The sequence below is a fragment of the Phyllostomus hastatus genome, unplaced genomic scaffold (genome assembly GCF_019186645.2).
Source record: "Phyllostomus hastatus isolate PE091 unplaced genomic scaffold, TTU_PhHast_1.1 phas_scaffold_93, whole genome shotgun sequence".
Classification (NCBI taxonomy): Eukaryota; Metazoa; Chordata; class Mammalia; order Chiroptera; family Phyllostomidae; genus Phyllostomus; species Phyllostomus hastatus.
Window position 1 is genome coordinate 3,778,751 of NW_025334042.1, and position 144,179 is coordinate 3,922,929.

The 144,179-nt window shown below is 36.2% G+C and overlaps 2 protein-coding genes and 2 pseudogenes across 3 annotated transcripts in view; 1 reads left to right on the plus strand and 3 right to left on the minus strand.

The window, feature by feature from the left end:
- Positions 1-5,612: 5,612 nt before the first annotated feature.
- On the minus strand, positions 5,613-73,000 carry TBC1D15 (TBC1 domain family member 15). Of its 2 annotated transcripts, XM_045829710.1 has the most exons (18): positions 72,946-73,000; positions 55,247-55,345; positions 54,760-54,834; positions 47,096-47,234; positions 43,409-43,619; positions 34,340-34,442; positions 33,331-33,381; positions 32,830-33,027; positions 30,310-30,438; positions 29,810-29,913; positions 27,887-27,981; positions 20,576-20,692; positions 15,159-15,259; positions 11,281-11,380; positions 10,802-10,899; positions 8,264-8,380; positions 7,656-7,742; positions 5,613-6,932 (listed from the first exon to the last, which is right to left on the minus strand). In XM_045829710.1, the coding sequence occupies exons 1-18, from the start codon at positions 72,973-72,975 to the stop codon at positions 6,711-6,713; spliced, it is 2,076 nt and encodes a 691-aa protein (XP_045685666.1). In that variant the 5' UTR covers positions 72,976-73,000; the 3' UTR covers positions 5,613-6,710. The 2 variants fall into 2 exon arrangements, with proteins under 2 accessions (XP_045685666.1, XP_045685667.1); XM_045829711.1 differs by lacking the exon at positions 33,331-33,381.
- Positions 29,413-29,627, minus strand: LOC123812828 (annotated as a pseudogene).
- On the plus strand, positions 31,287-32,225 carry LOC123812827 (annotated as a pseudogene).
- Positions 73,001-109,828: 36,828 nt separating the features above from the next.
- The window catches only part of RAB21 (RAB21, member RAS oncogene family), a 41,265-nt gene continuing 6,914 nt past the window's right edge, over positions 109,829-144,179 (minus strand). Inside the window, exons 2-7 of the mRNA XM_045829022.1 lie at positions 137,698-137,757; positions 136,817-136,924; positions 133,529-133,592; positions 124,548-124,602; positions 123,923-124,011; positions 109,829-118,883 (exon numbers count right to left, since the gene is read on the minus strand). Coding sequence (XP_045684978.1) covers positions 118,741-118,883; positions 123,923-124,011; positions 124,548-124,602; positions 133,529-133,592; positions 136,817-136,924; positions 137,698-137,757 — 519 coding nt within the window. The 3' untranslated portion in view covers positions 109,829-118,740. The remainder of the gene's footprint in view (positions 118,884-123,922; positions 124,012-124,547; positions 124,603-133,528; positions 133,593-136,816; positions 136,925-137,697; positions 137,758-144,179) is intronic.

Genomic DNA, 144,179 nt, shown 5'->3' on the forward strand with positions numbered 1-144,179 from the left:
TGTATCTACTTATTTGTGCTTAATCCCTTCACCTCTTCACCCATTCCCTCACTGCCCCTTCCTATCTGGCAAACATCAAAACACTCTCTGTATCCATGGTTCTGTCTCTGTTCTTCATTTGCTTAGTTTGTTTTTTAGATTCAGTTGTTCACAGGTATCTATTTTTGTCATTTTATTGTTCACAAATTTGATCTTCTTTTTCTTAAATAAGCCCCTTTAACATTTCATATAATCATGGTTTGGTGATGATGAACTCCTTTAGCTTTTTCTTCTCTGGAAGGCTCTTTTTCTGCTCTTCCATTGTAAATGAGAGCTTTGCTGGGTAGAGCAGTCTTGGCTATAGGTCCCTGCTTTTCATGACTTTGAATATTTCTTGCTAATCCTTTCTAGCCTGCGATTTCTTTGGAGAAATCAGCTGCCAGTCTTATGGGAACTCTCTTGTAGGTAACTAACTTCTCTTGCTGCATTTAAGATTCTCTCTTTATCTTTAACCTTTGGCATTTTAATTATGATGTGTCTTGGAGTGGACCTCTTTGCATCCACCTTGTTTGGGACTCTGTGCTTCTTGGACTTGCATGTCTATTTCCTTCACCAAATTAGGGAAGTTTTCTTTAATTATTTTTTCAAATAGATTTCCAATTTCTTGTTGTATTTTATTTGGGCACCCCTATGATGCAAATGTTGGAGTGCTGAAGTTGTCTGAGAGGCTACTTACACTATCTTCATTTTTTTTATTTTTTTCTTCTTGTTCTGCTTGTTTTTTTCTTATGTTCCAAATCATTGATTTGATCCTCAGCTTCATCTACTCTACTGTTGTTTCTCCTTAAGTTGTTCTTTATCTCAATTAGTGAACCCTTCATTTCTGACTGGGTCTTTATGCTGTTGAGGTCCTCACTAAGTTCCTTGAGCATCCTTATAACAGTGTTTGGGACTCTGAATCTGATAGATTGCTTATCTCCATTTTGTATAGTTATTTTTCTGGAGTTTTGATCTTTCACTTAGGTCATGTTTCTTTGTCTCCTCGCTTTGGCAGCCCCATCTGTTTCTATGTATCAGGTAGAGCTGCTCTGACTCTGTGTCTTGGTAGTGTGGCCCAACATTGTAGGTGTCCTGCAGCATCAGTGGCACAGCCTCCCCTATCACCCAAGCTGGGTACTCGAGGTACGCCTTTCATGTAGGCTGATTACACCTTCCTCTTATAGTTGAGGTGTGATTGATGTGAGGTCAATGAGAAGCCAGTCAGGTACAAGGACTGACTGTGACCACTGACCACCAACCTCTGCCCTCTGTGGAGGACCAGCTGTGCAAGGGCAGAAAGGTGGTGCTCCAATGGAGTCTGTGGCTGTCTACTGTGTGCTCAGGCTCTGGGTTTTCCCAGGTGGTGCAGGACAAGGTCAGCCTCCACCTGTTTTGCCCAGGCCACCCTGCTTGAGCTATAAAGCAACCTGAGATGGCTATGTTTCTGGGCTTAGAGGTTCCCATGAAAAGCCAAGCTGTGAATCTAGGCTGGCTGTTGCTAGCGCTCTGCCTGGGGGCACTTAGTACAGGAGCTGAGGGATCACTGAGGCCAGCTGTTGCTTATTTGATAGGATTTAGGAAGTTGCGAAGCATAAGCCAAGACCAGCCATTCATATGGAAGAAGTCTCTGTTTACAGCTTGAGTAGGCCCATTAGTTGGGTGTGAAGGAGTCCCAGGGGTTTTCCAGGGAGTCTCAGGAGCCTCACGATGTAGGGTAAACACAGTCAAGTCTGGCTCCCTCACCCAGATGTCTAAGGAACTAAGATAAGCTGTGTTCTCATAGCCTTGAGTCTGGGTATGATAAACTGTATTCCCATAGGACTGAGTGGGTCTGCATGCACAAAATCATGCTGTTAGACAATATTTTGGCTCCCTGCTGGCTTTGTTTGCATTTAGTATATAAGGGAGGTAGGGGCTTCCCACTGGGGAACACATGGCTTGCAGCATGCATGGACCGTCCACCCTGGATTAAAGGTACATCAGCATACCCACTGCTCTGCAACTTTTCTTCCCTCTGCCTGAATCCCAGAACCTGTCTGGCCTTGAAATGTTGCAACACACAGGGGATCTCCAGGGTCAAACAGTGTTAGCCAGGTTGATGGAGCGTCAGATATGACACTGGCCTACCGGCTCTATGGCTCTATGGGGGTAAGGTTCAGGAAAGGAACAATGACCTCTGCCTTTTCTGTCTGGGAGAAAGCTGTCCCGTAGCTCCCCTTGATACCAGACACTTCACTTTCTCCCTGTATGTCACTGGTGCCTGAGCTCAGAGTGAATTTAAGTTTCTGTGCAGATTCTTTATGGGGAACAGTTGCTTGGGACTCCAGCAGTTGCGCCGACTCAATACCCACTGGTTTTTGCCACCAGAAGTTACGGGGACTTACCTTCATGGCACTGGAACCAACCCGTGCTGGAGCACCTGTTGTTTAGCTGGAGCACCTGTTGTTTAGCTGGGACTCTGCACTGCCAAAATATCCCTCCCGGATTTTTACCCACTACACATGGATGTGGGACCAGCCCACTCCACGTCTCCTCCCCTCCCAGTCAGGATGGATGTGGTTTCTCTAATTCCATAGTTGTCAGGTTTCCATTCAACTCAGTTTCTGATGGTTCTGAGAGATGGCTGTTTTACATTTTAGTCATAATTTTCACATGGGTGAGGAAGTGAGCTGTGTTTACCTATGCCACCATCTTGACTGGAGGCCTTATCAATTTTTTTTTTGGTTATAGTGACTTCACAGTTTAATTTCCCACAGGCTCTACGAGTGCTTTGGATATTCAAAAAGACTAGACAAGTATGCCCTGTTTAACTGCCCTAGCCAACCCTACCTTTGCATCTAAGGGCAACACACCATTTTTCTCTATGACAAGATGGATAGCCTGAAAGAGAGGAGTCTAATTACAAAACACTGAAAAAACATTTGTAATCAGACAATCCTCAAAAATCTGCAAATGAAAATCCCCACATTATAAGAACCCCAGGGGAAAACAGGCCAAACACATTATATCGTTCAAACAGCAGCATACCCACATTAAAAGCAGTTATTTTAGTACTTGGTAATGACATGAGGTACTGAAGGAAACTTTTCAGATTCATTCAAATTTAATCATTTCATGTTTAGAAGTGTCATTGAAAGTTCATCTTCAAAATGTAAGAATGAAGAGGGGAATCTACATAAAATAATGTGCTAAGATGATGGCATCATTTTTTACCAAAAATAATGACCAGAACTAGGGCAAATACACCATATAGAGGTGTCCAACCTTTTGACATCCCTGAGCCACACTGGAAGAAGAGCTGTCTTGAGCCACACATTACATACATTGCAACACATAATCACACAAAAAAAATCTCATGTTTTCGGTCAATTTCCAATTTTGTGCCACAGGAAACAATCAAAATGGAGATGTCCTTTTGCATTTAAGGAAATGCAAAAAGGTTTCCTAAAGACTCGTAATCAGAAATGAAAAGTCTTTTTAGTTAAATTAGACATTACTTGAATTTTTAACAACTTTAAATATCACACAATACCTCATATATTTTACATTATATTAAGGTATGAACAGAGTATCTTGTGAAAACTGGAAAACAATCTTTAAAAAGTGAGACTAACGAAGTTAACTGAATTATCTATTTCAGCAATCTCAGTAGGTCAAGTTTACACAGTATTTGCAAACTGGATTTTGTGGACTCTGATTAAGACTTTATCTAGCATTCTCTTCATGCAAGGACAACAAATGCAGAAATAAATGGGATTACATCAAACTAAAATCTTTTGCATGGTGAAAGAAACCATCAACAAAACACACAACCCACCAAATGGGAGAAGGTATTTGCTAATGACATGTCTGATAAGGGGCTAATATCCAAAATACGTGGAGAACTCATACAATTCAACATCAAAAAATAAAAGTCCAATTAAAAAATGGACAGATCTCAACAGTCATTTCTCTTGAGGACATACAGATGGCCAACAGACACATGAAAAGATGCTGGACATTACTAATCATCAGGGAAATGCAAATCAACACTGCAATAAGATATCGCCTAACACCTGTCAGATCCACTATTTTCAAACAAAACAAGTAACAAAAGTTGGCAAGGATGTGGAGAAAAGGGAATCCTCATACACTGCTGGTGGGATTGCAAATTGGTGCAGCCATTTTGAAGAACAGCATAGAAAAAAGTTAAAAATAGGCCTACTATATGACCCAGCAATGTCACTTCTAGGTATCTGCCCAAACAAAACAGTAACACTAATTCAAAAAGATATATGCATCCCTATGTTAGTTAAGATATAGAAGCAACCTAGGTGTTCACTGATAGATTTGCAAATAAAAATGTATATATATAAAAATATATATATACACACAATGGAATATTTGCCATAAAAAAACAATGAAATACTGCCATTTGTGACAAGGGTGAACCCAAAGGGTATTATACTATGTGAAATAAGTCAGACAATGAAGGACAAATACGGTGTGATTTCACTTAACATGTGGAATATAAAAAGCAAACAAACAAAACAGACTCATAGAGACAGAGAACAAACTGAGGGTTGCCAGAGGGGAGAGGGATAAAGGGGAGGGGGATAGACGGAAAGGCCACAAAGGTGAAGGGGCTTAAGAGGAAAAAACTTCCAGTTGTAAGTCACAGGGAGGTAATGTATAGAATGGAAAATATAGTCTGTAAGATCATAACTTTGTACAGTGACAGGTGGTTACTAGACTTATTGAGATCATTTTGTAAGGTATATAAATGTTAAGTCACTATGTTGTACTCCTGAAACTAAAAAAATATTGAATGTCGACTATACTTTAATAAAAATATCTAGCACTATACTGTACTATCACTTCCATATCAAAAATGTGCTACATATAAATTCGGGTGGTTTAGTAAAAATGTTTTAAAGTAGTTTTCTAATAAAACTTGACAGAAGTTCAACTTATTAAATACATTAAGATTTTTTAAAACTCTGAAGTAGGTATCACATTATGTAGTGGGAACAGACGTGCAAAAAGCCCCTGTCTAGGACGAACAAGAAGGACATCAAGATGTTCTAAGCAATTTCCTGAACAGCAGGAAATGAAAGGCTGGACATGCTGAGTTTTTGATCAGTTTACTTCTTTTTTTCTGAATAAGCTTACTCATTATTAACTGATGAAAGATAACACATATGATATTAAAAACCAACATCTAATGGTTCTACTGTCATGATTGTCAGTCAGTGCCTCAGTAGGAAAAAAATTTTATTTGGTTCCCTAGCTTTCTAGGGGGGATGTATCTATTAGACCATTTTAGAACTGCGTCACATTTTATATTATTAACATCAACTGTAGGAAGTTGCTTCACTGTGTCATGTAATTATATCCTGCATGGCAATAGTATGCCCAATTTCATGCCAGTGAACACTTTTTTTTTTTCAGTTCTAAAAGGAGTCATTTTTCTTTCCCCTTTCCACAACTCATTCAAACAATTGTTTCAATCACAATCATAAAAATATGAAATTTACTGGGCCCATCTTGAATTTTTTTCTCCTAATGAAAAACTAGCAAACTATACCTAGGTGTAATTTAACTGAAACCACTACTTTAATTTCAAATTTATTTTAATGATATGTACAGGAATTAACAAATTACAATTAAAATGGAATCAGTTACGCTAATTCCACATAACTTAAAATCATGCAACACTGCATGGTAAAAACAACAGTTTTGTTCATATACAAAAGAACACTATTTTGAGACTTGCGATAGTATACTGAAATTTTTGACAAGCTTTTTGCAGAGTATTTTATAAAAATTTAAAGACCTGATTAGTTAATACATTATTAGGAAAGATAATAAACATTATTAGTAAAGTGAGGATACAAGCAATTAATTTCAAAATTACACCATGTAAAGGGTTGAATGTAGTTTCATGAAATAAATGCTTGGTTAAGAAAATAGTTTTGAAAAAGATCTTATATTGAAGCTATGTATTAATTTTGTCAAATCAGGTTATATAAATCAATAGTCAAGTTTATTCAGTTAAAGAAAATATGCCTATCCTTTCTTATACTCATAAATAAGTACTTATACAGTCTTTACATACAAGAGAAGAAAAGTTCAATGTAAAAAATATACTGCCAATCCACTTATTATGGTTGAAATAACTCTTTACACATTAAATTGCATTGATGAAAATGTCCAATTTAAATCACATTCAACCAGCATAAATATTTAAGCTGAGTATTGTTGTAAACAATGGAGAAAAACAGATTATTTTATTTTGTTACTGGGTAGCAATCTATTTCTCAGCTTAGGATGCCATAGCAAGGCTTAACATTTAATTTAATCAAATCCAAACCCACTAAACTGAGTAAACAAAGTGAATGTTTTCAAAGTGCATAATTTTCAACACATCCACTTGTAATATTTATCCAATTCCAGTTCATCAGCAAGAAAATAAAATGTACTCGGCTATAAAAATACTAAGGAATGTTATTGAAAAAGAAAGGCTATTTGGTAGAAGTAACTACAAAAATAATTAGTGTAAATCTTTGTAAAGCTTTAATGCAATAACATCAGTACACTTTTTTCCCATAAACTTTAAAGCATGATCATTACCGAGATTTTCAATTTCCGTCTTTCAAGTACTGGAAAAAAAGTTGCAACAAAGTGTCTCTTCAAAAATTAAACAAGAAGGATCATGCAGGTGTTAATCTGCTAACACTGGGGGACACTGGTATCTGTGGTGGGCTGTCATCTCTGGCTCCACTGGCAGCAAGAACAGGCAAAGAGGTACTCTGAAACGCAGGTGGGGGACAACTAGCCCTGACCACATTTTCATCTTCGCCAATGTCTGAATCTGGAGTTGTAACTTCACTGCTCTGAAGCCCCAGGATCTCACAAACTGCTTGTGGCAATTCCTGAATATGAAAAATCAAACACAGAACCATTATTCACTACAGAAGGAAATTACCCACAAAGTAACACTTCTAATGAAGACTATACTGATTCCAGAATCCGAACATTTGTTCTAACAGTGTAATTATTATGTACCCTCTCAAACTTTCCTTCTCCACTCCAAATGAAATCCTAACCACTTTTTTCATTAACTCATTCCCTGATCTTCTATTCTGAATGTAATCACTCTCCACCCCACCCTACCACTCCCACAAACATAGTTTACTAATATTTAGCATTCATTTAATTATAATTATTTTTACAATGTCTTACTTACACAGTCCTTTCCCCTCAATAAACAAAGGTTCCTTAAAAATAAGAAGGTATTACTGACATGTTTTGAACAGAATAGCTACCAAGTAAGTCTTTATAGAACTGAACCAAAATAAGTATTTGGAACCAGGAACAAATGACACAAAGACCATTGTTTAGTTAAATTCCACAGCCTCATTGGTTGTTACAGAAATGTTTTCATTCCTTTTGCCATTGTGCCTAGCATAATTAATCAACTTTTCAATTATGTGCTATAAATCTATGATAAACAAAATGCTAGCCAATGCTTTGTGTCTGGCTTCAACTTGCTAAAACTGCCATTTATATTACTTCTAAGAAAAACTCTTTCCTGACTTCAATCCACCAAAAACATACAAACAAAATATCTTACAATTATTTAAAATACTGTATACCTTGCATTTTACCATCTGTAGAGAAATTGCTTCTGCCTTGCACAGTATATCTTCCACATCAATTTTCATGGATAATTCATTGATATGCTAAAATGAATCAATAAAATAAAATGATAATCAAAATTAAAAGCACTACTATATTCTACTATATAATTTATTATGTTATATTTCACTGCAAATAAAATCATTAAAATAAAAATATTCACATACTACAAATAAACAGAAAATTCAATATATCTTTCCTTAGCCCCTCTTAGATCACTTCATGTTTTAAAGCTAAAAAATAAGCTTAAGGAACATTAAATCTAGCAGTTATCTCAAGTCTACCACCTCAAAGTCATAAGCAAAATACAATTTTTTTTTTAGAAAACTAAACTACATAAAAAAGCATTTGTTGAATTTTCTTTTTTCCTAATTAGCCAGGTAAAAACAACTGGCCAATATGTATTTGGTGAGCTGTCGTTCTCAGTCAGGCCTAGTACTGTTACTGATACAACTGAAGTTACTCAAGGGATTCAATAATGCTCTCAGAAAATGTTTTCTCTATCTGTACAACCAAACAGACAAAAGAGCCAAAATATTAAAATCTAAATTAAAGGAATAATGACCTTAAGTATTTCATTAAAGCCATAATGCTTTTCCATTATTTGCTGCTTTTCAGATTCCAGAATAGCACAACAGAGAAGAAGATGGAAATTTTTACATGGCAGTTCAGTCCACATTACCTATAAAACAAAACAACCATTTATTAAAATATATGAATTTTACAATATTTCCCTCATATATACAATGCTGAACTCTAAATGACTTCTATGCAAAGCAGAAGTTGCCTAGATTGGTAGATCCACCGGTTTTCATGAAGTAAAGTCAAGCTTAACAATTATGTGAATCTGATGAATTCCAAATGTGGCTCTTTGGGTAACCAAAATAAACAAATCACCGAGTCTAACCAATATGATAAATGGCATTAATTAAGGAGCCACAGCAATGAGGTTAAGTTTAAGATGTCAGGGTTAGAGGCATTTTCAATATTTTTCTGAACTTTAAATTCCATTTCTCACTTTTAAATCACCCTCTGTCTCTTTAAAAAGAAGAAGAAAGCTAAATCCTATAAATAAAAAAAGATCCAGTTATATAACGCATGGAATAAAACTCACCCAGAGATAACTCTACATTTTAAACATTATTGTATTTACTTTTTTATTTATTTATTTTAGGGCAAGGGTAAGAGAAAGAAAGAGAGGGAGAGTAACATCAACGTGAGAGAGAAACACCCACTGGTTACCACTCGTACAAGCCCCAACTGGGGACCAAACCCGCACCCAGACATGTGCCCCAAAAAGGAATCAAACCAGCAACCTTCTGCTTTGTGGGACGACGCCCAACCAAGTCACAAAGGTCTGGGCCTAAATGTTATATTAGAGCTGTCAGAGTATCCCTGATTATGATAAAATGTGAATCAACTACCCAAAATTTATACCCAAATGCATAAAACGTTTGATCAACAACTGCACTTCTTCCTAACTAAGTAATGCCTTCAAATTTAAGGCCTCAATTTCCTCCTGGTTAACAGACCAAATTATTGCTGGACCCACATAACCATTGTATTAAAGCATGCCTGAAATGTTTTTACTTTCTTTTATCAGGAGTAAATAAAGTTGTATAATTTTCAAACTAATCTAATTTTTGAATGTTTAAATGAAACTTAATTAACCTCCAAGATTTCATTTAGAGTCCCAATGTATTTAGTAAACACAGATTAGGGAATTATTCTAGTTATGTGGTAATAATATTCTCAATTCATCCTTTAAAAGAAGTTGAGATACTAATTTAACAAAATCTATAAACTTTAAAAAATTCCAGGTCAAGAACATGTGAGTTTTTCCTTTAAACTCCTGTTTCCTCATCTGGAAAATGTAGAGTATAAAATTATCTTTCCATTTTAAGGACTGTATTGACAAATGAAATATGGGGGGGGGAGAACATGTGGATTTTACCTAATTTCAAACAGGGGAAGTGATGATCCTTCAACACATGAGCTCCTCCAGTGATAACACAGTTACAATAAATACAGGAAACAATTTCTAGCCATAAAAGCCTCAGAGGGCACTGGGGTTGTTTCTATTGCATGTAAATCTATTTATCCAAATGAATTATCTCCCCTATCCTTTCCCTGGGAAAATTTCTGTAATCTCTTATTTTTATAAAGAAAACATAGCAATCAGCCATTATGCCAAAATTCTATTTTGATATCAGCAGATATTCGAAAAGAAAATAATAATTTTCTGGTTTTCATCAAGAGCTGCCCTGGATACCAAATGCAATGAAAGGGTACACACCACAAACATGATCTTGAATATCCCCTAGATTTGGGGAGAGGGAAATGGGACTTGGGTGGTGATTAAAGAAGCTGCTGATGATTTATTTTTTTTCCTTGTGGGGAAAAAAGAGGAAAAAAAATATATATATATGGCAAAATATATGTTAAACATGGATGATAGTATGTGTGTTGTATTATTCTCAGTATCTTGCTCTAACTTAAATTTCTTCTACAAAGCAAAACACAAGTCAGCTCCATCCCAATAACTGACACTATGAATAAAGTGCCACTCCAATGTACTGACCTGTCACACTCTACACAATCAATACTAGAATGTGGCAAGTCTCCCTAGGAAAGAACAGACACAAATGGTCTAGAGAATTGGTTGTAGGCAACCAAATGGCCCCAAATCTCTCATAAGAATTATGGTTTCCAAAAAAAGGCTCCAAAGACCAGATATTTAGTTTAAGATCATTAATTTTTTAAAAGATTTTATTTAATTATTGGGGGGGAGGGAGAAAGAGGGGCAGAAAAACATCAATGTGTGGTTGCTTCTCACGTGAACCCCACTGGGGACCTGGCCTGCAACCCAGGCATGCGCCCTGACTAGGAATTGAACCGATTACCCTTTGGTTTACAGGCTGGCACTCAATCCACTGAGCTACACCAGCCAGGGCAAGATTATTAATTTTTAAGGAAAGATAACAAACTATCAGAATTTTGAATACACTTGCTTTAGAAATTTCAGTTAGACTACTACAATCCATTTATAGTCTATAGATGTTTTCCATAATCAATATTACATTTGAATAATTTAAGAACTTACCTCCCAAATTCGAAGAATATCTAGAAAACTAAATTCCCTTTTAAATCTGATTAAAAGCCATCTGAAGCAAAAATAAAGGTATCCAGAGTCCTGAGATTCTACACAGAAGAAAAAATATATATATGGCTTACTCTTATGCTAATTATCTCAGAATACAGTGACCTATTCAAACTCAAACTTTTCTATGCATCTTAGACTATTAAAAGCCCTATAGAATTAACTGTCTTGTAATTCAAGGAAACAATTCAATTTGCAGACTAACTTCTTTAAAAGAAAACAGCCAAATAACAACAAATAATTAATTTTATAAATAAACTGTTTTAAGACATAATTACCCAAAGATAATTTGGTCCCACACTTTTACTCCTCAGAGGAACCCAGGCAACAGCAGTAGAATATATATGTCTTTAAAAGAATCACATTTTTTCTGTGTACTACCCTACACTTTGCTAGGTGTATCTCTGATTCACTAACCTTACCTAAGTAATTGCAAAATCCACTGTCCAACAAGCGAAGTAAGGTACTTAGTTGAATTAGCTGGGTCTTCATGCCTTGCATTTGTTCTTCAAAATTTTGATGCTTCATAGAAGGAAACAGATGTTACCACATGAGTAATATTTAATAAATATTTTATAGTACATAATAACTAAACCATGAGTCTAAAGACAAATGTTGGACTAATACCACACTGGTTATATTTTTAAAAACCTAAAAGGAACATTAAAAAGGAGGGAAAGAGAATCCTTGGTCTCAAACTAAGGAGTATTTTGTTCCCTCTACTCATTTGATTTAGATAAAGAATGTAGCAACAGCAACTACAGAATGATTGATATACTTATTTCTGCCAACGAGTAAGAGATTTGGTGAAAGGAACACACATTTGGGGAATAAGCTTTTATCAAATCACTTCCACTGTTAAATGTTTCTTCAAATTATCACATGACATAAAAATTTCAGCTTTAACATGTATCTCATTTTAAATAACTATTTCTTACACTTGATGACATTAGAGAAATCTATGTCAAAACCATCTTCTGACAATACTTGTTATATGCAGCTTGCAATTTAATATCTCCCACATGTGTAAAGGCCACATAATGTGTACTGATCAATGCAAAAGATAACCCAGAAGCAGGTATGAAAATCCCACTGTCTTCTACTAAAATAGACATTAAAGAAAATGGAAATGTAAAACCATCTCTCTTCTCAATAAATTTGTTTTTATTTTAAAAAACTAACTTTCCATTTAAAAATGTTATACATGTTAAGGTATAGTTGGTTTACTGTTATTTTTAAATGAATAAATAAATATTTATAATTTTCTCAGTACTAAGTTGTTCATATGACAAACATCAATAAATATAACCCACATGAACAAATGCTCTTGTGGTCCTCAATAACATTTAAGAGTGTGAAGGGCTCCTGAGATCACAAAGTTTAAGAACTGCTGTGGTTTGCATGCTTTCAAAAATCTTCAAAGTTGAGTAGATTCCCTACCAACACACTTCAGTCAAAGGAGGGGGCAACAAAATAAATAAAAGGCTCCTTAGATGATTCTGATCCCTTTAAAATGTGCCAGACCTCTCTATGGTGACCTCTGCCCTAACCCTGTGAAAAACCTGAGGAACATCCCCTCTCACACTTCTTAGTTTTCGAGAGAACAGCAGTGCTGTAATTGAAGTGCATATCAGAGAAATCACCCATTCTTGGTCAAAACAAAAAAAACAAAACTTAGAGGCTACTGATTCTCAATAAAGGAGTTTCTCTTTAATGACTTAAAGAATAGTTTAACAGACTAACATAAGCCTTTGAGATACCATTTCTTCACATTTACCCCATGGACCTGCAGAGGAAAGGCAGGACTAACTCTCTGATTAACAGCATCAGTTTTGTTACAGCCCAGCCAAAAGCCTAGTTGGTTTGCGAGTATCCACATGGCACAGCTATAAAAAGAACCACTCCCAAAATGACAGAAGCCAACTTTGAAAGTAGTGATACCTGGAGAAGAAGAAATAAGATCCACATGGATATACAAAGGGCTTCAACTGTATCTACAGGTAAATCTTTGCACACACATAGAATAGATACATACATATAAACATTATATGGGGGTAGGGAGTGAGGAAAAGAACAGGAGGGACTAAACTTTATGGCAAAATGAATGGTGGATATAAGAGAGCTCATTAGATTTTTTGTAAATGTTCCCATAATTTTCTGTAACAAAGTCTATGCCTAGAACAACATTAGATGTGAGAAAATATCAACAAAAGTAAATCTGCATACATTAGGTTCAGCCATCACAATAAAAAATAAAATCTTACATGAAATAAAGCTGTAAAACAAAATGGAGTTGAACAACAGCAGCACCGACTTAGGACACTGAACAACAGCAATACAGTGAAAAATGGTTGTGCAGGTTATTTTGTTTCCAACACATGCCCTTTCATTCAAATTTTATGGAAAAAGGGGTGTTAGTAGACAATATATTAAGAGATCTTTTTAAAATAAAGACTAGAAAAATCCCCAGACCATCCTCAGTTGAAAAGGCAAACACAGAGATCATTGACTGTGATAAAGACAGAAGAACTTGAACTTTCATACACAAAAAATGACGAGACTGGAAGTGTGTATTACAGAAAGTAATGTGTGTATGTTCAGAAAGTAATCTTTACATTTGAGACCTAAATACATGCACACATATGTATGCAATTGGTATTATAAGCCAATATATTTGAACATGCCAGTATTTCTTCAGTTTTATGAAAACTATTATTGTAAAAAACTAAACACAGTATGTTCATGTTAATTTTTTTGGAGTATCTACTACAGAGGTCTAAACTAAGCACTGGGGAAATATTCATGTGTTTATTCTACAAAAAGCTGTTGAATAAAAACCTCCTATCAGGCATTAGGAAAATTCTGGAAGCATACCAGGGTACAGTTACGCAAAGACATGAACCCTTTATCAAGGAACGTACTAGCTGTAGTGAAAAGAGGGTATGTAGTGAAAAGAGGGTAAAACAACAAAAACACATGAAAGGCAGACCAGAGTTTCTATATAATTATTATCAGTTGTATAGACCTTTATAATAAATGTCTCAGGTTTCTAGAGCACTTGGGAGTAATTGGAACTAAGAAGTCAGGTAAAATCAATCAATTAAAAAGGTCAGGAAGACAAACTATGATATTACTAGATTACTGCAATTAATAACCTTTCCAAATAATCCAAAACTACTAGTTTGTGGAAAAGAACTACATAATTTGAGTATTTATCAATTTAATAGCAAAAGATATTTTTAAGCCATCAAATCTTATCATGCATGTGGAAACGCAGTAAGAAAGTGAGGATGAGTTGGAACCATGGATGAGACTTGAGGAAACAGACAACAGTGGGAAAAATTTCAGGGAAAGAAAAATTGGCAAGCAACAGAAGAACAGAAGTAATCAAAAAGGAGAAGGATAGCACTTTCAAATTCCACATGTGTGTCCCAGAAACTCTAAGTTAAAACCTCTATTACAGGGAAACATTTTAAATTACATATTCAAAATCTTTATTTCCTTGCAAGTCATTTCAATATCTGACATCAAGGTCCACCATGAAGCATATTAATCTTATTCTGAAACAGTACAGTGACCTATGCAGTTGAATCTTTGGGCTTCATATGCTTTATCACTCTTATACCCTCTGCTTTTTTTTTTTTAAAGATAATCTGAGAAAACTGTTCTATTTTATTTTCTTGTTATACTGTCTCTGTACTATTGTCCTAGAACTCTACTACCAAGATATATCAATGATAATAGATAAAATGTTCTTTGTAATAATATGTATATATAGATCGAGTTCAACTCTAATAACCACATGCTTCTGAGAAAATAACAGTGAATTACTAAGAGTTCACTGTCAGAGTTCACTGTTACCAACAGTTGAAATGCATCTGGAAAAAAATCAGTGACAAAATCCAAAATGTTCACAAAAGGTAAGGATATTACTTGGTATTACTAAGCTTTATCTCTGAAACAGATGATATGAAAGTTCAACTACTTCACAAAAACTGAATTCATCTATTTCATCAATATTCTGTAATGACTCACGGCATTTACTGATACTAAAACCTGATTGTTCCTGTACTACGGGCACTTTCTATCTACTTTTTGATTTAAAAATAATGCCAGCATTTCCAAGCCTCTTGAGAAGGCTATTTAAGAGGAAAAAAAAAACAAAAAAACCACACAACACGAAGCAATTTTCTAACACTCCATACTAACTGGCTAAATATAAGCATCAATCTTATATAATAAGGTTATACAACTTAAATTTTCAAATTAGTTTTATTAAAGGAAGGAACCTCATTCTTACCATTTGGTCCATGTAGGAGGCAAAGCACCAAAAGGCATCCACCTCATTTTCCATCACAAATAAAAGAGGGGAAAGTAAGTCACTCATTCCTTGCACATATCCTAAGAAAAAAAAATAATCATGTCTCTGAAAACCTAAGCTTTATATATCCTTCTGTGCATATCACCACCATTTCACTTAAAATTTCTTTCCTTTGTTTCAGAAATTGGTAGATATGATGTTCATCAAGAAAAGAAAATATAAAGGAAGTTTAGCAATCATGTAAGAAAGATGAGTTGTTTCAAACTGAGATGTCAAGCATACACACATCTCCCATTAAATGTCTTAGTGTAGATATCACTATCAAGGTGGGTAATATTATTAATATTATTATGTTTATCCTCATCCAAAGACATTTACTTTCATTGTTTTCAGAGGAAGGGAAGGGAGAAAGAGGGAAACACTAACGTGAAAGAGAAATACTGACTAGTTGCCTTCTCGTATACACCCCAACTAGGGCTCAAACCTACAGCCTGCGTACGTGTCCTGGCCAGGAATCAAACCTGAAACACTTTGGTCTACAGGAGAACACTCCAACCAAGCCACACTGGCCAGGGTAAGAGTGGGTAATATTATTAAAAAATAATGTGCAAAAGCATTATGAGAAAGAAAAGAGGTGGAGAGAAAACTCAAAAGAAACATCAAATTTAAGAGTACATATTCAAAAGAGATTAAATAGTCAAAGAAATACGAAATCAAGGGAGAAGCTTTTTGTAAAAGTCAAGAGGATGAAAGCTGCCAGGCCAGAGTAGTAAAGAGTGCCAAGCTGCCTTGAATGAGCCAAGTAAACTAAGCACTAAGAAGGATCCAACTGCTTTAGTAACCAGATCATTGGTAATCTAAATAAAAGGAGTCACAAAATCATGTACCTCTTTTAAACAGTCGAGTCTATGTCTTCTTTCTTTTCTTGTTCTATGCCCACCAAACAATGCTGGCAAATGGGTTTAACCCAATCAATATGTTGTGCCTAAGACTGCTACTTTAACCGCCTTCCTCTCAATACTATTACAATTTCAGTCATGACGCTAATTATAGCCCTTACTTAAAAAATGGAAAGTTAAAAGTCAGGCAGCCCCCTTAGTTAAAAATGACCAAAAAGTCCTGTTTGTACTTTTCACTTGAACATGTCAAGCATCTTATTTTTTAGCTCAAACTTATAAAACCCTCATTTTCTTAAGTGTTTTACAATTAGATTTTAGATAAGACATAAGATACTTGAAACAACAAAGGGACAAGAGCTCATACTAACCCTTCTAGCATACATATTATCATTCAACTTTGGTAAGTTTTGTACATTTGTCAAAGTTACATGGAGATTTTTTCCCAGTGGTACCTTGGGAAGTCTGTGGAAATCAGTCTTTCATGTGCAGGTACAAAGCTTACATTTTTATCATTCATCAAAATCTATGTGCACTGAAGCCATTTAAAGAGCATACATTTTAAAAAGGAAGAGGATATTTCTGCTAGAAATGATATACAACTCTGCATCACTCTTCCTAATTTGGAAAAGAACTTGAACAAAAAAAATGATGTAGGAAGCATATAAGCCAAAGTCTCTTGAAAAATCTCAGACTAAATGTACAACAGAGAGGCACTCAAGGTCACTTCTGGATCTCCTAACAAATGAACATTTCGCTCCATCTGCTCTGGGCCTCTGCCCTATCATCTATTGCACAGGTGGCAAACACAAGGCCCAGGAGCCAAATCCGGCCCTCCACCTTGTTTCTACCCAGCAGCAGCACCAAGCTCCTTGCCCTTAGTTAAGGAGTAGTTAAATTCATACAGTCATAAAATTACATTTGGCCCTTTGAAGACAACTGTGAGGCTGATATGGCCCCCAGTGAAAATGACTAAATGTAAACATTTCTACATACTTTTGCAGATGCTTTTTAAATGCACAGTTGTGGTGACTAATTTTTTGTCAGCTTGAGTGGGCCACAGGAGGACCAGATGTCTGTCTTGGTAAACATTGTTTCTGGGAATGCCTATGAAGGTATTTCTAGAGGAGATTAGCATTTGAATTGGAGAAATGATTAAAGCAGATGGCCCTTCCCAATGTGGGTGGACATAAGCAAAACCACTGAGAAGGCCTAAGCAGAATAAAAAGATGGAGAGAGGCTGAGTTTGCTCTCTGACTGGTTGCTTGAGCTGGAACATCAACCTTCTCCTACCCACGGTGTTTCTGGTTCTCATACCTTCAGACTTGAACTGGTGTTTACACAACTGCTCCTCTGCTCTCAGTTCTTCAAACTACAACACCAGCTTTCCTACGCCTCCAGCTTATAGATGCAAATTGTCAGACTTCTTTTTCGTGTGTGTGTGTGTGCACGCGCATGTATACATATAATCTTAACAGTTCTGTTTCTCTAGCGAACCCTGACTAATAGAAGGAAAGCATAAGTAGTTTGGAAGAAAAACTAAATTGTTATCATCAAAACTTTCCTACATGGCCCTAACAGAGTGAAAGCAGTAACATAAAGATTAAATGAATTAAAGCATGAAAGAAATCTGATCTGAATTCAACAAAGTGCAAAAGATTACTTCCTGACTGGGTCTGACTGACTGCATATGGTCTACAATAGAAACATTTCAATGTGTGCTATTCAAAAGATGTACAAAGCACCTTTCCTCTGGAAAAAAATGTGCTTTATTATAAAGGCACAATTAATAAAAAATTATGAGAAGCTAATTTAAGCCTGAGAATTCAGCTTTCATAAAGCATCACTAACATATTTCTTCTCCAAGTCTTAGCTAAAGCAAGTAGGCAAATTCATCTTTGTATTCTAGTTGCTTTTAATCTATTTTATTTTACACATGATGTTCGTTGGAGTATGTCATGAGTTGCCGGGGTAGAATTAATGTACAAATTCCTTTTAATTAAAGAAAGATTAAAGCTGTTTAAATTGGCATTCACTGACACTCAGAATCTGCACTAGGGTTGACTGATGCACATCTTCATCAGCACTACCACAATTTCTGAAGTAGTTCCCTAAACTTATTTTCACAGCGAATTTGTTTCAGTGGAGAGGTGTGAAAAATGATCTCCTTACCATCCTAGGGTATACCCTAACACTGAAAAGGAAAATTTCATCTACATGTAGCTCATTTTTCCAGGTTAACTGAACTTCAAAGCCTTAAAGTATCAAATTTTAAAAAATCTTACCAGTTGGAAATCATTTTTTTTACATTAAGCACTTCCTGCCTTCTTATATACAGTATTTTAAGTATAATTTCACTTTTTATTGGTTATTTAGGACCATCATTATGAACATACACTGTAAAAAACATACCTCCCATAGACACATCTGGGTGTGGGGTCTTTGAACTAACTAAAAATTGCTTCTCCTTGAGTTCTTCTATCACTTTTGGTAATTTTTATCTTCTGTCTGCTTTTGATTTTTGGCTCCTTCCTCACTATTAATGAGATTATATTCAATATAAATATACCTATATCTACTTAATCTATAGGCTAAGAACGTAAACAACTGAATATGACAGAATCGCCTATAAGAGTCAACTGATAGCCCAAGGTCCTTTGCTATGAGCAAAAGGCAAGACATTTGGCCCACTGCTTTATGCAAACTACCTTGGCTTCTTACAAGCCCCAAGTTCTTAATGGGAATCTTGGCTATGTTTCAGATAACTTAAGTATTTAACTAGAAAGAATGTAGAGTTAATACAAACAAATTAAAACAGCAATTTGTCCAGTTAGCTGATCTGGACCTATGCCCTGAAAAAACCTGAGCATTCAGGTACTCCTGCTGAGGCTATGAATGAACTCCTACCTCAAAATGACAATCAGAGAGTTCAGGGAAACACCTCTTGCTCCCTAGGATGATGGTTGTTCTATTCCCTCCAGTGATAATAGAAACCAAAATGGCAAAGACCTGGGGTGCAGAATGTATATTGGCAAGATTGCCAGCCAGAAAGACCTGGGTCTCCACCCCTTGGTCCAATATTTACTACTTGAGCAACCTTCAATCACTCTCTGAATCAATGTAACCTTATTCATAAAGTAGGCATTATTTCTCCACTTCTTCAAAAGGCTGCTATTAGAATCCAAATCCAAATCAAGTATGGCAGCACTCTATAACCCAAAAAGCACTCTACCAATGTTTTCAATGATCCAATCTGAGACTCATTATAGGTATGATAGATAGGTGTGGACAAATTTTAAAGATAAATCTGTGGTTTTCAACTTCTGTCACCAAAGGGGCTAATGCCTTAAGATCCACAACAGAATTTATATCTTCCCCTAATTTACATATAAGAAGCCAAGAGGAACTTACACAGATACAAATGGTAAAGAAAATGTACCCATAATTCAAGGTTCACTTGGGTTTAATATGCAGAATATCCAATTACCTTCTCCCAAGATGTCTCTAGCTGTAGTAAAGTAATCTGGAAAACACTTATTTCCACTATCCTCTACTTGAGAGTCACTCACACATGGTAGGTACCTCAGAAATTTCCCATTGCTTGTATTTGTTTAAAGATTGATGCTTAGAGAATTTGTTGGTCCTTTAAAGAAACAGCTCAAGTTCTCTTGCCCCTTAAAACATTGGTTCCTTAAGTTTTCTATCCCTTCGCATCTCTTTCCCATGCAATCCCCAACTCTCACCTCCCGTCCCAGTCTTTCCAACCCATTCTTGGTAGGGAACAGACTTACCAAGAAAAGAAAATAAAGTTCTACATGCCCTATATAATCATCTGCACTGTCTAACATACCAAATCAGTATTTTCCTTAACAAGGGAGAACACTTATCAAACAAAGATTCCAAAATATTCTCATTTCACAGAATCCTTCACGTCTCAGTAAATTTCTCCAAGGGACCCCTAGACTCAAACAATTAACAATTCTATTTATTTAGTATTTAGATCCAAAAAACTTAAGTTTCTATGCCCTGTGAACTTAGCACCTGTTGGGCACTACACTACTGCTCAAACCTTGAAATCCAATTGGATACTACCATCCTCGTTTCTGTTCTTCATTCATTTTTCACCAGTACTTGCTTATCAAAGCAAAGCTAAAAATACTACTTCGCAAAGATACAACTTCATCAGCAGGAATGTGGTGATCTAATGTTAAAATCCTAAACTGTTTCAGCTAGCAGTTAACAGCTAAGATGTTACTATATTTCCCTCAAAAATTTAAAATAGCCCACGCTGTTCCTGTGACTTTACTATAACACAGTGCCCCTCAGTGCACAATGTGGGAACCATGGCCTTGTAAAAATTCCCAGCGCCCTATAGAACAGCTCCTACAAAAACTAGGCCACAGAGCTATTACATTACATATGTCTAACAGGTTAATAAATTGAAATTCTAGAAATATAAATTAAATCTTTTAAAATTTAGAATATTAGAAGAGAACTTACCTAAATCAAAGTCATACATACAGTAGGTCATCAAAATGTCATGAAGCAAAATCAACCCTGGATTATCTTGGCCTTCATAAAACTTGTTTGTTCGATCTGTTCTGTTAACATCTTTTTCTGAGGAGGAAAATCATCACATATTTGAAAACCTTTCAAAAAAGATTTTTATAAAGCTCACATCTTACAAGTACAGGATTATTTTCCTTGCTACTAATTTTATTCTCTCGCCTGACTTAATGAAAATAATTCATCCAATTCCATTTCAAATATGCAATAAAGTAGCATTTTGGAATACTTTTCAAAAATTAGTCTACCTCCTCATGGGTATATTTTTAAATACACTTCAGTTTTTATCTCAACACAGAAATCTTTTAACTGGATAACTGGCAATACTTCCCATTAACTAAAAGCAATACTAAGTAATAATTCACATTAGCTAGCAATAAAAGTGCCAGTCATGAATGCTTGTGATTAGGCAATATTATTTGAAAACAGTAATGAAAAAAGCTAGTATACAATCAAGTATAATCAAAGAGATTTGTTTCATTCACATTTGCTTCATTCATTATGAGAAGTATTATCAATTTCTTTGTTGTGTCCCATAATCATCTTCAGTACAAATTATCTCCTTTTTCTCATATATACATTATTCAGTTTATACATTAGTATAAGCAATTCATTTTAATTTTGAAAAAATGAAAACCCAGATTTTGCTGAAAACGATTTCACGTCATTAAAAAGAGATCTGAAAATATCACTATAAGAATATCCCAAGTTATACAGACAATTCAACTTACAAACACTAATGCCTATTAAATGTATCTTGGAAAGACTTTATAACTAAAAAAAAAGGTATTCCTCTAAATGAAATCCCTAGAATTTTTTTAAACTCAAATGATTAATTTACTCTATAACCAATTCTGTTTAAAAGTTATAAATGACTCCCACTCCCCCTTAAACTGAATAATTTGAAAACATGCTCAGTACTTGTGGTGAGATGGGGAGGTCTTATACAACAGAGCAGAATCTAACACAGAAGATGACTTAAGCTTAGGTTCCGTAAGAACATTTAAAAAATTTATTAGAACAATATTCTAGCTTTCTGTTAAAATACACTACATTAGATTTAATAAAAGGAAGTATATATCTACAGAATTGTGAATATATCTTTCAAACTACTGAGGAAGAGCAATACCAGAAAAACCATGCTATAAATGCAAAATTTCATTTAAAAATGTCAAAATGTTTGTTTCATATCACAGTTAATAAAGAGTACATAAAAGGGGTGTTTTTTTTGTTAATTCAAACACAACTTACACAGTCATAATGCCAATCTAGATTATCTGGCTTAACACATGTTTTAAACATAGTAAAAAGTTATTTGTGCCCTCACGATCTACTTTTCTCCTCTTTTATATTTCTGCCAGGCAGAAAACAAAAAGGGAACAGAAACACTATTTTATAACAGATGTATTTCTAGAAACTATTTCTAGGAAAAAAAATGAGTACTCAAGTTAAAAAAATAAAACCCTCATTAAATCCAATTCTCCATCTAACTTGATGTATCTAAAAAGCTGAAGAAAAACACAGCCATGCTAACTAATCCCATCTTGCATTCACCACCACTAACCCCTCTTATCCATTCCCTCTGCATACTCATGTAACTATTTTACAACTTCTTTCTCCTCAAGCTTCCAACACATGATCTTGTCCCATGTCCGTTTCTTCTCTAACCTCATCAGTTTTCATACTCAACCCAACTTACTCCAGCCTCATATCTCTACTGTACTTCAAATATGCAGAGACCCTGGAATAGGAAAAAGTGTAACATGTTTCTTTCTGCTTGGAATGCCCTTCACCTAGATACCTACATAGCTCACCAATCCCCCTTTTCCAGTTTCTACTCAAATACCACCTTTTCAAAAAAAAAAAACAACCCTTCTCTGGTCATCCAAGTGAAAACAACAACACAACACATAAATTCCCTAACCATTTTCCCTGCTTTATTTTTCTTTTAAGCACTTATCACCAACATACCACGTATGAGGGAGGACCCAAAAAAACCCCAGAAATTTATAAAAAATTGTGTATTTATTCTTACATGTTTAAACTTCAGTCACCTTCAAAATACTCCCCATTTGATGCAATATACCTATCAAGATGTTTTTTTCCACTGCCCAAAAAAGTTTTGAACTGCAATTTTGGTGCCTTTTAGTGCTGCTGCAGATTTTTATTTTACCTCTTCCACATAAGCAAAACGTTTCCCTTTGAGGACTTTTTTCACTGGGAAATAAGAAAAAGTCACTCAGGAGATCAGGTGAATAGGGAGGGTGGGCAGAGGGGTCATGGAATTTTTGGTCAAAGATTGCTGAACATTCAGTACAATGTGGGCAGGTACACTCTCTTTTTTTTTTAATATATTTGTTGATTATGATATTACAGTTGTCCCACTTCCCTCCCTTCACTCCCCTCCACCCTGTACACCCTCTCCCACCCATATCCCCCCTTTAGTCATGTCCATGTATCATACTTGTAAGTTCTTTAGCTTCTACATTTCCCATACTATTCTTACCCTCCCCCCGTCTATTTTCTACCTACAATCTATGCTACTTATTCTCTGTACCTTTTCCCCCTCTCTCCTCCTCCCACTCCCGTTGCTAACCCTCCATGTGATCTCCATTTCCGTGGTTCTGTTCCTGTTCTAGTTGTTTGCTTAGTTTCTTTTGGTTTTGCTTTAGGTGTGGTTGTTAATAATTGTGAGTTTGCTGTCATTTTACTATACATGTTTTTTATCTTCTTTTTCTTAGATAAGTCCCTTTAACATTTCATAAAATAAGGGCTTGGTGATGATGAACTCCTTCAATTTGACCTTATCTGAAAAGCACTTTATCTGCCCTTCCATTCTAAATGAAAGCTTTGCTGGATAGAGCAATCTGGGATGTAGGTCCTTGCCTTTCATAACTTGGAATACTTCTTTCCCAGCCCCTTCTTGCCTGCAAGGTCTCTTTTGAGAAATCAGCTGACAGTCTGATGGGAAGTCCTTTGTAGGTTACTGTCTCCTTATCTCTTGCTGCTTCTAGGATTCTCTTCTTCATTTTTACCTTGGCTAATGTAATTATGATGTGCCTTAGTGTGTTTCTTCTTGGGTCCAACTTCTTTGGGGCTCTCTGAGCTTCCTGGACTTCCTGGAAGTCTATTTCCTTTGCCAGAATGGGGAAGTTCTCATTTACTATTTGTTCAAATATGTGTTCAATCTGTTGCTTTACCTCTTCCCCTTCTGGTACCCCTACAATTCAGATGTTGGAACGTTTAAAGATGTCCTGGAGGTTCCTAAGCTTCTCCTCGTTTTTTTGAATTCTTATTTCTCCATTCTTTCCTGTTTGGTTCTTTCTTCCTTCTGGTCCACTCTATTGTTTTGAGGCCCAGTTTCCTTCCCATCACTATTGGTTCTCCATGCATCTTCCTTCATCTCTTTTATGGTAACCTGCATTTTTTCATGTTATTTGCGCCCAAAACAAACCAATTCTGTGAGCTTCCTGATCACCAGTGTTCTGAACTGTGCATCTGATAGATTGGCAATCTCTCGGTCACTCAAAAGGATGAGCCCTGGGGCACTAATCTGCTTTTCTGTTTGAGACATGTCGCTCCTGTTATGGTGAGGGGCAGAGCCTTAGGTGTTCACCAGGGCTGGGCACCCCAGTCGCTAGGTTGTGGCGTTGTATGTGGGGGTGGGGGCAGGAAGGAACAGTGGCGGTAGCTCTGCCCTCCCAGGATCCCAGGCCCCTCCCTGGGATCCTGGGCTGCTCGCTCTGCCCTGGTTCACAATCGCAGCCTCACTGGGTCCGCCAGTTGCCGCTCGCGTACTCAGGGTCCACCCGCTGCGACCTTGCACGCCCTGGATGGCCTACGGATGGCTCACGCGCTCCCCGTTGCCCTCTCCCAGACCCAAGCCCGGCTGCAGCTTGTCTCCGCCCCTCCTACCGGTCTGGATGAATGGGTCTACTTCAACTTCTTGGCTGTCCGACTTCCATTCAGATAAATTCTCTGTCAGTTCTGGGTGTTATTCCGCCTCTAAATTGTTGTTGTTCTAATCTTGGTTGTATGTGGAGGTACGGTGCGTCCACCTATGCCTCCATCTTGCCGGAAGTGGCAGGTACACTCTTAAATCACCCATCATGAAATGGGAAAATGTGTTAAAAGAGTTTTCAAAACAAATTCACTGAGCCAAACACAGCCTCTCACAACAATGCCAACTGGTACACTGATACAGATGGGTTCCTGGAACATTCACTTAGCAGGGCAAGCTGGTACTACAAGGTTCCCACCCTTCAGAAGATAATTCCAGGGTTTTGGGGGTCCCCCTGTCATATATTATTTATCTTTTTTACTGTCATTTCCCCCCCCACAGGAACAGAAGCTCCTTGAGGGCAAGAATTTTGCTTTGTTCCCTGATGCCTAGAGAAGAACCTACTACATAATAGGCATTGAGTAAATATTGAACAAATGTGGGAATGCTTAAAATAATCAGTGTGATTTTCAAAAAGATCCTTGGTGATTCTAATGGGCAGCCAAAGTTCGGAACCACTGCTCTAAGGACTGGCATTCCTGGGTCTTCTTATCCGTCTCTTTTTTTCTCTAGGTGATGACCTTTATTCCCATGGATAATTATACTGTAAATACCCAAACTATTCCAGATTATTCAATTAGCCACTTGACATTACATTTGTATGTCTCACCTTAAGGTACAGTACACATATACAACACCTAATTAAGTTTCACCATACCCCATTCTCCTCATCTCAGTAAGTGATACCACCCAACTGCCCAGTATCTCACATCAAAAAATGTAGTCCTATTCTTGATTTCTTTTTCCCCTTTATATCCCACATTTAATCAGAAGGTCTTCTTAATTCTATCACCAAAATAAATGTTGAATACATCTATTTCTCCACATCCCCACTAACCATCTCTTATTTGGAGTCATTTCTACTAATTGGTCTCCCTGTTCCTACTCTTAACCTTGATTTAATCCCTTTTCTACACAGAAGAAAAAATTAATTTTAAAATATAAATAAGATGGTCTTACTTAAAACGCTCCAATAGTTTCTCTTCATACTTACAATCCAACTTCTTGGCACAATCCACAAGGCCTAGAGCTTACCTGTGTATTTTCTAATAAAGTGAATTTATACCAAATAGGGAAAAAAAGTTTTTAATAATCTTTTCTAAAAAATACTTCTGGAAAATTATTATGGAAAAAGAATGCTTTGAAACCTACTTATGTATACTTCTGGTAGAAAGCATGGTATAGCTGAAAGGTCACTTCATTAAGATTTAGGTTTGATTATGAATGAGTATGGGCTATGGAACTAACAAAACAGATTACTAAAGACAATTTACTAACCTTTCCTGCACTTTAATTTTATTATCTGCTAAAGAGTGAGAAAATTATCTGCTAAAATATGTCTCAATTCAAATTACATTACAGGGATTTAAAACACCTAACTTTTCCTCCAATCTCCTAGAAAGAGTGAGAACAGGACACAAGAAAGATTGAGAGGATCAGAGCCATCATCATTGTTGCTTCACAAAAAGGGAAGAGGATCTGACACATGGAAAGAAAAGGATTAAAATACTGGATTAGCTGATCTCTAAGATTCCGTATGGTTCAAGTATTTCATGTCCAAGCAGGAAAAAGGAGTCTGTAATCATTTTCCCTAGTGAAACTGAAAACAGCAGAGGGCTTCAGTGGGCAACTTCAGATAATGCTATGCCTCAAGATCCCCCACCTTTTCCTTAGCAAGACAAAGAATAGTTTATTCTGCTGTAATTTATTTTCAGAAAAATAAAATTCTTTTCAATCGAAAGTACTATTGCTAAAAAGATCTCTACACTTGTCTTTTGTGTCCAAAAACTACCAAATCTGTCTATTATGTTGGGCTTTTAGGGATTTTCTTTTTCTTCCACGGGATGGTGGTGATAACCATGAGGGTATAAAAACATCCCTGTATCTTCACTCATAAAGCTATAGATAAACAAATCCAAATAAAATAACAGAATTTAAAAAATAAGTTCCACTATGATCCAAAGCTATCCTAAAATTACCTAGAGGTGAGGTAACAAGCCAGTTAAGAACACTAAAACTGGGTATTGTCCTATTAACCAGCTGACCTTGGGTAAGTCATTATGCTCTCAGTGCTTTAGCTTTCTTATCTATAAAATGGAGATTACGAACTGAAACTTTTCAGGTAAGACATGTACAGCAATAACTATGCTTTCCTTCAATAACGTATACCAACCTAGCCTTCACCCTAACAGCCAGATACCCCAGTACTCACTATTTGGAAATAAGTCTAACTTTCTTATGTAAATTCTATCATGCATTTCTTTTTTAGGGCTAAGTTATTCAATTAATAAAAACTGACAAAAACTTACTATCTATCGGGAGTCATTTATTTAATTAAAAAATGAAATACATGTGTATTTAGAAAAGGTCTGGAGGGATATAAACCAAAATCTATTAAACACAGTTATCTCTGGCCCTGGCTGGTTTGGCTTAGTAGGCTATAGCATCTCGTAATGGAAAGGGTCCAAGTTTGATACTGGTCTAGGCAGGTAAGGGAGGCAACCAATTGATGCTTCTCTGTTGTATCAATGTTTTTCTCTCCCTTTTTCTTTCTCTAAAAGCCATAAAAAAATGTCCTTAGGTGAGAATTAAAAAACAAAAGTTATTTCTGAATGACAGAAACAAACTTACTTTTATTTTCTTTTTGCTTATATACAGTTCCTTTTTAAATTTTTTATTTATTGATTTTACAGATAGGGAAGAAAGGAAAGAGAGCAAGAGAAATTGATTTGCTGTTCCATTCACTGATACAATCATTAGTTGACTCTCAAATGTGCCCTGAGCGGGGATTAAACCCACAACCATGGCTAATCGGGATGACGATCTAACCAACTGAGATACCCAGCCAGGGCCTTAATTTTTCTATGATAAACAAATTGTTTTTGAAATAAGGAAGCCAATTTTTAATGCAATTAATTCAGCAAGCAAATAAAGTTATTTTTACTAATTTACATTTTTAAATTGAAAATGAGATGTATTAGTACTTATTTATAAACTGACTGAATTCACACACCTATTTGAAGAGTTAACAGCCAAGAATAGTAAGCACACATACTAATGTAATCTCAAATTCTGAGTTCTCTTTTGATGCCCAACTCTGTAGCACATATATTCATTTCTTAAATCTTATCAAGATTTCAATGTAAAACTCTCTTGTGTACTTCCAAAATTAAGAAAAAAATTACCAATAAGACTTCTATAATCTCTTAACCTCGAATTTCTCTTCTCTTGTTCCTCGCTGACAGACTTCCACTGTAGTTTCATCCTGAAGTATTCATCACTACAGAACACAATGTTACATCAAAAACAGCTTACTTTACTTTGAACATTTAAAAAATTTAATTGAGCTTTTCTACAAACAATATAGCAACATATTTACAATGCTAGTGAGATTTAACTTTATAAATATGATACTAAAATGTTTAAAGTTATGAAAACAAAGGAAAAATAAAACCTTATACATGTCATAAACTTAGTTTAAAATATTCATTTAGGTATGACTATAAGGAAACAGTTACCTTAATCCTTAATATCATACTGAAAATTATTTCAGTCATTAAATATTTTAACCATGAAAGTTTCTAAATAATTGTAAATCTACACTTTGTTATTTTTTAAAATGTGACAAGGAGTTTACTGCAAACTTGTTAAAGTGAAAATGTCTCAGGACTGGTGAGTGTGCAGAGAAAGAATTGTCTGAGAATTTGAATATGCACATAATGATTAGGAGTGACCTTTAAATCAAAAGTTAGACTGATGAGTTGAAAATAAGAAGTGTACCTGGAAAGTTGTAGTTTTTCTTCTCAAATCTGAGAAATTGTTTTAAAATAGAAACACTCTTCCACAAAGAATGCAAGACCAGTTTATGTTACAAGAGCACAAGAAAAATTACTTAAATAACCTAAATAGCAAGTATATTTCTTATGAGCCAGTTTTATAATCTCCAAAGAATAATTCAAAAATGAATCAAGATGAACATTTTAAATTTTTTAATTTACTTATTTTAGGAAGAGGAATGGAGAGACAGAGAAATATCGAATTGTTTTTCCACTTATTCATGCATTCACTGGTTGATTCTTGTATGTGCCCTAATGAGAAATCAAACCCGCAACCTCAGTGTATTGGAATGATGTTCTAAACAACTGAGCTACCAGCTAGGACTGAATGAGATATATTTTAAAACCCAAATCTTACTAGTTATTTTTCAAGTATGCAATATGTTTTTACAAAGGGACTAAAACATTTTTTACCATCTTTCTACATATTCCGTAACATAACTGCAATGAGGGCTTTCTAATAAATGTTTCTAGTTTGAAATAACTATGGTGTTAATTTTTTTTTTAGACTATTACAAAAGTTCAATATAAAAATGCATGTACTGGCTAGTGTAGCTCAGTGGATTGAGTGCTGGCCTGAGAACTGAAAGGCTGTCACTTCGATTCCCAGTCAGGGCACATGCCTGGGTTGTGGGCCAGGTCCCCAGCTGGGGGCATGCAAGAGGAAACCAATGTATCTCTCACGATATAGCTCTCACACATCGATGTTTTTCTCTCTCTCTTTACCCCTTCCCCTATCTCTAAAAATAAATAAATAAAATCTTAAAAAAAAAAGAAAATGCATACGACTCAATTTTTATATTGTAGTAAAACAGGTGCTATGGAGAGGGGGGCATGTGGAAGCAGTTGGTTTCTCTGATGAACACAGCCATTCTTTATACTCTTTCAGAAGCTTCTAACATGATACAATTTTCTCGTATTACCACCATTCCAATATTGTTCTGTTGCCCATTAGTTGCCATCTCCCCTTTCATCTATCACAAGATTCCTAAAGGATCAAATCCTCTCAATATCCCTAGATGTATCTGCCACCATTTAATTTCAATGATACCTTCTTGCCCATAATATCTTTTAAGTTGGGAGGGTAAACTTTACTCTTGGTGTCTACTCAGCAATCTCAAAGATACCTCCAAATGGGATCTGTGGCATCCCTCACACTGGTGCTCGTAAGTCTTAAATTAAAAAGATAAAAATTATTTTCCCACCCTTTATTAATTTGTATGGGTGAGTTATTTGAATTTCTTAGATGAACATATAAAGACAATTACTTACGTTTTTTGTTTTTGTAATTGAGTTCTTTCCTCCTTGGTACTGTCCCAAGGAAAGTAACCCAGAAGAAATTTCCATGCTTGCTTTCTCAATGCATGACTCAGTCCCTGAAGAAAACATGTATATTAAACACATTCATGAAAAAGAATACTTTAAGTTCACAAAACTTGCAATTAAATAAACAGAAACACTAATATAGCTCAAACAATGCAGAGTATACAGTAGGATATACAGCAGACAGTAGGACTAAGTCTTTCAAAGCCCAATCATTAAACTACCACTGAGGTACATACATGTCTCCTTCACATAACTCATAAAATACCAAGTAAGGAAAGATACCTTTCCTTACACTTAATGGTCTTCCCCCACCTGACATCAGGGATTTTAAAGCAACATTTTTAAAAAAGTACTTTATTCCCCTTACCCTCCCCACAAAAAGAAAGAAAGAAAAAGAAAATTTGAATACCAGCAGTTTAAAATACAGTCCATTTTAAAGTACTTACCCCTCTAAATATCATCTGCTTCATACTATCTACATTTAAAATTCTTCCTTCAGAATCAATATTCTTAGTCCATTCTTCCACTGATACTGGCTCTCTCCTTTGAACAACAGGTCGTTCTCCCAAATCAATCTAAATTAGGAAGATAAGCAATAAGGAGTACACTTTTAGCCAGTGAAATGAAATCAAGATAATAGAAATTTAAAATACAGTTACTCAGAAATGTTCTAACATTATTAATATCTTCCCTTATTTTCCAATATTTATTTCATGAACTAAAACAGCTAGCATTCCATACATTTTTCCCTCCTATTAAACATACAAATAATGAGGTTATAAATTCAGAGATGGGAAATCATTTGCTATTTTGTGTTTCAGTTACGTAAGTGCAGAACAGTTAACATGTAAATTCTATAAGGGACCCTTCAAACTAAACGGTATGTTATATTATTAAAAAACAGTATTATCCCATTAATCATATTCTAAAATTAGCTTTTCTTCCAAACTAAAATTTGTAGCTCTCAGAATTGATTCATGACCCATTAACTCCACTGGATATTTTCTACAGTTTTTTATTCAATTAACAGATGTTGGTAATTTAAAAATGCCATTTACAAGATAAGCCCCTTAATTAAGTACCACAATTTAGGTATTTATAATGTTCTAACTATGTGCAGCCTAGCACTGCAGCAAATTTAAAAGTGTTTAGCATATACATGAAGATTTGTCATAATTCAGGGCCAAAGTCCATCTTATCTGAAAAAGAAAAGATTTCCATGAGAGTAAGAGCCTTGGAGTAGTAGTGTCCTATCTGTCTATGATATCTACTAAGAAAACACAAATTAGGAACAGAACTAGAGATAACATGCTAGGGTCAATATTTACTCACTGCTACGCACTCAATGAAACAACCAACCTGTTCATCATTATCAAAAGGTAATCAGATCAGTCCAATAAGAGAAACCATCTTGCAAAGAGAAATGGAATCCTAAGAGGAAATGGCAAGAAGCCTTTTAAAGACATATCTATGTCCCTAAGGACAAACTGCTACATCCAATGGGATTACTGTCCCTTTATAATACATCTCATGGCTTCCATGAGGAAAAATTAAAAACAAAACTTCAGCAGTTTCCTGGTGGATCCACTGACCTTCAGAAGCAAGACAATGGCACTGGCTTTTCTTACTCTGAATAATCCAAGTAAAAGGGATGATTTCTCAGCTGTTATGAGGGTACAACTTTTGGGAAAAGTGATTGAATAGGAAAGTTGAACAGAGGGGAAAGGTCTCACTATTTGTGGGGCAAAAAATACTTTCTTCTCAGGATCTGATCTGAATGCTGTGAAAGCACTACGAACTCCAGAGGATGGAGTGGCCTTATGTATGTTCGTTCAAAACACCTTAACAAGATTTATTGAGACTTCCTTTAAAAAGTGGTGTCCTGGATCAAGGTCGGGCACTGGGTGGAGGTGCAGAATTTATTACAGCACATAATTTCAGGTTAATGACTAGAGAGTTAGATCAGATTTGTTCAGAAGGAGATGTGTATAATACCAAGATGGGGCAGTACTACCTCACTGGATGAAATTATCAGTAGTGGATAGCTCTTAAGTGTTAAGTGTGGCCCTCAAACTGGATTCAAAGCAGGTTTTAGCTTTAAACTTAGGGATGGTTAAAGAGGTCTTGCAGTCTTCAGATGAAATTGAATATCCAGAAGACGCATAAGAGTGGCTAAAGTAGTTTACCAAAGGGCCACCGGAAGTAATCAGAGCTTTGAAAAGTTCTGGGTTTTTTTTTTTTTCAGTCAAAGAAGCTTTATTTCCAGAAGACTTTACAGACCAAAAAAGATCTTTTAAGAACAGTTTGGGGTGGACCCGCAAACTTAGAGGCTACTACTAAGAAAGGAAAACTTTGTAAATAGTTGTTTTTAAATATGGTGTACTATACCAACAATGGATAATATGCAAAATAGTTAAATATTAAATATGAATGTCAGAATTACTTCAAAGGGTACTACTAGTATCTGTGCCTGTTTTTAACAATTTTTTGAACACCTAAATTCTTTAGCATGCTTTTCAATATGCAGTAGTCCTTCCCCCCCATATCTACAAAGGATAGGTTCGATGACCCCCAGTGGATACTTAAAACCATGGATAGTACTGAACACTACATGTACTGTCTTCCTTTACTTACATGCCATTGATGAAGTTTAATTTCTAAATTAGGCATATTAAGAATTAACAATAACTAATAAAACAATTATTAACAGTAGAAAAAAGTAATCAAAGAAAAGAGATCCAACATTAATGAACAGAAAGTATAGGTAGTAATCAAAGAACAAACCAACAATTTGGTGGCCAGACAAGTGTTAGTTGTTAGATGTTAGCAAAAAGTTACAAGGAAAAAGGCAAATATAACCAAAATTGAGTTTCTATTGAGGTTCTATTTGTATAACATTCATAGATGTTTAAAAACATTCCTCCTGTTAAAATATAAGATTTACATGAATATAAATCTCCACTCACTCTTGTGATGACTTCAAATCCTGGTTCTTCTTGTTGATTTATCTTTAAACCTGGAATAGCATCACTAAGAAAATCTGCCATTTCTGAAGGCGGTCGTTGATGTGTAGAGGGATCGCTGCCTCTCAAACTATCAAAAATGTAGTTTGTAACTTTGGAAAATCCTACCATAGTTGCGGTATAAGGATCCTTTTTAATTTTCTATATAGTAGAAAAAATATTAGCATTATTAATTCAAATAAAGAATAAAAATACCTCATGAATGGGAAAAGGGGGAAAGTTTCTTAAAAGGGGAATAATCAGAACTAAAACAGTGTGTTCTAAGATTATCTTAAAATTTTATTTTTTTCTGAGAAGAAAAATTTTAAATTTCTCAGCCAATCTTTTCATTTGGTTAAAATAGTATATTAAATGGCAAATTAATGCTACTGATTGAGTTGCAGATAAACAAGTGATTTGCAGGCTTCGTTCAATCTGCACATCAGAAACATATGCAGTGCTTACTTGCCATTGGTGAATGGCCCACAACAGCTTTCTTCTGTCTAGCAGTCCTGCCTTCACAAAAAAATATATTTCTTGAAATGGATAGCACCATATGAGTCTAACAACAACATTTGGTAGCTAAGTTTAAAAGCTCACAATATTTAAATATTAGCTAATATTTTAATTTAATTATATGATTAGTAAACCGTGCTAATAAGAATAATTTGTTCTGGGCAGTGCTGTCCTGGAAAATAGCAAAAGGCTTTTCTATTGCTAGAGTTACTTCTAAATCCCAAACTGCCTGATTATTCATATTTAGCAAAAATAGTTTTCTTTAATGTTCATCTTTAAAATGATTATTTTGCACAATAGGAAAAATTGTTTCCTCACTTTTTACTTTAATCAGTGTTTAGCTCTCATCTTTTTCCCTTCTCTTACTACTCATCTCAGAACCAAGAACAGAGCACCTGAGAAAGAGTAAGCACTCAAAACATTTGAGGAATAAATAAGTTAATAATGAATGAATAAACCACCATTTTGTTAGTTTACATAGAAATCTGAATGAAAAATAAATTAACTTTTATTTTTATCTGTGTTAAGTGAACACTTTTAGTCAAATTCAAAAATACACTCAAATACTTTAAGGGGAATTAGACTCTACTTAAGTGAAAAATAAAAATTCAAACCACATTTTGCCTAAGTTTATCATTAATGAATTCAAGTGCCTTACAGAATGACCTTTCACTTAATCAATAAAAGCTATGATAATAAAAATCTGCTGATGTCCAATCTCAGTATAAAAGAAAACACTGCCTTAAGAGTAACTAAGAACCAAGGAAGCTTTTGAGTCTAACAAATAAGAAACATACTATTATTTCTATAAAATTAAAGAGGATAATTTTACAAATTTTACACACAGAGACATTTGCCTCATTCTGTATAATCTGAGAAAGCTGGGAGGCAGGGGGTATATAAAATAACGAAGACAGATTTACAAATGAACAATACAGGATAGATTTAAAAAACATACTTGAATTAAACCATATGCTGGTTCATCAAGAAGATTTTCGAAAGACTGTGAAAGACTCTTATTCGGACAATTCACAAGAAGTATTCTTTTATCCTGTGGAGATCTGTAATAAAAAGAAGAAATGTGTTGAAAATACTAGCAAATTGTATCAATTACCACCTGAATAACTACTAATACATAGTTACTTTTCCTTAACAAAAACAGAAAACTTAAATGTCCAGTTTAAGAACTGTTTCCCATTTATGCAATAGTAACAAGTACTTAGGAACTACCTTGAGTTCCAAAAGTACATGAAACATGAAATATTAAATTAACAAATATGAAAGGGTTCAAGTATATTTTTGTTCTAGGCAAAGCCAAGGGTACTAAATTGTAATGAACTTAAATTCTTGTTTAGAATTATAAATAGTAGGAAACCTGGTGGGGGGGCAATAGTGGGGGGAAAACACAGACAACTGTAATTGAACAATAGTAAAGTAATTAAAAAAAAAGAAAAGAAAACCTTGCTTGGCAGTATTGTATATAAGATATTAAAAATGCAAGATAAGACTTCCAGCCAAGATGGAGGCACAAGTATACACTTTACTTCCTTGCACAACCAAAAGAGGACAACAAATTTAAAAACAAAAAATAACCAGAACTGCCAGAAAAATCAAACTGTATGGAAGTCTAACAATCAAGGAGTTAAAGAAGAAACATTCATTAAGATTGATAGGAGGGACAGAGATGGGCAGCCAGGGCAGAAAGAACCCGGGGCAAGGCAGCAGCAGCTGGAGGACCAGGCAGTCCCACATTTAAGTGAGGATAAACCGGGAGGAGCAAATGAGGAACAAGACAGACCGCAAACCCAGGGTTCCAGCACAGGAAAAGAAAGCCTCAAAACCTCTGGCTGTAGAATCCTGTGAGTGGGCTGTGGGAGAAACTCCCAGCCTCACAGGACAGTTCCCTGGAGAGACCTACACAGTGCTAGAACATACACAAACCCACCCACCCACCCGGGAATCAGCACCAGAAGGGCCCAATTTCCTTGTGGGTAGCAGGGGAAGTGACTGAAAGTCACCGAGAGCTGAGCAAACAGCACTGTTCCCTCAGACCTCTCCCCAACATACAGCACCACTTCACATTGATGTGGGTTGCCCGCCCTGGCAAATACCTAAGGCTCCACCCCTTAGAAGATAGCAGATGCACAGAGACAAAGAAATATGGCCCAAATGAAAGAACATATCAAAAATACAAACATAAAGCAATGAAGAGATAGCCAACCTATCAGATGCAGAGTTCAAAACACTAGTAATCAGGATGTTCACAAAGCAGTTGAGTATGGTCACAAAATAAAGGAAGAAGTGAAAGCTATGTGAAGTGAAATAAAGGAAAATGTACAAGGAACCAACAGTGATGGGAAGGAAACCGGGACTCAAATCAACAATTTGGACAAGAAGGAAGAAATAAACATTCAACCAAAACAGAATGAACAAACAAGAATTTAAAAAAAAATGAGGAGAGGCTTAGCAACCTCTGGGAGAACTTTAAACATTCCAATATCCAAATCATAGCGGTACCAGAAGGAGAAGATGAAGACCAAGAAATTGAAAACTTATCTGAAAACATAATGAAGGAGAACTTCCCCAATTTGGCAAAGGAAATAGACTTCCAAGAAGTCCAGGAAGCTCAGAGAGTCCCAAAGAAGTTGGACCCAATGAAGTACTCACCAAGGCATATCATAATTACATTGCCCTAAATTAAAGATAAGGACAGAATCTTAAAAACAGCAAGAGAAAAGGATACAGTTACCTAACTAGAGTTCCCATAAGACTATCAGCTGATTTCTCAAAAGAGACCTTACAGGCAAGAAAGGGCTGGAAAGAAGTATTCCAAGTCATGAAAGGCAAGGACCTACATCCAAGATTATTCTGTTCTATCCAGCAAAGCTTTCATTTAGAATGGAAGGACAGATAAAGTGCTTCCCAGATAAGGTCAAGTTAATGGAGTTCATCATCATTAAGCCCTTATATGAAATGTTAAAGGGACTTATCTAAGAAAAAGATGATGATCAAAAATATGAACAGTAAAATGACAACAAACTCACAACTATCAAGAACTGAACCCAAAACAAAAACAAACTAAGCAAACAACTAGAACAGGAACAGAATTACAGAAGTGGAGATCACATGGAGGGTTATCAGCAAGGAGGGGGAGGGGGGAAAACAGGGGTAAAGGTACTGGGAATAAGAAGCACAAATGGTAGGTACAAAATAGAGTGAGGTTAAGAATAGTATAGGAAATGGAGAAGCCAAAGAACTTATATGTATGACCCATGGACACGAACTAAGGCGAGGGGGATGCTGGAGGGAGGGGGTATGCAGGGTGGAAGAGAATAAAGGGGAGAAATAAATGGGACAACTGTAATAGCATAATCAATAAAATACGCTTAAAAAAATTTTTAAATTCTAGTTCTGACACACAAAAAATACAATATACAATAGATTAATTATCTGTTAAAGATCATTAATCATGCTCACCATAATTATTAAGAGAGACAAACATATTTAAGGTTATAACATACAGTCCAGTACTAATATTTTTTAGTTCTTGTTTATCAAACTTTACACACAAGTTTTTCCCCACATTTCTTTACAGCTACAGAACAAATAAAATTCATTCCAAATAGACAGATGTCTAACTTCAAGTAATCAGATGAACTATCCATTTCTTCTATTCAGTAAGTTTGATAACTTAGCTATAATGAACCCGCAAGTTTTGTGTTTAAAATAAAAATTAAATGTTATTTTGCTGATATCTATTTCTAGTTTATTATAAATGCTTGAGATAAAAACTTTAATAACAGTTATCTCCTCCCAATTCTCACATAACAGGATGCAATAGCAATGGAAGGGGAGTATGAAATCCAAAAGAGTATCTTATTCTTAGATATTCAGAAACAGTACTTAATCTACAGAGACAACAGGAGCTTTAAGCCCCTTGGTTTTTTAAAAGTAGCTGAGGTTGAGTCATTTGAAGGAGGGGGAAAAATCACTTTAAAATATTCAACTTTCATTAAACACCATTTTTTCTGAACACTTACGGGGTCATACTTTATATGACAACCTAGAGGTTCTCACAATATATTTTTATAAATGATGGATCAACTTTTAAGTGTAGCACGAGAACAACTAATATAGACAACATAGTTTTTCCTAGCACAGTGCTGCTGGCATAGTAGTTATTACTTTTGTTTCTAACAATAAATTAAGTCCAATTATTTCTTTAAAATCCAAATAAAAATTGGTCATGAAAGTCGAAACACTGGCTATGTGTGGAGAAGGGGAACAAATATACAGCCTTCAACTATCTCAACTCAGATCACTGTTACAGCTACAAACCTAAAGCTGTAGCCAGGAAATTGTAGAAGGGAAAAAATGACTGCCCAACAAACAAGGAACCACAGATACTTTTTTGAAAGGAAGGAGTTTTTTTATACCCAATGCTCTATGAAGAGGGGCCAGGAGAAGCTTCAGGAGGAGAAATATAAGAAATATAAGACTTAGTTGACTCTAAAGAAATCAACAAAATACTTTTTTAAAGTACATGAGTCAAAACGCAAGTAGTATATTGGTAGGCAATTGCAGAGCTCATGAAAAAGAGGGTTGGCATTCTAAATATTATTACATTTCCACCTGTAGGTTATCACATTTAAGGGAAGATTAAATATTATAGATGTATAAATATTATATTTATGTATTTTGGGACTATTATGGGTTCTAGGAAGTTGATCTCTCATGACAACATTATTCAAGACTTTCAAACTCATTGCAGTATTAAGACAAAACTTTTAATGATACTAATATTAGCAATTCTATTACAGCCTACTACTAAAGGGCTTTAAAAAAACCATAGTCTAGTATTACAACTACTGAAGCATATCTCCTAAAAATTCACAAGTACTTCCCAGGCTTTTGAGGGATCCTCTCCCAAAGACCTCAGCATAAATTCAGAAATTATAAGAATTTAAGAATGTGTGTGTAGAGATGCAGAAGTAACTATTTTATATCACTACTGAGAATTACCAAAATGTAAAGCTAAAGCAATAAAAATTTCATTGCAAAATTAACCAATCAGGAAGATCACTAAAGTGTACATAATATTTACAACAAAACTATATATATGATTTGCTCATACAAGGTGGGGTAGAAATAGGTTTACAGCTGTGGGTACACAAGAGTTTATTCTGTATTATTATTTATTAATTGTATTTTCCATATTAACAACTCTTTCCATATGAGAGATACATATCTCTCACAGGAAATAAATGAGGGTATGTAACCTAATCTTGTAAACAGCTGGTACAACGAATTTGGCCTTTAGGAAGAATATTTCACTGCTTGGCTATTTATTTATGTATTGATGTAAAAATGGTCCGATACACAATATAATTTTTAAGTGTTTTTCGAAGATTTTATTTATTTTTAGAGGCAGGGGAAGGGAATAAAAAAGAGAGGAAGAGAAACATCAATGTGTGGTTGCCTCTCGTGCACTCCCTCCTACTGGGGACCTGGCCTGCAGCCCAGGTATGAGCCCTGACTTGGAACTGAACTGGCAACCCTTTTGTTTGAAGGCCAGCACTCAATCCACTGCGCTACACCAGCCAGGGTGAATACACAATATAATTTTAGTGGAAACAATAACCTTGATTCATATCCTAACAACCAACTTGGCTCCAGAAAGGTAACAAAAACGTATTCGCAGCTCATTCTTTTACCCATCTGTATGGTCATACCTTTAAATTCATTTGGGGAAGTATTAGGAAGACAACATGGCCAAAGATGCAAGCCCCACATTCTTCAGTTTACATTAATCAGAGAAAAAAATAACATGGTCTGACTAATTTTTCCTCTATTGGTTTTGAACTCAGAAGAAGACAAGGAGGGAGTATCCTGGCATAGACTGGCTGGCATCCCAGTGAGGCTGCTTAAACCAAGGTTTTCTTCCTAGACTGATTCTTCCTCCTTTTGGTCTCTGTAATAATCTCTAACCACAGAAATATGACTCTAGAAACATCATTTTCCTTAGGATAACTACTACAGTGACAGGAAATGAAAGCACATGGCTCACACCCAGTTAAAAAAAATGGGAGGGGGGTACCTGGTGATTTTTATTTCTTTGGACTTTAACTTAATTGGGAATTCCATTTATTTGGATAATAACTAATGAACATAAAGAATAATGGACTTTAATATCTCCCTAAGAACCTGATAATGGCTTACACCAATTTGAGACTTCTTTTATATTGCTGACTGCTTGTCTGGATTATCTACATTCTAACACTTGGACTCAGCATATAATCTCTGGTGAACTATTAAGGCTCATTGTAATTGGTCATAATTTATGATGGGAAAGAGAACAGGGAATGCTAATTTTCAGCTAATTTAACTCCAAGGACAGAGGAGCCATGGAGTTAAAATACCTGATGTACTATTCGTATACATATAAACCCTTCAGGGGGCAATGAGTAAACTGACCCCCACTATCACAAGAGAATACACAATGGAGGAGTGCCTGGTATTGGGGTGAGCTTTTGAATGACTTACTTTAACAGCTATCTCCTCACCACAAAATAGCCACATCCCTGATTGACCAGATACTTAATGATAAAGCCCAATGGAAAAAGACAAGAGAATGGGGAAGAGACCAGAGAACAAAGTGTAAGGTTAGTCTCCTCTGCTTTTTCCCAATGGAAAAAGACAAGAGAATGGGGAAGAGACCAGAGAACAAAGTGTAAGGTTAGTCTCCTCTAACGACCAGGTCGTTAAAGACTGCAATTAATCAGATATGCTCACAGAGTGTCCCATTTTATTCTCTGCTTACTTAATCTCATTTTCTCTCAGGGCTTCAATTACTACAGACACAAAAAATTATTATGTATGTTATCTTATTATCTTATATGCTCTCATAATGCTATATGTCTCTTATCCAACAAACTTACTACAGCTGAAAATTTACACGTATTTATATAACCAATGTTAGTCTCTCCTACAATAGTACAAACTCCCTGAAGGCAGGGTTCATATCTCTTTTTATTATTGCTCTCTTTCCAGAACTTGGCATACCTCAAAATAAATTAGTTGTTGAATAAAAAAATAGGAGGAGAAAGGAACACCATTCCCAAAATTTCGTGTTTCCAAATGGAAATATGCACTTGTTCTAAAGAAACTCTTTCCTCACAGGGACACATCTGATTACCAAGATCAGGAAAGAGTAAGGTGGATGCCTAACATAATCCCACCCAGCCCTGTCCTACTCTTTGATCTGCCTGCCAACAGAAAAAGTGGTCTCTAGTCTACTCTCATTCCCATTGTAAGTGTTCTGTCCTCACCAGGGAGACCTGCAGTTGCCCAAACGTGACAAAAACTGGTTGACTTCAAAACAAACTCAAGGGGAATTAGTATGATACTACATATCTAAGCCTCACCAAAAATGGTAATATTTTTATCACCAATTGTCTGATTTTCATATTTACTTCTCAATTATTTACAAATGCAGGACAGAAAAAGTTGCACTTAGAGCCCTCATTAAAACACCACCAGCGCACATTCAAGCTACACAATACATTATAACGTGATTGCTGTACATCCTTGAACCCATCCAGGATAGAAAACTCCTACCTCTCGAACTGAAATCTGTTTCCTTCTATTTTTCTCTTCGGAGTCACACAAAACAAATATATGACTTACTTCTTATAACAACCCTTTAAATTTATTTGTAAAAGTAACATACCATTTATTCATTCAACTAAGATTTACTGTGCAGATATGTGTTATACACTGTGGCTAGGAACAATGTAAATAAGACAGAAGCATCCCTGTCTTTATGGACTTACATTCTAGAGCAAAATATTAAAAAAGAGACAAAATTAGTTTATTCTGTTAAGGGCCATGAAGGAAGCTAACAAAGGACTGAGACAGTGAAAAGGAATGGGCATGGGAACCCACAGATAATGGGAGAGAAGGCATCCAGGAAAGACCCTCGAGGAAATGCCATTAAACTGAAACCTCCACAATCAGAAATTGAAAAAAATACTCCACATAAAAGAAACGGCACATGTAATGACCCTAAGGCAAGAAAGCATTGAGTGTTTTAGGAACTGAAAGAAAACCATGTGGCTAGACTACATAAGAGAATAGTGTGAGATGAGGTTTAAGAGATGAACAGAACTAAGATAGGGCAGGAAGTTTGGCTTTTATTTAATGCTACACCAAAACTCTTCTTCAAGTTAAATTGTCACATCCTTCTAATGTTTTTCATGATAACATTTTAATTCTCTCATTACACTAGTCATATTTTCTGTGTAGTATAGTTAGTCTAACACACTTAAAATGCAATGCTTAAAACTAATTCTCCAGAGCATGATCTCACCAGTGAAGATAAAGAGGTTCTACTTCATCCTTGATACTATGTTTTATTCAAGAGTCTCAGATGGAGTGAGCCCTTTTATGCCTGTTACATCACAACACTGATTAACATTGAACTAAAACCCCAAGTCTTTAATACCTGCTATTCAGACAGCCAAACCTTCTGCCTCAATCATGACAATGCCCCTCCTGAAATCAACTTAACCCCTTGGGTGGTAGCCTATTCACAACTTCTCACTTGAAGTTCAAGATCCAAACACTACCAATCGGGCCAGACTTTCTTATGGTTAATGGTACTGATCAGCATACCTAATGCCAGCCAGAAGTGATCAACACAATAGGGGAATAATATCATTCGAGAAAACACAAAGAACACAACATCAATGTCTTCCAAGTTTTGGATCACTCCTAACTTAAATAATCTAAATTTAGATATGATAAAGTAAAAGCATTTTTCTATTTTCTATTATAAAGTGAGGACATTATTATTGAAGTTATCAATCATCCCTTCAGTTCCCCAATCTAAAAAATCTCAACTTCCTTCTTTTCGCCTCTACATATCCAGTCACAAACTCCAACCCTAAACACCTGTCTAACACTTCCATCTTTCTTGTCACCCTCCTATTTCATGCCATTATAATCTCATCTGGATGACTGGAACAACTTGCTAATGTAATTTACAAGCTCCTTCATGTTCTGGCCTTTTCCCAGCTCTTTGGTCTAATCTCTGCATTTGGTACCCTCCGTTCCACCACTATGCAAGCCTATGATATTCGATTACTGTTCTGATATTACATCACGTTTTACATTCTTTCCTTTATCTAAAACATCTCTCCCTCTTAATATTTCCTTCCCTTTCATGCTAATGTTCACTCATTTACCAGGTCTGAATTTAGATGTCACTTCCTCAGAAGGTATTCCCTGACTCCTACCCAATCTGCAGTATGAATGAGGTACCCTTCCTCTCTTCCTGGGATATCCCAAAGTACCTTGTACCTCCTCCATCTTAGGTCCTGAATTTTAATGCCATTTAGTGGTCGGCATCCTTCACAAGGATGGAAACTTTCAGATATCCAGAAATGTGCCTGTTTTGTTCACTACTAAATATCAAGCAACTAGCACAGTGCTCCGAACATAACTGATACCCAAAATATATTTGATGACAGTGAAAGCAAGAGAGACTATATGTATACAAAGGCACACAGATGAATAAATGTAAGATACAAGATTTCTGTAAAATGAGGAAGCCCTGCCTGCCATACTTATAATTATAAGGGGCTTAAACTTAAGGGCCCAACTTAAAGTTTGCAACACTTCAAATAAAATTCAATGTGTAATACAAACTACATAATAAAAGGTAAATTTGGTAAATAACTAATCCATAAGTTATTGATGTATCATCACTCATTTAAATGTGTATAAAATATTAGAACACTCTTTTCTTTAAACAGTAATAAGGTGATAGGTAGCTGATACAAATTACTCAAGTGACAAAATTTTATGCAATTATTCATCCAAAGCAGTCACATCTCAGAAAAATAAAAACTGCTTGTGCCCTGATTCACACACAGGTTACGGATACCCAATGACAAGTAAAAATAGTTTGTCTTGGGACCAACACAACAATTCAATTTTAATAAGTAGAAAATAATTTGATACTTACTCACACAATACCACATATTTTTCAAGAGAGTCAATCAGTAGTTTGCTATCTCCTTGATGAAAGTGCAGAGCAGGAAGAACGACATCATCCTTTAGACAGAATACCAAATATGACCAGCCCATGCCCTCTTTGCTTTGCTTGATTGATTTCAGGTCTGTCAAACTGAACAGGAATGACCATTTGCTTTTCCCATTTCTATGACTTGGAGTATCTTAAAAACAAGAAAGTGGGGCAAAAATTTTTTTTCACCTTTTTAAAAGGTACTGACAATGATCTTCATGATTGCCTAACAGAAATTTGTTGACCCTGGGGTATGACTATTCCATTATCACTATGGCTTCCACCTGTATTAAAAATGGCATCATAGTTTTTAAAAGAATAATTTTTAAAATAATGATCCTACTGCATACAAATTTGAACGGCTATCCATATTTAAATATAAGCTTTGCCCAAAATGAACACAGTTTTGAAAGCAGGATGGCTGGTTTGAAATTGCAGTACCACCACCTTGCAAACTGAATAATCAGAGTAAATAACTGAACTTTTCTGAGCCTCCATTTCTTCATCTATAAAATGGAGATAATTATACTTACCTCCCAATGTTATTCTAAGAATTAAGACATATAGTACTTGTCAACTAACTAGATACAGTGTAAAATATACAGTAAATACTCAAAAAATGTTCATGTTTTCCAGTCTCTCCAAATATGAATGGTAATGATGCTCTTGGACAGTCATTTAAAACAAAAAGCAAAAACAAAACCTTTATTTCCCTCACTTCCTTTCACAATTATTTCTACTACATTACACTGAATGTGGGTAAGTATACCAGCAAAAAAATTACATTGGAGTAAATGAACTATTTTTTTATGAAAACTCCAAAGAACAGTGGAGAACTACAAGTGAAAAGATCACTAAGCTGTGAATGCTTCAAAAAGAATGAGTACATTAAATCTTCCTGCTAAATCAATCTTTCACTAAATTAAGACCTCAGTTCAAACCAAACTACAGTTATGTAAAAATAAAGCATTTTCTGAGTTTGTGGTCTGTTTACAGAAGCCTTAAATCCTAGGTGTGTGAACAGTATCATAATTGATAACAAGCAACTTAAAGATTACCTAAATAAAAATTTAGAGAATGGGAAAACGTTATGTTTCTCTCATTAATGCATATACTTTCTAATCTGTTTATAATTTCTAATCATTTTAATATTTTAACTTAGACATAAGCATGTCATATCTCTGAAATTTTAAAAAACCTTTTCCCTAATATTATTTCCTAAGAAGTGTCATACTATTCTGCTATTCAAGATCTTCACTAATTCTGTCCCATACTGTCAGTTCTACAAAGATAAACTGCACAGGTGATATATGCTTCTAGAACTCGACCAAAGCACAGGTCAACTGGTATTAACCTGCATGTGTATCACCTTCTTATATAGTGAGGAACACTATAGCTCCATCACCTCAAAAGATCTTTTAAACTGACACAAAGAAATCTATAACTTACAGAAATCTCTACCTGTAAGGAATACAGGCACCATTACTATTTCATGGACACTCTAGCTAAAGTATCCTTTCAAAAGAACCCCAGAAAGGCTAAAGCCAACACACCAGTTCAAACGGTGAACTCATATGTAAGGCTGGAACTAGGTTAAATGCCATGTTCCCACTTGGCTACTACACATCATGTTTTAATGGAATTTATATAGAGTTTATAATACTACTACGAGCTAAAATCAAAACGAGAACAATTCTACAATTGCAACATCTTCATGAATCATTTAAGTGTGAATATACTTGGACTACCTAGAAAGGATACATACTATTATATGATCTGCAAAGACCAAGAATATTTTCATAGCAAAAGAATAATGAATAATTAGATATAAACAATTCTTTATATAAAACTCTTAAATTATCAAAAAGTGTTTAACCCAAATTAATGTAAGAAAATCATGTGGAGAATATTAAATAATAAATGCAGGTTATATGAATCATCAGGAGGGAATTTGTACATTTTCAAAAGCAAAAATTTTACACAGATTTTCCCTCATTAACGAGAGAGACACATTACATATTAAATAAAACAGAAAATGCCTCACACGTTTCCTTACTTCAAGTGCTGATAAATGATGAAAGAAACACTTCAAGTCAATTCTAGACATCCCTTTAATAGAATGTAAGCTTCATGAGAACAGGAACTTTATCTTGTTTACAACTATATCTCCAGGAGCTAGAAGAGTGACTACATGCAATCAGTACTCAAAATGCTTGGAATAAATGAATAATCTAATATCAAGGCAACATGAAAGTAATCTTCAATTTAATCTATCACTAATCACTAACCAGAAACAGAAATGGTTACAAAAGAAAAACTAACAAAAACCAAGAGTTAGCTAAAATTTTCTTCTTTATCCTTAAACAAAATTAGTTCTGATGAACTTATGTTACCAAATACATATGAAAAACATCTCCAACACACTGAATTAATATCAACATGACATAAAGAAATCTAGGTTCACGTTTACGGAATCCCAGCAGTCTGTTGTTCTGGGAATATATATTTTCAAAACATTTGATCTGGTACATAAAAACAAAGACTTAGCAGTAGAAACTCTTAAGAAATATAAAGTTAAATAAGTCCTTGATAGTCAATTTTTTAAAGGTTTGTCCCAAGTTTTCTTTGTGAATCACCAGAGTTAAAAAAAAAGATAATTAATGAGAAATTTATTTGAAAAAATGCTATTTAAAAATATGAAAATGTTTCATAATGGCATCTTGTGAATTACAATTTACTTAATTGCCACTGTTTCGGAGAAATGATACAGTTCAAAACACAACTATTATATATGAGAATTATTCCCAAGGCCACGTATAAAAATAAAATCTACTTAGTAACAATGTTGTATAAATGTAGCAAAACATATTCCAGTAAGTTCTGGCCAGCTTTTTTGAATCTCATAAACATGGATGAATTCCTATATTCAACCAAAATCATTAAAGAGTTAAAATATACTTTTCATTATAAAATACAAAGAAATCAATAGGAAAAGACATTTTAACTCTACACAACTGTTTAATGTTTTTGAAAGCTCAATCACAAATAACCTGGCTACATCACAAATGGGCTAGCTAGATCATACTTGGGGTAGTACATGTATTCTATCAGGCTGCTAGCTTGGCTTTTTGTTGTTATTGTAGTATACGTGCAGATAATTCTCGCACAGCAAATACAAATTTAACTATATATAAAGGAGGAGAGTCACTGAACTTGTATAAAGGGGAGATTGCAATGAGCTTTGAAGATCCCAGTAAACACTGAAATTAGATGGTTTAGTGGTATACACCGTCTCCCCCTGGTGCTTCAGAATAAAATAACATTATTTTTTATTCTTCTAGATTAAGAAAAAAGTGCATGAGAGAAAGCCAAAGCAATTTTCTAAAGTGTTTCTATTTTCTGCCATTAATAACTACACTATAGAAAAAGTTTTTGAAAGCCTTTTTTCATGAAGTCACAACCAATAAAACAACAGAGATGAATAGAGAATATAACTAAAAAATTATGAGTTATATGTATCAACCAAAGCATCCTTTATTTCTGAGGAATCTGAAAGAATTGCTTTGCACTTTTGTTTACATTATATTGCAGCAATCAGTTTAAGATTCCAAAAGATTTAATTCATACCTCCACTGGTATGTGGTTTCCTTTTAAATGAAACTGTATTAACCATGTCCCACTCTGCTTCATAACTGTTCACATGTTCCGGTCCTCGATGAGCTCTTTCTTTTGGGGCCTGGGTCCATTCTACAACTGAACTGGAGTCCTAAAATAATTACAACACATAAAATATTTAGGGACTAAGAGTAGAATTTAATTTCAATCAGTTAACATATTCTCAGCATTTATATAAATTAAGTTTGTATACTGTGGCAGGTATCACCAGTGGAAACAAGAAACACTATTTCCTATCATTTTCTCCCTTTCCCATCTTTACCAAAAACATAAGAAAAGCTTACCCAGATTCCTTTCAGTTAGGGTTGTCAATGAAATATGAGTAGAAGTCAACTGCAGAACTTCTGGAAATGCTTTTGCTTTCCTAATGCAAGGCTCATCCCTTCCCCCTTTTCACTGCTTTCAATGCAGCTGTGTTACTTAAAAATATAGCTGCCATCTTCTAACCATGAGGGAAAAAAGCAAGAGATCCACAGGTAAATAGCTCCAAGTCTTCAGACTTCTGGTTGAGGAAAATAGCTAATGGGAGGTATTTGCATATTTCCCTAAATCAAAATTAGCTAAAAGCTACAAAAAACATATCCAAACGTATAGTACTACAGGATATTTCATTTAAAAAGAGGATAAAACCAAAAGTCTAAAATGCAATGGGAACAATTTGACTAAATCAAAAAATTTAATTTCTATACAGCAAAAGATACCACACATGTGTAAAAGAATGGGTGAAAATATTTCCAAAATATATAGTAGATGACATAAAAACACCCAGAATACAAAAACAACTCCTACCAATTTATTCAGAAATCAACAAATAGAAATTATTTATTTAGAAATATCAAAAGAGAAAAGCAAAGGGTATGAACAAGCAAGTCAAAGAAGAAATATGAAGTAACTAATATATAGGAAGATGTCCAATTTCCAAAACAGTAAAACAAAAGCAAGTTAAGATGAATTTCAATTCTTTGGCCCTATTCAATTAAAAAACAAAAATACAAAAGACAGTGTGAGGAATGCTACCCCACACTGTGATGACAGTACTTACTCCCAAAGGCAATTCAGATAAACATTAAAATTCAAAATAGCATGTGTTTTACCACAATAATTCTCTTTTCATCGTCTACCCCACAGAAATACTAACATGCAAATACAAGAATTTTCATTACAGCATTGTTTGTAAAAGTAAAAGAAAATTGCAAATTCCTAATATACATCAATGAAGAAATGAGTAAATAAGCTAGGGGGTTATCCGTGAAATACTAAGCAGTAGTTTAAGGACTGATATGTTAATATTTATATATGTTCAATATGTAACAGTAAATAAAAATGTTGTCACAATGTGTGCAATATAACAATTGCATGTATACATGTAATTAGAAGCACAGATGAGAGAACTAGAGGAAAACTGATAAATTCTCAAAAGACAATACACTAAAAAACAGGGACAGATGAAGGACAGGGTTCTAATCAAGCAGAACTACTTCAACTTTCTATTATTTGAATTTTTACAAGAATGTATTCATGTATTGCTAGCATCGATCTTTTCTTTTTAAAGAGGGAAAAAAACTGTAGGAGTGAGAAGATATTATAAAGGCACAGGAAAAAAATAGTAAGAATAGATAGAGACTGAAAAATTTGGGTGGGTGAGACTGAATGAATGAAAGTATGAAGTGTAGTGTTTCTTCTTCCAGGTCCTTAATAGGGAAGCCCACCACATATTTGCCAAATTTAAAAAATGCAACCCTTACCACTATCACTACCAACCCTACCATCACTAGTAGAGAAAGTTAAGAAAAATCTACAGAACCCACCTCACACAAAGGCTTGGATTAGTTTATCAGGTCCTTTTGGAAACTAGGATAAAGGTCAAGCTAAAAACAGAACTACTAACAAAAGTCTAGAAGGCTCGAGGTTTACTCATTGGTAAAGGTAACACAGACTATTTCTGAATTAGGAGAAACTAAGCACACTCAGTAAGGGGAGAATACTCTAAAAACAGGAGAACTGAAATTCCACCTACACAATGAGTTGGCGAGACACCTAGTTGGCAAGACTCCTAGCTCTCTTTCCCTACTCAATTCCTAGAACACTGGAATCCAGGCTTACCCTTTCCAGGCAGGAATCTGCAGATTGTTCTGTGAAAAATGACTAGCCTAAAAGAAAGACCTAGATTTCAATACCAAGGATCTCCAAGAAAAGAGCCTAGCCAGGTCACCCTGAGTCCAAGCTCACCCATACCTAGAGAGAGTATAATCACTTTTCTGGGTGTGCTGAAATATGAGTCCTATAAAGATCACCGAACATCAAAGGCAAATGTCTACACAAAAGACAATGTCCAAATGAAACAAGGGAAAAGAAGTCAGTCAGAGGAAGTAGACTATCTAAAAAAAATAAAAGCATCCAAAAAACTATCCTCAAACTCCTTAGAAATAAGGAAGGATATTACATCAACTAAGAACAGGATGCTGTTTTTAAAAGGGGTGGGGAGGGACACACAACACAATGTCTTTGAAATTAAAACTAACTATAATAAAAGCGAAAAAGGCAATAAAAGATCTGGAACATAAACTTGCAGAAATTTCCCAGAAAATACTACACACACATACACATGGACAAAGAATTATTATAAAATAGGAAAGAAAGTGTTTTAAAAAAAGACAGGACCAGTCCTGGCTAGTGTGGGCAAGTGGATTGAGCACCAGCCTGACAACCAAATCACTAGTTCAATTCCCCATTGGGGCACATGCCTGGGTTGTGGGGCCAGGTCCCTGGCTGGGGGTGTGTGAAGGTAACCAATGAGATGTTTTTCTCCCTTTCTCCCCCTCCCTTCCCTTCTCTCTAAAAATAAATAAATAAAATATTTTTAAAAAATTACAGAACTAGTCCAGAAAGTCTAAAAAAATTCCATTAAGAAAAAAAAAGGAAAATGGAGAAGAAATCATCACTGAAATAACTCAAAAACATTTCCATATTAAAAGGGTCCATGAAATACTCAGCATGAAGGATAAAAAAAACTACAAAGGCACATTACCAGAACATATAAAACATTAGAAATAACAGCCAATTCTAAAAGATTTTAAAAAGAAAACACATAAAGGAAAAGGAATTAGAATATATTAAACCTAACATCAAAAAAAAAAATTGATAAACCAGGGATGATAACTTTCAAAAACAGGTTGGAAAATTTATCTTCAAACTGTAATTCTATACCAGCCAAGGAATCCAGTTCAGAATAAGAATAGAAAAGTTTACAAAAAGGAGACTTCTGATTAAGATGGAGGTGTAGGTAAATATAGCTTGCTTCCTCCCAAAGCAATAGCAAAAATTACAACTAAACTATAAAACAAGTATCACCCAGAATCACCAGGAAATGGAGCTGTAGGAAAGTCCAACAACCAAGGAATTAAAGAAGTCACATTCATTAGACAGGTAGGTGGGGCAAACATATGGAGAAGTGGAATGGGAGTTCTAACACCCATGGTGGTGGATAAAAATCGGGAGAGATACCACAAAAGCAAAGGATCCCAGCCCCACACCAGGTCCCCTGGTCCAGGGACCCAGTGTCAGGAATCTAAGTCTCCATAACTCTGGCTGTAAAAACCAAAAGGAGGTGGGTGGTCAAAGAAACTGCAAAATTATCAGGCATCTCCTCTTAAAGAAGTCCACAACCAACTTATGACTTACTAAGACTCACTCCCTCTCAGCTCCAGCACTGGGGAAGCAGCTTGAAGGTCACCAGTGATTTAAAAAGGAGGTCACCAGTGGCATATGGGGAGAAACTGGAGAAACTGAAGTGTTTGGCATCAGAGCAAGAGTAGGAGGACAGGTCCCTCCCAGACAGAACACCAGAGGCCAGGCAGTGGCCATAGTCCTCGTTCTGAGTCCTCCCCCACACAGAGCCACAGAGTGGGAGTACCATAACTGAGACTCTATCAATGCAGTTCACAAAGATCGCCCCCCCAGGCAATTAACTAAGGCTCCATCCACCACACCCAATGCATGTGCTTTTCTATATTAGGACACATTACTAAAATAGCGAGTGAAAGCAGCTCTATCGAATACATAGAAACAAACAGAGGGAGGTTGCCAAAAGGAGAAGACAAAGAAATATGGCCAAAATGAAAGAACAGAACAAAACTCCAGAAAAACAACTAAACAAAATGGAGATAAGCAATGTTGCAGATGAAGAGTTCAAAATACTGGTGTTTAGAATGCTCAACCAACTCAATGGGTACTTCAACAGCATAAAAATTACCCAGCCAGAAATAAAGGTTACACTATGTGAAATAAAGAAAAACTTACAGGCAATCAATAGTAGTGTAGATGAAGCCAAGAATCAATCAATGAGTTGGAACAAAAAGAAGAAAAAAATTCAGTCAGAATGGCAAGAAGAAAAAAGAATACCAAAAAAAAAAAGGACTAAGTAACATCTGGGACAACTTCAAACATACCAACATTTGAATCATAGGAGTGCCAAACGAGAAGATAAAGAACAAGAAACTGAAAACTTGTTGGAAAAAATAATGAAAGAAAACTTCCCTAATTTGGTGAAGGAAACAGAATATAAGCCCAGGAAACACAGAGAGTCCCAAGCAAGATGGTCACAAAAAGGATCATACCAAGATATATCATAGTTAAAATGCCACAGGTTAAAGATAAAGAGAAAATCTTAAAAGCAGCAAGAGAAAAACAGACAGTTACCTACAAAGGAGTTCCCATAAGACTATCAGCTGATTTCTCAAAAGAGACCTTGCAGGCAAGAACGGGCTGGAAAGTATTCCAAGTCATGAAAGACAAGGACCTACATCCAAAATTGCAGTATCCAGCAAAGCTATAATTTAGAATGGAAGGGCAGATAGTGCTTTACAGATAAGGTAAAGCTAAAGGAGTTCATCACCGAGCCCTTATTATATGAAATGTTAAAGGAACTTACGTAAGAAAAAGAAGATTAAAAACTATAAACAGTAAAAGGACAACAAACTCACAACTATCAACAACTGAACCTAAAACAAATAAAACCCTAAGCAAACAACTAGAACAGGAACAGAATCACAGAAGTGGAGATCATATGGAGGGTTATCAGCAGGAGGTAGAGGGGAGAGAATAGGAGAAAGGGTACAGCGAATATGAAGCATAAATGGTAGGTACAAAATAGACAGAGGGAAGTTAAGAATAGTATAGGAAATGGAGAAGCCAGTGGGTCATGTATAACTTATACATATAATTTATACATGTATAAGTTATATGTATAACTTATATGCATGACCCATGGACATGAACTAAGTTGGGGGACTGCTGGTTCAGGGCAGAAGGGGATACAGGGGGGAAAAATGGGACAACTGTAATTGTATAATCGATAAAATATACTTAAAGAAAAAAGAAAAAGAAGAGCAAAACATTAAAATGCAAAAATTCACCACTATCAACAAGTGAACCTAAAAAAAAAAAACAGCAAAGAAGTGGAACAAAAACAGAATCACAGATATGGAGATCAGTTGGAGGGGTACCAGTTGGGAGGGGGAAGAGGGAGAAGGGGAAAAGGTGCAGGGATTAAGAAGTACAAATTGGTAGGTATAGAATAGGCAAGAGGATGTTAAGAATGATATAGGAAATGGAGTATTCAAAGATCTTATATGCATGACCTATGGACGTAACTAAGGGTGGGATTGCCATAGGGAATGAAGGGTTTTGGGTGGAGGGGGGCAAAGAAGGAAAAATTGGGACAACTCTAGTAACATAATCAATAAAATATATTTTTAAAAAAGAAAAGTCTGTAAGAAGAAATGTATTTGCTTACATACACCTTTTTTCTCAGGAAGCACTAGAACTGCACCAAAACAAGGGAGTAATCCAAAATAGGTAGATAATAGCATAGGGTATAGAAAATGGGGATTAAAATATGGGAAATAGGAAAACATAATTCCCAGGATAATTGCTGCACAGGAAACAAAAGAGCAACCAGTTCAGAGTGAAGCTAGTAAGACTCTGGCAAAAAAACGTCTCTATGAAGATGAAATTAGATCTATATGATTAAATACTTTGAGAAGAAATGTGGACAGCAGAGCCACAATTTCAAGAGATAAGATAGAGCTAAATCAACCTCCCATAGTGAGAAGTCAACACATGATACAAATGTTATAACACAAATAATCATAAAACCCAATGATTCCACTTCCAGGTTTTCAAGAGAAAACACATGTCCACACAAAAATTGTACATGACTGTTCACAGCAGCATTATTTTTATTAGCCTAAAAGTACACACAACCCAAATGTCTATCAAATGATAAATAAAATGTGGTATATCCATAAATGCTATATTATTCAGAAGGAAAAAAAAAAACAAAATACCAATAGATGCTATAACATGAATGAACCTTGAAACATTATGCTAAGTGAAAGAAGCCAGTCACAATACCACATTTTGTATGATTCCATATAGATGAAATGTCCACAATGTGGTTGCCAGGGGCTGGGAGAAGAGTGGATTGGGGAGTAACCAATAAAAGGTAGTTTATTTTTCAGGGATGATGAAAATGTGCTAAAATTAGATATTGGTAATAGTTACAAAAAACTGTAAATATACTACAACCACAGATTTATAGACTTTAAAAGAGCTTTATGATATGTGAATTATACCCCAATAAGCTGTTTGTTTGTTTGTTTTCAATGGCATATGGTTACCAGTAGACAGTCTTTCAGGAATGTCAAGGAGTCTCACCCACTGTCCAAGACAGTAGCATACAGTGGTTCTTACACTGAGTGCTTGGAAAGCTAAAATATCAATGGAGAGGGTCTGAGCACGAAAACTAAGCGAGATAATAGGAAAAAGGCCTCCCCTCCCTTCTGGTATCAGAACGGGAGAAGGCAGGAATATGCACCATAGAAGTCAAAATGGTGCAGGGGGAAGTGCTGGACCAAAGATGCCTGTAAGTCTAGCCTGGGGAAAAAAAGGACTGGTTAGGAGGTGGACCCACCCAATGCAGAGGAAAGCTTGGTAAGCTCATTGGTCATTTTGAAAAAGCACTTGGTCTGTCCTACACCCAAACTAATATAATCCCAGGGAATAAAGAGGTTCTCTCGGGCTTATGATCCACACAGTGCACTGGCCTTTCTCTCCATGGGCCATGTAGCCCATAGAATACAGGAAGGAGTCTCTCTCTTGCTCTTGTCTACCTGGTGATGCACAAACCAGTTCATTCACACATCCTCTCACCCAGGAGCATAAAACCAGACAGCACTTAACAGCTGCATAGCCCAAGGCCGAACAGGCTTCTCATGCAAGAAGCAGCCTGAAATGGGCAATAGCCAGAAACAACCTAAGCTAACTATATGGGGACTATAATCACTTAACAGCCACCTATGGGCTCCAAAGGACTGTACTTTAAATAGGAGCAGGAACTCTAGACACTGGCTTTTGTATTAGTCTTGCTGAGGTGATGGGCTTTAAAAAAAAAAAGACCACCAACCTCCAAGATCATGCAGCACCTGAATAAAACCTCTTTCCTTTCACACCAGCATTTGCCTCACAAGTGTGGATTTTGTGGTGACAGACAGCTAAATCTCTATTTTTTTGTTCAGTTACAGTAACTTCAATCATATATTTTTTTTCTTAAATACCTTTCCAGCATAGAGAATACTAGAAGAATCTAATGCATCATCTAATGGTCTCCAATCCACGATCACTTCAGCATCCTAGAGAAAAAAATTATGAACTATATTTACTATTCAGCAGTATCTTAAATTCTTAGTCACCTACTTTTAAGTCCCTGTACACAAAATGAAATTATAACTTCTTAAATATTAGCACTTTAAATATGCAATATTACATTTAAACTACAATTGGGCAACAAATGTTACATAGATTTTAAAATTCTGCTTACATTTTATCATAAAAATTACTGCAACTTTTACATAATATTTCTTGCTATTTTACTGACTTATCTAAAAATATGATATTTCTAACATCACTTATGTTAACTTTATAACCACTGTTAAAATTACATAATTTTATCTTACACATGAAATTCAAACTTGCTGATAATGCCCCAAAGATGAGGCACTACCATGAACAATTATTAAATAAAATCATTTACTGGAAACATACCTTTTCTAAAACACGTAAAATCCCTGAAATCAAGCTGTCTTGATCACTGGTCTTTCCACAAGAGGAGTGAATATAGACCCCTTCCTGTTCATATATAATCTGGAAGAGCAAAAATAAGATGAATCACACCATTTTTATTCACTACTATTTCAACATCAATTAAAAAACATTGAGATGTTCTTCTATAATGTCTGAACCAAGTTTCTGATTATTTCATATATCAATATATTACCACAAAAAGAGCACTCAGACTTAAGCCCACTTCAAAGATAAACTGGATGTTTGCTTTCTAGTTTTGGTTTTGTGATTATCGTAATTTTAACCTACTCCATAAACAAAGATATAAGGCTAATAATGGCTAGGTCTTAATAAGCAAATTTTACTTAAATATATTTTTAACAAACATTAAGCAAAATATTGAACTCAAATGGAAAACACACCTAAAAATATTCAAGAATAAGAACAGATGAAATACAATCAGGGATCAATGCTTTCTAACTATTCCCATCATAGCACTTTTAAAAAAGATTTTTATTTATTTTTAGAGAGGGGGAAGGGAGGGAGAAAGAGCGGGAAAGAAACACTGATGTAAGAAAGAAAAACACTGATCATCTCTCATATGCACCCCAACTAGGGGACCGAATGCACAAGCCAGGCATGTGCCCTGATTGGAAATTGAAAAAATGACCTTTCACTTTGCGGAACGGTGCCCAACCAACTGAGCCACAGCAGTCAGGGTTTTAATAGCACATTTTTTACCGTAAGATCATTCTGATGTCTTTTTTGTGGCATGTAAATTCAGGGAATAATATGAGAATTTCAAATAGTAATGTTGAGGACTTCTACGAATGACTATATTAACTAGTTCAAGATCACTAATATTTACTGAGTGCTCTATATGTAAAAGCAAGTAAAAGGCCACAGGTATACAAATATGATTAAAACATGGTCCCAGAGTGAAGCCTTATCTTCTATAGCAGTGATTTTCAATTGGTGGTCCATAAAAAATTTAAAACATGCAATACTTGAGTCAGGGGCACTGACCACTTTTCCCTTATATTATCAAATTTGAAAAATAAATGACAACAGCCAACACAACAACAGCCATCTGGTATGAATGAATCAAAAATATGTCTATTTTTTGGTCAGATCAGAAAAAGTGTAATATATTTTCTGGTGTACCTTAAGAATTTTAGCTATTAGTTTATATGTGCCATGAAATGGAAAAGGCTGAAAATTGATGTTCTATAGAATAATGTTATAAATTAATATTATATTCCTAGAATCCCTTTGAACCATTAAAATTTTTTTCATTATGAAAATAAGTAAAAGAGAAATAAAATAGTCACTTCCAGACCTAAGTACTTTTGACATAAGTAAGTTTGGAATACAGTGTACTTACTATTTATATAGACTTTTTATTAATATAATCATATCAATATTAAGAATAGCATGAGGATCAACAATGCAAGACAAGCACCATCACAGTCCATCACCATCACCAACTAGCTTAAGAATATAAATTGGCTGTACTCTCTCCTGTTTCTACCTAACATTCATGGAACATTTATGCACTAGGGCCTCCATAAATTACAGCTTAATCTTTATATAACCCAGGGCCATAAATTCTGTAACTGTTTCCTACTGCGTCATTAGGATAGAAGCCCATATATGTAAATGAAAAAAACTGGACTTCCAGTCAAGATGGCAATGAAGGTTGCTTCCTCACACAACCACATCAAAATTACTACACTACAGAACAGGGGTGTCAAGCTCATTTTCACCGGGGGCCACATCCGCCTTGCAGTTGCCTTCGAAGGGCTAAAATAGTTTTAGGACTATATAAATGTAACTACTCCTTAACTGTTAAGGAGATGAAATTACATTCAGCCCTTTAAAGACAACCGCCAAGGCTGATGTGGCCCCCAGTGAAAATGAGCTGGACACCCCCTCTATTAGAACAATGATCATTCAGAACCGTCGAAATCAAGATGAATGACAGTTCTACAACTATGGGATTAAAGAAGAAACCACATGGAGACTGGTAGGAAGGATGGATACAGAATAATCTGGACCCATAACTACGTGTAGCAGGTAAAAATCAGGAGGGATATCTCAGAAATGAAGAGTCCCAGCCACACACCAGGCCCTCCAGCCCAGGGTTCCAGTGCCAGGAAGCTAAGTGTCCATAACTTCTGACTGTAAAAAGCAGAGCAGATTAAGACTGTGGAAGACTGAAACTTCTGGAATCCCAGACAGTTCCTGTTCAAGGGCCTGGGCCCAACTTACTGGTACTCACTCCCTCTGAGCTCCAGTGTGGGGGTAGCAGATTGAAAGGCAACAGACATATGGGGAGGCACAGAATTGTATGGTACCAAAGCAAGAGATGGGGCACAGCTTTCTTTTAGATAGAAGTGTTGGAAAAAGTCATTGTTCCTTTTCTGAGCCTTCCTGGCACAGAGCCACAGTGTAGCAGGTGGGCACCATACCTGAGATTTCATCAACCTGGCTCACACTGTTTACCCCACCCTGGTGACTCCCTGACGTCCTGTCCCACCCAACTTTAGGGCCCACTCAAGCTGTTTCCAGTGGCTTTTCAATATGAATGGTTTTTTTGGCCTATGTTTCATATTTTCTTAAATTCTCTCAAACAAGCAGTATCTGGCTTCAGCAAGCCCGTACCTCTCACTAAGATACCCCAGGCCCGGCACCAGCAGCAGCTGGCCTTAACAGCTTGGCCTCATTTGGGCACAAGCCCAGAAAAAGTAGCAGCCACTGGCTGCTACATAATCCCTTTGGAGATTATGCTGTGTGACAATAGACAGAATACAGACAGTGGCTGACCTCAGTTCGGCCAACAGCAAACAAGGCTCAACAACAACAAAAAGGTGTACAAAGCCTACATGGTGGGTACACCCTGAGTACCCAACTTGAGTAACAGAGGAGGCCTGTGCCACTGGACTCCACAGAACACCTACTATATTAGACCACTGTATCAAGGCCAGTTGACATAGCAGCTCTACCTAATACATAGAAACAAACACAGAGAGGCTGACAAAAATGAGGAGGCTTAAGAAATATATCCCAAATGAAAAAACAGAACACAACTCTAGGAAAAAAACTAAACAAAATGGAGACAAGCAATCTATTACATACCGAGTTCAAAACACTGATCATAAGGATATTTAGGAACTTAGTGAGAACCTCAACAGCATAAAAAAGATCCAGCCAGAAACAAAGGATATACTAATTGAAATAAAAAACAATTCACAGGGAATCAACAGTATAGTGGATGAAGCCAAGAATCAACCTGCAATTTGGAACATAAGGAAACAAAATACAACCAATCAGAACTGCAAGATGACAAAAAAAATTTTTAAAAAAATGAGGATAGTGTAAGCAGCCTCTGGAACAACTTCAAACATTCCAATATTTGCATCATGAGGGAAGAAGCAGAGACAGAGAGCAAGAAACCAGAAACCTGTTGCAAAAATAACAGGAAACTTTCCTAACTTAGTAAAGGAAATACACACACAAGTCCAAGAAGATCTCATCTGATCTCAAAAGCTAAGCAGGTTTGGGCCTGGTTAGTATTTGTATGGGAGACAAGTCCAAGAAGTCCAGAGTGTCCCAAACAAGATGAACCCTAGAGACCCACACCAACACACGTCATAAGTAAAATGCAAAAGTTTAAAGACAAAGAGAGACTCTTAAAAGCAGCAAGAGAAAAGCAGTTAGTTACCTAGAAGGGAGCTCCCATAATACTGTCAGCTGATTTTTCAACAGAAACCTTGCAGGCCAGAAGGGATTCACAAGAAATATTCAAAGTGATGAAAAGCAAGGACCTACAACTAAAATTACTTTACCCAGAAAAGCTATCATTTAGAATCGAAGGACAGATAAAGAGGTTCCCAGACAAGAAAAAGCATAAGGAGTTCATCACCACCAAACCAGTATTATATAAAATGTTAAAGGGTCTTCTTTACGATGATCAGAAATATGAGCAATAAAATGGCAATAAATATATATCAATAATTGATTCTAAAAAACAAAATAAACAAGCAGAACGGAAACAGAATCATAGATACTGTATAGAGAACATTCTAATGGTTGCCAGATGGGAGGTGGGTCAGGGGATGGGCAAAAATTGTGATGGGATTAAGTAGTACAAATTGGTAGTTACAGAATAGTCATGGGGATGTAAAATACAGCATAGGGAATAGAATAGCCAAAGAACATACATGCAGGACCCATGGACATGAACAATGGTATGGGCTTTGCCTGAGGGAGTGGGGGGTGCTTTGTGGAGAGGAGCAAAGGGAGAAATGTTGGAACCATTGTAATAGCATAAACAATACAACATAATTTTAAAAAATGAAATAAAGGTTAAATAACTTGACTAAGGCCAATGACACAAATAGTAAAAGGTTGAAAGGAGTGGCATAGAGACTGAAACCCAGGTCGTCTGACACCAGAAAACTGCTCTTAGACACTGTGCTATACAGTTCCCACAGTATTTTAATGCCTCTACTGTGTTACATCAGTCACTTCTTTTTTTTTAAATGTGTTAGCTGATTTTCGAAAGAGAAAGAGAGAAACACTATGTGAGAAACATCAATCAGTTGTCTCTCATATGTATCCAGACCAGGGATCAAACCAGTAACCTAGGTATGTGCCATGACCAGGTTTTGAATCTCCATGCTTTTAGTGTGTAGGACAACACCACAACCAACTAAGCCACACTAGCCAGTGGGGCTAGGGACTTATATCATGTCAAAAAAGAATCTTCTCGTAATCAAGATCACCAGAGAAGTTCTAATCTCAAAAACTCAAGATGGCCTTCAATAAAATAGTTATGAAGCAACAAACTAGCATTAAGCAGAAGGCAAAAGTTGGAGAGTGGTGGGAGACAGTTCTATCGTTTGTATAGAGATGAAAAATGTTAAGGCATATAGATTTACACACATGCACAAAGTTATGCATAAGAATATTCACAATAGCATTAGTTATTTATAACATCAGAGGGGAAGGGAGGAAAGGAAAAATGGAAGGTATGAATCTGAATGTCCACAAAGAGAAATGATCAAATATATCCTGAGATTCACTCTATGGTGAATGGTATTCAGAAGTTTTAAAAAAATGAGAGAGATTAAATGGACAAACATATATGGAAAAACCTCAATTAAATATAGTATGATAACATTTATATTTTTTAAAAGTTTTTCTGTACCTCTGTAAAATACATAAAACAAGTTAGAAGAGGACACACTTTAAATTATCAACAGAAGTTACATCTAGAAGAGAGAATGGGATGGGAAAAGGTTGAAAGTACAACTGTAACCTTTATGTGAATTCCTCTAACTTTTTTAACTATTTTAATATCTCAAAGTTAAAAGTTATATACTGTTATAAGAATTAAAAAATCATTTTGATGAGTAAAGTGAAAATACAGAGAAATTCTAAAAGCTAAACTAACCTTTCCAGACTTCCATTCATCAATTCATAAAACAGGATAATTAATATTGGGAGCCACAAAATGGATATATGAAAAAAGTTATGGAAAAAAAATCTCTTAAAATCTCAAACTTTAGTGACAAATAGATCAGAGACATTTCCAGAAACAACACTTCAGCATATCTTCACCTAAGTCTAACATACTCAGGTATTAAAATAACCAAAAACTTCACAGTTCTCACAGAAAAAGGGGTACTCACCTGCCAAGAAAAGCATATTACAACACAATCTAAGGTTCTGTGATACTCTTAACACTGAAGAGATTCTGGAAGCTTAATGAAGTCAACCCTAAAGAATCAAATGCAACACTTTACCTAACTGAAGCACATTGTGCAACTCTTTCTTTCCCATACATACATCAACTGTTGCCCATTCTATTTTTCATTTAAGAAAAAGTTTAGTTTCCTACGTAATCAAGCTCAGAAAATATCTTAAAAGTATTAAAATATACCAGGCACCTTATACAAAAATCTCCCTAAGTTGAGGACACAGAGCTAGGAACTGGGGAGAGCCAAGGCAGATTTCACAAAACAGTACTAGAAAAGAGAAGTGGTCAGAAAGAGAACTCAAAAGGTCTGTAGAGGTCACTGAGTGTTCAGAAAGTGCAGATGTATCAGTTAACTACCTAAGGAGAGGGGGAAAGCCACCTGAAATTATTAGAGAAAACAGTCTGCAGGTTCACAAAAAGCTGTTCCCACTGGAGTTGGAAAACTCATAATTTACAGGGCATTGGCTAGAGCAATCAAAATAGTCTTGCCTCAGCACTGTGGCAAAATTAGTTTCATATAAATGCTGTGCTGATACCATCTAACAAGTTTAAAAGCAAGAGCCAATAGTATCAAATTGTTTCCACATAACTTAACTGACTTCTACGCTAAAACTCCAGAATATTTTATATCATCCAACACCCAAGCATGCTAACAGTCAGGGAAACATGACCCATAATGAGGAAAAAAAATCAACCAATAATATATCACCCAAAATGACACAAATAATAGAATTAGTAGAGAGGGATATTAAGACATTATTATAACTGAATCCTATGTATTATTCAGACACTAGAGAAAATTTAGAACAAGTTAAAAGAGAAGACATCAAAAATATTACTAAGACCCAACTAAACTTCTAGAGATGAAACCTACAATGTCTCAAATGAAAAAGACACCAAGTGGCATAATGGCAGATTAGACACTACAGAAGAACGAATTTGAAATTATAGCAATAAAACTATACAAAACATAAAGGGGGAAAGACTGAGAAAAGTGAACAGAGCATCAACGAGCTGCAGGAAAACTTCAAGTGGTCTAGTATACACATTACTGAAGTATCTGAAGGAGATGATGGTGAGGAGAAACAGAAAAACCTTTGAAAAGAATAACTGCAGAATTTTTCCAAATTTGACAAAGACCATAAACCCACAGATCTAAACAGCTCAATGAATTCCAAAGTACAAGAACCACAAAGAATAATACATAAAGGTACATCCTAATAAAATTGGAAAATCAGTAATACACAGAAAATCTTAAAATCAGTCTAAGGAAAAAATATTAAGTATAATGATTATAACAGATTTCTTTTTTAGAAACAATGCAGACAATGAAGGAGCAACTTTAAACCACTTTATTGAGGTATGACTGACATACGAGTGTAAGAATCTATATATATTTAACATCTAAGTACAGGGGTAAGTATATAACTGGGAACCATCACTATCAAGCCATAAACATAGCCAAAACCTCCAAAAGTTTCCTGCCACCTCCTTGGAGCAACATCTTTAAAGTACAGAAAGAAAAATCACTGTTAACCTACAATTCTACACCCAGAGAAAATATCTTTCAAAAAAAGAAGGTAAAATAAAGGCTTTTTTAGACACATGAAAGCTAAAAAACTTCATCACCATCAGACCTACAGTACAAAAAAAAAATGTTAAAGTCTTTCAGGCAGAATAAATTAAACTAGAAGAAAATATGGATCCATACACAGAAATAAAATCCACCCAAAATGGTAATTATATATATAAATGTTTTATTATTTGTTAACCAATCTCTTTCTTTAAAGCATAAATAGATGACCAATTGATGCTTCTCACATAATAAATGGTGTTGATAGAAAAACACACATACTGAAAAAAAGTGTCTGACTAAACTAGAATGTCATATAAGTCAGAAAATCAAAGGTCATAGCAGAATGTGATGCACAGGATCCTGAACAAAGATACCAATTTCAGTTATGTCTTCAATAAATACACAGTGAAGACCTATAATACCCCAGGCACAAAGCAAGCTTCTAGGTATAAATAAGGTAAGATTCAGTGACTGCCTTCATAGCACTTAACAAAGTAATTGAACATTAGGAAAACAGGTAATCACAACATATAAAAGAAGTATTAATAAGCTGCCACAGCAGGCCCTTATAAATGATATCTAACCTAGACTTAAGGGGCTCGGGCAGGATGAGAAATGAGGAAGACTTAACCAGAGTGACATAAAAGCTGAGACCTGAAGAATGGCAATTCTAACTATTTGAGAAAAGATGATATATGTTCTATAAAGACAGCAGTTCAGTGCATGGCTACAACCCAGATCAGAAAGCAGAGGCTAGTGTTGAGAAATAAGAGTAGAGATGCGATCATAAAGGGTTTTTAAGCTATGCTCAAAAATTTGAGTTTGTACTTACTCAGAAAATAATCTTTGCCACTAAAAAGCCGTTAGTTTTACCAGCGTAGTGCCCAAGTCCAACTTGTCTTTTTCTAACACTCTGGCACAAAGCCAAGAATAAACAGCTGCAGTAATGCCAGAGAGGAAAAGACTGGCTCGTGTCTTTAACTAAGGTAGCCACCAGTGGAGATAAGGAAAGTCAGATGGCTTAGAAAGTTATTTTAAAAGGTCAAAATGATAGGACTTCATGACTGATCATATGTGGGAGGTGAAGGCAAGAAGAGTCAAGGACAAAACTGAGTGGATAAGGTTATTCACTTGAGATAAGGATGGAATACAGAAGAAAGTAAACAATGAGTTTTATTTAGGACATGTAGATCAGTAATCACTATGGAACTAAAGAAATGTAGGACATACGTGGTTTTAAGGGAAACAAACCACAAATTCTGAGTGAAGATATATAGACACTGAGATATTGAGAATGGTACAATTCTCAATGAAGAATAAGGTGCAGAACTATTATTGCTCATGGACATTAGTGTGCTAAAGAATGCCAGACAGGACAGCAGGAATAATTTAGCAGTCTGGGGAGCTACAATGAGGACTAAATGAATGACTTCTCTTATACCAACAACTACATATACAATTATAGTATTGCACAATAAGAGACAGTTAACAGATTTCATAAGGTTTTCCTTTCACAAAAAAAGTGAAAATGAAAAGGTTGTATTATAATTTTTCATCTAGTCCCAGCAGCTATGTCCCTAAGAATTCAAATTCAACATCTGAATTTTTTTCATTTGAATTCAACATTTGAATTCTTTCTCAAAAAGACATGTTTTTACTAATTCATATATTGAACTTTTTAAAATTGCAAATCACTGCATTCCATCAAGAAAGAAGTCTGTGTTTAACCACTCTCATATCCAAAGAACTCACTCAGCAAACAGAAGTTACACAAACATTTGTTAAACTAAAGAATGCCAGAAAAAATAAAGATAATACACTCATATAGTACCCCATACCAGAAAGGTACTACCATGTTACAAGATCTAGTCTAGGAAAAAAAGTCTCTGGGAAAATTGACAAGATACCAAAAATATCCTTTATCTTTCTTAAGCACAAGGGTTTCACAAGATTGTTAAGTATATCTAAAAGGAACTGGAAGGGGCCAAATTTAAGCTTCAAAATATATTCTTACTAAGATTGCCACCAAAACAAACTCTTAAGAAAAAATAACAGCTGATTTCCCATTTGTTTCAAGGTATTTTCAACAGAACCAAATTCTAACACAACAGTAAAAACAAACCTAGAGTGAAATGCAAAAATACAGGACTTTTTAAACTCCAAGAGTGCTATAATTAGCGAGCCGATCTCTCTCACTCTAGTTCCCCTTCATTTTCTCTGCCTTTTTGTTCATTTCTCTTCACCGAATACCTACTATGTGCCAGAATCTATGCTAAATGCAGGTGAAACATTGCGGGTCTGCCTTCATGATGATTCATCAGTCTTCAGGTCTTCAGACTACAAATATTCACTAATATTACGCCAACTTCAAGGACTTGAAGTTCATACTGCACTGCCTATTTAGACATGGTAAGAGGTGGTTTTTAATGAATGTATTCCTTCTAAACAACTGCAGTATGTAAGTTCCAAAGTAAGAGGCTATTTAATGTATCCCCATTGCCTAATATAGTGACTGAAACAAATTAGGTGCTTAATAAATATTTGTTCAAAAATGAAAGTAAATTGCGACCATCATGGGCACTGGGTATAAGGACAAACCTATTTCAGGCTATCTCCTTTCTCCCACCTTCTCTATGAGGTAAACTCAACTCATTCCACTAATTCAATTCTGTGCACCTGTTAGAAAAGAAGGATCACCTTTACAGACATGTCCCTGTTTCTCTCATTATTCACAAAAGGATGTCACTCCTTCCCTGTTTGGTTGTAAAAACATGGGTTTATACATACATAGCAACAAAGAATAGCTGAATTCTAAAAACCAGCATTTACTGTCAAACTTAAACCCACTTTCAAAAGCTCAGCTAAGGAAAACAGTATTTTAAAAAGAAGAAAAAAATTCATACACACATACTGACAAAAAAAAACTCTACCCTTTAATTTAGTCAAATCAGATAACTGAATACAACAAATTAGTACCCTGTATTCACTGAGCTACTGAACTACCCACAGGCAAAAAACAACAGCATACTAACAAGAAATACAGGATCCTTTTCCTTACCAAAAGGATACACTATCTCATATAATTACATTCATTACATAACATACTGTAAAGAATCTACAGAAGACTTCATACTCTGGTCTAATCTTCAGAAACTAGTTTATTAGGTTTTGCTTTTGGTTTTATTTTACCACAGATTCTATTAATTCTTATGATTGATCAGGTTCCCCTCTGTACTTTGACTGCCAAAAAACTTACAGCCAACCTAGAGCTCACTAAAGCACACCATTTATTTAACTGTACTTCAGTTTCATCTACCTTCCCTACTTTTACTTTCCTTTTGCCTCCTTTCTCTCTAATTTATTTTACATAACTATATTACTTTTATATTTGTGAAGTCTTAATCTTTGTGCAAAATAGCAGCAAAAATAAACATTAAACTATTTCCAAAATAACCTTACTACCTGAAGACATTTTGAAAGATCTTTCTTAACAAAAGATCTTTCTTAACAGAATCTTTACTGAGCACTTGACACCAGCACTGTTCCAAATGCTTTGCAAATATTAATTCATTTCATTCTCTCTGCAATTCCACAATGGAAATATAATTATTACCCCTCTTTTCACAAATGAAAAAAAATGAGGCAAATAAAATTAAGAAAGCTGCCCAAAGTAACTCAACTATAAAGCAATGGAGCAAGGGCTTGAACCCAAGACATCATGTTCCATTTCCTTAAACCCTGCCTATGACTTTTTTCATTCATCAAAACTCATCAAAACTACACAACTCCAGACTACCAGTCAAGATGGCGACATAGGTAAACATGGTCCACCTCCTTGAACAACCACATCAAAATTACAACCAAAATACAGAACAATCATCACTCAGAACCATCAGAAATTGAGTGAAATGGAAGTCTGACAACTACAAAATTAAAGAAACCATATCCATTAAGACAGGTAGGAAGGGTAGAGAGGCAGAATGGGCTGGTCCCACATCCACGTGTAGTGGATAAAAATTCAGGAGGGGTATCTCAGAGGCAAGGAGTCCCAGCCCCAAACCAGAGTTCCAGTGCCAGAAATGTAAGTCCCCCAAATTTCTAGCTGCAAAAACCAGTGGGGACTGAGTTGGTGGAAGAAATTTCTGGAGTCCCAAGCAGTTCCTCTTAAAGAACCCACAAACAGCCTCACTCAGACTCACTCCCTCTGAGCTCCACCACTGGGGTAGCACCTTGAAAGGCACCAGTGACATACAGGGAGGAAGTGAAACGTTTGACATCAAGGGGAGAGCTGGAGAACAGTTTCTCCCAGACAGAAAGGCATGCAAGTCACTGTTGCTTTTCTGAGCCCTCTCCACACAGGGCCCCAGAGGCAGCAGGTGGGTGCCATGTCTGAGACTCTACCAACCTGGCTAACACTGTTTACCCTGCCCTGGAGATCCCCTGAGACTCTGTCCCACCCAATTTATGGGCCACCCAAACTGTTACCTTGACTTTTCCATATGAATGGCTGGTCTTGGCTCATACCTCACAATTTCTTAAATCCTATTAAACAAGCAACAGCTGGCCTCAGGGAGCCCCAGCCCCTGTACCTTTTGCTAAGTGGCCCTAGGCATGGCAATAGCAGCAGCCAGCTTTGGATCACAGTTTGGCTCCACTTGGGAATCTCCAAGTCAAGCACAAGTAGCAGGCATCTCAGATTGCTTTATAGCTCAGGCACTACACTTTGGCCACAGGTAAAATACAGGTGGGGGTTGACCTTGGCCTATACCACTCAGGAAACCCCACAGAATGCACATCCAGTGGATAACTATCGACCACACTGGAGCACCATCACCCTACCCCTGCACAGCTGATCTTCCACAAAGGGAAAAAGGTGGTGGTCAGCAGTGGTCCTTGCAGCTGACTGGCCCAGGTAAATCTCTTCCATTGATCTGCCAAAAGCAATCAAGGCTCAACTACAAGAGGAGTGTTTACTCAGCCCACATGAAGGGTACACCTCAAGTACATAGCCTGAGCGATAGACAAGGCTGTGCCACTGGACCCTAGAGGACACCTACTACACTACCAAGGCAAAGGAGTCATAGCAGCTCTACCTAATACATCAAAACAACACAGGGAGACTGCGAAAATGGAGACAAAGAAATATGGCCCAAGTGAGAAAACAGATCAAAGTTCCAGAAAAAGAACTAAACGAAATGGAGATAAGCAATCGTCAGATTCAGAGTTCAAAACACTGGTTATAGGGATGCTCAAGGAATTTAGTGAGGACCTCAACAGCATTAAAAAAGATCTAGTCAGAAATGAAGGATACACTAATTGAAATAAAGAACAATTTATAGGAAAAAAAAACAGGAGAGTGAATGAAGCTGAGAATCAAATCAATGATCTGGAACATAAAAGAACAAAAAACAAGCAGTCAGAACAAGAAGACAAAGAATCAAAAAAACAAGGATAGTGTAAGCAGCCTCTGGGACAACTTCAAAAGATCCAACATTTGCACCAGAGGAGTGCCAGAAGGAGAAGAGAAAGTGCCAGAAAGTAGAAATCTATTTGAAAAAATAATTAGAGAAAACTTCCCTAGTATAGTGAAGGAAACAGACATGTAAGTCCAGGAAGCACAGAGAGTCCCAAACAAACTGGAGAAACTAACAACAAGACATAATTAAAATGCCAAAGGTTGAAGACACAGAGAGAATCTTAAATACAGCAAGAGGAAAGAAATCAATCAGTTACTTACAGGGGAGTTCCCATAAGACTGTCAGCTGATGCTTAAAAGAAACTTTGCAGGCTAGAAGGTATTGGCAAGAAATATTCAAAGTCATTTGAAAAGCAGGGACCTACAGCCAAGACTGCTCTGCCCAGCAAAGGGTATCATTTAGAATCAAAGGGCAGCTAAAGAGCTCCCCAAACAAGAAAAAACTAAAGTTCATCATCACCAAACCATTACTATATGTAATGTTAAAGGGACTTAAGAAAAAGAAAATCAAAACTATGAACAATAAAATGGCAATAAATTCGTATCTATCAACAACTGAATCTAAAAACAAACTAAGCAAACCAGAAGAACAGAGACAGACTCATGGATACAGAGAGCATTTTGGTTGCTGCCAGATGGGAAGGGGTTGTGAGGGAATGGGTGAAGAGGTAAAGGGATTAAGAAGTACAAATAGGTAGTTACAGAGTAGCCATGGGGATGTAAAGCACAGTATAGGGAATGGGGTAGCCAAAGAACTTATACACATGACCCATGGACATGAACAATGGTATGGCAACTGCCAGAGGGAGTGGGGGTATTGGTTGGAGGGGGGGAAAGGGGAAAATGTTAGGATGACCGTAACAGCATTAATCAATAAAATATAATTAAAAGAAAAAAATACAGAACTCCTAAAACAGGGTATTTTTAAATTCCCAAAATAATAAGAATTAGAGCTGGAGGTAATTTCAAAAATAAAATTCACAGCCATAGTAAAACCATATTCTTAATCTTCAAAATTCCACCATACCCAACCAATAACTTACTGGGAAATTAAGGTGATGAATAACACCTACACAGCATTTACTATGTACCAGGCTTTGTTCTAATATATCTTATTAATTCTCCTAACAATCCCATAAAGTATGTATTATTATCATCCCCATATTACATATGAAATTAGTTTCAGAAACTAGCTGTAGAGTCAAACTCTTACCTCTTATCTTACACTGCTTATCCATAGGACAGAGATTAACATCCTGCCTCCACACTTCCTACATTCAAAGTTCAAAGCAAGGAAAGTAGACTTATTAAAAAAGTTACTCTACATCCTACATCTCAACACAGAAAGATTCTAGTTCAGTAGACCGAGGTTGTGGCCCAGTATCTGTATTTTTTAAAGGCACCACATGTGATTCCTGTGAACACTGGTTAACATCCCCTGCCCTAGGTTCCTAAAGTAGACAGGGTTCAGCTGAACCTTTTTGGGGGGATGGCAGGAGAAAGGTAAATAAATACACACATACACACTCTCAAATACACACACACCGTATTCTGCTGTGTACAACGTGCACTTTTTTGACCAAATTTTTGAGGGGAAAAATAAGGATGAGCATTATACATGGGTAGTACTGATTTCCATGCATAATTTGTATGATGCTCATTATATATGGGTAGTACTTGTCCATTTGCATTATACATGGGAATCAGTACTAAAACATGGGTTCACATTATACATGGCAAAATATGGTATATAGTCTGTCCAGGAAAAGTTCAGCCATTGTTAATATAACAAAAACGGTTTGTCCAACACCGATGTAACCTGGTAGCCAAGGAGAGTGGACTGGAATGCACATGAGTGAATAATGACAACTTCACTGTACCAGTCAGTGGGCAAAATAGATGCTGTTACGTGAGCATGTATACTGTGTGGCAATCACATTCAAAATGACTGAGTACAGCAACAAATCTGCACCAAATTTTGCATTAAGCTTGACTGTTCCTCCGCAGAAACTATTCTGATAATTCCGAAGGCTGCAGTTATGGGCAACTGGTGATTGGCAGCTTCATCATGACAACGTGCCCACTCATGCATCACGTCTCGTGTAGTTTTGGCGAAGCATCAAATCACCCAGGTGACTCAGCCCTGCTACAGCCCAGATTTGGTGCCCTAAGACTTCTGTTACCAAAACTGAAATCACCTTCAAATGGGAAGAGATTTCAGACCAACGATGAGATTCAAAAAAATACAACAGGGTAGATGAAGGCAATTGGGAGAACTATGTAAGGTCCCAAGGTGCCTACTTTGAAGAGGGCTGAGGTGTCATTGTGCTATGTACAATGTTTCTTGTATCTTCTTCAATAAATTTCTCTATTTTTCATATTGCATGGCTGGACACCTTCTGGACAAACCTCATATATATATATACTTTCCTTACTCCCCGTTCCCCCAAAAAGACTGGGAAGTAGGCAGGCATAAGATAAAGCCAGAAAAGTAACATAGGTTTTTATGCCTTGAGTACTATTTTAACAGTGACAGTAACAAAAGAAAAGATATTTTGTTTGTTTTTTAAAGCAAAAGACAATCAGATTTGTGCATTAGAAAAATAACTCCAGTGGTGGTACTGAGGTGCCTGTGGGCAAAGAGAATGCACACAAGGAAAAAAAAAAACTGCCAAGAACTCAAAACTACAGGCCTGAATGAAGAAAGCATTGAGAATGAAGAGGATGCAGCAAGCTTAAGAAACATCATTAAGATAAAACTGCTAGGGGTTGGTTATTGATTAAATGTTGTCATAGAGCACTGGCTGGTATGGCTCAGTGGATTGAGCTCTGGCCTGTGAATCAAAGGGTCGCCAGTTTGATTCCCAGTCAGGGCACATGCCTGGGTCGCAGGCCAGGTCCCCAGCAGGGGGCACACAAGATGCAACCACATATTCATGTTTCTCTTCCTCTCTTTGTCTCTCCCTCCCCGTCTCTAAAATAAATAATCAAATATTTTAAAAAACTGTCATAGAAATGAATATTATTTTGTTTTACATGCACCCAGGTGAATGATGATGCCTTTAAACTAGCTGTGGGCTTACTGAGAGAATAAGTGGATTTGGTGGGTCATGATGGTATTACTTGGGAGAGGGGCAGCTTTTGGCATGAAGATATAGTTTAGATGGAGTGATGGAAATGAGTGTGAATTTGCAATGAGTGAGAATGAGGTGACAGAGCAGAGTTATGAAATAAAAGACTAATTTTAAGAAGCCAAATAAGAAAAGGTAAGTGCCTGGGAAGAAAGGGTGAAAAACGTTTTATATTTCACAGCTGTTTCATCATCTCAAGAGTTCTTTCAAAACCAATCCACACCTCAAAGAGGGAAATGTAGTTCAAAAGGAATGATCCCTTCTTGGAAAATCTTAGATCGGATCAGCACAGATGGAAAATCAAAGAGGATAACCTTCACATACAGGGTAGGGAAAAAGCAGGTTACAGTTGTGAGTACACAAAACACAGAGTTTATTCTTATATTATTATTCATTAATTACTGTATTACTTTCCATATGAACTATAAACCTATTTTTCCCCATCCTGTATGTAGTCAGTCAAGTAGATCAGCATCTGCCCTGAAGACAATAACTGATAAGACAACCAAAGAGCACCAATAATCAAAAAATCAATGACCAACTTATTTAAAATAGCAGATATGCGGAAATATGTAATTTATTTAATTAATGTTTTTATTAATTTCATGTAATCCTAACAGCTCCAATACAAGAAATTATGACTAAGATCACCTCCATTCTGGATATAAGCAATATGAAGGACAGAGAAATCATGCTTGCTCAACAGAAACCACAACTGCATGTTATTTTGGTGGCCTAGTCTAGTAGTCCACACACCAAACCTCAAGTGCTGCCAAATAATTCAAACTCAGATGGGAAGGGCAGCACAGGGAAAACGAATTAAACGCAAGGAACAGCGGAAGATAGTAAATAGTCCTTAGTGTGGAATGAGTCATCACAAGACCCAACGGTATGAAATACTCCCGCAACGGGAAATGCTGTCAGGGCATGTCATGATAGTCCTAAATAACAAGCTAGTTTTAAGAAGTCAGGTGTGCTGTCGGAACGTGAATGGGCAATATACAATTCTCCTCCGCACCCAATCTTATTTCCTAACCAACTAGGCGGGGATCAATGACCGTCTCCTTCAGAGGGCACCACAGATAATTCCAGGGTAACATCATACAGACGTCTAGGAAATAAATACCTTAACTAATGCCTCCCTAGACAAGCGTGGGATGGTGTAAATCTCCAGCTCCCTGAGTACAAATCTGCCCTTGTGCTCACAACCACCAACCAATTCAGCAGTCTGGTAAAATGGATTCAATACACTTCTTTTGTACGCGCACTGCTGCACAGCACCTGCTCAGAGCTCCTTTCGAAGAGCCTTCCCACCAGAGTGAAGCAGAGGAAGGCAGGGGCAAATCAGATAAAGGCCTCGAAGAGAGAGCCGCTGGAGTCAAAAGAGCACACATTAAAATCTAAAAAAGTGAGCTAGGAATAAAAAAGGAACTGGGCAACCACCTGTCCCTTAGGAAAAGTATTACAAATAAAAGTACCTCGCCCCGGGGCAGAGCTGACCACAACTGTGCGGAGGCCTAGCTGGCCTTCGGGCTGTAGCCAGCTGTCCAATGCCAGGACTGAGCCGGCATTCTCCAGAAAACAGCTGACACCACCAAGTCCTCTTCTCCTCCACCTGCCACAAGCTGTTCTTGATACAGAAAGGCCCTCGCGTTCCTCCCCGCCAGCCTCCAAGCAGCAAAAGCATCCCCCATCCCAGAAAAAAGGAAAGTGCTCCCCGTGGCCGTTACTTACCTTCCCGCTTACAACACCCGCCGCCGCCATGTTTTCTGCGCGGGCCAGTGATGACGTAGCAGAGACTCACGTGTCTCTCCTACTCACAACAACATCCGGCAAAACTAGGGTTACATCCGGGCGGGAAAGGGGCGGGGAGTAGCGGGAACAGCGCGAAGTGAAGGGGAGGGGCGGGAGGAGCCGCCTGACGCATGCGTGCTGAATAGTGCTCAGAGGCAGCTGGGGTGGGGCTTCTCGTGCATAGTGCGCATGTGCCAAGGTACTTTTCCTAAGAGGGAAGCTAAATTGGAGTGCTTTGCTTTGGGGTTTGTGGGAGTGTGACTCAGCTATTCACCTGCCACTTTAGTTTGATAAAAAAACACTATATTGGGAGCCAGCAAACATAGCCCTCGCTTTGTGGCCATAGGCAAGTCATCTCCTCCTTCTACAACATCTGTAAAATCGAGATAGTGGGGCTGTGGTGAAGATTAAAGGAATCCCAGCCCTCTATCCGAGACGCACACCTGGAGACTTTTCCCTCTGTAGGTGAAGTTTCTGAGTTTGAGTCTGGTCACTCCCACTCACACATAATAATGAGGAAGGTATTTTGATAAGAACTGCAGTAATATACCACGCCCTCACTGCTCTAGAATCCAACGTACATGCCTCTTAGGAACTGTGTGACTTGAAACAAGTTTCTGAAATCAACCAAGCTTCGGGTTGTAAAATGAGGATTACCCAAGGAGTAGTTGTGGGGATCTCACGGGACAATGCATGTGTGGTAAGACGGTTTGTCAAGGTAGTAAGTTATTAATTTGTTCTCAGTGCTATAAAAGAATGCTAGAGAATGATTGGATACTACCTGTGATAGCTCTGGCACAAGATCTGGGACTTCCATTGGCCCAGGATATAATAAAAGGCTCTTTGTACCAAAAGACCTATGTATTGAGGTTCTTCCTCTTCACAAAGTGGAAAGAGGTTAGAGGCTCTTGAGGTTGATTGAGTAAGTAGCAACCGATGGGAATAACAGAAAAGAAAGGTTGCAGGTTCTGTGACTATCGAGCACCCGTAATGGGTGAGGGAGTTGGCAAGACCTTAGATGAGAATGGCTGTGTGGTATCATTAGGGAGGCAGACACTAGGCATCAGAGATTCTATCCATGGCCAAGACCTCATGCTCAAGATTGGCACTGAACCAGCAAAGCAGGTCATCTCTAACAGATAGGGAAATGAGCACAGAAATAGTAGCCAACACTGAGTGAAAACTTGAGGGCCTTCCCCAAAAGTACTGGGCTGAGTAAGACCCCTGGAACCTTCATAAAATCCTGGGTATGGTTTGTAGAGCTCTACTAGTGACCCACATTAAATTTTCCACCAGCTCATAGTAATGGGGTATGGTTAGAGAAATTTTTAATGTGACATCTCTTATATGTTCTAGAAAATAGTTGAGTGCCAGGAATAGAATACTCAAAATGGTGTCTATTTTTTATATAATAAAATTGGGAATTAAAGGCTTATCATTGAAAATTTGACACACTAGAGTCATCTGCCACTTCTTCATATTCTTAACCCTCATCCTCCAGCTGCCCCTTAAATGCTGGTACTATCCATGGGCTATCTTTGTATTTCTTTTACTTTTTTTTGCAAACACTATCCTTGTGCCATTATCTTCATATTCCAGTATCACCACCACCTATGTGCTGATGACTCCCAAATATCCTGAGCCCAAGTCTCTATCTTTCCTAAAGTCTAGAACTTACACTGACTGGCTGCTGGACCTATTTATTTGAATGACCCACTCACATCTCAAAAAGCCCTAAGTCTTTGCTGCACAATGTATAGTTTGCAGACCAGCAGCACCAGCATCACTTGGGAACCTGTTACAAATGCAGGATCTCAGGTCCCACCCTGAATCAAAATCTGCATCTTAACAAGATCCCCAGGTGATTTGTGTATGTGTTAAACTTTAAAAAACATGGTCTTAAGTGAAACTTATATTTTGCTTTTGTTTTCTGAAAATTACTGCCATTTTCTAAATGAGACATGGACTCAGAACACAATCTCTCAAGGAAAGTGTTGCTATCATGTTTCCCCATTCTGTTGTTTCTTCTGGAGAGGTCCTGGGTAACACCCCGACAATGTCCCTCTTTCCTATCCCCACTACCGCCCCCACAGTTCAGGTTTCTCATTACGCATGGTTTGGATGACTTACTGGGAGATCTCAATTCTTCCCTTGCTTTCTGCTTCATCTTCCTCCTAACCCATTTCATATCCCCATCAGATTAATTCTTCTAAATCATGAATATGATCACGTGAATTCCATGCTTAAAATCCCTTAAGAGCTCCCCCATCTCTAGCATAGCACACAAGGTTCTTCATAAATGGTTCCTGCCCACCATTTTAGCCTTGTCTCCTAACGTTGCCCACTGAGACCCAAGCCCCAACCATAGCCAAATATTGGAATGTCCCCTGAATGTACCATGCTGTGTCCCTAGATTGCTTCTGTCTGCAGCAGATTGGGTTGGCTTGGCTTGTGCAATCATCCCTGAGCCAATCACTATGGCCCAAAGTATATGATGTCCTGATGAGCCAGATTTGAATAATATGCCCACAGCTCCAGTCAAAGCACATGAAATGAGAGGAAGGGTAATTCCCAAAGAAAAATTTGGAAACTGTTCAAGAAAAAAGAGTGGCTGCTGGGTAAGGCAAAGTAGACATCAATTACAGAGGTTCCATTTCTACATTCCCATGGTCTCAGACTGTAAAATACTTGGTGATGTACTGAATTGCCTTTCTTTCCCTACTAGGCTACAAACTATTGGAAGTCAGAGAATATACTTTTCACTTCTGTGACTACCACACCTGACACAAATGACTAACCTATAGTAGACACCTAAATAAGGGTTTGTTTAACAAATAATTTAAATCAATTGCCCATTTGGAAATGGCACAGTTATACATTGCCTTCAAAAAGAAAGAGACCATTTTTTGGCTTCAATGATATCCTCTGTCTATATGCAAAAGGAAGGACCAAGGTCACAATTTCAACATAGTTTGTTTCATGCTTCAGTTTTTTACTATATTAAAAGGAAAATAATCATAGTACACCTACATATAACAAATGGACAGATTTTTTAAAGTAGCATCCATATAAATTTAATGTAAATGAAGTCATCAAGTTCCCTATAACTTAAAACAAAATACTTTTTTCATGGGAGTGAGTAATTTTACAGTTCTTAAGTTCACTCCCATGAACTATGTAATTATTTACTAATTATAACATTCATTCAAAAAGTCATTCAATAAAAAAATATCTTAATAAGTACCTTAAAAAAACTTTAGACCTAGACAGGACTTCACAGATAGTTTCCCCAGATTTTTTCAGTTGAAAAAATTAAATTTCTTAGAGATTAATGACTTACCAAAGTCACAAGGTTATTTTATGACTGAATAGAGACTTCATTAGAGATACATGTCTCGGTCAGCAATACCAGGTGAATATCAGTACTACAATATCAGGTGAAAGGGATCACTCCCCTCTCTAAACTACACAATATAATTACTTGTTCAATCTGATGCTCTCAGTTTCACCTCAGTTTCTTTCCTTTTTTTTTTTTTTGAGAATATACTTATTAAAGCTAGGGACAATGAAACAGGGAAGGGTTTAGGGTAGAAAAAACAACAGGAGAGCTTAGGCAGGGCCACTTTGGCTCACTGAAAAGTCAGAGAAAAGGAGTCCTTGGAGACAGGCTCACGGGGTAAGCCCAGGAAAAGCTGCCACTTCCCATTGCTCCCCTGGTTGCAAGTCTTGTGGGGACCCTCAGAGTTTAGGAAATGCACACCTGCAGGGAAAGAAGAGGAGGAAAAGAAGGCTTGGGTGTGCTCCCTGAAGTGGGGGCATGCCTCACCTCAGTTGCTGACAAACCTATATTTTTTTCAGAAATTATCCCATCATCTGATAAGATATCCCCCAACTTTTTCACTGCTCATTGATCTCTCTTTCCTGAGCTCTTACAACAGTCAGACTAAAACTTTATTTTGGTGCTTAAGTGTACAAGGTGGTACTATGAAGAGAGCACAGACTTTGCTGACAGCCAAGAGATTACAGGATTTCTCTCCAAATAAACTGACCAACAGATGAAATCAGACCTACAGTTACTGACAGTTGGGGATTGGTATTGAAATGACCCAACCACATTTTCCTATAATGAAGAACAAAAACCAATGAGCTACACCTACATACCTAGAACTTCTAGTCAGCTTTTGTTTCTGGACCCTTACCTATAAACAGTTAATTGTGGATCACTCCACATTTGAAGAAATCCTTTACACTGAAAGACAGAGACCAAAATAAAAAACCAACAAAAAAGCAATTGAAGACAAGAAAGCAGAGAATAGAAAACAAACTTTTTAATTATAATAAATACCTTTAGAGAAATGAGAGATTTTGCAATCATGAAATGAAAATAAAAGGTCATGTAAAGGAATGTTCATCAAAGCAAAATGAGGTGTTAGAAGTTAAAATGTAATAACATAAACTTTTAAAAACTTATAAATGTTTTGAAAGATATGCTGAGGAAATGTCCCAGAAATTAGAACAAAAAGCAAAAAGACAAAACTCTGGAAGAAAAAGAGAAAAGTTAAGAAAATTAGTGGATTAGACAAGGTTATCCAACATCAAAATGAGAGAGAGCAGAGAATACAGAAGGAAAAAAATCAAACAGAAAATGTTTTTAATTTCCCAGAAATAGGGAAGTTCTGGTCAAGATGACCGTGTAGGTAAATATGGTACATGGAACCTCCCACAACCACATCAAAATTGTAACTAAATTATAGAACAACCATCATTCCGAATGCCTGAAATCTAGCTGAATGGAAGCCCTATAACTAAGGCGTAAAGAAGAAGCCACATAGAGGCAGGTAGGTCGGGCAGAAACATAGAAAAGGTGATGCCACAACCATGCGTCATGGATATCTCAGCTGCAAAGGTCCCACCTGAGGAGAGAGGAGTCGCAGTCCCACACAGGTTTCCCCACCCTAGGGTTGCAGTGAGAGGAAGAGATGTCCCCATAACTTCTGTCTATAAAACCCAGCAGCGGGTGTGGTTGAGGGAGACAAAGGGCTCCTGGTATCCATGCATTCCCCTTAAAGGGACCATACATGGACTTACTCTGACTCACACACTCTGAGCTCCAGTGCTGGATAGCAACTCAAAAGGCACCAGAGACATACGTGGAGGAAATGAATTGTCTGGCTTTAGGATGAGGGCTGGTGGGGCAGCATTCTCACAGACAGAAATGCTGGCAGAAGCCATTGTTCCATAGAGCCAGTAGGTGGGCATTATATCTAAGCCTCCATCAACCTGGCTAACAGTGTTTGAGCCACCATGGTAATTCCAGGAACCCACCCCACCCAGCCTGTGGGCCCACCCAAGCCATTTCCAGTGGCTTTTCCATACAAATAACCTCTCTTGGCTAATTCTTCAGACATTCCTGTAATCTCTCAAACAAGCAGCTTTGGGCCTGTGTGTACCCTGTACCTCTCACTAAGTGGCCCCAGATCTGGCACAAGCAGCAACCAGCCTCAGTTTGCAAGTCAGCCTATCCTAGGCACATCCAAGCCCAATACAAGTTATAGCCATCTGTAGATCTCTCTGTGGTTTATGCTGGATGGCCCTACCAGGGCACAGGTGGTGGATGAACTTTTATCTCCTGGAAGGCCCAGAGCCATCACACCCAGTGGTCAACTTCAGACAATGACAGTTTAAAACTCAATCACTACCACAAGAGACACACTCAAGGGGTGGACTTGGCAGGCACCAAAGCTCCACAGAAGTGAGTCCTGCTCCATGGAATTGATCCCTTTAAAGAAGCTCCTCTGCTATAATCACAGCCAGTCATCGAAGCCTATTGGCCTGGGGATCAGGCCCTCCAAGTGATATGCCAATAGCAATCAAGGCTCAACTACAACAGGACAATGCACATAGCTCACATGGGGTGCACCTGGAGCACCCAGCTTGGGTGACTGGGAAGGCTGCACCATGGGGCTCTACAGGACACCTACTACATAGGCCACTGTTTCAAGACAGAGAGATATAGCAGCTCTACTTAATACATAGAAAGAAACACAGAAAAGCACCCAAAATGAAGAAACAAAGAAAAAGTTCCCAAATGAGAGAACAGAAAAATCTCCAGGAAGAAAAAAACTAAATGAAATGGAGGAAATCAGATATATAGTTCAAAACAATGGTTATAAGGATGCTCAATGAACTTAGTGAGAACTTCAACAGCATAAAAAAGGACATTGAAACCATAAAAAATAACCAGTAATAAATGAAGAATACACTAATGGAAATAAATAAATTAAAAGGAATCAACAGTAGAGTAGATAAAGCAAAGAATCTAATCAGTGATTTAGAATATATGGAAGCAGAGAACACCCAATCAAAATAGCAAAAGAGAAAAGAAATTAAAAAATGTAGGTAGTTCAAGAATCCTCTGTGACAACTTCAAGTGTACCAGCATTCACATCTTCAGGGTGTCAGAAGGAGAAGAAAGAGAGGAAGGAATTGAAAACCTCTTTGAAAAAATAATGATGGAAAATTTCCCTAACCTGGTGAAGGAAATAGACATACAAGTCCAGGAAGTACAAAGAGTCCCATACAAGATTAACCCAGAGAGGCCCACACTAAGACACATCATAATTAAAATTCCAAAAATTAAAGATAAACAGAAAATCTTAAAAGCAGCAAGAGAAAAGCAGTTAATTACCTACAAGGAAGCTCCTACATTTCTGTCAGCTGATTTCTCAACAGGATTGTTTCAGGCCAGAAGGGATTGTAATAAAATACTCAAAGTGATGAAAAGCAAGAGCCTACAATCCAGATTACTCTACCCAGAAAAACTATTATTTAGAATTGAAGATAAAGAACTTCCCAGACAAGCAAAAGCTAAACGTGTTCATCACCACCAAACTAGTATTGCAAGGAATGTTAAAGGGTCTTCTTTAAAAAGAAGAAAAAAGATTAAAAATATGAATAATAAAAGGACAATAAATATAATCTATCACCAATTACTTTAAATGCAAATGAATTAAATACACCAATCAAAAGACTTGTGGTGACTGAATAGATAACAAATAAGACCCATATGCTGTCTACAAGAGACTCACTTCAAATCAAAAGACACACACAGACTGAAAGTAAAGGACTTGGTAAAGATATTTCATGAAAATGTAAACAAAACAAAATAAAAAAAGCTGAGATTGTAATACCAGACAAAATAGACTTTAAAACAAAGACGGTAATAAGAAACAAAGAAGAACCCAGCAACTCCCCTTCTGGGTATTAATCCTAAAATACTCAAAACAGAATTGAAAAGACACACAAATCCATATGTTCATTGCAGCATTATTTACAATAGCCAAGGTATGGAAGCAACCTGGATAAGTGTTCATCAAGAGATGAATAGATAAAGAAAAAGTATATATATACAAAGGATTATGATTCAGCCATAGAAAAGAAGGAAATCTTGCTACATGCAACAATATGGATGAACATTTAGGATATTGTGCTGAGTGAAATAAGTCAGTCAGAGAAAGACAAATGCCAGATAATTTCACATATATGTGAACTCTAAAAAACCAAATAAACAAACAAGCAGAACAGAAACAGACAGATACCAAGAACATTTTGACAGTTGCCAGATGGGAGAGGGGTTGGGGAGATAGGTGAAAAATGTGAGGGGACTTAGGAGTACAAATTGGTAGTTACAGAATAGTCATGGGGATGTAAAAGTACAGGACAGGGAATATATTGTAATAAACAAATATGGTGTCAGATGGATACTAGATTTATCAAGGTGATCACTTCATAAACTATATAAATGCCTAATCACAGGGTTGTACATCTGAAACTAATATAATATTTATGTCAACTGTAATTTTTAAATAAAAAATACATTTTAAACAATTTTAGTATATTTTATTGATTATGGTGTTATAGTTGTCCCAATTTTTTCCCTTTGTCCCCCTCAACCTAGTAACCCCCTTCCCTCCAGCAATCCCCCACCTTAATTCACATCCATTGGTCCTGCATGTAAGTTCTTTGGCTTCTCTTTTTCCTATACAATATTTAACATCCCCCTGTGTATTTTGTTCCTACCAATTATGCTTCTTGATCCCTGCACCATTTCTCCCTTTCTCCCTGTTCCTCTTTTGTAAGTAACTAACTTCTTATCTCTTGCTGCTGGTAAGATTCTCTCTTTATCTTTAACCTTTAGCATTTTAAATATGTATTGTCTTGGTGTGGGCCTCTTTGGGTCCAACATAATTAGGATTCTCTGTGCTTCCTGGATTTGTATGTCTATTTCCTTTGTCAATTTAGGGAAGTTTTCTTTCATTAGTTTTTCAAATAGATTTCCAATTTCTTGCTCTTTCTCTTCTTCTGGCACCCCTATGATGTGAATGGTGGATTTCTTGAAGTTGTCCCAGAGGCTGCTTATACTACCCTCATTTTTTTGGATTCTTTTTCCTTCCTGTTGTGCTGATTGGTTGTTTTTTGCTTCCTTATGTTCCAAATCATTGATATGATTCTCAGCTTCATTCACTCTACAGTCGTTTCCCTGAAAAATTTTCTTTATTTCAATTAGTGAATCCTTTATTTTTGATTGGATCTTTTTTATGCTGCTAAGGCCCTCACTAAGTTTCTTGAGTATCCTTATAACTACTGTTTTGAACTCTGCATCTGAAAGATGGCTCATCTCCATTTTGTTTAGCTATTTTTCTGGAAATTTGGTCTGTTCTTTCGTCTGGGCCATGTTTCTATGTCTCCCAACTTTGGCAGCCTCCTTGTGTTTGTATCTAGTGCTACATAGAGCTGCTTTGACTCTGGGTGTTGTTAGTGTGCCCTAATGTACTAGGTGTCCTATAGGGTCCAGTGGCACAGCCTCCCCTATTATCCAAGCTGTGTATTCAAGGTGTGCCCCTCCATGTCAGCTGAGTACACCCTTCTCTTGTAGCTGAGCCTTAGTTGCTGTTGGCAGATCAATGGGAGGGATTTACTGAGGCCAGTCAATTGCAAGGATTAGCTGCGACCACTTAACACCAACCTCTGCCCTCCGTGGAAGATCAGCTGTGCAGTGGCATGGTGGCAGTGCTCTGAAGTGGTCTGTAGCTGTCTACTGGGTGCTCTGACCCTGGGGTTTTCCTGGGTGGTGCAGACTATGGTCAGCCCCTACCTGTGTTTTGCCCAGGGCCACCCTTCCTGAGCTATAAAGCAATCTGAGATGGTTGCTACTTGTGCTGGGCTTGGAGATTCCCAGGTGGAGCCAAGCTACAAAACTAATCTGGCTGCTGCTAATGCCCATTCTTGAGCTCACTGAGGCCAACTGTTTCCTGTTTGGTAGGATTTAGGAAGTCGTGATACAAGAGCCAAGATCAGCCATGCACATGGAAAAGTAGCTTGGATGTGAGCATAAGTTGGGTCGAGTGGAGTCTCTGGGGATCTCCAAGGCAGGTTGAACAGTGTAGCCAGGTTGATGGAGTCTCAGATATGGCATCGGCCTGTGGGTTCTATGGCTCTGCCGGGTAGCAGGGCTCAGAGAAGGGACAGTGGCCTCTGCTCGCCCCAATGCCAGACACTTCAGCCTCTCCCAGTATGCCACAGGGGGCCTTCAAGCTGCCACCAGGCACTGGATTTCAGAGGAAATGAGTCTGAGTAGGTGAGTCCATGTTTGGGTTTTTAAAGAAGAACTGCCTGGGGCTCCAGAAGTTTCTTCTGCTGACTCAATCCCCACTGGCTTTTTGAGCTAGAAGTTGTGGGGACTTATCTTCCTGGCACAGGAACCCTGCACTGGGAGGTCTGATGTGGAGCTGGGCCTGCTTACTCCTGAGATATCCCTCTCAAATTTTTATCCACCACATGTGGGTGAGAAACCAGCCTGTTCCACATCTCACCCCTCTTACCAGTCTCAATGGATGTGGTTTTTTTTTTTATTTCTGTAGTTATCAGATTTCCTTTCAACTCGATTTCTGATGGTTCTGAGTGATGGTTGTTCTATATTTTAGTTGTAATTTTGAAGTGGTTGTGCGAAGGGTAAGCCATTTCTGCCAATATCGGCATCTTGACTGGAAGCCTAAACAATTTTTTAAAAAGAAAAAAGAATTCCAAAAACGTCACACGAGTTTCAGATTCGATTAGCCCACCAAGTACCCGGCACAGTGGATGAAAAATACCAACAATAAAGGATGTAATTGTGAAATTACAGAAGAATGGGAATCAAAAGAAGATAGTAAAAATTTTCACAAAGGGAAAAAAGAAAATATGTTATATGGAAAGGGTGAAAATTAAAATTTCTTTGAACTTTCCAGTAGAAACACTGGAAGCTGTAACTCAAGGAAGTAAAGTCTTTGAAAATGCTTTTAACCTAAGATGAAATACCCAACCAAATAATCAAATGTCAGAACAAAAAAATGCATTTTCAGACAGGCAAGTTAAAAAAATCTATCTTTTATGCACCCTTTCTCAGGAAGCAACTGGTGGCTATGTGACACCAAAACAAGACAGCTAATTATGAGACAGCAACATATAGAATCCAGAAAATGGGAAGCAGACAAAGGGTATAAAGTAACAGAGAATGTTGAGGACGTTCCTAGTGGGAATGTGAAATGCTGCAGCCTCGGTGGAAAACTATAGCAGTTACTTTAAAAAAATAAATGAATATCCAGCAATTTCACTTCTAGATATGTATCAAAAATAATTGAAAGTAGAGATAGATATTTGCACACCAACATTTCTAGAGTCATTATTTACAATGGCAAAAGGTTGAAACCCCAAAATCTATCAAAAGGTGGTATTATTTTTCAGCCTTAAAAGGAAATACAATTCTTTTTTTTTAAGATTTTATTTATTTATTTTTAGAGAGGGAAGGGAGGGAGAGAGAGGGAGAGAGAGAGAGAGAGAAACATCAATGTGTGGTTGCTGGGGGTTATGGCCTGCAACCCAGGCATGTACCCTGGCTGGTAATCGAACCTGCGACACTTTGGTTCACAGCCCACGCTCAATCCACTGAGCTACACCAGCCAGGGCTAAGAAATACAATTCTGATACACACTACAACATGGATGAACCTTGAAAAGATTTGGTAAATGAAATAAACAGACATAAAATGTCAAATTGTATATGATTCTTCTTATATAAGGCACCTAGAACAACCATATTCTTAGGAGCAGAGAGAGAAAAAGGGAGAATAGGAGTCAATGTTTAATAGGTGCAGAGTTTCAGTTAGGAATGAAAAATTCTGGACATGGGCAGTGGAGAAAATTGCACAAAAATGTGATATACTTAATGCCACAAATGTGTACACTTAAAAATAGCTAAAATGTTAAATTTTGTATTACATTTCAACCATAATTTTTAAAATAATTAGAAAAAAGGAAAACATATTTATAATCTAGGGTTAAGCAGAGTTTTTAGACTTGGCATCAAAATCATGATCCATAAAGAAAGTTGATAAATTTCACTTTGTCAAAGTTAAAAACCTTTGTTCTCTGAAAGCCTGCATGAAAAAAATGAAACAACGAACTACAGACTAGGGTCAAACATTTCCAAAGCACGCAACCAGCAAAGGACATTTAATACCTGGAATATGAAAAGAGGTGACTAGGATAGTCAATGTTGAATATCAAAACTCAACATTAAAGAAACAAATAATCCACCCTGGCTTGCGTGGCTCAGTGGATTTAGTGCTGGCCTGTGAACCAAAGCATTGCTAGTTTGATTCCCAGTCAAGGCACATGCCTGGGTTGCTGGCCAGGTCCCCTGTATGGGGTGCATGAGAGGCAACCATACATTGATGTTTCTCTCCCTTTCTTTCTCCCTCCCTTGGAAACAAGTGATCCAATTGAAATGGGTAAAAAGCATTGCATTGATTTTCTATTGCTGTGGTAACGAATCACCACAAACTTAGTTGCTTAAAAAAACCTACATTTTTATTTTCTTGCCCTCATAAATCAAAAAAAAGGTCTCACTGGCCTAGTTAAGTATCCAGCTGTCTGCAGGGCTGTATTTCTTTTTGGGAGATTTTAGAGGAGAGTTTATATCCTTGCTTTTCTAGGGATCACGTGCATTCATTGGCTCATGGTCCCCTATCTCTATCATGGAAAGCTTACGATATTCCATCTCTCTGGAATCTCTGCATCTTTGATCTTTCTTTCCTAGTCATGTCTTTCCTGGAATCTTCTCCGCTTAGGGACTCATGGAATTAGGTTGGGCCCACCTGGATAATTCACAACAATCTCATCATCTCAAGGTCCATACCCTTAATAACTTCAGCAAAGTACATTTACTGTGTCAGGTAGTATGTTCTAAGGTTCTGGAGAACCTTGTGGTTCTCCATAAGATATGGAGAACCTTATCGTGACACAGTATCTTTGCGAGGCCACTGTTGTGCCTATCAGACATAAACAGACATTTCACTAAGGAAGATATAAAGATGTCAAAATAAGCACATAAAAGATGTTCAACTTCATTAGTCATTAGGGAAATACAAATTAAAGATATAATGAATATCACTACATTTTTATTAGAATGACTAAAATAAAAAACAGTGATAACAGCAAATTCTTGGTAAGAATATGGAGAAACTGAATCACTAATACACTGTTGGTGGGAATATAAAGTTGAATAGCCACTTGAAAGTTGAATAGCCAGTTGAAAAATATTTTGGCAGTTCCTTATAAAACTTACCATATGACTGAGCAATTGTATCCTTGAGCATTTATCCCATGGTATTGAAAACTATGTATATACCAAAAGCTGTATACTAACATTTAGAGAAGCCTTATTTGTACTGGCCAAAGCTGGAAACAACTCAAATGTCCTTTAGCAGATGAATAATTAAACTGTGGTACACCCAGCAGGTACACACAGCATTAAAAAAAGTTCAGTCAGAAACTAAAGATACACTAATTGAAATAAAGAACAATTTACAGGGAAACAACAGTAGAGTGAATGAAGCTGAGAATAAAATCAATGATTTGGAACACAAGGAAGCAACAAGCAACCAATTGGAACAACAAGAAGGAAAAAGAATCCAAAAAAATGAGAGTAGTATAAGCAGCCTCTGGGACAACTTCAAGGGGTCCAACATGCACATGATAGGGGTTCCAGAAGAAGAGAAAGAGCAAGAAACTGGAAATCTACTTGAAAAAGTAATCAAAGAAAACTTCTTTAATTTGGTGAAGGAAATAGAGATGCAAGTCCAGAAAGCATGGAGTATCCCAAGAAAGATGGATGCAAGGAGGCCCACTCCAAGACACATCATAATTAAAATGCCAAAGCTCTTGCATATTACTTTAGATCACAGACTCTGGAACCAGATGTCTGAGTTTAAAAGCAAGCTTCACCTATTCTGATCTGCATGGATTTACCTTGTTTTATTGGTCTGGATCACCACACTAGGAGGAGGTATCCTGAAGGCCCATTGACTGCAATCAACCATGGAGAAAGTAGTCACCTGTTACATTTAGATGTGTAGAATCTGCCACAATGATAAACAGCCACCATTTCTAACAAAGGTCGGGAAGCTCACTCATTCACTGTTAATTGCTTTGTGGTACTGAGCCATAAAAATGGCAGCAAATCTATCCACAGCAATACCCAATCATGGAGTGATGGCTACCCATCTTGGTGACATTAAGGTTATTTCATCTGTTTTCTTTTTTTTAATATATTTTATTGATTATACTCTTATAGTTGTCCCTTTTTTTCTCCCCTTTATTGCACTGGCCCTCACACAAACATCCCCCCCACCTTAGTTCATGTCAATGGGTTGTACATATAAGTTTTTTGTCTTCTCCATTTCCTACACTATTCTTAACTTCCCCCAGTCTATTTTGTACCTACCATTTATCCTTCTTATTCCCTGTACCTGTTCCCCTATTTTCCCTCCTCTGTGTCCCTGCTGATAACCATCCCTCCATGTGATCTCCATTTCTGTGATTATGTTCCTGTTCTAGTTGTTTGCTTAGTTTATTTTTGTTTTCGTTTTCAATTTTTGGCTCAGTTGTTGATAGTTGTGAGTTTGTTGTCATTTTACTATTTATGTTTTTGATCATCTTCTTTTTCTTAGATAGATTCCTTTAACATTTCATATAATAAGAGCTTGGTGAGGATGAACTCCTTTAATTTTACCTTATCTGGGAAGCACTTTATCTGCTCTTCCAGTCTAAATCAAAGTTTTGCTGGATAGAGTAATCTTGGATGTAGGCCCTTGCCTTAAATGCCTCCTAATACTTCTTTCCACCCCCTTCTTGCCTGCAAGCTTTGTTTTGAGAAATCGAATGAGTCTAATGGGGACTCCTTTGTAGGTAACTGTCTCCTTTTCTCTTGCTGCTTTTAAGATTCTCTCCTTCTCTTTAATCTTGGCTAATGTAATTATGATGTGCCTTGGTGTGTGCCTCATTGGGTCCAACTTCTTTGGGACTTTCTGAGCTTCCAGGACTTGCTGGAAGTCTATTTTCTTTGCCAGATTGGGGAAGTTCTCCTTCATTATGTTTTCAAATAAGTTTTCAGTATCTTAGTCTTCCTCTTCTTCTTCTGGCATCCCTATAATTTGGATGTTGGAACTTCTAAAGTTGTCCTGGAGGTTCCTGAGCCTCACGCCATTTTTTTGAATTCTTATTTCTTCATTCTGTTCTAGTTCAATGTTTATTTCTTCCTTCTGCTCCAAACTGTTGATTTAAGTCCCGGTTTCCTTCCCTTCACTGTTGGTTCTCTGTGTGTTTTTCTTTATTTCACTTTGCATAGGCTTCACTTTTTCTTCTATTTTGCAACCACACTCAACCATTTCTGTGAGCATCCTGATTACCAGTGTTTTGAACTGTGTATCTGATAGATTGGCTATTTCTTCATTTTGGAACTTTAATCTGTTCTTTAATTTGGGCCATATTTTTCTGTCTCATTGGGCCTGTTACATTGTAAGGGTCAGATCCCTATGTATTCACCAGGGTAAGGCAACCCACTTTGCTGCATTGTGGTGCTTATGTGGGGGAGAGGTCTGAGAGGGAACAATGCTGCTTGCTTGACTCCCATCAGCTTTCAGTCACTTCCCCCACTGCCCACAAGCAAATTGGGCCATTCTGGTGCTGACTCCTGGGTGGGTGGGGTTGTATATATTCTAGGACCCTGCAGGTCTCTCCAATGAACTCTCCTGTGAGGCTGGGAGTTTCTCCTGCCACCACAACCCCCACAGATTTTTACAGCCAGAGAATCTGAGTCTTTGTTTTCCTGAGTTGAAACCCTGGGTTGAGCCATCTGTCTCGCTCCTCAGTTGTTCCTCCTTGTTTATCCACATGCAAATGTGGAACTTCCCTTTCCACCATCCACAGCCTCACCACCACCCAGTCCTCCAGCTGCGACCTTGCTATGCATCCTCTCTACCCTGGCTGGCTGTATCCACCCCTCCTACTGGTCTGGATGAATGTTTCTTCTTTAACTCCTTAGATATCAGACTTCCATGGAGTTTGATTTTCTGGCAGTTCTGCTTATTTTTTGTTTTTAAATTTATTGTTGTCCTCTTGGTTGTGGGAGGAGGAAAAATGTATCTACCTACAGCTCCATCTTGGTTCTATTTTATCCATTTTAAATGTTGGCTAATTGGTCACTATCAGTTTTAGGATACAGCTTTTTGTGTAACTGAGGGTCTGTGGGCACTTCTTGGAAAATTGCTTAAAAAGAGAATTTCTTTTCTTTTTTTATTTTTAAAAGATTTTATTTTATTTTATTTTTTAGAGGGAAGGGAGGGAGAAAGAGAGAGAGAGAGAAACATCAATGTGTGGTTGCTGGGGGCCGTGGCCTGCAACCCAAGCATGCACCCTGACTGGGAATCGAACCTATGACACTTTGGTTCGCAGCCCGTGCTCAATCCACTGAGCTACATCAGCCAGGGGGAGAATTTATTTTCTTCATCACTATCAGTGTAGATCTATAGGGAGGGGAGGCACGAGGATTTTTTTTTTATCTTTAGATTTTTTATTTTCACTCTATCTCTGCTCTTCCCAAGAAGAATACCAATGTGTTTAATCAGATATCACGTCATTGAATGGGCCATATCAGCTAGTGGGTATAGAAGGCTCATTGCCATTAAAATATTTCCAAATGCTCATTTCTCTCTCTATCTCTGTCTTCTCCTTCTCTCTCTGTCTCTCTTTCTTGTCTCTGTGTCTGTCTTTTTCTGTCTCTGTTCTTCTCTTCTCCCTACCTCGCAAGGTCTAGGGCTACATTGGTAAGATAAAAGACATGAGATTGGATTTTAGAGGGCAAAATAGAGGCATAGTAGCATTGGCCTGAAAACAGTGCTCCATGTGTTCAAGTCTTGCCTATTAGAATGTTCGTGATCAGAGATTCAGCTAAAAATAAAGTGTTTTATTGCTTACAAAAAAAGAAATTTTAAAAAGAATTTAAAAACATTTATATAGATGTGGAATTAGTACTACCTATGTATAATGTGCATTCTTATTTTTCCCTCAAAAATTTGGGCAAAAAAAATACATATTATCCATGACCAAATATGGTAGCTACTATAATATCATTGACTGTATTCCCTATGCTGTACTTTACATTCCCATGATTATTTTTAACTTCCACTTTGTACTTCTTAATCCCTTCACCTTTTTAACCTAGCTCCCCAAACCCTCTCTCATCTGGCAGCTTTCAGTTTGTTCTCTCTGTGCATCTGTTTCTGTTTTGTTTATGTATTTTGTTTAGACTCCACACGTAAGTGAAATCATATGGTATTTGTCTTTCTCTGAGAATTTTTTCACTTAACATAAAACCCTCCATTTCTGTTGTTGCAAATGGTAAGATTTTATTCTTTTTTATGGTTAATATTCTAATATAATATGTGTCTGTCTGGAAAATGTCCAGCCATTGCTAATATAATGATAATGGTTTACATGACATTAATGTAACCTGGAAACCAAGGTGAGTGGACTGGAATGTGTATGTGTGAACAATGACAACTTCACTGCAGTCAGTGGGCCCTGTAGATGCCAGTGAGTGAGCATGTGTATTATGTGGCCATCATATTCAAAATGATTGAATGAGTAGAGGAAGGAACCAGTACCAAATTTTACATTAAGCTTGAATATTCCTCCACAGAAACTGTTTGGATGATTCAGAGGGCCACAGTTAAGGGCAACTGGTGATTGGCAGCTTCATCATGACAATGCACCACTCATGCATCACATCTCATGCAGAATTTTTTGGCAAAACATCAAATCACCCAGGTAAATCAGCCCTCCCTATAGCCCAGATTTGGTACCCTCATCTTCTGGCCACTCCCAAAACTGAAATCACCTTTGAAAGAGAGGAGATTTCAGACCATCAATAAGAACAGGAAACTACAGTGGGGCAGCTGATGGTGACTGGGAAAACTGTGTGAGGTCCCAAAGTGCATACTTTGAAGGGGTCTGAGGTTCAATTGTCCTATGTATGGTTTCTTGTATCTTCTTCATTAAATGTCTCTATTTTTCATGGTACATGGATGGATACCTTCTGGACAGACCATATGTGTGTGTGTATGTGCATGCGCACACACGTGCCACATCTTCTTTGTCCACTCGTCTATTAATGGACACTTAGTTTTCTTTCCCATATCTTGTTTATTATAAATAATGCTACAGTGAACATAAGGGTGCAAATATCTATTTAAATTATTGTTTGGATTTTTTTGGATAAATATCCAGAGGTGTCATAAGGTATTTCTTTTTTTAATACTTTAAGGAAACTCCATATTGTTTTCCACAGTGGCTGTACCAATTTGCAATCCCAACAATAGTGCACAAGGGTTCTCTTTTCTCCACATCCTCACCAACCTGTGTTGTTTGTTGATTTATTGATAATAGCCATTCTGACAGGTGTGAGGTGGTATCTCAATGTGGTTTTAATTTGCATTTCTCTGGTGACTAGTGACATTGAGCACCTTTGCCTATTGGCCATATGCCTATTGGCCATATGGTTATCCTTTTTGAAGAAATGTCTATTCAGGTCTTCTGCCCATGTTTTAATTGGATTGTTTGGGTTTTGGTGTTAATTTGTACAAGTTCTTTATAGATTATGGATATTGACCCCTCGTCGTTTATAACATTGGTGGGTATCTTCTCCATGTGTTCCTTTTTTAAGACTAATGAAAAGGCCTCAGGAGTAATTTTCTCAAGTTTTATTGGCCAGAATTGCATCTTATTCTCATTCCCAAATTAGTATGTATCAGGATATAGTAGGGCACTCAAGTTTATGGCCTTCAGTACCAGAGAGCAATTAGCAAGGAAGAATGGGAAAGTGGCTATTGTGTAGAGAGCCTATGTCTATAGTACCATGTGTATAGCCAGGACTGAAAAATTTGTTTAACTCTTAATGCAGTTGGAAAGTAATAGCTCTATAGTTAACCATTATAGTTAAGACCACTTTCATCTCCCCATAAATGTCTGTAGCAACTTCCTTGTACTCCCTGCCAAAAATATTGTTGCCTTCTAATCCCTTCTCCACAACGAAGCACAGTGATCTTTCTTCTGTTCTCAATCACAATATCATTACCCTCCTAAAATAATTCACTAATTTTTCAGCAATATTGACATTTTGAAATTCAGGTTCCTTTCTTGCCTTACCCCTTCAGCCTATTTTCCACTATTCCCTGCAAATTTTGTATGGTTCTCCAAACTCTAAGCTATTTCTTCCTTCACTTATTAGTTCCCTTCAGTATGGCATCCCCTTGCTTCCCATTCCCAACCCTAGGAAATGGCTTCCCATCCTTTAACAACCAGCCAGGACATCAACGCTTTCTCATGGAATGCTTCTCCACAATTCTTCATCCTAGTAGTGATAAGCAAAAGAGTTTCTACTAATAGAATTGTAGGAGTGAGCTGGAAAAGCAATGAAGAGCAACTGAAAAACAAATGAAAAACTTCAAACCCGAGGCATGGTTATATGTAGGGAGTTTTGAATGTCAAGTGTTTGTATCTCAGTGACAGCCTCTACATATATATATTTTTTTATTGCTATGATGCTTTTGAAATGAAAGACCTGTTAGGCAAATAATAAAAAATAACTCCCCAAACTACTGATTATTCATGGAATGTTTTCATTTATCTCTGAATCATAACAGAGCTAACTGCTGAGAAATGAAGTTATTGTTGACCCTGAGGAAGTATTCTTGTTTTTTCCATCAAGGCACATATTACCTAGTATCAAATGTTCCCTTCTCAGCATCATTGCTTAAGCACTCACATTTTCCTCTCCTTTAATATGTCATGAAGGTTTATGTTAAATGCTTTCTTTTTACTCTTTATAAAATGGGGAAAGAAAACAGGAAATTTATAAGCTGTTTGCTGATAAAAGGAATATTAACATTTCTCCTTTGTACTCTGTTGAAGCTAATGAAAAACAAAGCTGGCAAATTCAAATATTTGCATAAATTAAAGCCTCAAAAATAACAGCTGTTGCAGTCTATGCATTCCTTCTAAAGTTTGAGGGTGTATGTTTCTCTACAACTGTTATTTAAGTAGTATATGTGAACATATAACAGCATGTACATGCATAAATAGTATACTCCCCCCATGTCATGCTTTCAACCTTGAGTTAACATTAAACAGTAAGAAAAGACATAAAGCATACATAGAACCTATCATTGGAATTTAAGAATGCTTTGGAGCCAACTATTTAAGTGGAACTATTTTATTTCCTCACCTGCAAAGGGAATAAAAGATAAAAGAGGAAAAACAAAAAGCCTTAAGGATTTACAGTGTATATTTTACACCAAACACCAAACTCCTAGGACTACAAGAGGAATTATATTCCCTACTTTATGCAATTTGTATTGTCTGAAATTTTAACAGTGTGTGTTGGCTCCCCCCCCCCCCGCCATGTTAGAAAGTTCCTTACCCAAAGCAATCTATAATCCTACAATTCCTATCAAGATATCAATTGTATATTTCACAGAACTAGAAAAAAGTCCAAACATTTATATGGAACCACAAAAGATCCCGAAGAGCCACAGCAAGCTTGTGAAAGAAGAACAAAGTGGGAGGAATCATGGTATCTGATATCAAACTGTACTACAAGGGTGTAGTAATCAAAACAGCATGGTACTGGCATAAAACAGATGCACAGCTTGATGGAACAGAATAGAAAGCCCAGAAATAAACCCATTACTTTACACTAAAGTAATATCTGATGCAAGAGGCAAAAACATACAGTGGGGTAAAGACAGTCTATTCAATAAATGGAGTTAGGAAAATTGGACAGATACGTGACAAAAATGAAACTAAACCCCCTTCTTATACCATGCACAAGAACAAACTCAACATGAATCAAAGACTTAAATGTTAGACTCAAAACCATAAAAATTCTAGAGGAAACATAGGCAGTAAAATGTCAGATACTTCTCATAGCAATATTTTTTTCTGATTACATTGCCTCAGGCAAGGGAAACAAAAGAGAAAATAAATAAATGAGAATACCTCAAACTAAAAAGTTTTTACACAGCGAAGGAAACCATAAACAAAATGAAAAGAGAACTCACTAAATGGGAGAACATATTCACCAATGATATATCTAATATGGGATTAATATCCAAAATTTATGAAGAACTTGCAAAACTCAGCACCAAAAACAAACCAAAAAATAAATAAAAAGAAAAATGGGCAAAGGACCTGAATAGACACTTCTCCAAAGAGGATATACAGATGGACAATTGACATATGAAAAGATGCTTGACATCACTAATCATCAGAAGAATGCAAATTAAAACCACAGTGAGATATCACTTCATGTCTGTCAGAATGGCTATCATCAATAAATCAACAAACAAGTACTGAAGAGGATGTGTAGAAAATAGAACCCTCATGCACTGTTCCTGGGAATGCAGATAGGTACAGCCACTATGGAAAGCAGTATAGAGTTATTTCAAAAAATTAATAATGGCTGTGGTTGGTGTGGCTCAGTGGATCCATCACTGGCCTGCAAACCACAGGTTGGATTCCCATTCAGAGCACACATGGGAGCTGCACGCCAGGTCCCTAGTTGGGGTGGTGCAAGGCAAAATGTATCTCTCACACATTGATGTTCCTCTCCCTTTCTTTCTCCCACCCTTCCCTTCTCTCTAAAAATAAATAAATGAAAGCTTACTTTTTAAAAAGTGAAACTGCCTTATGACCTAGCAATTCCACTTCTGGGAATATATCCAAAGAAACTCAAAACACTAATTAGCAAGAATATATGCATCCCTATGTTCATTGCAGCATTATTTACAATAGCCAAGATTTGGAAGTGCCTAAGTGTCCATCACTAGATGAGTGGATAAAAATAATCTGTAGTACATGTACACAATGGAATACTTACTACTTGGCCTTAAAAATGAATTTTGTCCTTTGCAACAACATGGATGGACCTGCAGAGCATTATGCTAAGTGAAATAAACCAGTCAGAGAAAGACAAATACCATATGATTTCACTCTTATGTAGAATCTAATGAATGAAATAAACTAACAAACAAAATAGAGACAGACTCATAGGTAGAGAACAAGCTGACAGCTATCAGAGGGGAGGGTCATAGTGGGGCAAGGTGAAAAAGGTGAAGGGAATAAGCAAAACAAAACAAAACAAAACCCTCATAGACACAGTTAGCAGTATTGTGCTTACCAGATGAAAGGGGGTAGGGGAGGTAAAAAAGGGTAAAGGGGGAATAAATGTTGATGGAAGGAGACTTGACTTGAGGTGGTGAGCACACAGTACAATATACAGATGATGTATTATAGAACTGTATGCTATAGAACTGTATGCCTATATTATTAATCAATGTTACCCCAATAAACTCAATAAAAAAGAGAATATTGTTGAGAGAATTTAAGGATGACCTAAATTTTTATAAAAAAAGAAAGTTCTTTTATTATACTGAAATCGTATTCCCTGTTGAAAGTAGAGGGGTGGTAGAGGTGTGATATCTGCAGGCAATCCTGTATAAATCCCCACCAGCTGTAGGACACTGAGCAAGTGATCTAATTTTCTGAAATTTGTTCCCCCAGCTTCTCAGTAGTTTAATCTTCAAATGTGATGGTATGTAAGCTCCTGAACTTATGTTCCTATGAGTCAGAATTCTGGCAGTTTAACTGGGATGGAACCACCTCCAGGTGCCACACAGACCAGTCAAAGTCCAAAGTAGAAATCTGGATGAATCATTGCAGTCTGAACACGGAACACCTCCAGACTGTGAAGCTCCTGGAGGCTATAGCCATGGGGCTGGGGGCAGTGTTCCCACTTTCCTGCTGACTTTTCCCCTGGGAATCCCTCCAGACTCCCATAGGTTGAAGGTCAGAGGATGGGGACAACTTGGAGAAAGACTCCCCTCTCCTCAACACTGGCTCTGCTTATTTAATGATTATTTTCAGAATCACCAAATAAGAATAAAAACTTTATGACCGGTGATTCTGTTTATATCTTCTTTTACAGGGAGAACTGAGGAATTAAAGCCTCCAAGTCCTCACTCTTTTTCTTCTATTCAAATAAATGTGAATATTTTCCTTGAAGAGTGGGAGGGCAGAGTAAGAATTTCTGAGTAATTGACTAGTTCTCTACCTTTAAAATGTAGATGTTCACTAATCCTGTATTTTCTTAGTACCTGCTATGTTCTGGAAATTTCGGGAACCTGAGCAAAGTCCTGAAGAGGAACATCTAGGAACAGTCTCAAAAGAGATGCTGTCACTTAACTGTTGTGTGACCTTTCACAAACCAACCAATCTCTAAGATGCAGGGACTGAGTTAGAAGTATTCTCTGTTCCTGTGGTAGATTGCAAAAATAGTCACACTTATCCATCCATTCATGTATGTGTGTGTGCCTCTTTGCAAGGTGACTTTACAGCTCCTGGAATCGAGAAGTGGAATATATTTCCTTATTGCTTGAATCTGAGCTGTACTTATGACTTACTTTGACAAAGGACAAAGAACAACAGAAATTTATTTTTTTATATTTAGTTTCATAAAAAGAGAGAATTTATCCCTTTGAACTGCTCTCAGAAGATGGAATTTATCTTTTTGAACTCTGCAAAACAGCACCAGACCTATTACCAAAGCAAAGCTGTAACTAGAAGTTACTTCAGTAAGAGAACACTACCTGACAGAGCCTAAGCAGTGTGTGGTGTGTGGTGCATGGTGTGTGTGTGGCGGGGCAGTGGTGGGGAGTCAGAACAAAATGTTTGTGAGGTTTGGATTATGAGTTCAAGTGGTTTAAAATGGGTCTTTCAAGGCAAAGAGCTGATTGGGATTAGGCAAATTTGTGATATAGTTATTTAGAGTTTGGTGGACTTAGAGAAGAGAGAATCTTGAAGTGATTTGCCATAACTTGTCACAAGTATAAATGATTGCAGATACCTGCAAGCTAATTGCAGAAGTGAACAGTCAACCGTCTCAGATAAATCAATCTGTGTGAATTTTGTAAAGAAGTGAAACATTTATTGTGCACAGCACTATCCATTTCTAGGCAAAATTTCTTTGAACAAACAGCAAAGTCAAGTTGATATAGATGTCTACAGTCTTATCTAGGTAATGTTATCACAGATATTCTCAGTTCTTAATTATTTTGACTTTATGTACATAAAATTATTGATATTTTCTTATCTTTTATATTTCTAATTGTCACTATGTTTTCCTTCCTATTCATTATATTGCTTATGTGTGCTTTCCTTGAAAAATTTCTAAAAACTTTTTTAAGAGTTTGATAGAACCAATTTCTGAACTTATTTTTTCTCTTTATTATATCTTAGTTTTCTATTTCATAAAATTCTTCTCTTTTATTTTCTCTTTACTTCTATTTACTTTGGGGTTTATTTTGTTGTTCCTTTTCTAGTTTCTTAAGTTAAACATTTATCTTATTACTATTCTTCCTTTCTTCTTTTCTAATACAAACCTTAATTTTGTAAATTCTCAAAAGGACCACTTCTGCTGCATCCAACAAGTTTTGATATGTAGTTAATTTTATTTATCATTTAACTCTAAGTATTTTTTTGTTTATAATATGATTTCTTCTTTGAGCTATACATTATTTTCATGTATTTTCAAAATTTTTCATATTGTTGGAGAGTTTATATATTTTTATTTTTACTTTCTTCCAGCAGTATTGAGATATAATTGATATATAACATTACATAAGTTTAAGATATACAATGTGTTGATTTGATACATATATACTGCAAAATGATTAGCACCATAGCATTAGGTAACACCTCATCACCTGACAGAATTACCACTTCTTTTTTGTGGTAAGAACACTTAAGACCTACTCTCTAAGCAACTTTCAGTTGTATAGCACTGTGTTGTTACTATGATCATTAGATCCCCAGAAATTATTCACCTTGTAATGGAAAATATATACTCTTGGACCGACATCCTTCTTTCCTCCCAACCTCCAACCCCTGGCAACCACTGCTATAGTCTCTGAGAGTTTGGCTATTTTAGATTCCACATGTAAGTCATATCATACAGTGTCTGTCTTTCTATGTCTGCTTATTTCCCTTAGCATAATGCCTTTAGTAAAGATAGATGATAGACAGATAGATAGATAGATAGATATCACATTTTCTTTATCCATTAATCTGTGGATGAACATTTAGGTTGTTTCCATACTTTAGTTATTATGAATAATGCTGTAATAAACATGGAAGTACAGATAGCTTTTCAAGAGGCTGATTTAATTTTGGGCATATGCTCAGAAGTGGGATTGCTGGATCATACAGTAGTCCTATTTTTAAGTTTTTGAGTATTTTTTCCATAGCAGTTGCACCAGTTTGCAATCCTACCAACAAATGCAATAGTTTTCTCTTTTCTCAATGTCTTGCCATCTCGTCATTTGACAACCATTATAACAGATGTGAGGTGATATCTCATTGTGCTTTTGACTTGCATTTCCCTGAAAATTAGTGACATTGAGTTTTTTTTTTTTGACCTATGATGCTGTACATTTTTTCATGCAGTTGTTGGCCTTCTGTATCACTTCTTTGGAAAGATGTCTATTAAGTTCCTCAGTCCACTTTTTAAAAAATATTTTATATGTATATATCTTTAAAGGTTTTATTTATTTCCTCTTAGAGAGAGGAGAAGGGAGGGAGAAAGAGAAGAGGATAAAATCAATCAGTTGCCTCTTGTACACCCTGAATCAAACTGATGACCTTTTGGTTCACAGGCCAGCACTTAGTCCTCTGAGCCATACTAGCCAGGGCAATTTTTAAAAATAAATTTTGAGTATTAACTCCTTATCAGATATCATACATCTTCACTTAACACTGATAGGTTCTTGGAACTGTGGCAAAACAACTTAACACAAAACCAATTTTACCATAGGCTAATTGATATAAACAAGAACTAGGTTCTTATGTTATCTTATTAACATTATAATAAAATGGCATTGAACAAGCCAGCATTATTCGAGGACCACCTGTCTATGATTTGCAAATATTTTCTTCCATTCTGAAGGCAGGAAATTTTAATAATTGTTTCTTGTGCTTACAGAAGTCTTTGAAGTTGATCCAGTCCCACTTATTTTTGCTTTTATTGCTTGTGCTTTGGATGCCATATCTAAAACATCCTTGCTAAGACCAATATCAGGGTTATTTTGTCCTATGTTTTCTTCTAGGAGTTTTATAGATTGAGGGCTTACCTTTAAGTCTTTTATCCATTTTGAGTTCATTCCTGTGAGTGGTATGAGAAGGGGTTTACTTTAATTCTTCTACATATGATTACCAAGTTTTCCCAAGATCATTTATTAAGTTAAGTAGACTATCCCTTCCTCACTGAGTATTCTTGGTTCCCTTATCAAATATTAGTTGCTTGTATACATGTGGACTTATTTCTGGACTCTCAATTCTAGAAACATACAATCTACCAAGATTAAATCATAAAGAAATAGAAAGTCTGAACAGACCTATAACAAGTATGAACATTGAATCAAAAATATCCCAACAAAGAAAACTCCAGAACCATATAGCTTCACAGGTAAATTCTCTCTATATTTAAAGAATTATTAAGTGTCGCAGGTTCGATTCCCAGTCAGGGTACATGCCTGGGTTGCAGGCCATGACCCCCAGCAACTGCACATTGATGTTTCTCTCTCTCTCTCTCTATCTCCCTCCCTTCCCTCTCTAAAAATAAATAAATAAAATCTTAAAAAAAAAGAATTATTAATGCTTATCCATCTTAAACAATTTCAAAAAAGAGAAGTGGGAGACCATCATTACCTGATACCAAAATCAGACAAAGATACAAGAAAAGAAACTATATGTTTATATCCCTGATGAATATAGATGCAAAAATCTTGAACATAATACTTTCAAACAGAACCCAACAGCACACTAAAAGGATCACATACCATGATCAAGTGGGATTTACCTCTTGGGTGCAAGGGTGCTTTAACATAGAAAAGTCAATGTGATGATACCACAATGACAGAAAGGATAAAAATCATGTGATTGTTTCAATAGATAGGTAAAAAAAAAACATTTAACAAAATTTAATATACTTTGGTAATAAGAAACCCTCAAAAACCTAGAAATAGAAATTATCTCAACATAAGAAAGACCATTTATGAAAAATCCACAGCTAACATCATACTCATGGTAAAAAGAAAAGAAAGAAAGAAACATTAAAAATAGAACTATCACTAGATTCAGAAATCCCACTCTGGGTATTTATCCAAAGAATTTCAATCAGGGTCTTGAATAGATATTAGCATTCCTATGTTCATTGCAGCACTATTCACAATGGCCAAGACATGGAATTAACCTAAATAGCCAATGATAGTTAAATGGGTAAAGAAAATGTAGTATGTATGTGTGTGTATGTGTATATATATATATTTTTTTATATATACACATGTCTGTGTATATGTACTACATATATATGTATTATACACACACACATATATATGCTATTCAGCCTTTAAAAGGAGCAAATCCGAAATATATGACAATTTGGATGCACCTTGAGAATATTATGCTAAGTGAAATAAGCCAGTCACAGGAAAATAAATACTGCATGATTCTACTTATATAATGTATCTAAAGTAGTCAAATTCATAGAATCGAAGAGGGAAACTGTGGTTGCCAGGGTTAGGGGGGAAGGTAAATTGGGAATTACTAATAAAAGGACATAAAATTTCAGTTAAGCAAGATAAGTAAACTCTAGAGATTTGCCTGTACAACACTGTATTTATAATCAACGATAGTGTATACAAAAATTTGTCCAGAGGGTAGGTCTCATGTAGAGTGTTTTTACATGAGATTTAATTTTAAAAAAGTAAAATCTCTGTATTATAATAATATCTGTAATATTATATATTATTGCAATAATTAAATATTATATAATGTCATATTATATTATAATAATATATAACAACATATAACATTATATAATATATTTCTATTATAAATATATATTTAATATATAATGTTATAAATATAAATACATATATTTAATATATAATAATATAAATATAAATACACATTTATAATATGTATTATATTACTATAAATGTTATACATTATATTATATATTTTATTATATTATACTAATTATAATAATATTTTTATATATCTCCATTAGGCTGTGCATACTCTGAAATTCAGAAATCCCACTTTTAAATATATTCCCTAGTGAATCTTCCACCTGTATGAACAATCATGTATAAAAATATTCACAACAGCATTATTTGTAATACTAAAAACTTATAAACAACCTGAATGATCATCAGGGGAGAATACCCAATAAGCTGTGGAATACTACGTGGCAAACTGAATGAATAAAGTAAAACAATCCTTATTATCATGACTAGATTCCAAAAATAATGTTAATTTAAAAAATATTTTTGGCCCTGGTTGGTGTGGCTCAGTGGATTGAGTTCTGGCCTGCCAACCAAAGGGTTGCCAGTTCAATTCCCAGCCTAGGGTACAGGCCTGGGTTGTGGGCCAGGTTTCCAGTGGGGAGTGCATGAAAGGCAACCTCCATCTCCCCCTTCCTTCCCCTCTCTAAAAGTAAATAAATAAAATCTTTAAAAGATATTTTTATAATGTTTTGTTTAAAAGTGGTTTTTAAACTCCCATAGCCCTCCCCGACCAGTGTAGTTCAGGTGATTGAGTGTCCTCCTGGAAAACCAAGGGTCACTGGTTGATCCCCAGCAGGGCCCATGCCTGGGTTGTAGGCCGGTACTGGGTGGGTATGAGAGATGTTTCTCTCACACATCAATGTTTTTCTCCCTCCCTTCTCCTCTCTCTAAGAATAAATAAATAAAATCTTTAAAATGTTTTTAAAAATTCCATGGCTTATTTATTTTTATGCACTGCTAGAAAATTGAAGCCTTTTTGTGTCTCTTTCATCCTTAAATGAATCCTCTTTACTGTTTTACTATCTCCTTTTCATTTGTTAAGAAATAACTTTCTTGCTGTTATAGTAGGAAGAACAATACTTGTGTCCTGGCTTGTTACAACATTGTATTTCCATTCACAAATTCGTCATGGTATATTAAAACACAAATGAGGTAGCTATAATCAATGGCAGTGGGGCTCTAAAATACAATTACAGTGCTTCACAATCTGACTGGAAATGACAGATTGTAATTTGGATTACAGTGTATTACAATTAATGCTAAATTGCCAACAGCGAATACATTTAATCCCCCTTCACACTTGTAATCAGTCAAGCATGAGATAAAGCATATCAGGGAACACAAATCATTGCAAAATAAAAAGTACAGGCGCTTGTGGAAGAAATCATGCAATATCTATTTCTGCTAAAGTTAACTTTCATTTTAATGCTTCTGTTTTTTAATTTAAAAGGCAATTCTTATAATGAACCATTTTATTAAATTTACTCACAAGAACCAGTGAAAAAACTTTCAATATGTCTCATGAAAATAGCTTACTCTTTACAAATAACTGTATTTAAACATACCCTTCTTTACATGGAGAGTTTTTCTGTTATTGAAATGTATTTTCATAAAGAGAGTAATAACAAAATATAGGTAGCTATGATCAAAGTTGTGTAACCTTTGATTAACCATACCTACCTGCTAATAAGTCAAATGTGGTTAAGTTGTTAGCATGCCTCAGGTAGCGCCGAGAACATATATTATCCTGAGTCTCTGTTGAGTCACAGAATATTGGAAATTTCCCTCAGGAATAACAATAATACACCATGAAACTCATATTCTCTCTTCTAAATATACTGGATTTCATTTTATGAATTTGAAATTGCATTCCAAAAGCAAATTTTTCTCCTTATTGGATTGTGCCTGTTATGAAGGTTATCATCCTACATGCAGTTTATCCAGAATTGCTCAATATGCAAGCTTGCAACAAGGATTAAGTTAACCTCTTTGTAGTGGAAAACGAACAACAGGATACCATTAATAAGAATAATTAATCTACACTAGTACTACAGTCTCCTAATAGAATTCATGCTCCTCTTTCTAATACACTCTCTAAAAGTAATTTAAGGATTGAAAGAACTGGTTGATAATTAACCTTTAGAAAGATTCAAGGAAGACTTTTTTTTTAAGTGCTATTAATGTCCCATACAGTAACAATTAAGCACTTGGTCTGCTCTCTTGTCCCCTCAAGTGTCTGGATCCAATTACTAGTTGTGGCTGCAAACAACAGCAACAGAAACAGTAACAGGGACTTACCACTGCCCAGTGTTACTAAACAGGACCGTCGGCAACTGTTGGAGACAATTTGCCTCTCTCAACAGACTAACTTTTGTCTGTGCCCCATTTCTTAAGGATTACCTATTCCAGTGATTCAAAATCATCTGAAATTTTTTAAAAATATATTTACGTTCAGTTCTTGCCTTGACCAATATTTCTGGGAGTGGGGACCAGGTATCTGGACACAAACTCCCCAAGTGATTCAAATGTGCACTCAAGGTTGAGAACTTTGTCCTCTGTTCTCTCTCTGTACCTCTCTCCTTCCTGTCTTTGGTTCAGACTTATTTTAACAGAACTGTTTTCAAAAAATCCTAATAAATAAAATGAATTAAAGGGATAAACAATGTAAAGGTTAATTTTGTGTGTCAGCTTGAACAGCCACAAGGTGCCCGAATAAAACGTAGTGTGTGTGTATGTGTTTCTGAATGAGATTAGCGTTTGAATTAATGGACTCAGGGAAATGCCCTCCCCAGTGTGTTTCAGCCTCATCTAATCTGTTAATGGCCTGAATAGAACAAAAGTGGAGAGAGGAAGAATTTACCCCTTTTCTCCTGTCTCACTGCTTGAAGTGGGACTTGTCATCTCACCTTCTTTTGCCCTGGGACTGGGAATTACATGCTCAGCTCCCCTGGGTCTCAGGCCTTCAGACTTGGATTGAATTACACCACTAGTTTTCCTGATTCTCCAGCTTGCAGAGAGCTGATTTGGGTTTTCTCAGCCTCCATAGTTGCATGAACCAATTCCTCATAAAAAGTCTCCAGAGAAACAGATATAGAGAGATAGAGAGATGGAGAGAGAGAGAGATAGATGGATAATCCCTTATTGGTTCTATTTCTCTGGAGACTGCTGACTTATACAGTATCTCCAGGCAACTGAAATCTCCATTGTTTGCAAAATTCTAGTTATCAGTTCATTGGAGCTGTATGGTTTCAGAGTAGAATTTAGAAACCACTTTGTCACCTGGCTAGTGTGACTTTCAAGTGACCTTGGTAAAAACAATTTTGTGAAGTAGATAGAAGGTTACAAGTAGCTTGAGGAATGAAAGGAAAGTAAGAGACCATAGAGAGAGGTACTAATGTGGATTTTCAGTTAATTTTATTATAAATAGGAAAGGAGAAGACATGCTCATAATTAAGGATAGGTTTGTTTAAAGTGGGAGGTTCTTGATCATGTTCCTAATTCTAGAAAAATTGCCAGTAGAGGGAATGCTGTTTATTATACTGTGGGGGAAAATGAGATTATCTATAAGACCACTGGGTGGGAGAAGATGGGAGGGATACAGTTGTTGGGAGTTCTTAGCCTTGGGTGAAATGACACAAGCAGGCTCTTCTGCTAATAGTAATACCTGCTACCATTTATGAATAACACCATGTGTGAGGGTGTTCTAAGCCCTTTATATGTAATAACTCAGTTAATAGTCTTAGCAAATTTATGAGATATATTCTATTATTATCCCCATTTTCTATATGAGGAAGCTGGGCACAAAAAGTTAAGTAAATTGCCAAAGTCACACAATGAAAGACAAAGTAAAATTTGAGTCCAGGCATCTGGCCTTAGAGTCTCCCTCAATCCCTACCCTGCGCTGAATAAGTGTGAACAGAGAGGGGGAGTGGCAGCCAAAGGGTTTATTTAAGTGATGACTTGCATTTTTATAGAGATGGAAATGTCTGAGGATGAGCAAACGGTTAGAGGTTTTCAGAGTGTTAGATTGAATTCATAACCAAAATTTAAAACGAAGGCCAAAAAAAAAGGACATATGGAGGTTGCTTATTTTGTTGAAGCCCCAGATGCCCACCAGACTGCAAGCTTAATTAGAATAGAAATCATTACAAAGGGAAGTTATAAAACTTGACATCAAACAAACAATAATCCAATTAAAAATGGACTTGATACTTCTCCAAAGAGGACATACAGATGGCCATTAGACATATGAAAAGGTGCTCAATGTCAGTAATCATCAGAGAGATACAAATTAAACCACAGTGAGATATCGCCTCACCCTGGTAAAATGACCATTATGGGTAAATCAACAAACAACAAGTGTTGGTGAGGATGTGGAGAAAAGGGAACCCTTAAGCACTGTTGGTGGGAATGCAGACTGGTGCAGCCACTGTGGAAAGCAATATGGAGTTACCTCAAAAAATTAAAAATGGAACTGCTTTATGACCCAGTGATTCCACTTCTAGGAGTATATCCTAAGAAATCTGAAACACTGATTGAAAAGGATATATGCACCCCTATGTTCATTGCAGCATTATTTACAATAGCCAGGATTTGGAAGCAGCCCAAGTGCCTATCCGTAGATGAGTGGATAAAAAAGAGGTGGTATATTTACACAATGCAATATTACTTGGACATAAAAACAACAGAAATCTTACCTTTTGCGTGAGCATGGCAGGACCTGAAGATCATTATGGTAAGTGAAATAAGCCAGTCAGAGAAAGACAAGTACCATATGATTTCACTCATATGTGGAATCTAATGAACAAACTTAATAACAAGCAAAATAGAGACAGACTCATAGAAAAAGAACTGGCTGACAGCGCTGTGGTGGAGTGCTGTGGGGGAGAGGGATCTAGCAAGAAGAAAAAAGAAAACACTCATGGACAGGAACAACACTGTGGTGATTGTGGGGTGTGCAGGTGGAAGAGAATATGGGGGGGTAAATGGTAATGAACAAATAAGAATAAAATGGGAATAAATATGTACCTATCAGTAAAGGAAAAACTCATAGACACACACAACAGTCTGATGATTACCAACAGGAAAGGGGGTTGGGGGAGGCAGAAGAAGGTAAAGTGGGGATAAATGGTGATAGAAGTAGACTTGACCAGGGGTGGTGAACACACAACACAGTCTGCTGACGATGTGTTACAGAACGGTACATCTGAACGGTACATAATTTTATTAATTGTCACCTCAATAAATTCTGTTTTAAAAAATCAAGCAAAGAAAACTACGTGGGAGAAAAGTCTTTAAGACCATGAGCTAAGTGAAGAGCTCTTAGAAACAACCCGAAAGCATACTCCATAAAGGAGATCACTGGACTTCAGAATTTAAAACTTATGTCCTTTGAAGGACTGTAAGAGACTGAAAAGATAAGCTGAACAAGGAGGAAACGTTTGTAAATCATGTATCTCAATAAGGGACTTACAGCCTAAATATATACAAAGAACTCTCAAAACTAAATAATTTTTAAAAAGTAATAAAATATTAGCAAAAGATTTGAACACACATGTCACCAGGAAGATATACAGAAGTCAAATAAGCATATAAAAAATGCTCATCATTTGTCATCAGGGAAGTACAAATTGAAACCAGAATAATATTCAAGCCTGTTAGAATGGTTATGATTAAAAAGTCTGGCCAAATCAAGTGTTGACAAGGATGTGGAGGAAATGAAATTTTCATACTGCTGGTAGAAATGTAAAATGGTACAACTATTTTGTGAAAACTTTGGCACTTTCTTGAAAAATTAGACATACACCTACCAAATAATCCAGCCATTTTACTTTTAGGTAGTTACCTAAGATAAATAAAAGCATCTATCTTTACAAAAACTTGTATGCATGTTTACAGAGCTTTATTTGTATAACCACAAATGAAAAACAAGTGAATGAATAAACCACAAATGAAAAACAAGTGAATGAATAAACAAATGAATGAAAAACAAGTGAATGAACAGGCAATATCCATACAAAGGGATATTGCTGAGCAATAAAAAGGAATGAACTATCAATAAACACTACAACATGGACGAGTTGTAACATAATTATGCAGTAAAAGAAGCTGGACTCAAAAGTTTACACACTATATAATTCTATTTAATATTAAATACTAGAAAATTTAAGCTAAACTATTATAAAGGAAAGCAGGAATGGGGAAGGGATAACAAAGAAGCATAAGGTAACTTTTGGGAATTGATGGATATGTTCATTATCTTCATTGTGATTGATGATAGTTTCATGGGTCACACTTGTCAAATTGCAAACTTCAACTATATGTACTTTATCTTATGTCTATTATTTTCAACAATGCTAAGTAAAAAAGTTTAAAGCATTATACACAGTTCTGCCACCTGGCTTTTTTTAAACACTTAATTTGCTTGTTGATTTTATCTTTTAAATACACAAATCTCCCTCCTTTTTATAGCTACCTAGGATTCTATTATACACCTAATATTCATTTTACAATTCTCCTACTGATGTCAATTTACAAACAATACATTGGAAAACCTCTTACAAACATGTTTCATATACAAGCATATTTATAGGATATATTTTTAGAAGTAAAATTGTTTAAATATATTTCCTTTTGAAATAAATGTTTATATTTAAAATTCTGACTGCTATTGCCAAAATGACCAGTCAGTTTTCAATACAGGAAACAAAACCACTCTAGGTATTTTAAATGAGAAGGCACTTTTAAGGAATTTGATGCTTACAAAGTCTTTGGGAGAGCTGAAGGGGAAGAAGGTCTAGGAACCTGGGTTGAGCCCCCCAGAATACACCCAACCATGACACTGATTCACTAGGGGAGCTTCTGCCTCAGGCTCATCACCGAGCCATGCTGGAAGCCAGGGGCCAGCACGACCTCTCACACATGGGAAACTGGAGAAAGCGGTGATAACCACAATTGAGGAATTTGTCAGGTTAAGAAGCTGCCGCCACCATCACTACTCCTCCATATCCAGAAGTCGGAGGATGAACACTTGGTGGCTGCTGCATTGGAAACTTGTTTCCATAACAATAATAAACATTTTAAAAAATAAATATAAAAATAAAATACACCAGCTATTGAATTTCTAAGAAAAGAGAATGTTTCCCCACAACACTGCAACATTCAAGAACCTCAAGAAGATGCCCTATGCCTCACTTCTCTTTTCAAATCAGATGGAAAACATATCATTGAGAAAATTTCATGTTTCCAGAACTCTAGCTTTACAATAAGTTCTGGGAAATGTATTGATTTCCAACCTCTCTGACTAGGAATATAAATTGAAGGGTGAGAAAATCCAAAATATACAGTTCACCATCCTTAGTGGTGGTTCCAATATATACTTCTACCAGTAAAAACAGTTGCTTCCTAATTCTTACCAATAATATCTAGCCCTGACTGGTGTGGCTCAGTTTGTTGGGCATCGTCCTGCAAAGCAACAGGTCACTGGTCTGATTACCGATCAGGGCCCATGCCTAGGTTGCAGGTTCGGTCCCTGGTTGGGGTGCACATGAGAGGCAATGGATTGATGTTTCTTTCTCACACTGATGTTTCCCTCCCTGTTTTTCTCCCTCCCTTCCCTCCCTCTAAAAATAAAATCTTTAAAAAATAATATCTAGAACACAACACAATGTTCTATAAAATTTAAAAAATCTTTCTTGATCAAATAGATTTAAAAAACTAGTGTCTACTAGTACTGTACACTAGACTAGTGTCTAGTGTACAGTTTTGATTTCTCTTAATAGTGAAGTTGAACTTTTTTTTTAGTTTGAGTCATTAGTACCCTTTTCTGTAAAAACTCTATAGTTTTAGGTCTTTTTCCTTTTGGGCTATTGAACTTTTTCTTATTGAATTACAGGAGTTCTTTTTATATTAAGCAATGTATGACAGAAATTGCAAGTATTTCTCCAAATTTGTCATTATTTTATGGTGGTTTTTGCAATGAAGAATGTATTTGTGATATATCATTGTAATTTTATAGTGAAAATACATTTTTTTGTTTCTGTATGTTTTAATTGAATTTAGGAATGTCTTCACCACACTAAAATCTTTTAAGATTCCCCCATGATTTTTTCAAGTACTTTAAACACTTCAGTATTCCTATTTAAAACTGGATTTTATTTTGTTACAAGGTATGAATACAACTTAACTTTTTCCTACAAAAAGCTGCACAGGTATCCTAACACCTTTTAATGAGTAAACCATATTTTCTCCACTGAACTGAAATGTCATCTTTATCTTGTACTAAATTCCTTTTAATTCTGTTCTAATGACCTGTCTACCTATGTGCCAGGGCAAAACTGTTTTAATTATTGGAGTTTTCTATTTTAATATTTAATAAGACTCATCTACCCTCTTTGCTTTTTCAGAGCTTTCCTGGCTAGTCTTGCTTTTCATAGGAACTTTGGAATCAGCTTTCCTTCCAGTTTTGAAAAATCCTGATATTTTCATTGGGAGTGCATTACATATATAGATTAATTTAGAAAGAACTGGCATGTACATAAATTAAGTGTTCCTGTCCAAGAATATATGCCTTTCCATGTTTGAGCTTTCTCTTCAGAAGAAATATAGTTTTCTTTTTGTGTTTTGCATATTGTTTATTCCTATTTTCTCTCCTTTGTTCTTAAAAGGGGCCTCTTTTTCCATTATGTCTTCTAACTGGCTGTTGTTTACATCAATGAAAGCTTTTAATTTCTGTGACTAATTTTATACCCAGCAATTTTATTAGTTTTAGGATACTTTCAGCTGACTCTCTTAAGCTTTGCATTGTCTCCTACAAATACTAACGTTATACCTCCTCCTCCGTTTCTAATGTCTCTAATACTCGAGTCTTGCCCTGGGTTTTTAAGATCCTTGAGGGCATGTTATAGTAGTACATTTTTTACACTTTTCAGAGCACCAGTAAAATGCTCTGCATTGAATGGTCCATGATTAACCTCTATTATGAAAATAGAAACACAAAGTGCCTGGTAAATTATCAATCTGCCCAGTTCATTTATTCAGCACTTTTGTCAGATCCTACTAATTTTCTTCCTGTTCATTCATAGCATCTAATTCTTTTCTCCTCCCACAATGAAATCTTTTGTCATATATATATATGTATATATATATACATATATATGTATATATATACATATATATGTATATATATACATATATATATGCAATATATATATATATATTGCAACAAAACAGGCCCTTTAGTTTGTAAGTTTGTTCCTTAGATTTATATATGAAATTGCAATAAAATAAAAATTTTTTAGTCTCAGATTCACTTAAACAATCTCGGTGATATTCATGCATTGTCCATATCAGTTTTCCTAAAGCTATGCATGATTTTATTTTAAAAATACACACATTAGGTATAATGTGAGGAGAAATTCAAACCAAACATGTTTACATGCATGAAACAGATTAAATTCTCTAAGCTATACAAGAAAGTCAGTCATCTTAATTTAGGATCTTTTATTAAAATATTTGCAAACCACATAAGTTAACTACATGGGAAGGATAAATGGGTCACATGACCATCTGAAAAATACCACATCAAATTAGAAGTTTCAACTGATAAAGCATGTTTCTTCTCCAGGCCTTTTACAAGCATGGTAAAACAGAAGTTCTAACTTTCGCACTAAGCTTCCATGAAGTGAAGTTAGTTACAATTGTGTGCTAGAGTGAAATAAGATGAAAATTCAGGAAAGTACAAACAAAATGGAGCTCCTCAAATTGCCCAGAAACATGGATAAATACTTGTAGATCTTCCTCGCAGGGCCACGAGACACTATGCCCCAGCTAACTCCATTTGTCTCACACCTCATAATGAGGTTCTTTCACTGCTTCAGCAACTAATTCTTCCTTGGCCTTACATTGCACTTTAGCCCCTTGGATCTACTGACTGTGTATGTACCACATTCCCGACTCTCAAAAAACAAGGCATAAATTTTCAAATGTGCTAGCATTTTAAGTTTACTACCAAAGACCAACAAAGGCAGACAACTGAAATTGAGAGGTCTAACAAATGAGTTCGTAACAGCAGGATGTGAATCCTGACCACGATACTCAAATGAAAACAGTGCAATTACTTTTTATTTATTTGGATAAACAGACTTGTCTACAAGACTAATCAAAGTGACAACCTGGGGTTATGATTTAAAATAATTTCATGTTTTTTTCTCTTTTCTGTCCATTCACTGTTTCTCATTTGGGGTGCCCCATCAGGCGCTTGCAGAGGTTCATTTTAGTAGTTCTTGGTATATATGTTAAAATGGCATAAAAATTCATTTGAGTTCATGTGGTGTGAGGATTTGCTTTGAATATCCCATTAAATACACTGCAAAACCAGAAAGCAAAAACAAAACAGCAAAATTATCATGAAAAATTGAAGAAGCTAAAAACTTAACACATTTTTCTAAAAATGTCAAATACTAAGAATTTTGGGACACTAACTTCTACCCAGTTTTCATCATTAGGGCAAAAATGGTGAACAGCTCAAGTTCCAGTGTTTTCCAAAAGATAGGAGGGGAATTCATGATAGCATTAGCAAAAATTGTGACTATAAAAAATTTGGAATTCATCATACAAGTGCAAAGTAGCTGGAAGTATCTGTGTAACTTACTGATGAAAGAGAAAGACAACTGAGGGAGAACGGGAGAGTTGACTCTGGAAAAGATATTAGTTAACCTTGGTAAGTAAAGGTCACAGAACTGATCTCAACCTTCCCTAATGATGTTAAAGCTGACTTTAAAATACTGTCAGCATAAGGCATCATTAGGCTGATATCCCCAAAACTTCATTATTATTAAACACAAGCTCTTTTTCCTTTTTACAAAAAGCAGTGCTTGGCTTGGACCTGCTTTGTTTCTTTAGCACCACTACAAATACTTTGATCCTTTGACAATTTATTTTGGATTTTTGCCTATTAATACTCCCAATCCCATATCAATTTTTATTTAATTGCACCCACCCATATTCCCAGGATTTGCTATCAATAAAAACAGATAAGAATCATTATCAGATTGTATAAAGCTCTCATTCAACACTACACTTTATCTTAGTTTTGCATTTAAGGAACTCCCCTCAAATGATTGATTTTAGAGAAAGGAAACATGGATTTGTTGTTCCACTTATTTATGCATTCATTTGTTGACTCTTGTATGTGCCCCGAACCAAGGATTGAACACGCAACCTTGGTGCATAGGAATAATGCTTTAACCAACTTAGCTACCCAGCCAGTTCCTGCCCTCCTTCAATTTTTATGAATCATATCCCTGCCACACAATCCATAGTTTGCTTTTATGAGAATTGTGCTTTTATGGCACACAGTGATTACTTGACAAATAATTCTACATCATGTTAGTAATTTTTAAAATTTTTGATCAAAAGACAGCAGTGCTCCTATAGTTCTGGCAAAGCAGTGAACCAAATGTTGATAAATCAGAATTATCAAATGTCACTGGAAGACAACATATCAAAAAGAAGTACTCAGTAAATTAAATGCCGAATCTGACCATCTTCATTCAAGTTCAACCAAAATTGTCCTTCATCTGTGATTTTTCTTGTTCCACCACTGTTGGCCTTAAAATCTTCGAAGGGAGAAACTATTCATGCCACTTCTTCAGTACATTTTCAGGTTTAAATGCATCAATATGGAATTCTGGGGTGGGGAGGAGGAGGAGCTTCTATTACATATAGTTTTTGGACAAAAGTATAATTTTGTCACCCCGGACACAGCCAAAAATTTTCAAAGCATCTTGCTCTTGCTGTGTTGTTTTTCCTTTACAGGGCTTTTACATTTTGAAGAACTGTCACTAGATCTTTGAAATTATTCACCTTTCATGAATTAGTGCAGATGAATTAATACAGATAAATTTAAGTTACTTCTTAGTAACTAGCTCAAGGAATACTTTTATAAAAAAGCCAATGATTTCATTCTATTTTCTGCCCTAAAAGGCCAAGAGGCGATCTAGATGGTATTACCTATACTAATATGTGGTACTTAAAAAGATATCCTTAAACCATACTGGAAAGATTAGCAGAAGACTCATATTCATTAAGCTATCTTTCTGGCATGTCTCCAATTTCAGGTAGGAAAAAGAGGACCCCAAACTCCCAAATTGGAAAGTATATTTAGAAAGTCACAAATTACACTGTTACACTCTTCCAAACAGTAATGAATTGTTTCTTGGGTTACTGTCTAGTGACAACGCGAAGAAAACATCTGTCACAGGCACAGAGAGCTATACAATTGCTTTCTCAAATGCATTTTTTTCCTAGGCTAAAAACAGATCAGCTGTCTAAATAACCACAAGGCATTTGTTTCTTCACTATTATTACAAAATTTGGAAGAGCAATCTGGGCCTGAGGACCACTTAATTGCCCCCTTGAAGCTAGAAAACAAGTTATTCTATTTTAGTCTGTCTGGAAAATTATTTGCAAGGCTCAAAATCATCTGTCCAGCTTTACCTCAACTTTCATTATCAACTTGAACTGTCATCCTAATTACCCCAAGTCTCACTGGCATGTATCTGATCAAATACTGAATGTGAACATGTATTAGTTGACCTCATACCCACAGATAAACTACTCAAATCCTGGACTATGAGCAATGGCTCTCCAATTTTAATCTCTAACTATAAAGGGCACTGGGCACACAGCAGGCACTGGATGAAACTGATAGAACAGGCATGAAAACCAGAATGTGTTGTTTTTTGAAAGACCATCCAGAAATTATTAACAAAATCATGGAGCTGTGCAATTGCTGTTTTCATTAAAAGTCAAATATGAATAAAAGTTTTGTTCTGGAGAACATGGTTAACTTTCTGTCATGGCACTAACATGCTAAGGTACTGCCTTGACAGTGCAGAGAAATACCTAAAGTGAGTGTTGGGGACACAGTAATGCCAAGTAAGAAAGGATGCCGAGAATGAGCCCAACCCAAAATTACATGGGCATTAGGAAGCTTCACTTGCAGTCCTTTCTCAGCCCTTTTCCTATAAGGGATAGAAACCAGTAACGGTGTGAGTTTGCCAGAATGTGTTACTCCTTAAGATTAATTTATGATGAACACAAAACATCTTGAGAGTCAGTTCACTTCTAGTTCTTGAACTGTCACCACTATTTTTACTTGCTTTCAAGTGGGACGCTGGTTTGTTCTTGATGGAATTTGACGTAGGGTAAAAGTTGGCTTTCAGGGAGTGAAACACAAAGGTCAGACATAAACAAAAACATTTTTATATAACAGAGACAAACACACCTTAATTGTTAACAATGGTTACCTCTAAAGAGATACGTAGGATGGTGGGGAAAGAAGAGCTGAAAAGGAACTTTCATTTTTTATTCTGTATTAAAGGTACAGATAAAATGGAAATTTAAATTTTTGGTAGCATGAAGCCTTGCATGACTTAACTACTCCAAGCTGAATCAAGACTTGTTTTAGTTTATACCATACTTTCCCCCTTCTTCCTTCAAATAAAAACCTATTCTAAATAAATAATCTGTTAAAGTTAACTCCTGAATTTTATATATTAATCAGTCAACAGTAGCCCAGAAGTCATGTACTTCAAATGTATTGTAAGCAGGTACCTTTTTAATTTCCTGATTCACACGCGTAGGGAGACTCTGATTCTAAGCAAGCACTGGTTTGCCTTAAAATTTTATGATTCAAATGAAGTCCATTAAACTGACCAGATATCTTATGGGAGGTTTCATGGGCAGTCAGAGGTTATTAAAAAAGGCAAAACATGCCCACAGAAATGTGGGAGAAAATGAAAGTCTGTAATACAGACGTAAGAGCTCCTAGGTGGGTTGGTATGAGAAAAAAGCAAAAGTTGCAAAACATATGCATAGTAAGAACACTTCATGTAAAAATTTAAAACCCACAATACTATGCCTTTCTACAGGTAAAAATGTATATAAATGCACAGCAAAAAGTTAACTGAAGAGTACGTATTAGAGACCGAGAGCTATCACTTGGGAGGGGTCCTCAAGGGCATATTTACCATACCTGTATTTTTATTCCCTTTCCTAGAATACATTCTTACTCAGATAATTAAATACAAAATGAAGAACTTTACAGTTCTAGGAAGTCACATATCGTTTCCTTAAAATAGCTCACTGCAAAATACAGTTTAGCGAATACCACCGTTGTCTAGTTTTCAACATTATCATACTTCATATCTGCTATCCCTAAGCTTTCTCTCATTGCTCCACAAAAATTCAAATTTAAGGAAATCATATTAGCTTTTTCTTGAGTATTTGATAATGAAGAGATGACACAGCTGCCAGGAAGTATTAAAATAAAGGTAAGAACTGATACAATGGGAATAAAGTTCGTTTAAGTAGGCAAGCCCATCTTTTGGCTTTAATGTGATGCATTTGGACATATGTGCAGGCTTCTGAAGAGGGCAAGAGGCTTTCTTACTGGGTTTACAATGTACAATAACTTGTGACGCTCTTTTATCTACCGCAGAGATGTTGTTACAGTAGAAAAGTTAACACTCAAAAGTACACCCAGCTCTTCAGAAAAGAGATAATATATAAATCCCAGATAAAGTAAAGTGATACTTGTTTAGAAGTGAATCATTTTTGCTTGATATTGAAAACTCTCAGGAGTATTTAGAAATTATTTTCTTGAAAAAGGAAAAGCCATCAAAGTAAGACCTATGTGTAGCATGAATTTTGGCCAACAACCAAATACATTACTCTGTTTTAGTTGATTAAAACTACAGAACAGCAACATACTAGAATCAATGCCTATTATCAAATCAAATAAATGTGTATGTTCAATGAATTCCAGCTTTTAATTATTAAAGTGTAGGTAATGCATTTTGTCATTTAGAAAACAATACTGAAGGATTCATGCAGTCTGTAAATCTTTAGACATTATTGTGAGGCTACGGCTGGTCACTACTTCTACACTCTTGTGTAGAAGACCCCAACATCTTAAACGGTCTCCAATTACGTATTCCTTCTTTATCACATTGTATCTATAAAGGACCTATGAAAACTGTAACGGCAAACAAGTTAAAAGATAAATTTGAACAGTTAAAGGCATGTATCAAACCACTTCTGAAAATAAGTGGTAAGTATAAGGGAAAACTGTATTATCTGGAGTAAGTACAATGATCTAGACTCTTGGTAGCATTTATAATACAGATAATCACAAACTATGAATTAAAAGAAATAATCAGCATCACAATTCATTTTTTAAATCTCCGAATAGTCTGGCATGATGCATAGCTTGACTTATTTAGGAACTATGCGATAAAAGTAACATATTTTTCAAAATTATTTTAAAAATTGTCAGGTTACAGTTTCAAATCTACTTAACTTCCATTCTACTCTTCACTATCCCTTCCCTAGTTCCCAAATTTTATATTTTCTTACTAAGAATCTAAAAATGAATATGATTCATTTTTCTTAATGAATTAAAAGTTATCACTAAGAAGTAATACATGGCTAACATAAAAAAAGATTTTAAATTAGCTCTAACAGACATAGATCTAGGGTATTTTCAGGAGACATCCCTAGAACAAAACAAACTCAAACACTCTTATTTAATCCAATAACATGATGCTTTTTTCTTTTCAGATTACTGTTTACCCCAAAATTGTTGTAATATACATTTTTAAAAACAATAATCTTCTAAAAACAAAAAAAAACCCCACAATAATCTTCTTCTGTAATCACCTAGCAAAACAAGGTGCAGGATAGCCATTAGCATTACAGAAAAGATTATATACTTTTAACATAATATTCAGGTATTTTTAATGACTATCCTAAACCAATTTTTAAATATACTAAGTATATACACTTACCATTTGAAAAATACATTGATTCTACCTACCTATTACTTTTAATACATAACATGGTAGGTGGTTTGTGTCTTCTTCCTAATAGCACAATTACAAGGACAGGAACATAAAAGATATATCAGATATGGAGAAAGTATCAGAAGAACTTCCTCATCCTCAGTCTAACATCTCTTTACCTCTCCTTTGGAAACATACTATAATTGATCAGTCTTTCATTACCATTTCACCCTATTGTTACCTAAAGACTTTTAGGGGGGTCTTCAGAGCAAAGACAGGTATACTATATTATCTACTGTTGCTATTGAATTTAATTACAGGATAAAAAATTAATAAAATGCTTGAGGTTAAGAAAGATACATAGAAACCAAGAAAGGAAGGAAAAAAAAAAAAAACCCCAGCAGGAAAGTGGTTATAGCCCACCAATAATTATGTGGCAACTCCGGAACACAGGTTCCTATTTGGACTTTAGTGTCCAAATTCAGAATACAGTTCTCCAATTATTAGGCTTTATTTTTTTGGAATAAAGCTCAATTTCATCTCTCTGTTAGAAAACCTATTTCACTCCAATGGAAAAGAACTTATTTCCCATCTACAACAGTAGAAATGGCAAGGCTTTTTTTACTACCTTTGAAAGGCGGCCAAAACAATTTTCTTCTATTGTCCTCATGATTCCCCACCTTCCCCAACCCCCTGCATAAACACTTATTTCACAGGAAACCCAGAAACTACACGGAGTACAGTTATCCCATAAAAGACAATTTTAGCTTCTTTCCCTGACTTTCCCACCCCAGTATCCCAAAAACACACACAGAGGTCAGTGTATTTAGTTTGGCAAGGACAATAATTAAAATGGTAAACCGAGGGCTCATAGAACTCTTATGCTAAGTTAAAATTCTAACATCATAACATTAAAGTGTCAATTCATTCAATTTTTAACTCATTTGGGAAAGTTTAAGCTTGTTAACTTAAAATATGGTAGTAATTCTCTAGTAACTATAACCTCTTTATATCCTCGTAACTGCTCATGCTAACAACTTTATTGCATACTATTGCTTCTTATAAGAAGTAAATCCAGGGACCATTACATTTTATCTTAGACATACATTTACTAGTTTTCCAAGCATGACAGAAATGGAAAAATATATATATTAAAACAAGAACAATTTATGTTAATTTCTACAATTTGTGTTTCTTCTGTAAGCTGTGCCTGATTCTACTAAAATGAACAAATTTAAGTTCAGTCCTATGCTTAAGGAAAAAAAAATCTAATGAGACTAATTTACGAAGTATATAAGAATATAATTTTATAATAAATCTTTCCAGTGTTCGCTGCAACTGCATTAAATGAAATGTTTCCCTTCACAGAAACTCCAAACAGCTCTTATAAAATTAAACATAGCTTTCTGTGTTCATCTCTGGTAAGCACTGAACGAATACAACTTGCTCTCAAAGGATCTAAAAGTGCTGCCTGAGGAGCATAAACTACCACTAACATGCTGCATGAATGAGTCTTGGTGAGTGGCTTCTATCTGGGACCTCCTCTCTTCTCACACCAGTGAACCCATCTCCTATAAAGCCTAAGAGAAACTAAAGCCATTGAAGAAGTGAAACTCAGCATGCTCCACTCAAATACTACTGAGATAACCATTCTAAAGCAAAATTGGCAGAAGTCACCTCTTTTATAATTAGAAGAACAAAACAAAACAAAAATACCAACCCAAACCAAAAGGCAAATGCTGCTGTTCAATCATCAGATGTACTTACAGAGGCAAAATCGTGACAACAGCAATAATTCAAGTAAAGTATATGTGAAAATTTAAACACGCCACTTTCAAATTAAGACAAAAGTGAAGGGAGCTATGATCTTTATATATCAGAGTCAAAAAGCTTAGGCATTATCATCAAATGTTAATCACTTTACAGTCATCAATGAGACTACTGTATATATTTTTGCACCTTGCGCTTGTAAAAGCAGATAAAATATTTAATATGTAATGTACAATGTATTTTACCAGCTCAGCATACAGGATGTATATAGATTATACCAAAGTAGTAGACAGTTAGGGGCTTGTGCAAACCCTGCAAAAATAGAACTTCAGGTATCTGCTAATTAAAAAAAACAAAACGAAAACAAAAACAGTTTGCTGTTTAGAAGTGATACAATTCAAAACTACCACAAAATACAAAGGGCTGCAAAATGTATACCATTCCAACAACATATATAAGTTATTAAATAAAGATTTGATTTAAAAGAATATAAATGAAGCCTTTAAGTAGGTCTTTTCTACATGCATATTAATCCTTATTAAAGAAAAGAATATGTAAAAAGGCCATTGGTAATTGCTTTGTTAACATTTGTAGAAAATGCCAATTCTCTGGTCACAAACTCCACTAAGTTTAGCACTTAAGGTCTCTGCAGTGTTATAAACGTAATTTAAAATACTGTTAATTCTATTATTCCATTGGTAAAATAACGTGACTTGGAATATGGCAGTCTTCATGTTGAGGGCAATGATCCACAGTTTGTTTTAATTTCTTAGGTGTGAAGAGTTATCCAGAAGAACAGCACCCTCCACCACCGCTCTGGACTTGAGGTTCATCATCAATAATCTGTACACCTCGCCTTGCAGCTCCTGGTTGACTGGAGCCATTGCCTTTTGCCCTCTCATCCACTTGTGCTGTTTCTATCATCCCTAAGAGAGGAAGAAAGCAGAAATTATTTAGGACAACAATCTTTGAATTTTCTCTTTCTGGACCTTCAGTATACCACCATGACAGCCATTTCTGACTTTAAACCAACAAAGAAACTAAATATAATAAACATTTTGTCAGTTCACTAAATAGCTTCTACTGTAAGTTTAGCAAGTTTATTTGTCCAGATGTATAATGGCCATGATGACATCAACAGAGAAAATTTTCTGCCTTGAACAAATGACTGTATACAAGTATAGTCCTTAAAATTTTCCAAATATACTTAGAAATGTGTCAAAGTCTAAATTGTTCTAAGTACAAGTGATATTTAGGGCACAAGATTTATTTTTCAACTAGTAATGCATATTTGAAATAAAAGAATTTTCATGAGGAACAATAAAGCTGGAGAATTCACACTATCTGACTTAAAGATGCAGTAGAGAGTTACTATATCTAATGAAGACAGATATTGGTGAAAGGAGAAATACAGAGATCAGTGAAACAGAGTCTAGACATAAACCCCATATATGTGGACAGTTACTCTAATGAAGACACATATTGGTGAAAGAAGAAACAGAGATCAGTGAAAGAGTCTAGATACAGACCCCATATATGTGGTCACTTGAGTTTTGAAATATGTACCAAGATTATTTAATAAAGGGTAATCTTTTCAAGAAACAGTACCAGAACTAAACATTTACATGTACAAAAATAAACCTCAATTTATATTTCTTACTATACGCAAAAATTAACAAAAAATGAATTGTAGACTTATATGTAAAACAAAATTTCTAGAAGAAAACAGGGTGAAATCTCTACAAAAAAATCTTTGTCACTTTGAGCAAAGATTTCTCATATAAGACCCCCCAAAAACTCGTAAGAAAAACTAGTAAATCAGATCTCATTAAAATTTAGAACTTCTGCCCTGGCCAGTATGGCTCAGTTGGTTGGAGTCTCATCCCATAAACCTGAGGGTCACAGGTTTGATTCCCGGTCAGAGCACATGCCTAGGTTGTGGGTTCAGTCCCCAGTCAGGGTGCTTATAACAGGCAACCAATCAATATTTCTCTTTGCATCAATGTTTCTCTCCCTCTCTGTCTCCGTCTTCCTCCCTTCTCTGCTCCCTAAAATCAATGAGTATGTCCTCAGGTAAGGATATAAATAAATAAATAAATAAATAAATAAATAAATAAATAAATATTTTAGAACTTCTGCTCTTTGCGAGACACAGTTAGGAAAAATGAAAATATAGTACACAGACTGTGAGTAAATAATTGCAAAATACATATTTGAAAAGGTGAGAAAACAAAAGAAGGACTCCTCAAAATAGAACAAGGTTCTTCAACTCAGGTCCAGAGGCTACTCTTAAAAATTCTAACTTCTACTTTGTTTTAAAATTTTCTATTTTCATGTGCTTTACAATGTATAAAATGTATTAGTATTTATATGTTCTTTATTTTATTTTTTATTGCTGTTCTATTACAGTTGTCCCAATTTTTCCACCTTCACCCTCCTCCACCCAGCCCAAGCCCCCGCTCCCAGTCAATCCCCACACTGTTGTCCATGTCCATGGGTCATTCATACATGTTCTTTGACTAGTCCCTTCCCTTTCTTTCCACCATTTGTTCTTTATTTTTATTTTTTTTAAAGATTTTTATTTACTTATTTTTAGAGAGGGAAGGGAGGGAGACAGAGAGAGAGAGAGAAACATCAATGTGCAGTTGCTGGGGGGTCATGGCCTGCAACCCAGGCATGTACCCTGACTGGGAATCGAACTTGCAACACTTTGGTTTGCAGCCCATGCTCAATCCACTGAGCTACACCAGCCAGGTGTTCTTTATTTTTAAATAAACATATGGGGAATATTCAAATTTTTAAATAAAGACATGTGACTGAAACATTTATAAGCCAGATCAAGAGCCTTGGTACTTAAAAGTATGGTCTCAGAAAGGACCAGCACCATCACCACTTGGGTTAGAATGAGAAGCTCAGGCCCACATCAGACCTATTTTAACAAGGTCCCAAAGTGATTAGTATGTACAGCAGTGCTTCTCAAATTTTAGTGTGCATCAGAATCATATGGAGGGATTGTTAAAACACACATTCTGGGAACCATCTCCTGAGACTTTGATTCAGCAGGTTTGGGGTAGGGTCATAAGTGATGCTGATGCTGCTGATCAGGGGACCTCATTTAGAAAATTACTCTAGAACAATTATGAACAACTTTTAGGTTTTCATAGAACTGAAATTTATTCCAAAGTTGTATACATGTGCATTCTTCTTGAGAGAAAAACCAGTTTCATCAATTCTTAAAAGCCTGATGTCCATAAATTCAAGGAATATAATTTGACGAAATCATTTCAATCCATTATTCCATAGACTTTGATTTTCCTAAGTATGGTATGTATTTTCCTGGTGATATGAGAAATAACTTTCAGGTTGTATATGCACAATCATTTTCTGCCCTGGCTGCTGTGAACCAGAGGGTCACCCATTCAATTGCCAGTCAGGGCACAGGCCTGGGTTGCAGGCCAGGTCCCTAGTGGGAGCCACATGAGAGGCAACCACACATTGATGTTTCTCTCCCCATCTTTCTCCTTCCCCTCTCTCTAAAAATAAAATAAATAAAATCTTTAAACAACTTTTTAATATGGGAAATTTCAAACATATATAAAAGTAGAAAAAAATAGCATAATGAAAATCATTATGTTCATCACATAATTTCATCCATACCTGGCAAGTATCATTACCATTATTTTGAATAAAACTCCATACACATAAAATTATTCTAATGATCTGTAGAAGGTAGAAACTCTTGTCTCTGGGGCATGCAAGATCACAGGGGGTGGACCCTGAGTACACAAGCGGCAGCTGGCAGACCCAGTGAGGCAGCGATTATGGAGCAGGGCAGAGCGCACAACCCAGGATTCCAGGGAAGGGACTGAGGTTTCACAGAGAACGCAGCTACCTCCATTGTTCCCTCTCGACCCCGCCCCCACATACAACGTCACAATCTAGCAACTGGGGTGCCCAGCCCTGGTAAACACCTAAGGCTCTGCCCCTCACCATAACAGGAGCAACCAGACAAAAAGAGAGAGAGAGAGAGAGAGAGAGAGGGCTCAAATAGAAGAACAAATCAGTGCCCCAGAACTCATCCTTTTGAGCAACCAAGAGATAGCTAACCTATCAGATGCACAGTTCAAACCACTGGTGATCAGGAAGCTCACAGAATTGGTTGATTTTGGGCACAAATTAGATGAAAAAATGCAGGTTACCATAAAAGAAATGAAGGAAAATGCACAGGGAACCAATAGTGATGGGAAGGAAACTGGGCCTCAAAACAATAGAGTGGACCAGAAGGAAGAAAGAAACAACCAAACAGGAAAGAATGGAGAAATAAGAATTCAAAAAAACGAGGAGAAGCTTAGGAACCTCCAGGACATCTTTAAACGTTCCAACATCCAAATTGTAGGGGTACCAGAAGGGGAAGAGATAAAGCAACAGATTGAACACGTATTTGAACAAATAATAAAGGAGAACTTCCCATTCTGGCAAAAAAAAATAGACTTCCAGAAAGTCCAGGAAGCTCAGAGAGCCCCAAAGAAGTTGGACCCAAGAAGAAACACACTAAGGCACATCATAATTACATTAGCCAAGGTAAAAATGAAGAAGAGAATCCTAGAAGCAGCAAGAGATAAGGAGACAGTAACCTACAAAGGACTTCCCATCAGACTGTCAGCTGATTTCTCAAAAGAGACCTTGCAGGCAAGAAGGGGCTGGGAAAGAAGTATTCCAAGTTATGAAAGGCAAGGACCTACATCCCAGATTGCTCTATCCAGCAAAGCTTTCATTTAGAATGGAAGGGCAGATAAAGTGCTTTTCAGATAAGGTCAAATTGAAGGAGTTCATCATCACCAAGCCCTTATTTTATGAAATGTTAAAGGGACTTATCTAAGAAAAAGAAGATAAAAAACATGTATAGTAAAATGACAGCAAACTCACAATTATGAACAACCACACCTAAAGCAAAACCAAAAGAAACTAAGCAAACAACTAGAACAGGAGCAGAACCACAGAAATGGAGATCACATGGAGGGTTAGCAACAGGGGAGTGGGAGGAGAGGGGGAAAAGGTACAGAGAATAAGTAGCATAGATTGTAGGTAGAAAATAGACCGGGGAGGGTAAGAATAGTATGAGAAATGTAGAAACTAAAGAACTTATAATTATGACACATGGACATGAACTAAAGGGAAGGAAGTGGGTGGGAGAGGGTGTACAGGGTGGAGGGGAGTGAAGGGGGAAATGGGACAACTGTAAGAGCATAATAAAATATATTTTTAAAAAAACTCTTTTCTTAAAGTGTAACCACAATACTATAATCACACCTAAAAATTTTACAATAAAATATTTTTTAAATTTTATTTTTTAAATTGAGGTACCATTATATAATAACATTATATAAACTTTAGGAGTACAACATTATAATTCAATATATACTCTATTGCGTGCTCACCACCAAAAGCCTAGTTTCCATTGCTTACATATATGTGACCCCCTTTATCCATTTCACCCTACCACAGTCCCTACAATTACTGAATGTCATCAAATATCCAGTGAATGTTCATACAGTCCCAACTGTTTCACAAATGTTTTTTCATTACTTGGTCAAATCAGGATTCAAATAAGGTCCACCCACTGCAGCCAGTTGTTACCTCTCTCAAGTCTGTTTTAATCTGTATATTCCCTCTCCATTTTTACTGTTAATAGTTATACATTTTAATATGCATTTAGCACACATCACATGCATAAAATTTCATAGCCATTAATTACTGCTTGAAATAGGGTTAAAATAGGTATTTATAAGTAGATATTTACAAGAAATGAGTTAAAGAAAAAACATTAAGTAAATAACAGTAGTGGTAAATGTGACAAATCATCAATATGATCATTAACGGAAAATGTAAAACATCACTTTAGAAATACTACCAATATTTTTTTAAAAGAGCCATTTCTAAATATACTAAATCTGAATATACCTACTTTTACAAAGGTCAAGAAACAGTTCCTCAATTCCTTTATTCTGCTTGGCTGATGTATGATAATGTTTTGCTCCTACAGATTCTGCATACCTTAAAAAACAAAAAAAATCAGTGATCAATGTAAAAAAATTTGTTTCATGTTTTTGTCATAAGTGCTCTTTGAACTTTTCACAGTAGCAAATTTAGTAATTTATTACTAATTAACCCATTGTTAATAAAGTTAAAATTATATAGCCACTTAATACCTCTATACATTAAACCAAATTTTAAATGAGCACAAGTTAACAAGACTTAAAGTTTTTGTAAGTTATTTTGGAACCCAAATATTTTTAAAGTTTTTGTGATACACTGACTATTTGATCATGATAGTTTTCTTCTGCATCACTCTATATTTTTTACTGAAATCAAAAAGAGAAGTGAGAGTGGATTATTTTTAAATATGGCCAAAAGTCTAGAAATTACCGATGTTAATATACTTCACTGAGTTCAACAGCTATATTAAGACATCTGAGTAATACCCCCACAGTAAGGCACACTGAGCAAAGAGAAAGACTTCTACTGTGGAGTGACTGTTCAACGGGCAGGGGGCAGGGGAGTAATGGGAGGGTGGCAGGGATAACACTTACAATTCTGCTTCTTGAATGGAAACATGTCTCTCCTTTTCCAAGTCTATTTTATTACCTAATTTAAAAAAGTAAATGCCAATCTTTAATATCAATTCATCTTTATAACAAAATTAAGCCAATTCTAAATATACAACTGCCACTTTAATCACTTGGGAAAAAATACAAATCCCCATCAGACTTCTAAATGTCCTAAAATTATAAAGGTAACCCCTATGAGGTTTGATCATGGCTAGCAAGGTGAATGCCTCAATCTCCCTCAAATAATGCACTGCATTCCTTAAGGGGCAGTCAGTCTGTCAGAGAAAATAACTTTTCCAAAGAGATGGGTACTATCCCTTGATTTAAGATAGAACAGAGACTAAGATTCAGTAGGAAACCAAGGGATAAACCTGTTTCTTAACCAAGTATTAGCAGTCCCTAATCAGCTTAGAGTCAATCAACAATCATGCAAAGCCACCTTATTATCCACAAAAACGTATTAGGTTAGCCTCTTGGATCCTAAGAGTATTTTGGTTTCATGGATAATATAAACTGATTAAAGAAAACATTAATTGTATGGCTTTTTAAGCACTTTACCACCACAGAGGAGAAAACTATACTCCTTCTTTTAAAAACATGAGAGAATTTAATATATGCACATTGTGACTGAAAGGGTATTATGCTAAGTGAAATATGTCAAACAGAGAAAGACATATACCATATGATTTATTTCACTTATATGTGGAATCTAAAACACAAAATAAACAAAACAGAAACAAATACACAGATACAGAGAAGAAAATCAATGACTGCCAAATGGGTGGAGAATTGGTGAAATTGGTGAAAAAGTGAAGGGATTAAGATGTACAAATTGCCAGTTATAAAAACATTCACAGGGATGTAAAGTACAGCACAGGAAATATAGTCAATAATATTACAGTAACTATGTATGGTGTCAGATGGGTACTAGATTTATCGAGGTAATCACTTCATAAGTTATATAAATGCCTACTTACTATGTTGTACAGCTGAAACTAATATATTTTATGTTGATGGTAAGTGAAAAATAAAAAAATATAAAAGATGTACACATCATGCAGGCTTAAAATTACTGAAACTAAATATGGCCCTACTTAAAGATGGGAAACAGAGGGGGAGGGAAAGGAAACCTTATCAATAAAGCCATTTTTGTTGGGACCTTAGAGAATCTAGAAGACAATTTCAGCTAGAGCACTGAGGTAAGCACCTAATGAAAAATATAATGCTTAAAACTGAGAACTATAAGCCTTGAGATGTAGAACCACAGAGGTTCTACATCTATGAAGGAGCTCAAATAATGTGAGCACCTAACTGTGAGCAGCTGCAACCAACCACTTGACTCCACAGCCTAAGGATGGTGAGAGGGAGGGAAGTAGACTATGCTAAAGCTCAGTAGGTACCAACGAATTCAGTAATGAACCCTTTCCTCTTTGAACAGTTATCTGTATACCTCAATAAGAAGATACATATTAATTCTGATTTCCTACATTAAACTTTGCCAATAAAATTTTAATTTGCTAAATATTATAGCCAATATATGTGACAGTCAACCAGAGGAAAGTTGTTTTATGTACGCTATGAAGAATGCAAAAAGCACCACCTAGTGTCCAGTGGCTCCAACAAATAAAGGCACAATATGTTGCCTCTTAGAAAAGAAACAGAAAGACCTTTCTTAACTAAAATCATGACCAATTAACTAAAATCCTGAGTTTTTCCTCAGATCTTTTTGCCTTTTTTCAAATTCCACCTGAATTATCAGCATCTATTTAAAAAAAAGATGAGGATAGGGAGAGTAGACAATAACCATACTGTCTCAAATGATTACTTGGGGAAAATTACTCAGTTTTATTATTTAATAACATTTTAAACTTAATGAACAATGCAGTTATTAAAATAGCTATTTTAATAACCTTTTATTTATTTTTCTAGCAACATATCCTTTTTTAAAATTGTTCTATCACAGTTGTCCAAATGTTTCCCCCAGGTGTCTCTCCACTGCCCCATAATTATTATTTTAAACAAAATTTTAAAATCACTCTATGAAATATTTTTTTGAACAATCAGTATTCATAATGGATTGGTTAAGCACAAACTAAGTCACAGAAGCTGCCAGTTAGTGACAAATTTCTAAATCTCAAAATCTTTTTAGTTCCTATACTCTTAAAAGCAAGACAGTTAAAGGATTAAGCCTTTAAGACTCATATCTGTTTTAAAACTAGTGTTCAGTTAACATAGAAAACTTTCTAATAGGCTTATAATGCCTGACAACAAGGATAACCAACTGGAGTAGGCACCTACTTGAAAGTATAGTACTAGAAAGATCAGAGGAAAAAAATGGCTGAAGCTATTGGAAAGGAAGGAAAAAGTCACCCCATTAAGAACAGTAAAAACATTATCTTCTTTAAAAATACATATTTGAATTAGAACATGGAAGGGATATACCTACTGCTAAGAGTAGAGGGCCTAAAAAGAGCTAGAACCATACTTTGCTTAGATTAGATGGTGCCTGGCCTAGTAGTAAAAAACTTTCTTTCAGAAGCCTTTTAAATCTGAAGAAAACCTGTTTGTAAGTCCAGGTTCATTTCGTAACTATAAGACTTTAGGCAAATTACTTAACTTCTCTTAGTCTCACTTTGTACAAATATAGCTAACAAACTTTGCAGAACTGATGTGAAAATACTGTAGAAGGCTTAGCATGTAGCACAAGTTCAATAAAGAGTAGTTATTAGTACTAGCCACATTTATCACAGTGAATGATCAAATGGAAAATCAATCTTGTTATGAGAGAATTAAAGCCCATAATAGATACTTTCTACCATCACCCTTCTGGCTTCATCTAGCTTAACTTAGTTAATACAATGAATGCTCTAGGAAATCTTCCCTTAACCCTCCACTCCCTAAACTTAGTTTTGCTTCTGTGCCATCACAGCCCTCCATAGTACTCCACCTTCACAGCATTTATCATAATACATAATAGCTTGTTTTTCTCTCTCTCCCTATACAGTAAGCTTTGAGAAGGCAAAGACGTTATCTATTTTGTTTACTTATTCACTACACTATTCCTAAAGCCTGGTACATAGAAAGCAATATACAGTATTGATTAAGGATATGGGCTTAAAGTAGCTGACGGACCTGAATTAAAATCTCAGGTCTACCTCCAACTAGTCATGTACTTTGGAAAGTATCAAGCTCTCTAAGCCCACTTCGCTGTGTGTAAAATGGAAATGGCAATAATACCTTCCTTGCAGTGTTGTCTGAAAGCTTAAATGAAATAATAAATGTGTAGTTCTTGGAAAAGTACCTGGCACACAATAAACAGTAAATTATTGATAATAAATATTTGTTTAACAAACATACAAATGTTAAGGGCAGACTAAAAGCAAAATACTATCAACTAGAGCAACCACTAACAGTACTAATCAACAGATTAATTAAAACCAAGAAGGAAAAAGTCTGCAGTGAAGTATGGGGTTCTCTATTATTGGTTAACCCATTATCAGAGGCTTAGATATGAACCTAGAAGGCTTAGTATCTAATTTACACCTGAAAAGCTAGCAGATTATATATCAATCATAAAGATTCTGAGACATAAGATAAGTTAGAATTCCTACACTGAGGCTTAAATAACTTAATTATGTAAGAACAAGATGGGAAAAGCCTGACAAAAGAGCAATACTTACAAAAATGGAATTCAAATATTTGTTATCTGTAGTCCAGGGATGTTAAACTCATTTTCACAGGGGCCACATCAGCCTCACAATTACCTTCAAAGGGCTGAAATAACTTTAGGACTGTATAAATGTAACTTCTCCTTAATTGTTAAGGAGTTAAAATTACATTCAGCCCTTTGAAGGCAACCACAAGGCTGATGTGGACCCCGGTGAAAATGCATTTGACACCCCTGCTGTAATCTTCTATATAAAAGAGACATTGATTTGACATGGCTGACAAGTGTATACAATCTTGGGCAACACTGGTAGAATGACTGTGTGAGGATTTTTAAAAGAAGAGAGCCATGTAAGTATACACTGGCTCAACAATGTTTGGATTCTCGTGTTCATTTCAAGGGTAGAAGACACAGAGATACACTTAAATAAACCCAGGAAAAAATAATCAGGATGATAAGAATATCTGGAAGTTAGTCCAAATGCAAAAAGTTGACGACCAAGAATTTAAGACTGTAGGTGAATTATCCAAGCTCCAAAGATTTGAAAGGTTCTTATGTAAAGGGAAAGAAACAAGTATTTGTCAAATGCCTTCTCTATGCAAAATGTTTTCCAAATCATTATTTCATCTTTATAATAATCATGTGAGAATTATTATTTTGAAAATAATAATAAAACAGAAGAACTACTATATGTAAAACTACCAGCAATAAAATACTGAACTACTACTGAGAATCTACTACTACTGAACTACTACTAAAAATCAATAGGTGAAAAATAATGTAAATGTTCATCAACAGCAAAAGAATAAACTGTGGAATAATATTCATAGAATAAAATATTACCAAAGAGAGTAAAATGAACTACAACTAAATACAAGAACATAGGGAAACCTCACAAACATAATGTAAAGTCAAAGAAACCACACAAAAGAGTTCATACTATATGATTACATTTATATAAAGTTCAAAACAAAACTAGTACATTCAGTAAAAAGTCAAGATAGTGTTTGGTGGTAGGTGATGGTGAAATGAAGGCAGCTGGGTAGTGTTGGGATGAGAAACAAGCACAGGTGGGCTTCTAAGGTGCTAGAGATGAGGCTTTCTTAACTAAAATTTTCCTTTTGTGGTAAATGGGCTGTCCAGATTCTTCAGATTCTGAATTACAACTAAAATTCGATGTAGTATTTGCCAACAGGAAAGAAAAGAGAGTGTGAGCTTTTTATATATTATACCAATCATTAACAAGCAGTATATAACAATTAATAAGAACATTTGACCCTACTTGGGGTAGTAAGCTACAAGACACAATATTCCTGTATCTTCTTATAATATGAACATGAATATAAGCTTGATATTCATAAACTTATTTACCCAGCTAATTTTTTCACATTATATTTTATTGTTTAGGCTGTTAAAATTGTCCCAACTTTTCCCCTTTTGCTCTCCACTACCCAGCCGCCCCTCCTCAGGCAATCACCACATGTTGTCCATGTCCACAGGTCATGCATATATGTTCTCTGGCTACTGTATTCCTTATGCTGTACTTTACATCCCCATGACTATTCTGTAACTACCAATTTGTACTTCTTAATCTCTTCCCCATTTTCACCCACCCCCCAAATCTCCCTCCCATCTGGCAACCATCAAAACATTCTCTGTATCTATGATTATGTTTCTGTTCTGCAGTTTTTATTTTTAGAATCAATTGTTGATAGATATATATTGATTGCCATTTTATTATTCATATGTTTGATCTTCTCTAAGACCTTTTAACATTTCATATAATACTGGTACGGTGGTGATGAACACCTTTAGCTTTTTCTTGCCTGGAAAGCTCTTTCTCCTTTGATTCTAAAGAATAGCTTTGCTGGTAATCTTGGTTGTAGGCCCTTACTTTTCATCACTTTAAATTTGCCTTACAAATCCCTTCCAGCCTACAAAGTTTCTGCTGAGAAATCAGCTGACAGTCTTATAGGAGCTACCTTGTAGGTAACTGCTTTTCTCTTGTTGCTTTTAAGATTCTTTGCCTTTAACCTTTGGCATTTTAATTGATGTGTTTTGGAGAGGGTTCATCTTGTTTGGGACTCTTGTTTGGGTTCATCTTGGTTGGGACTCTTCTGTGTTTCCTGAACTTGTCTATTTCCTTTACCAAGTTAGGGAAGTGTTCTGTCATTATTTTTTCAAATAGATTTCCAATTTCTTGTTCTCTTCTCCTTCTGGCACCCACCATGATGTGACTTTTGGTATACTTATCCCAGAAGCTCCTACACTATCCTCATTTTTTCTATTTTTTTTCTTGCTGTTCTGATTGGGTTTTGGGTTTTTGTTTTATTTTTTCTTCTTTCTATTCTAAATCGCTGATTTGATTCTTGGCTTCATCCACTCTACTGTTGTTTCCCTATAAATAGTTCTTTATTTCAATTACTGTATCCTTCATTTCTGACTGGATCTTTTTTATGTCGCTGAGGTCCTCACTAAATTCCTTGAGCTTCCTTATAACCATTGTTTCGAACTCTGCATCTAGTAGATGCTTGTCTCCATTGTGTTTAGTTCTTTTTCTGGAGTTTTGATCTGTTCTTTCATTTGGGTCATGTTTCTTTGTCTCCTCATTGTGGCAGCCTCCCTGTGTTTGTTTCTGTGTTTTAGGTAGAGCTGCTATGTCTCCCAGATTTGGTAGAGCAGCATAATGTAGTAGGTGTCCTATAGAGTCAAGTGGCATAGCCTCCCCTACTACCCTAGCTACTCAAAGTGTGCCCAAGTCATGTGGGCTGTGTACACCCTCTACTTATAGTAGAGCCTTGACTGCTATTGGCACAGCCAAGGTCAACCACTGACTGTTCTGTCTGAGATCATACAACAGTGGCTACAAAGTGATGTACAGATGGCTGCTGCTTGTGCTGGGCTTCAAGGTGCCCCGGGGAGGCCAAGCTGTGAACCAAGGCTAGACACTGATAGTGCCAGGCCTGGGGCAACTTAGCAAGAGGTATGGGGGTACAAGAGGTATAGGGGCTTGCTAAAGCCAGAAGTTGCTTATGTGAGAGAACATAGGAAAATCTGAAGCATAGGCCAGAATAAGCCATTCATATGGAAAAATCACTGTAAACAGCCTGGGTGGGCCCAAAAGCTGGGTGGGTCAGGGCCTCGTCATGAGATTGGAGCAAACGGTGTTAGCCACGTTGATGGAGTTTCAGATATGACACCCACCTGCAGGCTCTGTGGTTCTGTTGTGGGAGAGCTCAGGAATGGAAAAATGGCCTCTTCCAGCACTTTTGTGTGGGAGAAACCTGGCCCTCAGCTCTTGCCCTGATGCTGGACAATTCAGTTCCTCCCTATATGTCTCTGATGCCTTTCAATCTGCTATCCCCACACTGGAGCTCAAAAGGAGTGAATCCAAGTAGTCTATGCATGGGTCCTTGAAGAGGAACTGCCTGGGAGTCCACAAGTTTCTGTCTTCCACAGCCTCAATCCCTACTGGTTTTTACGCCAGAAGTTATGGGATTTATTTTACTGGCACTGGAACCCTGGGCTGGAGAGGCTAGTGTGGGGCTGCAACCCCTCACTCCTGAGATATCCCTCATGATATTTCTGATATATTTATTTATTTTTAGAGAGAGAGAAAGGGAGGGAGGAAAAAAAGAGGCAGAGAAACACTGTTTGCCTCTTGTATGAGCCCTGACTGGGGAATGAATCTGCAACCCAGGCACGTGTCCTCACCAGGAATTGAACCATCAACCCCTTGCTCTGTGGAAAGATGCCCAATGAACTGAGCCACACTGGTCAGGGTTTGCTCCTGATTTTTTATCCACTACACGTGGGTGTAAGACCCGCCTGTTCTATGTCCCCACCCCTCCTACCAGTCCCGATATGGTTTCTTCTTTAATTCCATAGTTGTAGAAGTTCCACTCAGCTCGATTTCTAATGGTTCTGAATAACGGTTGTTCTATAGTTTAGCTATAATTTTGACGTGGTTGTATTAGGAGGCAAGCTGTGTTTACCTACACTGCCATCTTGACTGGAAGTCTAACTCCCAGCTATTTTTTTTAAATGTTACATTGTCACTCTAATCAAGTAACAAAACTCTTGAGGCTTCTCTGAGTATATGTTAGTCATTTATTTCTCTGTTCTGAGGGATATCCAGAATATCAAATTCTCAAATATCCAGCTGTTCACTCATCATAGCCACTTCCACTTGCAGTAAGTCCCATATACCACACAAATCCACACTAAACTCACTAATGACTAGCTACAACTGTGGCCCCAAACTCCTATACAGTGTACTACCTCAGTACTCTGATACATTCCTGCTATCTAGCCTAACATGTATCATCTAGACTAAAAATCAGGCCTCCTTGCACTTACCCCAGACCTACACTCTGATCTGGAATTGTAAAGTTTACCAATCATTTAATGGTGACAAACTGCATGAAATGTAAGCTCAAATTAAAAACAAAAATTCTTAAGGCTAAAGGTAGAATTTCCCCATACTGACCATTCCATTCTATATCCCTCACTAGAACTCCCTGGTTTCTCACAGGCCATGCTTACTGTATTAGTCATGTAAAAAGGAAGAAAGAAAACAGCATGAGGTTACTCAACATAAGGATTAATAACATAAGCATAGGAGTGATACCTGTCTGATATTGGTCAAGTTAGTGTACCTCCAGGGCTCAGCTTCCTCTATAAAGTGCTCAGAGAGTAATGAAGATTACATGAGATGTCTACTGAATACACAGCACAATGTCTGGTACACTTTATTGCTCAATAATTACTTGTTATATCATAAAAATAATCTAAAGAAAAAAGGGAACCAAAGAGAAATTCCAGAACTCCAAGAGAGAGTTACAGAGTTCCATTATTTTACCCATTAAGAACATCCCTCCACTATAGTATCATGATCTACTTATACCCTTGGAGTCAAATTTGTCCTTAACTCAAGAATGTGTATACTTTAATGTACAGAACAAGAACATTAGTGTAAGTCATTGGTTTTAATTTTAGTTCCTGAACTTTTTTTCTAAATAGAATCTTACGGTGAAAAACTAAAAGTCAAATTGAAGCAAGGCTGGGGGCTTAAATAAAGCCTTAAATGTTTAGCTTCCCACTTGCTCCCCAAGGCATTCCTTGAGGTAGAGCTGAAGCTTCTAAAAGAGTACTTCCAAATACTAAATTATTCTAAAACATTATTCATGAAAATGCCATTCTTCTTTTCTCATATAATTTTAAAATGAGAGTTACTGGTCTATTCTTTTATAAAAAATTAAGGAAGTACAAAGATTTAAGAAGTAATGATACTTACCAACTATACATAAACAGATTTCATTTCCCAACATTTTCCGCAATTCTTTGACCCAGTTTTTTACCTGTGTATATGAAAGAGTTAATGTTTAAACAAATTCTATTACAAGACTACCAATGCAACACCCCAAAATTCAATCAATATTGTTGAAATACCTCAAAATTTGGCTAACAGCTCATATATTTAGTTGTTACCAGGAATGATTCACTATTAAGATCATTTATTTCCAGGTTACATTGTAAACAACACACATACAAACATCCAATGGAAATATTTCTCTATCTTTATATAGGTACAGAGAAAAGTACCTCTAATTACAAATTTTCATAAATCTTCCACAGATTCAAGCAAAGCTAGTCACCAGAGCAAAAGCATGTCAACTCTGGCCTCACATAATAGGTACTTGTACAGAGTCACTTTGGACTTAAGAACACATGAACTTAAGCCAACTGGTTCCAAAATAAAGGACATAGGCGCTTCTGTATCACACATTTACAGAAAAAACTATATATGGGCACCAAAAAGACAGGGAAAACAAATTTTCAGCCTTCAGTATATGACAAGTGTTTTCAGTGTTGGCACTACTGATATTTTGGCTCAGATAATTCTCAGCTATAAGGGACTGTCCTGTGCAATACATGATGTGTAGCAGCATTCCTGGGCTCCTAGCCACTAGATACCAGGGCCATCCTTCAGTTGTGACAACCAGAGATGTCTCCAGACACTGTCGCTCCCTCCTGAAGAACCACTGGTATACAACTACTCCAGAAACCAATTGATATTTCACTATGGATGAAGGATGGCAGTAGGCACAGTTGAGAGTAAACTGGAATTAAATTTAATCTTTTGGAACTCATGTTTTTAAAAATGTTGACTAGAATAAAACAGGACAAAAAACAAACTTGGATACCCTCCTTTCAGTTTTTTGTAATAGAATTTATTCTATATGCAAGTTACATAGAACTCACATACCCTTCCAAAAAATACACACACCTATAAGTTACAAAAATTACATTAGATATGTGGTAAGTACTAACTGTGCATCTGGTTCTACGATACAAACATAACAGGTCTACATTCCTATTCTCTGCAAGAATGTAGAGGAACTAACTCTGTAGTAACCCAAAATCTTTATAAAAGCAAAGGTAATCAATATCACCACCTTATCTTTGTAATTGCATTGAAGCAGTTGTCTCAGTATAGCCCCATCTTTTTGTTTCATTTATGTGTATCAAGTTTTCAGAAAAGCATTTAACTTGCATCCTTAGGTGATTTTTTCACATAAGAAAAATTTAATGGTGTTGATATAAAATGATGTATTACTCTGCTCTCTATGCATACAGTATCACAACCTACTAAATCTGAACAGTCAAAAAAAAATGTGTAATCCACCTCCAGTAAGATCCCCCTCCACAGGTATCCTGTTCATTACAGCATACATTCTGTGGTGAGTTAAGGATGGTCACAAATTCTTTGCCAATCCTCCTATCAAGAGGTACAATCTATTTTCCCTCCCTTTGAATTTGGGCTAGCCTTGTAACTTGTTTTGACCAAGAGAAAGTAGCAGAAGTAATGCTATGCCACTTCTAGACCTCTCAGCCTTATGAAGGCCTGGCAGCTATACTTTTGGGATTCAGTTGTCACAATAGAAGCTTAGGCTAGCTGGGGCTGGTGTGGCTCAATGGATTGCGTGCCGGTCTGAGAATCAAAGGGTTGCCGGTTTGATTCCCAGTCTAGGGCACATGCCTGGGTTGTGGGCTAGGTCCCCAGTAGGGGAAGCGCCAGAGGCAACCACACATTGATATTTCTTTTTTCTTTCTTTTTTTATAGAAGATTTTTACTTATTTATTTTTAGAGAGGGAAGGGAGGGAGATAGAGATAGAGAAACATCAATGTGCGGCTGCTGGGGGTCATGGCCTGCAACCCAGGCATGTGCCCTAACTGGGAATTGAACCTGTGACACTACATTGATATTTTTCTCCCTCATTTTCTCCCTCCATTCTCCTCTCAAAAAATAAATGAGTAAAATCTTAAAGAAATAAAAAGAAGCTTAGACTAGAATATGGAATAATGAGAGAGCATGTGGAGAGAGTACCAGAAGTTGAGGCACCAGATGGAGTGGGAAATCATATGGAGAACCAGGCTGCCTTGGATGGTCCCCACCCAGCCAAACTCCCAGTTCAATGCAGCTACATGAGTGACTCTGCTGACATCAGACAGAGCAGAGGACCCACAAAATTATAAGAAATAAACATTTTAAACCACATATTTTAGGGAGTTTTGTTATGCAGCAAGAGGTGAGTGGTTACTTTTCAACCTGTAAGACTCAACTTCCTCTAATAAAATAACTACACCATTTTTTTAGTGCAAAAAGGCAGGAAGGGATAACAAATAGCAACAAATAGCACCAAATAGCAGCCCCAAAATAACTTTTTAAAAATATCATTAAATCTGCAAACTGTTCCATTTTTCTACTCCTTGAACTAAGTTTTTCCACATGTCATTCATAAACCAAAGAGTAACATATATCTACTTTATCAGTTAAATACTGGGAAATAAATAAAAAGAGAAATAAAAAAAACTAGAAAGGCAAGCAATTTCAACATGGACACAATTATAACTCATGGCAAGATAAATTTTTGCCCTGGAAATTACCCCTTTCAGTTACACACCCTTGAAAAATTCCAAAGGGGCTTTCAGAGGAAAGGTCAAATGTGTAATCAGTCACTATCCTAATGGTGATGACAATTGAAAGATAAGTTTAATGGTAACTCATTTTCAGTTTCAATCAACTTTAAAAACTCTGTATTTTGGTGTATGTATAAAGAGGGGTAAAAAAATGGAGGAGCTTTAAAATAAACACCTTTTTATATAATCATCTAGAAAATTTGGTGAAGAGCTTAAATTTGATTTAGTTCTCCTTTTTTCTCTTCACAATTAGGATTCCTGTGCAACCGTACCAAGATTTCAGGTGTCCAGCATGTATGTAATCAAAGAAATGTATGATTTTTCTTTATCAGGGAGGGAAAAAAGCCCCTATGTTTTTTGGAAGTTTTCCTTCAGAGTATTTCCCTTTTCTAAGAAAGCCAGGTAATAAACTATTCCTATGGTTAACATAAACATTTATAAATACTCCATTAAAAATTATGAGTGGTTATCACAATTTTTTTTATACACAAACTATACCTTTAAAACCAAGACTAATCACATTAGTAAACAAATGCAGGTAATGGAAACTTGCAAAACCAGTGTTCTACTAAGTCATCTACCCATAAGTAAATAAAATACCTTCTGAAAAGAATCTTCATCTGTTATATCATAAACTAAAATAGCTCCATTTGAATCTCTGTAGTAAATTGGGCCCAATGCATGGAATCTCTCTTGACCTGCTGTATCCTAAATAAAGCAACAAATGCTTATTAGATCAGAAAAAAAAAACACATCTGCTATTGCAATTACAGTAAACTTTTGACTAAAAGTTCATGACCACTAAAAGTAGGGCATGAAGGTACAGACAACCCCAAAACACACACAAGAAACAAAGGTTACCAAAATGTTTAAAAATCAAGTTATAATCAATATTTAATGTTTTACTGTTATACAAAGTTTATATTTCCCCTCCCAACCATCTTCCTCCCCAGAAATCTTCCTACCCCCACTAAAAAAACCAGTTCAGTTATTTGGGGGTCCAAGATGGCATTATAAGCCAGGAATAGGGTTGGCCCTAAATTTAGGCTCCCACAGAGGGAAGAGACAAGGAAAGAGAGCATGCTCCAGGACCACCTGCTAACTGCTATGCTACTACATTACCCTCACTCTACTCTCCATTAGCCACTCCCTTGGAAGACTGGAACAGAGACAGGAGAAACAAAGGCCAAGCTGCTATTCACCCACCCTGTCCTTTCCCTTCTCTGACATGAATCCCTCTGAGTTAACCCTCACCCAGCTGAAAAGTTATTATAGAAATATTCATGTATATAACTGTATTCGAGGTATAACTATTGGCCATCTTTTTTAAAAAAATAGTTATTAAAAGAAGTTTTGGCTAATCTCCAGTTAATTTAAAAGAAAATCCAAATTTTCAAATTACTGTTCCTTGAACCAATTAGTTATTAGAGTACCAAGAACAGTAGAGGCCTTAACTCATACAACTGAAAAGGTTAACTTACCCATATAGCAAGGTTTACTCTCTTCCCACCAATATTTAACTTCTTTGTTAAGAATGATGCCTAAGACAAGAGAGATATACATTAAACAATGTTTCATATAAAATAATGCTTTTTATCTTAACTATAGATGAATATATCATCTCAATATAAAACTCAAGTTATCTGGAAGAAAAAGTAATCACTGAGTTTTTATTAATGACTAAACAATTTCAATGAAGACATTACATTATAACCTAATGTAAGAAAAAGATATTTGTTTTATGAACACATTATGAAAAATACAAAGAAAATTAGTAATAAAATACTTTTTCTTAGTTTTCCCCATAAAAAATTTTGTTACAGCATTGAATTTGATACCACCTTAACTATTCAATAAAGAAAGACTCTAAGAGATTTCTAAGATGAGATCAAAGAAATGTCTACTGGTAATTTACTTAACTATATGAATACCAATATTATTTTTTAAAATTCCAGCAGTTATTTTATAATTCAATTATTTCATCTGTATCTAATAATTTTCCTAGGTACAAATGTCACAGAAATGAGAAGAAATAGTTCCAACCTTCAAGGAGCATATAGTCTATTGCAGAAATAAAAATGTGAAGAGAATTATAATACCATATTGTTAAAATGAAGGGTCTTGACAAGTATACTTTGGGAGGGGTTAAAAAAGGAAATATAAAGCCTGCCTGGTGTGAGTCCAAGACAGTGTAAGAGAAAAGGTGATGATCCTCACTTTACTCATAGTACAGTTTTCCTGACAGATGGCTGAAACCACTGAAGCCTGAAAAACATAGCTGCCTACCCCCTGGGGAACTCCAAATTGTAAGGTCAATGCCAGAGATGAGACATATCTCTATACATATATAGGCAAAGGCTGAATGAATAAAAAAAAGTCCTTCAATTCCTTGTATAGAAGTATGTACTTTACCTTGTGCTTCTTAAGGAAACCTAACATACTAGACATGTATTTTTTAAATGTATACTACAGTCAGTCATAATTGGAAAATGCTTCATATTACTCTGTGTCCCCTTTGTACATTCATAATGCAAATTAGCACACTAGGATTCTTGCTGCCAAAATGAAGGCTGACTAACTGCATTTTTACAAGCATTCCCCAAACTCATTTGACCTCTTAATCCCTAAAAAAATACCTAATTTGTCCTAAAGAATATATTTTAAGAAGTAATACTGTTGACAATGGAGACTCACCAAAGGGTTTTTAAGCAGTGGGGAAGTATAAAATCTATACTTTGAGAGAATGACTTTGAGATAGGAAGGAAGGTTGGACTGGAAAGGATGGGAACAGAGCTGAGGCAGTGAGGCCATTACAAAGCTGGAGGAAAAAAAATGTCCTGAACTAAGTCCATGAAGACAGAAAAGAGAGAACAGAATCGAGAGTACTTGAAGAAACAAAATCAGAATCCAGAGTCAGTTGACATGTTTAAAAAGAAATAGCCAAGTTTAAAGCTATGCAGAGACAGTCACATATAGGTATATCTATATAGAAAAAATTGCAGCCCTGACTGGTGTGGCTCAGTGGATTGAGCACCAGCCTGCAAACCAAATGGTCACCAGTTTGATTCCCAGGCAGGGTACATGCCTGGGTTGTGGGCCAGGTCCCCTGGGCGGGTGCAAGAGGCAACTACACAAACACATTGATGTTTCTTTCCCTCTCTTTCTCGCTCCCTTCCCTTCTCTAAAAATAAATAAAATCTTTAAAAAGAAGAAGAAATTGCATAGAAAAAAGGTAGAACAAATAAAAGCTAGGATGGTGAATTATTACTGAAAGAGAAGGCACCTACATTTCAGTACGGACTTTCTGCTGTATGAATACAAAGGAAAATTAACACTAAGAAAAGGTCACTGGATTTAGTGAGTAAGGAATCCACAGATAGATACAAATGACAGAGCTGAGACCAAGTCCACAAATGGCTGCCTTAAAGGCCCTAACCATACTAGCCAAGATATTTTATCAAATGAAACAATAGAGATTATACAGAAAAGGTACAAAATAAATTAAATGGCAAAATAATGAAAGAAATAACTTAAAAAATGAGAAGACCAAATATGCGTTATGACAATAAATGAGAACAAAAGGACTTTTTCCATCCATGGCAGCATTGGGGCTAAGAATACAAATTTTGAGGCAGAATTTACATTTGAATCTCAGCTTTGCCACTTATATTAGTTTTGTAATTTTTTTGAACTCAACCATTCTCATGGTTTCAGTATGAATGCTACAGGAAGAAATTCAAGAGCTGAATCCTATCTAAATATTTAATTTATGTAGGTCAACTTAAATGCCTTTCAAACATATTTAAAATTAAACGGATCTTCTCTCGAAAACTGGCTTTCCATTACAACTTTAGTATTTTGACCACATTCTCCAAGTCACTGAAGTTTCAAATCTCAGTAAAACCATCCCTGAATATTCTCCCTCCCTTGTCATTCCATACTTCCCCCCAAACTACCACCCCTTGTGTTCATATTTCCTCTGGAAATCTATGACCACCAGTTTCACACTATGTTCTGGTATAAGTACCTTTGGTCTTACCTCACACTCTGGCCTACATGCCAAATTATCTTCCTAAAGTATCTGTGACTTTATAAAATCTTATAACTTGTAACAGGGGTCTATAATAAGTTTTTTTTTAGTAAGTATGCTTGAACTACATCCCTACTGGCAGCTAATATAAAATAATTTGTTATGTGTTTTGTAGGGATTTTTCAGCAGAGGGGAGTGAATTTCTACCACCCCCTCTGAAACTTACCGCCACTCTCCCATGGGGAGTTTAAGGGACAATATTAAGTCTCTCCTAAGAAATCATGAATATACAAAACAATTTTATGGAAAGAGTGCTCATCACAGTATTTATTAATTATAAAATGAAAAATCATGAAATAAATGTTCATCAATAGGCAATTAAAAATATAGTCCATCTATACAGTGGAATAAGTCACTTTTACTATTGCTAATACTAGCTAACAGTTACAGAATGTTTACCCTTTGCCAAGTACTGTGCTAAAGTACTTTTTACAAAAATCATTAAGCTTCTGCTTTATAAAAGTTAGGGAGCCCTAATCTACAAATAAAAAACCTCAAAGCCTTATTTTTTATTCCGAGGACCTTCATAATTTGTCCACACCAATCTTCCTAAAATAGCTTCCAGTATTTCTTCACTTACTCTCCAACTTATCTGGTCTGTATATAGTCCCTCCAATTCTGTTTGTTCATTAAATTTCCCTCTAATATGGGCCTATTCTTTCTTCTCTATCTGCATTGTATATATCCAAGTTCTGTTCTGACCTATATATACTCTTCTTGCTTGAATTTTTCAGTTTCTCATACCACCCATACAACTCACACAGACTTTCTCTATCCTGAAGAATTTTACAGACCCTAACATTGTACTATACAGCATATAATGCCTTATATGTTGAAAGTTATCTTTTCATAAGTATAAATATTGTTAACTAGATTACATATTACTAATTTAACACTTTCACAGTGCTTACAATAAAATGGGCAGTGTTCTAAGACCTTTTAAATATTAACTCACTTAATTCTCATAACACCTTCTGAATTATTTATTACTCAAATATTATAGATATGGAAACTGAGATACAGGAAGGGTAAGTATCTTGCCCAAGTCACAAAAGTGTTAAGAGTGGGATTTAAAATTCAGGAGTCTGACCTCAAAAAGAACTCAGACCCTCTATGCTATGGTTCCTCCCAGACTAAGACCAGAACTAACACTTCTCGGGAGAGTGGCACTAACACCTACACAGATGAAAATCGGCATATAACTTTAGACTTCCTGAAAGACTTGACTATTAATAGCCTATTGTTGACTAGAAGTGGTCTTACCAGTAACATAAAGTTGATTAACACATATTGTGTATGTTACAGGTATTATATACTGAATTTGTATAATAAACCAGAGAAAAAATGTTATTAAGAAAAATTAAGAGAAAATAAATTTACAGCACTGTACATATTTATTTTTAAAAATCCACATATATGTGGCCCTGTGCAGTTCAAATCTATGTTGCTTAAGGGTCAAATGTGTTATTATTGAGATAAACACATGTACAATATGCCTGGGTAAATCAATGGAGGTATAACTCTATAAAAGAGATATGTTCCTGAAAGTTTCCTTAGAAACCAAATTATTTTAATTCAAACAGCTCATACACTAGTAAAGCACATTATCAAAGGTTCCCTATTAGAGCTTTTTTTCCCTTCATAATGAAAAATGTAAGTACTACTCAATGAAAAAATTCCTTCTGTAACACAAGTCATCTCATTTTATATACATCCTAAGTTTTTAATATTTTGTTTTCTTGAAGAACATATATCTACTTTTAAAAACAAATATAATTATATTTGAGAATAAAATTGAAAAGATTTTATGTAACAGCAATCAATCAAAAGGCTGAAATTTGTCTTACCCTTGTTACCCATTCCTCTATGAGGCATATTTAATTTGTCCATACTACTAATACCACTTGTGATAATAATAGTTACTCTAGGGCAGTGGTTCTTAATTCTGTTACATGGCAGTGAGAGTTGGTGAAGGGAGTGATCATGGACTTCACTCCCAAGAAAACTGCTCATATGCACATGCAAAACAATTTTCACACTCTTTCCAAAGGGATTTATAAATCCCTGGCAACATCTCAGTGAAGAATCCCAATCCAGAAAAGGGAAGAAAGAGAAAAGTGGCATAAAACAATACCAATTCAAAAAAATTTAGGAATATATGAAGAAAAACAAAATTGTACATATTATTTACCAAGCACTGTCTTTGGGCTTCCTCATTTAATCTTTATAACAATCCTCTGAAGTAAGTAATCATCCCTATTTTACAGTTGTGAACTTGAGATTTAAAGAATACAGGGGCACCCAAGGTCAGACAACTTAGGTGCTACAGTGCATGGAAGCCTGTCTGAACTCACAGTGCTTTTTCCACTGCTCAACGCTGCCTGTTCTAGAACATGTGCATTCTTAACCGGGTACTCTTGTACTTGGACACTAAGTGGTTCTGGACACCAATTCATCTCCCAAACTATTCTTAGGGTAGGCACAAAGTAAGGAGGATCAAAGTAATGGCATTTCCCACCTTACTCCTCCAAACCCTGAGTTATAGCTCCACTACTTCCAACTCCAATTACGTCATCTTCCAAACCTTAAGGGTATTAACAAAATTAACAATCCTATTACCTCAGGCTGCCATCTGTCATTTGCACCTGATGCTTATTTTGCCCAACATCTTACCTGAGATCATAATGGATATTATTTTTAAATCTCTACTTTAGAACTAAAATGGGCTCTAACTGGTGTGGCTCAGTTGGTTGGGCACTGTTACACAAAGCAGAAGGCCGCTAGTTTGATTCCTGGTTAGGGCACATGCCTACGTTGTGAGTTTGGTCCCCAGTCTGGTCACTTATGAGATCAACCAATCAACTGATGTTTTTCTCACACTGATGTTTCTCTCTCTCTCTTCATCCCTCCCTTCCCCTCTCTCTAAAAATAATAAATAAAATCTTTAAAAAAAAAGGATCATAAGAAAGAAATAATAGGAACAAATTATATCTGCCAAAAAGTCTTTTCATAACTTCTTTAATCAATTTTTGATTGTTTTTATTGTTGTTAGCCAGATCACTTGCTGTGCTTGCTAACCACTAACAAAGCAAAACACCTAAAGCAGCATAGTAACACAGTAAATGAATTGTGGACAAATACTTTCCTGCCTGTCTATTATCTTTTAAATTCAACAGACTTTCATTAATGTGTGTCTGTGTTACACATATTAATGAAATGTGTTACACACATAATGTGTGTCTGTGTTACATTAATTTTTGCTATAAGTACTACCACTGTTTCAGGCTTAAATATTATATTTAAAGTATCTATTACCACTTCCAGACTTAAGACATGAAAGGATTCAGGCAGACAATTTATAAAATTAGTCCTTTGTAGCAAGGCAATAAAAATTAGCTATCAGAAAACTAAGTTGCAGTGCTACAATGGCAATCATATTATAATACATAGGTGTAACAAATTAATGTTGTACACCTTAAATTTACAGTTATATGTCAAACATTTTAATTTTCTAAAAAGAAAACTAAGCTGGGGGCTTGAATACCTCAACATTTCTTGTCCTTAACTTTCTAAAAAGAGGTATTATAATCAGTTTAGAGTCCAAGTGAATACCTCGCAAAGAAGAGGCAGTAAGTCACTCACCTCTAAGGAGTAGTTCAAAATACAAAACAGAAAATGGCAATCAGATATGGAATACTTATATATTAGAAATTCAAAGCCATAATTCTGAAAAAATCTTCTTAAAAAATCACCCACCCTTTTATAGCCCAGATGTTTCTATTAATATACTGAAGAGGAAAAAGGCTTCAACTATTGAATTTTATAAAGATAGTATAGGTGAATTGACTGAATCAACACAGATGTGGCTTCAAG

What these genes read in the sequence shown, in the direction of transcription:
- TBC1D15 (XM_045829710.1), bottom strand. Translation starts at nt 72,975, where the DNA reads ATGGCGGCGGCGGGTGTTGTAAGCGGGAAG. An exon ending in AGATTATAGAAGTCTTATTG is followed by an intron (nt 20,693 to 27,886) that starts GTAATTTTTTTC and finishes TTTCCTCCTCAG; the next exon opens with AAAAAGATGTTAACAGAACA. An exon ending in GCTTTAATGAAATACTTAAG is followed by an intron (nt 7,743 to 8,263) that starts GTCATTATTCCT and finishes GATTCATTTTAG; the next exon opens with CATATCAATGAATTATCCAT.